General features: G+C 41.6%; 5 protein-coding genes and 4 long non-coding RNA genes across 29 annotated transcripts; 4 read left to right on the plus strand and 5 right to left on the minus strand.

The window, feature by feature from the left end:
- Nucleotides 1-4,907: 4,907 nt before the first annotated feature.
- LOC146374745 (kinesin-like protein KIF1B) lies at nt 4,908-9,266 on the minus strand. Its single transcript, XM_084949228.1, has 6 exons — nt 9,263-9,266; nt 8,961-9,069; nt 8,776-8,842; nt 7,930-8,014; nt 5,561-5,675; nt 4,908-5,460 (listed from the first exon to the last, which is right to left on the minus strand). Exons 1-5 carry the CDS (start codon nt 9,264-9,266, stop codon nt 5,608-5,610), a joined length of 333 nt encoding a protein of 110 aa, XP_084805354.1. The 3' UTR covers nt 4,908-5,460; nt 5,561-5,607.
- Nucleotides 9,094-11,504, minus strand: LOC146374746 (kinesin-like protein KIF1B). Its single transcript, XM_084949478.1, has 3 exons — nt 9,864-11,504; nt 9,643-9,761; nt 9,094-9,487 (listed from the first exon to the last, which is right to left on the minus strand). Exons 1-3 carry the CDS (start codon nt 9,975-9,977, stop codon nt 9,436-9,438), a joined length of 285 nt encoding a protein of 94 aa, XP_084805604.1. The 5' UTR covers nt 9,978-11,504; the 3' UTR covers nt 9,094-9,435.
- Nucleotides 11,505-11,882: 378 nt separating this feature from the next.
- Nucleotides 11,883-15,000, minus strand: LOC146374747 (uncharacterized). Its single transcript, XR_014801900.1, has 3 exons — nt 14,749-15,000; nt 12,884-13,049; nt 11,883-11,998 (listed from the first exon to the last, which is right to left on the minus strand). It is a non-coding gene; the product is annotated as an uncharacterized LOC146374747 (long non-coding RNA).
- A 1,373-nt stretch (nt 15,001-16,373) lies between these two features.
- Nucleotides 16,374-17,393, plus strand: LOC146374748 (uncharacterized). The gene is made up of 3 exons (XR_014802086.1): nt 16,374-16,661; nt 17,112-17,237; nt 17,325-17,393. It is a non-coding gene; the product is annotated as an uncharacterized LOC146374748 (long non-coding RNA).
- LOC146374749 (uncharacterized) lies at nt 16,750-23,440 on the minus strand. 11 transcript variants are annotated; one of them, XR_014802083.1, is made up of 7 exons: nt 22,487-23,439; nt 21,770-21,811; nt 21,193-21,635; nt 20,371-20,514; nt 20,034-20,267; nt 19,638-19,825; nt 16,750-18,403 (listed from the first exon to the last, which is right to left on the minus strand). It is a non-coding gene; the product is annotated as an uncharacterized LOC146374749 (long non-coding RNA). The 11 variants fall into 11 exon arrangements; XR_014802084.1 differs by having other exon boundaries at nt 21,193-21,316; nt 21,558-21,635; nt 21,770-23,437; XR_014802081.1 differs by having other exon boundaries at nt 21,193-21,811; nt 22,487-23,440.
- Nucleotides 23,441-25,046: 1,606 nt separating this feature from the next.
- nsmce4a (NSE4A component of SMC5/6 complex) lies at nt 25,047-32,167 on the plus strand. Of its 4 annotated transcripts, none has more exons than XM_084949431.1 (11): nt 25,047-26,185; nt 26,788-27,039; nt 27,144-27,224; nt 27,315-27,445; nt 28,361-28,506; nt 29,832-29,931; nt 31,201-31,291; nt 31,383-31,477; nt 31,563-31,611; nt 31,709-31,794; nt 31,906-32,167. In XM_084949431.1, exons 1-11 carry the CDS (start codon nt 25,852-25,854, stop codon nt 31,969-31,971), a joined length of 1,431 nt encoding a protein of 476 aa, XP_084805557.1. In that variant the 5' UTR covers nt 25,047-25,851; the 3' UTR covers nt 31,972-32,167. The 4 variants fall into 4 exon arrangements, with proteins under 4 accessions (XP_084805557.1, XP_084805561.1, XP_084805560.1 ...); XM_084949435.1 differs by having other exon boundaries at nt 25,050-26,185; nt 26,813-27,039; XM_084949434.1 differs by lacking the exon at nt 25,047-26,185 and adding an exon at nt 26,223-26,498.
- A 323-nt stretch (nt 32,168-32,490) lies between these two features.
- LOC146374751 (uncharacterized) lies at nt 32,491-41,618 on the minus strand. The gene is made up of 2 exons (XR_014802094.1): nt 40,006-41,618; nt 32,491-34,706 (listed from the first exon to the last, which is right to left on the minus strand). It is a non-coding gene; the product is annotated as an uncharacterized LOC146374751 (long non-coding RNA).
- Nucleotides 34,071-81,615, plus strand: tacc2 (transforming, acidic coiled-coil containing protein 2). Of its 8 annotated transcripts, XM_084949430.1 has the most exons (24): nt 34,071-34,494; nt 41,618-41,862; nt 43,193-43,300; nt 44,648-50,716; nt 51,368-52,006; nt 55,606-55,884; nt 67,097-67,203; nt 68,228-69,635; nt 71,275-71,332; nt 71,430-71,637; nt 71,998-72,047; nt 72,211-72,320; nt 72,596-72,749; nt 73,168-73,314; nt 73,651-73,743; nt 74,531-74,590; nt 76,133-76,162; nt 76,797-76,937; nt 77,035-77,111; nt 78,071-78,114; nt 79,447-79,607; nt 79,704-79,810; nt 80,506-80,626; nt 80,714-81,615. In XM_084949430.1, the coding sequence occupies exons 1-24, from the start codon at nt 34,384-34,386 to the stop codon at nt 80,777-80,779; spliced, it is 10,593 nt and encodes a 3,530-aa protein (XP_084805556.1). In that variant the 5' UTR covers nt 34,071-34,383; the 3' UTR covers nt 80,780-81,615. The 8 variants fall into 8 exon arrangements, with proteins under 8 accessions (XP_084805556.1, XP_084805555.1, XP_084805549.1 ...); XM_084949429.1 differs by lacking the exons at nt 43,193-43,300; nt 44,648-50,716; nt 73,651-73,743 and having other exon boundaries at nt 34,081-34,494; XM_084949423.1 differs by lacking the exons at nt 34,071-34,494; nt 41,618-41,862; nt 73,651-73,743; nt 74,531-74,590 and adding an exon at nt 69,817-69,852 and having other exon boundaries at nt 43,060-43,300.
- A 5,040-nt stretch (nt 81,616-86,655) lies between these two features.
- ly6pge (lymphocyte antigen 6 family member pge) lies at nt 86,656-90,083 on the plus strand. Its single transcript, XM_084947616.1, has 3 exons — nt 86,656-86,908; nt 88,322-88,438; nt 89,069-90,083. The coding sequence occupies exons 1-3, from the start codon at nt 86,848-86,850 to the stop codon at nt 89,254-89,256; spliced, it is 366 nt and encodes a 121-aa protein (XP_084803742.1). The 5' UTR covers nt 86,656-86,847; the 3' UTR covers nt 89,257-90,083.
- Nucleotides 90,084-143,448: the final 53,365 nt, after the last annotated feature.

Here is a 143,448-nt window from a genome sequence, read left to right on the forward strand (position 1 = left end):
AAAATCACTGATGATTTGTGGTCAGTGTTAATATTAAGCATTTATATGATTATTTTGATAAATTGCTGTGATTCAATCTGAAACCAAATTTGAGTCTATTCTGAAAACAAGACATCTCTAATTCACCTCAGACTTTTGAGCTGTAGTCTACATTGTAATGATAGTGTATGGTTATTGATTAGAGCAGATGATATGAGACTATCAGGAGAGACTGTTAAAAAGTTATGAGCTGTCTTGATGCAGAGAAAGTGGAGTTTGTCATCCTGGAGCTGCTGCCAAGATGAATGATGCTCTGCCTCTGTGCTCAAGTTCAGACATAGGCTTTAAGCAACCATGAGCCACTGATAAGCGTGATAGATTAATAAGCATGTATAAAGTGGACTTGTTAAACAGCTCTGACAGGAGAAAGTCAATGAGCACGCAATAAAGTGGACTTGTTAGGGACAGTTTACCATCAGCCTTGATAAAGTTGAACTTATTTTGTATTGAAAGACAGACTTTAAAGTAGATTTTTATTTGAAACTGGGGATAAAATCCAGGTCAGACACAGTTACATACAAGCATACAGTACACACTACTGCTCAAAGGTCAGAGGTCAGTTAGAAAAGTCCCTGCTTTTAATAGAAAATTGGCTTTAATGTAACATCACATGAAGGTTATCAGTAATGTTTCACAGCTTTAATCAAATCCTTCATCATCCATAATTGTGATGGAAAAATGTCTGCAAGCGTGCAGGAGCCCATTTATAGAGACAATCAGTCCTGTGTTATAATGTTCATTGAAGTTTATCAGGTCAGACGACCAACAGATGATTAGAAATATAATCTTACTAATTATTAGAGTTGAAAAGTACTTTGCTAAGCAAAATTCAATGAGGTTAGGCTTGAGCTTGAGACGTTAACATAAAAGGTTCAGTTGGTGATGCATGAAAGAAAATAATTTTCTTCTAAAAGTCTATTGGAGAATTCTGATTGTAAGAAATGAAAAATATTCAAAGACTGAAACTGTTTCACACAGTAGAAATTTTTATTCATCGTTTATATTGGGTTTTTTTCTGATTTTAGTGTTTATTTGTGAGTGTAGTTTTTATTTGCATGATTTTATTCTGTTTGTATCACATTGTTTCAGTGTGTTATTTTACATTGTTTTAATCCACTGTGGATTGGCTGGCAATGGGACAAATTAGCTGATAGTGATCACATGTTGAGGCATGGGTGTGTCCAGAGGTGTCCTTTCAGCTGTTTAAAGGTCGTATTAAAAGGAAGCAAGCTGAGCACTGGAAGGAGAGAGGCCCTAGATTGGAAGAGGAACGCATGAAGGCCAGGTGGAAAAGAGGGAGCCGCTGCGTGATCATGGGGGGTGCGACACCTCGTCTGGAGACCGGTCAGCGTGATGTGGTGACCCAGTCCCGACAGCAGGAACGGCGACAGTAGGAGACAATGTGTGTGAGTGACATCAGGGCAGATGTATACCACTGCCTGCATTTGTGAGTAGTGTCTCACTGTTTTTCACTGGGTGCAGCCGTGTTGGGAGAGGGTCGCCATGGCTATAAGCCAGGGCAGCTTCCGGGATGATGGTTCTGGCTCCTATTTGTTTTTACTTACAGGTGATGACGTGAGGGGAGCCGCGGTGGTATCGAGCGACGGACTCCAATGCAGAATTCGAACTGGGCTGGGATGTGATGGACCCAGTGGACGGACGAGACTGGGACAGGAGGCTCCTCGTCTGCCTGACACAAGGCTGGCGTGGACCCCGCTCAGCAAGAGGAATTTCTGTCCAGCTCAAGAACACACAAGGAATATTCGTCCTGGGTTGTGGGACTGGGTGGGATTTCTGTGCATGAAGAGAATTGTATTTTGACCAGTTTTAGAATAATCTTATCCAGTCTCAGTGGGAATTTTAGCATATCGAGAAAATTTCATTGTATACTTTATTTCTTAGTATCTGGTTTGTTTTATTCCTGCTGTCCACCTCGTGGAATAAACATGAATGAAACAATACTTTCCTGTCAAAAACAATATTTTAGTCAGGGCTAGCGGAAAGTTTCATATATATCATGAACATCTTTCCTCTTTGTCTTCCTATAGTTTAGTTTCATTTTCTTACCCCAACCGGTGGAGGCAGATGGCCCCTCCCTGATTCTGGTTCTGCCGAAAATGGAGTTTTTCCTTCCCACTGTTGCCAAGTTCTTGCTCATAGGGGGTCATTTGATTGTTGGGGCTTTCTCTGTATTATTGCACAACCTTTATCTTACCATATATTTCAAGTTTATATGTTGTGAATTGGCTTGATTTAAATCAAACTGAACTCATTCAATTAAAACCAAATATAACTTGTAATCCAATCTATTCAAATGTAAAGTCATCTCACTCAATTTGGACTAGCACTGAAAAATACACTGACATCCTCTGTTTCCCAATTAGCAGATCAGAGGTTGATGTTTTATTCATGACTCAATACTTGAATGGTTTTATCCTGTTTATAAATAAACATTTAAAAAGGACGTTGCTTCATTGTCTGATTCATTCTTTGTCTGTGTCGGTCCTTAATACACATACATACATATACATACATAAACTTGAAATGAATTAATCCACCTGTTCACAGGAGATCACAGGAAGATGACACCAAACATCAGAAGATCTTATTGTGCGCTACAGTAAAAGGGTGGTTTCTTGGGGCTAAAAGCACATAATAAACTACAGCAGAAGCTCACATAAAGCAGGAAATAAGCAGGCAGCACTTGATCTGCTAATGCACGTTTCACACTTTTATTGTTGCCTCATTCACTAACAGTTCAATGGTGCAAGATTACCATACACAGAATTAGGATATCTGCATGACACATCTATGCTGTACAGCGAATGGATTATAATTATTACAAATACAGTAAACATATTTACATTTTAGTTCAAGCTCCATACAACATAGATATTTACAAAGTATGAAAATGAAACCGGTCTGACAAATAATAAACAGCGTTAATGACGTTTTTTTTTTTCTTTTCTTTTGGTGAACAAATCTGAAAGGGGGCGGGGTTAACTGATATTAATTGTCAGAGGGGGAAGGGGGAAAATATCATGGCTAGTTTTGTTTGAAAGGCATCAACAGAAAAACACACACAGAAAAAAGTGATGAGGTGAAGAAAGACACAATAAGTCTGCTGTCGTTTTAGATGTCACCAGCTACTTTGTATAGTCCTATATCTCTGATATTAGAAAAAATTAAAATGAGTTCAAATACACCTTTATTTTGATAGAGTTCAGATGGATGCCTCGCATGACTAATGAGTAGATCTCCTCCAAAAAAATAACAGACTTCTAATTCACTCAACCCGCTTTCTAATAAAGAGGAAGCACTAATGTAACTCACCTCCTCAGTCGAGGTGCAGGGGTTACATGTTAGGTCTCCTTTTCCTTCCCCCCCTCTCTTACATTCAAACCCTCTCTTAGTTCACACTAGAACAGGCCACCACACCATCATTTGGTTTAATATGAGTGGAACAACTAAACCGCACAGACTTTAAATGATCAGTTAGTTGAACCTTTTATTAATATGTGCAAAGAGCTGCAAACTAATATTTAAACATTGCAAACAATAAATACACAATCCAAAATAAAAACACCTCTGCAAATGAAGTGGAAACGTTTGCTCTGGCAGCGCTTCGCATCAACATGTATATGAGGTACATTGCACTTTTGAGACTTGATCTGTGCATAGGTGCATCTTTGATGTTCAGCTCAGAGATCCACAATCCAGCACGTTTCTGTTTCTCTGACCGTCAGGTTGGCTGACCCGAGGTCACGTCAGAGCTTTGTTTTTCATCTATATGTACTTACTGACTGACTAACTGACACTGGCACTATCGGGGGTTTAGAGGCGGTGTATGTACACAGATTGAGGAGGATCTAAGTATGACGTGGATGACAGAGGAAATCGGGCGAGGCTCTCCTGTCAAAGTTCATTACCACTTTGAGTTTTTGTTTCACAGATGGTTCAGCCTGATGCAAATTCACTGCGAGAAGAAGAATACCCTATAAATCTATTAGCAGCTATAGTTTAGGTAGCAGAGCGTAAACTAACACGTCACTTGGAGATATCTGTAGATTTTTTCGTCATGGTTTCAAATGTAAGCTGGCTGATTTGGTTCATTTTTGTTTTTTGTTCTAAACTGAGCAAACCTGGTCTTCTCCTGAGGACTGCTGCAGGTGTCACGCGAGCATGTTAATTTAATAAAAAACCAACAGCAAAAAAACCCAAAATAGAATGAAACTCATTTCAGGAGACAAATAATACCGATAGAGACATTTTCTTTTGTACAGATGATTGGCAAACGGAAAGTTTCTAAAGAGTTGTGCACACACAAGTAGACAACTACAACATGCTACTTAGTTAGGGGAGTTTGGGAATGACAACCAAGCGGAACAAAATTAGACCCAAACATTGTCATCGAAACGAAAACACAAAAAGCTGAGGGGAGGGAATAGAGAGGAGGAAAGCTGAGCTGGCAGCGGGGTTGCTGGAGGGAAGCGGGGAGGCAAAAGTTCTGTGGAACTTCAACGTTTCAGTCGCATGAAAAGAGACTTAAGCCACAAGTCTACTTACAAGAGAAAACCATCAAGAATCACAATGATGAATAAGTTTTAACACTTGGTATTTTCTGTATTTTCAAAGGCTTTTCAGAAAGGATGGAAGCGGTGGTTTTCCCGCGTACCGCTCCGCCCGATCAGTTCTTCGTCAGGCCGCCGCGCCGCCTCACCAGCTTAGATCTGCAGGGAGAGTTTTACGTCTATCCTGCCTCCGACGTTTTTCTCACCTTGGTGGCCAGCTCCTTCTCACGATCCACCAGCTCTCCATGTCAGCGGAATTGTAGCCGCTGCTCTCGCTCGGCCTGATGGCACTTTCAAAGGTGGTGCTTGAGATCTGCAAGGAGATGGAGGTGGACGTGGACAGAGTGCCCCAGCTCACGCTGGGGGACAGAGACTCGCTCAGGGACTTGGTGGTGGGAGCTGTTCCCACGGGAGCCGCCTCTCCCAGCTTCTCTCTCAGCGCCACAAGGTGACGGGTCTTTTCATCCACCTGGACGAAAGATGGGGACGAATGTGAGGTGGGGAGAAGAGGGGAGGGTTAGTCATGTAAAGTCTGTACTCTAAAAAACCCTTTTTAGAATAGCACTTTGGTCTTTGAGTTGCAGCTGCTCCATCTTCTCTAGCTCCCACTGGTGCTCTAGGATGAGGCTATCTAAGGAAAGAAGGAAACTTTGTAACAGGGCAGATATCTTTGATTGTGAAACAGAGATGGCCACAGTGCAGCAGCCCAGATTTACCAGTCAGGAGTTTTGGAGTATTCAGTCCCAAAGAGGTTCTTGAGAGAACGGGGTGGGGACAACTTGGCGTCTCGGGAGTAAAAGACCATGCAGATGTCTTTGGTGATAATGGCAGGCTGGATGCAATGGTCCAGCTGTAAAGAGGAGATAAAGGGTGTGTGTTAGACACGATGACATCAAGAGACTTAAAAACACGTAAAAAAACAGGTACAACAAGGCGGAGCAGCGGCTGACCTCCAGATACGCAGATAAGGTCATGTAGATCTTCTCTCCATAGGGAGTTACGCAGTTGAGCAGGAGGGAGTTGTGCAGGGAGCTGTCCCACACTGCCTCAAAGCGATAGAAAGTGCTGAAAAAGACAGAAAGAGGAAAAGTTAGCTTGACAGCATTATTTTTTATGAAGTCCTACTTGGTGCTAACATTACAGGGTCTCTGTTTACAGCAGTGTGTCATGTTGTTAAAAAAAGGGAGTGACGTGAGCACAGTTCTGACATATCAAGAAGTGAACGCAGTGACTGAAGCGGTGTTCACATTCATCCTTTAATCATGACAAAACGTGAGGAATTGCACTGAGGTGAGACCTTGACAACAGACAAATCAGGAGCCACAGAGTGTCAAGTGTCAGCCGACACCAATCGGGACAATGATAAGAAAGAAATTCATTTACAGACACGTGAAAAAGCAGTTTAAGGATCTGGATCTAGATTATTACACCACATCAGCATTATACCTGTGATTCAGCAGCTGATGGAACCAACTTTAGCAGCAAAAACTTGAGGTAATCATTTTTTATTAGTGTTTCACAGCAGTGTGGACGGATTTCTGGCCCATTTGTCTTTACAATGTTTCTTCGGTTCATTAAAGTTTGCAGATATTTATTCATTCACAGCTTTCTTAACGTTCAATCATGTTGAAGTCTCAACTTTGAGCCACTGCAGCACCACTCTGTTGTTGCTTTGCTGCTGCGCTCTGGAGTCACTGACCCAACGATGATCTCTTTGACTCTAGAGTACTTCATGGCTCACTCAGTGACCTGGACACTTTGCAGGTTCTTTGGCAGCAAAAAAGCTCAAATAATCATCACCCGAGCAAAACCGTTGGTATGACCTGTTTGTCTGATATGCCGTGTTTGGTTTTCACCAATGTTGAAGCTGTGCATTAGGGCTTAGGTTTTCAACTTTGCAAACCTAACCCATGCTGCCATGTTGTATTTAGAGGGAAAATGGTTTCTCCTGGAAGCCTTTCCAAACAGGCCATATTTGTTGAGTCTTTTTCTAATTGCACTGCCATGAACTCCAACATTTAGCATGCTAACTGTGGCCTGTAGAGCCTCAGATGTGTGGGGTGAATTTTCTGGGACGTCCACTCCTGGTAAGATTGGAAACAGTCTTTGAATTTTTTAACTTGCGAATAATCTTTCTTGCTGTAAAATGATGGACTTCAAAGCCTTCCCACATTCGTGGGTATCAACAACTGCTTCTCTAATCCTCACTATGTTACCACTTACCTGAATACGCCACACCAGCAAACTGACAGTAGTGGTTACACTTACTGATGATCTATTGCGTTTTGATTAGCACTTGGCTGATACTGACCCTCTTAACTAATTATGGAAATAGTCTTGGATGTACTTAGTTTTTTAAACACCACATCTGAATTTCGGCTCAGTGTTTGTTAAATAAATAATGACCTGGTATAATGTGTTATGTGTTGTTCATCTGAGGTTGCATTTACCTCATATTAAGACCTACTAAGGACCTGATTGTTTTTTTTAAATTATGTCCTGATACATAAAACCTGAGAGCTCACATAACTGCATATGCTCAGAATATACAGCACACATGGATACAAATGACTGCCTTGCAGCAGCAATCGTAAGACCATCACTATGAGCTCTATACAAGGTTGCACTGTTCCTGTTATTAACAGCAGGGGGCACTATCAGCCACAGACTGAGAGCCAGATATGCTCTGCTGGTGCCTCATTGGCCTCATTGTTACTGAGGTAAGACTTTATAGTGAGAAACAGCTGAGGGGGAAAACATTGATCTGGAAACATCTGAGTGTTACAGAGGATATACATAGCACTATGGTTCAGTGTCACACAATCACAAACAAATACAGAAAAGTACTAAAAAGGGTGTTTCCTCCAAAGATCGCTTTTACTGGTTTGGAGCTTAGGAGGCTTAATATCGACAGGCATGAATGAAGACAGATCAGAACAGCTGTTTTATCACAGCATCCAGTACCAACACAACCATCCACACTCAAGAGCCTGTTGGCTTCAGAGTCAGCAGCTGAATGTCTAAAATATGAAATGTAATTTTTTGGTCCATCAGCTACAGCTACAGCATGAACTGCTTAAAGTGAGAAGCAGCCTAAAGCCCGACAGATTCATCTTTCCAGACTGAAAATATCTCAGAGTGAACCGAGTGGTGCGTTTTCAGTGTGATCTCACAAAGTCAAATCCCTTTAATGATGTTCTGTCCTGTCTTCCTCTATCAAAAGCACACAAACACTATAAAACATTGTTTCTGTGCTTTGGGTTTGTTGTTTTCTACACAGAGGTATAGTACGACTAAACCCTAAAGGTAGGCTGCTCACCTACAACCAGCTCACGAATATCTTTCCAATGGAGCTCGCTGCCCTTCTCGTGGATGAGGGTCACTGTGATCCTCTGCTGGATCCCCTGCAGCAAACATAACAGGAGTTCAGGATCACAGTGAGCACAGCTAGAGCAACATTACGCTTTAAAAGAAGAGATTCAACTGTGTACAAAGGAAGCAGTTACCACTGTGTGAGTAATAAGAAAACAACATTGTTGGGTCTGTGTTTCCACAAGCCCCGCTAATTCTAGAGACTTATTCATCATGAAGAAAACAAGACAGTCGATCGATCAATCACTTGCACAAGGGAGGCCTGTGTCCACCACGAAAATGACCTCGACGACGACCTCCCTTGCTGCCCTTTTTATTGAGACACAGTTCACACAAAACACGTCAGAACAAAGCCACGCCCAGACAAGGCATTGTATGTATATGTGTGAACTTCTGTATTTAAGTAAGAATGTGTGTGTGTGTGTGTGTGTGTGTGTGTGTGTGTGTGTGTGTGTGTGTGTGTGTGTGTTCTCCTGCTGATCAAAGGGTCATATAGCATAAAAGCAGGAGGAACATCCTTGGTCATAAAGAGGGTAGTCTCCCCCACACCCTAGATGGTTCACCCTAGATAACACAGTGAAGCCATACAAAGGGGAGGAAGTTTACCAACATCAAACAGAGCTTCACAAGGATGTTCCTGTGATTAAAAACACTACTGCCCCCCATCCAGATTCTCGAGAATCTGGGGAGGGGAGGACAGAAAGAATTCCTTAAAACAATCTACAAATGGTAAACATAAAAATGACAAACATTTAACAATTCACTCTAACAAACATGTGCACCAATCCTGTACCTGGTGCAGCAGGTAGGTACCATGGCAGAGCAGGCCTCCACTGTGATCCACGATGGCTGGGATGTACCTGTGCATGGAGGGAGGAGGTGACACAACATCCCAAATGATAATATTCTTCGTGGAGATAATTTTTATGGTTCCTTTAAAGCTTGTGCGTGAATATAACACTCCAGGTGGATACTCACTCTCCAGTGGGCTCCAGCTCGCTGATCTCAAACCAGACCAGCAGGTCGTACTTGCTGACACACTGACCCAGGTTGGATTTGGTGATGGTGTTCAATTTGGAGGCTGCAACTGGCACACACACACACACACACACACACACACACACACACACAGAAGCTCAACGTTATCAAGCTGGAATTTGTCTGCATTTAAGAGAAGATGAATAAAAGTGAGGAGTATTTACTACATTCTTTGGGTGACTAAATGGAGGATGGATAGGTGACGTGAAAACACTACCAGTGGCAGCACCCTGCTGTCTCACACATCGGGATCACGGTCCTGTTGAAACGGGCTAATCGCTAAAGCTCACAGTTGCATTCGTCTATACTCAATATGATAGAGAGGAATGTTATTACACTTGAAAACTGCTCTATTCACGTCTTCTTTGGTGTGAATGATATGTCATTGACCCTGAAGTTGTCTCCTCAGGACAGTTTATAAGCAACGGATGGGAATAGGATAGTACTTCCTGGATGCTGTTGGAGGACTGTTGACATAATAAAAATACATTTTATTTATATATGCATATAAAATTAGCCAATGTGATTAGAATACAATCGTCTACACATTTCTAACAAAATCTGCTGCATTAAATATGAATTATCACTGCATGACTGGATCTGCTGTTTGACCCCCACCAACCTGTTCACGTCCTGGCCATGGAGGTGCAGCGAGTGCTGCTGGTAGTGGCCGAACACTTCAAACACGACGGGCTTGCTCTTGATGTGCTCAATAAAAGACTTTGTAACTTTGACAGAAATCTGTTCCAACAGATAAAAAAAAAGGGTTTGACAAACTGAGTTGGAATAAAATCGTTGAAGCACAGTTAGTGTGTGTAGGTGCAGATGTGTGTGTGCACCCACATTCTGGACGTGGTAAAAGCCCGGAGGAGCTCCTTTGCCAGTGTTTTTCAGAGGCTTGGTGGAAAAAGCCTCATTGTGACGGTGCAAGAAACTGAGGGGTTCATTCTGGTTCATCACATTGGTGATCACAGCACCACAGGGAACTGTGCTGTCCCCTCTTCTCTTCACCCTGTACACCTCTGACGTCTGCTACAACTCTGAATCTCAGACGTTTGTGGACGACACAGCCATCATGGGGTGTATCTAGGATGACCAGGAAGAGGAGTACAGGAGTCTGGTGAGAAACGTCATTACATGAAGTCACACAAACCACCTGCAACTCAACACTTCAAAGACCAAGCAACTGGTTGTGGACTTCGGGAGGTCCAGACCGGGTCCACTGACAGTTCAGATAGAGAGAGAGGAGGTGGAGGTGGTCAACAAGTACAAGTACCTCGGGCTGTGGGTGGACAACAAACTGGACTGGTCATGCAACACACAGCACCTGTATAAAAAAGGCCAAAGCAGACTGTACTTCCTCAGCAGACTGAGGTCTTTCAACATCTGCAGGAAGCTCCTGAGGTTGCCGGAGGACTATTCTATGCTGTGGTGTGCTGGGGAAGCAGCACTGTGGTTGGCATGAAGCTGGACACTCTGGTGACAGTGGCAGAGAAGAGGACATTAAAGAAAATGCGGGACATTATGGACAATGCTGGGAATCCTCTGCATAGGTTCATAAACAACCAAAGGAGTCTGCTCAGCGACAGGTTGGTCTAGGACCAACAGACTTAAAAACTCCTTTGTCCCACACGCCATCAAACTGGTTAATTCCTCGCTGGAGGGGAGAGGGAGGGGAAACAGGAGGACAAAGGAGGGCAGGAACAACTAAGCTGTAGTGTTGTCTCACTGTGCAACAGACTTTAGCTGTCTTCATCTCATTAATGAGTACATTTCACTATTATTCCTATTATATATTCTGTATTTATAAATGTGTATATGTGCTATATTTTTCTGCTTATGCTCATACTCTCATTCCCCTTTACTTGATATTCTAACTCTGTAATATGCAACTTCTGTCAGTGTTCTGATACTGGAAACTGAATTTCCCGGAGGAACCACCCGAGGGATTAATAACGTTCTATCTAATCTACATCGACAACAGAAAAAGAAAATCTGCTGCTTGCAACAGCATTGTGTTAGAAGCATTTTTACTGGAGTGAATGCATTTAACTGTACTTGCATCATCTGTTAAAAGTACTTATATATTGCAATAAGACTGCAAAAAGCAAAGGGGACTGAATTCTATAGTATGTGGTATGTGTATAAGGTGACACATGTATGCAGTTTCCTGCCATTAGTGTAATGTAAACTTGGAATCATCACATATCTACAGGTATTTGTACTGAATGAAATGAGCTGTGGTGATTAAAAGCATCAGCAAAAGCATACTTACTAGTGGCCTTTTCTTCTTAGGTCTGGATCTTGATGCTTCTGGGACTGAAGATCACAGCCAAGTCACCAGTTTCATAAACAATAAACAAACAAAAAGCAAATAAACAAAACACTTTCAGAGATCGCACAACTTTTGTTTTCATCTTCATATGATAATGTTCCTTGAATCGAATCTACCATACACTACCATACACACTCTACTACAGTGTATCAAACTATTCTAAATACTTCCACAAACAATGACATACCCATCTTTGTCTTTTTGTGGCTTTCACGAAAAAAATCTCCCCCTGGTGGATCCTGTGTTGACATATGTGATTTTAGGAGAAAAACAAAAACAAAATCATTTTAAATGGTTACATTAAATGTAATAATATCAACATTCAATAGATTTGACTGTACATGTATCAACTGGTGTAAAATACATGTTCCTTGATCCTTGGTCAGGGAACATAAATTACTGTTGTTTCAGCCATCAGGTACTCCTCTAAAATTCAGCCTGGACTCCAAATATAAAGCATACAATACATACAAACATACAAATCACCTTTGCTGGTCTTGTTGCCTGCGTGCTCCACTTGCCCCTGTGAAGTGCTCAGTGGGTCATCCTGTCCCTTGTTGAGCTCAATCTTCTCCATTACATTCCTCACTTCCTCCACCTGCATGGTCCTCACCTCCCGTGGCTCCATAATCGTTGCCTCCTCCTGGTTGTTGATCATTCGAGTTAGTTTACACAATGGGTCAAACTTTGAACTTTATCCTGCTTTACGCCTCCTGGTTTGTAGCAGACTAAGTATATATGACGTATGAAAGGGAACAGAGTGGAGTTAAAGTGTGAGGGTGAAGGAGAAGATGTTGTGACTCAGTGATGATGATGATGATGATGACCAAACGTCAGTCTACTGGAAGTGCAAAATGCTACAGACCCCTGACTCCACCAAAACATCGTGCTTAAGACTACATACCTTTTCTTCAAGGCCCGTGTACAATGTGCTCTTTAAACAAACTAAAGTAAAATGTGATCATTTCTGCCCAGATTACTAACATTTAAATATCCACAAAGGTTCCGATGCAACGTTATCTATACCCATCACTATTTTATTAAGCTACACCATCACTTGATTTTATGCCATTTACAGTGTGTAAGTACTTTAATACTACTTTAATTAACATAGATTCTCATTCACACATCACATGTATCAGTTACACATCACATGTATCAGTTACACATATATCAATGAAGGAAGAAAACAGGCACAAACAGATTGTCAGTTGTCTAAGTAGCTGCAATCTGCAGATCAGTCTTTTGATAACTTTGCTTTCTTTCTATCTTTAAGCGTGACAGCAGCAAAAGTGGCTGTCACTCAAGATTTGGAAAGGAAAAATAAGCCACCATATGTTGTTAACTACTGCTGAGGAAGAAACCAACACTTATAAATGATGTGCTGCTTATGTGAAAATGGGAGAAGGATTGATGATTGAATTTCTGTTTTTACAGTAAAATGGTCTTCTAACAGGTAAACATAAGAAAATATTTTTAGACACTAAACATAAATCATAACTTTAAAACTGCAGGATCTGAATCTTACCTTTACAAAGGTACTCATAACATCAGCCCATCCTCTGAAGGGATTCCTGAACATAGGCTGTTAGTCTGCAGCCAGGGGTTAATATTTCATATCCGAGTTCTCCTTTTTTGCTCTTCTTCCCAAGAAGCAGTGCTGGTTTGTAGCCAAGGGCATGGAGTTTTTCAAGCTGCAATAAAGCATGATATTTATATTTATTGGACAGCCTGAGGCGTTCTTCAGTAAACTGGACTACCCCACAGCAGAGCTGGACTGGGACAAAAAATCAGCCCGGGCATTTTGACTAGAGACCGGCCCACCAGGTATTATAGGAAAAACCATAAAGCCTTTGAATGAAAACAAACGTCGTTGTGACAGTGATGTACACTGTCTTGTTGGTACATATGTATCAATCTAATAAACTTAAACCTACACCATCCTCCCTATTCTGCTATTCTAAACAGTACTTAGCCGAAACCCAAAGACTGCTTGGTTGAGTTAACTTCCTGAACTATCTACAACATATGGTGGAAACCTGAAATTAAAACAGAGAAGACTAGAGGTGAGACATGACCATTACTGAATATTAAAAATAATAAATGACAGATTTAGTGATATTTTCATCAACTATTTATTTACCACATCAATAAACAGCATGGCAGGGCAAAATATTTTTTCTAACATGGCAACCTTTTAAAAGTGAAAGGAGACAGAAAGACAGGTGAGAAAGAATAAAACTTAACTGACTTTTTGATGGCATTTTACACAAAGTACTAGTACAGTATCTAGAAAATGTGGGAAAATACTGGCATCATGTACAGTACTTTCTTCTGAAGAAATTATGTTGGGACCCTGAAAAAAACTTACTATGTACAATAATGGATTTCTATCAATTTGACATCAGATGAAAACTTTGGTTGTAAGATTCGGATAATTATTTGTTAAAAGCTAGAAATTTTAAATGAGAATAAGAAAGAAAAGTATTTCTTTGTGCCCCCCTTTCCCTGTTAATGCTCTACCTGGCCCCATGGCAAAACTTTGCTAGACCCGCCCCTGCACAGTTACCAGCTGTCAGCTACATAGAAAAGGATCCTGGTGTAAGTTGTCTCTCAGAAACAGTTCATAGCTTTCCTTCAACCCATTCATGTCACCTAAAAGGTAAACCTGTTTCTCCATCACCTGTTCAGCTCTGATGATTCAGTAAGGACATCTCCTGGTTTCATCTTCATGTTTCCCTCTCACCAGATAACCAAACCGATATCATGACCAGCAGCTTTTATGACCGTGGCTCCAACAAACATCAGCTGATACTAGAAAGTAATATTAAATAAATTCTAACAACAGCTTATCAAGTTTAAAGGCGCTTCTGCTGTTTAACGCGACCTCTTCCTCTTTCTGGCGCAAAGCGGGAGATAAACAAGCAAGAGAGACGGGACTTGTGGCAGAAACGCCGATCAGCTGATCATTGATCAGTTTCATGATTGAAGTAGCAGCAGGAGAGGGAGGGGGGAGAGTGAGAGAAGAAGAGGCAGCTGACAGCATAAAGACACAGAATAACTCCAGCTTTGTGTCTTTTTTTTTTATTGTAGCTGAAGTACGGGACAAATCGCGTTTATTTTCAGCTCAATACAAAACGCATAATATTAACTCTGAATACCAGAGGATTCCGTTTTTTATGGGACAGTAGGCAACTCTACTAACTAACCTTATGAATAAAATAAAGTTCACCAGTAACATCATAGCACCCACCCAACTGTACAGAAACTCCATCATGCTAGCTAGTACACAGTACCAGTTATTGTAACTGACTGTAAAAAGTTAGCACAACGAAAATAAACTACACCTAAACTTGGTTTGACCCAGATAGACTGCAGGTCATAACTTCTTACCTGAAGCTCATTTCACCTGACAGTCGGACTGGCGGCCGCCTTGGGTCTCTCCACCTCCAGTCCTTTCCCCCATCCACCTGCTGGCCTCCACCACTTGCTAATTTTACTGAATCCGTGTAAGCTCCACCATAGCCACTACCAAACAATTGAGTTATTTTTACACGTGTGCCAGCATCTGTCCAATCCGCCACCTTTCACTGTTTACACGGTTATGGAAAAAAAGACAACAACAACAAAACGTCGGCCCATTTAAAACGAAAAATGACCACCGGGCAAATGCCTGGTATGCCCGATGGCCAGTCCAGCTATGCCCCACAGACAGACTGAGGCCCCGCTGCTATTTTTCCTTAAGTTAAATGTGTTTGTGTCCACTGTCCTTAGCTAGGTCCTGAAATCTAGGCAGCTAAGATGAGAAGTGGGCTCTTCAGGGAAACTTATTTTGTAAAGTTGGTTTAGCTCATCAGTAGAGGCGAATGAATTGAGCATGACTAAAGAAATGATGAGAAAAGCACTGTGTTGCTCTTTTGTCCAGTCATTGATGCTAGCTAAGAGGATGTAATAAAGGCAAGGTAACAGAGATGAAAAAGGAGTGGTTGTTGAGAAATAAGTGGAGAAAGAGGTGTGCAGGCAAAAAAAAAACCCCAGGTGTGAGTGTGTAAAATTTGGTGAGTATTTGAGTGCAAAAATGTGTGGTCTCCAGCTAAAGGCTGATCGCGCCATGTGCACGTAGTGCTCTTTAAATAGAAGAATTTTCCCCATTCTCTTCGCCCCTCATGTGGCCACATGTGGCGGGCTAGCAGGCTAGCAACATACAGGCCCGGGTTCGAGCCCTCGGCCCACCCACCTCTGTATGTTCACCTGCTAGGGGGAGGTGCAGGAGGGCGATCTTGGAGTGAAAATTCCAAGGGATGACCCCTGTTCAGCCTGGGCTTCTCCTGACTTTTTTCTTTTCTTTTCTTTTTTTCTTTTACCTGCCAGCAACAAACAGACCTCCTTGTTGTCATGGCTACCAAGGACCACTCTTCTTGTGCCAACAAGTCATTGCCTGACAAAACATTATTTCCCATGTTTCCCTGTGTTTTGTTTTTTAATTTTTTATCTCTTGTGTTTTAGACAAAAATAAAAGAAAAAGATCTACAGATTCAGCCTTTTCTTTACCTGTGGTAGTCGCATAGAATGACGTCACTGACACTGGTTTAATATGAAAACAAACTTTCTCAAACAAAAAAAAAAACAAAAAAAGAAGAAGTGGGTCGGTGTGTCATCTTTACCGAGCACCATACATGTTTTGCCTCACATTAAAATTATTATTTTTCCTTTTCAAAAAGAATTCAGAGAGCAAAAAACAGAGAAGTCAAATATATCAAATTTGCACCAATTCCACGGCCGGCAGGTGGCGCAGAGCACTTGCCGGCCCCTGGCAGGTTGAAGCACAGACAGGCGCCAGTTCGATTCTCACTCACACACTCACTCACTCCCAATCCTCTCTGTAGCTTCGGTCTGCTAGGGGGATTCCTGGTCTGCGCAGGGAATCCAGATGTTTTTTTCTTTTTTGGGCTGTTGGGGCCTTTATTTATAAAGCTGGGACTATCTCCGTTGTCATGGCTACCAAGAACAACGCCTGCTTGGGGGAGAGCGGAAAGCCGATAAGTACAGACTCATTCATCCTTTCGCCACTTTCTTTTCACAGCTGCTGCTGCTGCGGTGGCAAACGCTGGGACTTGTGTGGCTATGCAGTTTTTGCGTTGTTGGGAGCTTTTAAGGACCAGCCTTGAATTTTACACATTTGATAAGTGAAGACTGGATGTTTAGTGATGAGAGCTGGGATCATCTGGACAGAATCTGCAGCCTGCATCTCCAAATCAGAAATGGCTTTAGATCTGACGCTAGCAGACAGGCATGCATGTCTCAGGGTGATTACACACTAACACATTGTGAATAATCACACACATTTGTATACATTTTATTCACAAGATTAAAAAAAAAAAACACTATACAAAATGTGTTTTTGTGACAGGCTGCTAGTAACAAAGTGCTTAAAGATTTAAAATTGGTTCTTTCCCAAGTTTTCTGTTATGTGCACACACATTCCTCGACTTAGGTGCTTTTTAATTCTCCAATAATGGTCAGTGCAAAGTGTTTACACAAACAAAAAACAAACAAACAAAAAACATTACTCAGAAAATGGTCAGGTACAAGAACTGGACTAAAAAGGAGTGGAAAAACCAGATAATGTCCAAAGAAATACTTCAGCGTGTGGCTCACGACTTTTGACAGTACTGTAAATGTTATTAATAATGAAAGATGTCAAAATGTAGCTTTCTCATTTTTAAAAAATTCCCATACACATTCTTTTCTTCTAGCGAAGGTGCCTCCTCCTTCTGACCTTAGGGTAACTAATTTCTCAGACAGTGACATCACGGTGCGTTGGGAAGTTGCAGCTGATGATGATGTTTCTTACCTCACTAAGTGGAGGCGACCTGAGACAGGTGGGGAAGAACTATTGGATTGTTGGAGTACATATTATGAAGTAAAAAAATACAATATCTCAATAAACTGTTATCCTGTGTCTTAAGGAGTATGAGATATCACTGTCTGCACTCTATGGAGATGGAGCTCAGAGTGAAGCTGTGGCCATACGCTACAGCACCTGTGAGTCACACATTTTCTGATCCTGAACCTTTCTCAAAGTCAGGAGGGGAGAGCCTGAAACCATTTACCTAAGTCACATTAGCAGCAGTGTTCAGCCTAAAAAATAGACAAGTTAAAAGTCATGCATTTGAGTCATGCATCCATATTATTTGTTTATTTATTAAATTATTTTCGAGACACTGTTAGTTGTTAGAAGCCAGTGTTTTAATGACAGGACATATATGACAGTAATGAGACAAGCTAAGATATCCAAGATTGCCACAAAAACACAAATAGAATCACAGAAAGCTTGTTTGTCTCCAGTTAGTCTTTAGGCCCAGTTACCTTTTACTTTTCTGTGGTCAGTAGCCCTTCATGTCATATTCTGTCTCTATGTACAGTATAGCATTACTAATACAATAACCTGTACGTAAATGAACTTCATTGTGTAATTGATGGCAGTTCTCAAAGTACTAGTCACTTAAAGGTTAAATTTCACATCTAAATTCTCATCTTTGAATAACTAGAACTCTGAGCTATGAAATAAATGTAGTGAGGTTAAAGTATCAAATCAAAGTATCAAATTCTCTGTTATACTTTACATTTATTTTCTAAAAAAACACTTTGCTCTGCTGCCAAAATAATTTCCTCCTTTAAAGGAACAAAGTGAGTGTTAAGTGTCGTTAGCTGTGGTACTTTATCTCTTCTATGATGTTGCTGCAGGGTCTGGTGGAGGCCCGACCAGCCTCACGGTTTCTGATGAGAGTGCCGTCAGCATGGTGATCAGCTGGGTACCTCCCAATGCTCATGTCCTCCAGTATCACATGTCCTACATGGCTTTAACTGGAGCTGATAGCCAGGATCACACTGTGAGTGGGTCGTAGTCATTACATCTTCACCTCTTCTGGGCTTCAGCCGGCTGTCATGTCTCAGAATTCCAGAAATTCCATAAGTCCCAAAACTTTAAATGAGTTCTGACTGTGTTGGGATGATAGTGTTGTTTGTTGTCTGCAGGTGCTGGTCCCTGGTGGAGAGAAGCAGGTGATGCTGGAGTCATTGCAGCCAGATACACGTTACAGCATGTTGGTCACTGCTGAGTACCACAACAGAGAAGGAGGCAGCAGTTCAGCTCAGGGCAAAACTGGTGAGTCAAACAAGGAAAGATGCCAAGACAGCTCAAGTGCAACTTCCAGTTAAGACCGACAGGCTTACATGCAAAAAGTGCAAATGTCCCATTACTTTACCCTAACAGGAGGACATGCATACTTGAAGGTTTCCACATATAGAAACATCAGGGTTTTTGGGCAGTATTGTTTCTACAGCACTACACGTACAGTCATTTTGGTCCAGAGACACAGATTCCTTTCTCTGCATAATGATGGGCTCTCTGAACAATGAGACAGCAGCCAGTACCGGTACAATGACAGTACTGCTCTTGATACTTGGTTGGAAGTTCAAAAATTACTGGGTGCACTGTGTCTGCGTTTATTGTCCATGCTAGTGTGCAGACGACATTCTTTGGCTTTGTATTTTTTGTTTGTTTTCTGTCTTTTTTCTGTCTCTCTAGACACTTTGTGGGTAAGCAGTGCGAGTGTGGTCAGGTCAGCCACTCCAGTATCTGTGTGTCATGGAGACCAGTATCTGCCGTTGATGGATATCCTATTGTAATCCAGGATGTAAAATGTATTCTGTAATCACGTCTACAGTGATGTGAAAAGGTGTTTGCCCCCTTCCTGATTTCCTAGTGTTTTGCATATTTATCACACTTACATGTTTCAGATCATCAAACTAATTTTAATATTAGACACAGATAAGATAAGTTAATACAAAATGCAGTTTTTAAATGATGATTTTATAGATTAGGGAGAACGATTATCCAAACCTCCCTGGTCCTGTGTAAAAACAAATTGCCCCTCTTGTTAAATCAAGGGTTAACTGTGATTAACCAATTTTGGAAACCTCAGTTCAGTGTTACTAAACACACTCAGGCCTGATTAATTGCAGACTTGTGAATCAAGAAATCAGTTAAATAGAACCTGTCTGACAAAGTGAAACAGGCTAAAAGACCTCAAAAAGCAACACATCGTGTCACCAGCCATCCTCCTGGTCCTCAGTGTTAATGCCCACTTAACTGGGTCCTTCAGTGGAAAGGCTCAAGCAGATGAAGCCTAATATAACAAGATGAGACTGACAAATATTCTATTTGAATGTTTAAAAAGAAAAATATCACAGTATCTATGCTTTCACTGAGCATATACCTGCATCAATGATGAACTCTCAAGGCTGAAAAGTCCTGGTCTTGGTCAGCCACGGTCCACTCACACGCACACGTCACCAATCCCTGACTGCTTGATCATAACAGCAATTGGGCTGCTGGGAACATGACGGCCGTTCTTCTTGATGTTAACAAGGTGCTCACCAATCTCCCTGGGAACAAACGAGATTCCTAAGACAGACAGACAGACAAAACAGATGTTAACAACGCTTATTCTTGTTTGTGCATGCAGCCCGTTTCAGTTGCTCCTGCTTCTTTCTCCACGCTTTAACTTTTATTACTTTCCCCCTCTGTCTTTTACTTAGGGGTTAATAAAGTATTTGGATTCTGATGAGTCTCATTGTTTAGCAAACTTCTCACTTATCAGATGGACACTCACCAATGTGAGCGTTACGCAGCATCTTCAGCAGGCAGGGCTCCTCTGGGCCTGAGGGTGTTGTAAGAGGGGCTGTCAGCTGTGCTGAGGTCAAGCTCTCCTATGTCCAGTGGAATATCTGCAGCAGAGCCCACCTTCAGTGAAGTATGATGGCTGGAAGGCTTTGAGGCCCGTCTTTGCCACTCCAGGGTCAGAGACCTTCACCTTGTTTGGATGACAGCCTGCTCCGACATTCATCTGTGGGCACAAACACCAAAACTCAAGAGACTTTACAGTGAGAAGAAAAGGCAAACCTTGCATGCCAGAGTGAAAGTGAGAGTGTGTGTGAGTGCATACTCACCCTGAATGGACTCTCAGGGATGTTAGCGTCTCCCCAGGAGACCATCACAGTGTGCTTCACAGGCTTACGTGGGGTGTAGGTGCAGGTGTATGTGCTGTTGCTATTATCCTTAACCTGGACATCCACAGAATTGACTTCACCATCCTGTGCAGAAGACAAGGGATTATAGTTCAATCAGATTTAACACACCGTATTTTTCGGACCATAAGGCGCACCAGTTTATAAGGCGCACTGTCGATGAACAGGTCTGGTTTCATACATGAGGCGCACTGGACTATAAAACGCATTAAGCGAAACAAAACAGCCAGATAAGTCAAACTTTACTCAACTCTTTCTTCTTGCTTCCTCCACTTCCGTACCATTGATTCATTAATGTTGAAATCTCTCGCAGCTGCTCTATTCTCATGTTCTACTGCGTGACTGACAGCCTTGAGTTTGAAATCCGCTTCGTCAGCATGTCTCTTAACAGGTGGCATTTTGGGGTCATTATCCACCCACAATACAGTAATATTATGTTGAAGCACAGTACGTATCACTCCGCGAGGCTCCTGACTACGTAGCCGTAATGCTCCGACAATCCATCAAGCGGTGCGACTTCGTAGCTTACCAAAGTCATACTAAAACATTTTTTGACAGATTTTTAAGCGCCGTGTATTACATAAAATCGGTTCAAGGTCAGTAAGCACAACCAGAATTCATACATAAGGCGCACTGTCGATTTTTGAGATAATTAAAGGATTTTAAGTGTGACTCATAGTCCGAAAAATACGGTACATACAATATATTTAACATATTTGTGATCATATACAAAGCCAGATATACCTGGGCTATAATTTTCAGAGGAGCTTTTCCTCCTTGCTTGGCATCAACTGTGAATTCACTGGGTTTTCCAACAGCCAGACCACTGCTCTGTAGGCCTGGACCGTACGCCTTAACCTAGAGAAAACTATTTTAAACAAACAATTAAAAAAGGAACAAGTCAAAGATCTACTATAGCCAAAAGATCATTTACAGACTATAGCGCTGTGAAAAAATATTTGCCTCCTTTCTGATTTTGTATCTTATTCCATATTTGTCACACTTACATGTTTCAGATCAATAAATTTTAATATCAGCACATGCTTTCAGGACCCCCCTTGTACCAACATTGTCTCCAACAGCCTCCACCACAAAGTCAGCAGATTTACCAACTCCTTCCAGTCCAGGACCCCCAGGCCCTCACCTTCTGCTGGCCAGCCTCAGTGCCAATCTTAACCTCCATGGGACTAAACAGAGCATAGAATGATCAGTCACAATGGCAAGTTGGAGTATTCCAGTTATTGTACTGTTTGCATGCCCATGTGTAGCTGCGTGGAATATGTTCCAGGTGTGGTGGGGTAATACTCAAATCCATACACACCATCGGCAACATCTTTCCGTTTACACAGACCCTCAAGACCCTCTGTGAACACAGCAAAATGCCTTTGCATTATTTCTTTTAATCAAGTCTTATCTGATCATTTTAGGAAGAAAGAAAACACAAGCGTCCCCGGTCTGTTTATAGTAAAACCAGAAACGATAAATTAACAATTCACTTTAATCATGCATTAACAATTTGTTGGCTGCTTAGAACAACATTAAAAAAAATAAAAAAAAACATAGCTCAGACTATAAATCCCTTTGAGGCAATAATAATTTTAGGTTACTTTACAAAAGTAAAAAGAAAAAAAAAAGGTACATTTTAAAATCCTTTGTTTATGGACAGAATTCTTCCTGTTGGACACAAGAAGCAGACTCCAAAAAAAACTTTGAGGCTCTGAAGAAGTCTGATTAGGCTGCTGTTCATGCAACTGGCTCACTGTGGTGTGATAATAGTGTACTTCTTGCAAACAGTTTGCAACAAAAAACTGAACGTCCTTCACATGATCCAAAGTGGGCCCTTCAAACAGTCCAGCACCTGGAACTGTTTGTGTACTTAATAATATACTGGTGAGCTTCTCTAAGTTACAGTAGCTTGTGTTAGTATGTGTACACAAGGACATAAACGTTCAATGATAAAAACACACAGTAGAATAAAATTGTAAGACGTCATCAGTTGATGCAGTTTAAGGACACTTGTTCATATGTGCAGTCTCACCTGGAGCTCACGTTTCTAGTTCATGACCAAAGATTCTTCAATTAATAGTTTAAAGATGTCCATGAATGCACTGCTAACTGCTCTTCAACCTTATAAAAATCAACATGCATTTTGAGTAAGAAACACTTTAACAAAACCAAAAGCTTCACTGGGTTTAGTGATATATATGTCTAAAAAAACAGGTTCAGTTTGTAACTGAGAGAGCGGCTCGGATGCGCTGAATAGACTATGTGCACGTTAGCATATGCTACTTCCGGTGCGGAAACTCCCGTGGGGAGCTTTGTTTCCGGTGTCCTATTCGCGCGTTGTTTACGGTCCAAAATAAGTTAAGGAAATTAATGATGCCTGTTACCCACCAGCTGACCGCATAGCTGGACTGGCCATCGGGCATACCAGGCATTTGCCCGGTGGGCCGATGGTAATTTTTCGTTTTAAATGGGCCGACGTTTTGTTGTTGTTGTCTTTTTTTCCATAACCGTGTAAACAGTGAAAGGTGGCGGATTGGACAGATGCTGGCAGACAACTCAATTGTTTGGTAGTGGCTATGGTGGAGCTTTCACAGATTCAGTAAAATTAGCAAGTGGTGGAGGCCAGCAGGTGGATGGGGGAAAGGACTGTAGGTGGAGAGACCCAAGGCGGCCGCCAGTCCGACTGTCAGGTGAAATGAGCTTCAGGTAAGAAGTTATGACCTGCAGTCTATCTGGGTCAAACCAAGTTTAGGTGTAGTTTATTTTCGTTGTGCTAACTTTTTACAGTCAGTTACAATAACTGGTACTGTGTACTAGCTAGCATGATGGAGTTTCTGTACAGTTGGGTGGGTGCTATGATGTTACTGGTGAACTTTATTTTATTCATAAGGTTAGTTAGTAGAGTTGCCTACTGTCCCATAAAAAACGGAATCCTCTGGTATTCAGAGTTAATATTATGCGTTTTGTATTGAGCTGAAAATAAATGCGATTTGTCCCGTACTTCAGCTACAATAAAAAAACAGACAAAAAGCTGGAGTTATTCTGTGTCTTTACGCTGTCAGCTGCCTCTTCTTCTCTCACTCTCCCCCCTCCCTCTCCTGCTGCTACTTCAATCATGAAACTGATCAATGATCAGCTGATCGGCGTTTCTGCCACAAGTCCCGTCTCTCTTGCTTGTTTATCTCCCGCTTTGCGCCAGAAAGAGGAAACTAGCGGAGGTCGCGTTAAACAGCAGAAGCGCCTTTAAACTTGATAAGCTGTTGTTAGAATTTATTTAATATTACTTTCTAGTATCAGCTGATGTTTGTTGGAGCCACAGCTGTAAAAGCTGCTGGTCACGATATCGGTTTGGTTATCTGGTGAGAGGGAAACATGAAGATGAAACCAGGAGATGTCCTTACTGAATCATCAGAGCTGAACAGGTGATGGAGAAACAGGTTTGTGGTAAATAAATAGTTGATGAAAATATCACTAAATCTGTCATTTATTATTTTTAATATTCAGTAATGGTCATGTCTCACCTCTAGTCTTCTCTGTCTTAATTTCAGGTTTCCACCATATGTTGTAGATAGTTCAGGAAGTTAACTCAACCAAGCAGTCTTTGGGTTTCGGCTAAGTACTGTTTAGAATAGCAGAATAGGGAGGATGGTGTAGGTTTAAGTTTATTAGATTGATACATATGTACCAACAAGACAGTGTACATCACTGTCACAACGACGTTTGTTTTCATTCAAAGGCTTTATGGTTTTTCCTATAATACCTGGTGGGCCGGTCTCTAGTCAAAATGCCCGGGCTGATTTTTTGTCCCAGTCCAGCTCTGGCTGACCGGGTGGTCACTCGGGTTAAACATAATATATAAGGCTCAACTGACAAAAAATAACCGACTACTCCACCAGGTATTATAGGAAAAACCATAAAGCCTTTGAACTAAAACAAAGGCTGTTGTGACAGTGATGTACACTGTCTTGTTGGTATATCTGTATGATTTGTATCACCTTCATGTTTCCCTCTCACCACATATCCAAACCGATATCATGGCCAGCAGCTTTTACAGCTGTGGCTCCAGCAAACATCAGATGATACTAGAAAGTAATATTAAATAAATTCTAACAACAGCTTACCAAGCTTGAACGTACTGCTGTTGTTTAGCGCGACATGCGCTGATTTCCTCTTTCTGGCGCAAAGTGGGCAATAAACAAACAAGAGAGACATCAGCTGATCATTGATCAGTTTCATGATTGAATAGCAACAGGAGAGGGTGGGGAGAGAATGAGAGAAGAAGAGGCAGCTGTGCACCAAAGACAGAATAACTCCAGCTTTGCGTCTTTTTCATTGTAGCTGAAGTACAGGACAAATTGCGTTCCTTTTCCCCTCAATACAGATGTATTGTAATTGGTCCAGCCCAGAGTTGATCATGACCAACTGGCTAATCCACCACCTTTCATTGTTTATACCGTTACAAAGACAAACAAGCAAACATAAAAATGAAAAATCACCATCGGCCCACAGGGCAAATGCCCAAAGGCCAGTCCAGCTATGCGGTCAGCTGGTGGGTAACAGGCATCTCCGAAAACAGAGCACTTATGCAAATATGTGATGTCTTGATAAATCGAGCATATATTTGAAGTTTACACAGCACCATTCTCGCATGAAAATATCTTAAAAGTTTATTTTGTGACCCAGAAAGAGTAATATTTCAAACTCGGCCACTCTGTGTTCCTCCGCCACTGCCTCGTTTGAGTTTTGGACGAAATGGATTCTGGGATATTGCATTTCGTCATTTCGAGCTGATTGGAGACCAGAACAGGCAATCAGATTTTTTTTGCATCCAAGTCTGTGATTGGCTGGTTTTGTGGCACAAATATAACGGTGTACAGAAAGAGTTGAGCACGCACAGGCAGAAATGTTGAGAGCGCAAGCAACACAATGTGAGCAAGAACAAGTGCAAAACCTGAGCGACAGGGGCTGGTGTTGTGTGTGTGTATAGATAATAGCAAACACTGAAATACATTTTTTGCACGCAGCAATGAATTTTGTTCACTCAAATTTAGCTTTTCTTCGCTCAAAATAAATTTCTCCTCAAAATGCAACACTTGCACCTGCATTTTTTTTTTTTTTACATGCGCTCAGAATAGTGGCACAAAAATAACGCCATAGAAAGGAAGGGGCAGTGTTTGTACAAAATTCAAAGGAGAGTAGGAGAAATAAGGAGGTGGTCATATCGAGAATAGGATTTGGACATGCTGGTGTGAACACTACACTTTTCATGATAAGGAAAGATAAAACAGGGAAATGTGACAACTGTGGAGAAGACGAAACTTTAGAACATGTCATCTTACACTGTCAGAAGTGCAGGTGGAGAGAAGATAACTGACCCAAAACCTCAGTAAGATAAAAATGAAACTAGATCTTATTTATTTACTGCAAAAGGACTGTAGAAGTAAAGGTTATCAGGCCTTATTCCAGTTTTTAAAAGAGGGTAAATTGTTTGGGAGGATTTTAGTTGTTGTTTTGTTGTTGTTGTTTTTTTTGTTTTGTTTTTTTGTGTGTGTGTGTGTGTGTGGGGGGGGGGGCGACGTTCCAGTTCACACTCCATACCAGTTGGTGGCGGTAATGCACCATTCAGTTGTTTACCAACCGTCAATAAAATTTAGAAGAAGAAGAAATCTAGACGTTCATGACGATTTCGCTGACACCCAATTGGCGCGCCTTGTGTCCGTTTGCCTCACAGGTACGTTGAAGCAATTATAATAAAAAAACTGCGCACGGGTGGATTTGTGACACTCACAACAGGCTGTGTATTTGCTTTTAACCAAGACGTTATTTGGCCGTGACAGTCAAACGTCCAACAGTTGAGCTAAGCTAAGCGGCTATTGCTTTTGCTAGCTAACGTCGAACACCAAAGATGTACACGAGTAACGCGAGATATATAACTGTGCAGGACTTCCGCGTTCGCGTATGCAGGCATGAGAATGTTCTGTTTTGTTAACTGACCTGTTAAAGCTAACATGACATAGTAGTCTTTTTCAAAAAGCAACTGTATGGTAAGATTTGCTAATCCGCATTTTATATTATATTTGGGCTGGGTTTACCACGTATAAGCACTAGCGTATGCGGATTTTTATCTTGATTTTTTTATGTGTCTTTGGCTAAACTTTGAGAAAACCGGTGTGGCTACGTTAGGTATATGTACCAATAAAACATCGAGCATCTTGACAACCGAAGCCCTAAACAGACAGTTTCTGTACCCTGTCTCCAAGACTTGTTTTAGAAGGTAATAATTGGTCCTGTTCACCGATAGAAACGCGCTTTGTTTATGTTTATTTCCGTCAGCCTGCTTCCCTTTCACAAAACACAGCCGAACTAGTGCGAGAGTGAAGATGAAGAGATCCAAAGGCGGTGGTGACGAGGAAGCTCCCCGGCATAATGGCTCAGCGGGCCGAAGGAAAGCAGACCAGCAGCAAAGTGACGGGGACGATGGTGGCAGTGACATCGGCCCAGCCGACCTGCAAGACGACGACAATGACCAGGGCCTGAGGAGAGAAATAAGGAGCAAATACAGAGACCTCATCAGCTCAGTGCAACGTGAGTGACTACAGGCCAGCAGGTTTGGGGATGGCCAAAGTTGTTGATTTGTATGTATTACAAACAAATCCTTGATGTGCTTTTCTTCTTGTTTTGTTTTTCAGAGAACAGGGAAGATATGCTGAGCCCTTCAAACAACAAACTAACAGAGGTTTTAGAGGAAGCAAACAAACTTTTTAAAGATGGTAGGTCTGATACATGTAAATGAATAACACATGCCAGCAGATCAATCCTTTAGACTTTACAGTTTTTTGGGGGGGGGGGTTTGGTGGCAGTTCGACAGGCGAGAGAAGCAGCCCTGGATGCACAGCTCCTTGTTGTGGCTACAGACCTGGGGAAGGAGAAAGCCAGCCAACTGTTCTCCGAGGGAACCGCTTTCGATCCCACTGCTTTTGCTGAGCATCTCGTGAGTATGATTACTGTATCATGTCTGTCCTTCAGTCACCTTGCACGAGTGGTCCATACAGACCTTGCAGTTTTGTACAGTTGCAGTATTTCTGTCTGGATTTGTAACTCGAGCTGCACATGCTTTTCTTTTACCTTAAGTTATGTATGGTTAAAAAAAGGCAAGGAGGGCAAAACAAAGCTGACAGGAGTTTGTTTAGTGGACTCATATGATGGCCAGACACAAACCCCAGTAATCATGAATTGTTAAATATCTGTCTGTAGGGCTGTGTGATATGATTGAAATATATCGGATGATGAAATGAAAACATCTATCGTTTCATATTGTACGCTATCATTTGTTTCATGCTATCACAAAATACACTGTTTATGGCAATATTTTCTTAATTGTTTGGATGGTCATCGTGTGGATGCAGGCACAGAGAATACCAGCAGAAAGAGTATGGAGAGAGTTTACGGATGAGAAGCAAAAAAATAAACCTTAGACTCAAACATTAGAACAGGCTTTTACCTGCCGCACGGCTTGTAAGAAATACAAAGGAAATGGTGGCCGTTACAACTTGTATCTAAAAATATATAGTTTAATGTACTGCCCAAACACTTGACTCCAACTGAAAAGTGAAAACACTTCACACAAGTCGAGTTGCCCGAGATTCACAGAATTTACAGAAAATGGTGGATGAGAAATAGATGAGAAATGTCTTATATTGGGATATGAGTCATATGGCACAGCCCTATGTTTCTTTATGATAACGCGGTAGCTATAGCAGCTTTGTACTAGTTTTTTTCCTGCTCATTTAAGTGAGTTATACAGACACAAATGCTAATAAATGTAGGAAAATGTGCGATTTTAACACAACTTCCAAAGCATCACATACTGCAGTGGTCATGTGGTGATGTCTATGTTTCTCTACAGTTGTCTTTCATGGGTCTGAACCGACTAGAAGATGATGAAGACGAGCAGCAGAACACCGCTAATGGCTACCTGCCACAGGACGCCTGGCACCGATTGGCCAGGAGAGCAGAGTGCTGCTTTAGGACAGCACCCTCTTTCCACTACATGTGAGTGATTTAGCAAGTCTGTTTACTAGCTGGGACTGCAGTGCCAGGGTCTTTGCCTGCCAACTAAAAATAGACTGATGTTCTGTGAAGAAGCAAATTAATAACACAGAAATTTTCTTTCGACAAGCGCACGTGGTCTTCTGCCAGTCCATAAAAGTAGAATAAGTGGTTCCAGATTTGCTGCCAGCAATCAAAGCATCCTTGAACAGCTCTTTGTCGTTTCCTAAAAACCTTCCTTTCTCTTAATTTTTTTTCTCTTCCACCGTTTGCTCCTCCTGTCTCATGGAGTGCAAATAACAAGTGCTTGAGTGATGCCAGGTTGTGTCGTTTGCTGTCATAGCCTGGGTATACTCAACTTTGTACTTTTGTCTCAAATGGCAAAACAAGTTTGTTGTTTCTACCTTTAACAGGAGGAGATTTCTTGCATATTTTGCAAAGTATTTTGTGGTGTTGGAATTTCTTGGCTGTTGTTTACGCAGTCTGGGATTGTGTCATTGTTGTGCCTGCTGGGGAATGTAAACGCATGACACTGTCGTACCACTCATATCAGGTTGCGACACTTTTATATCGCATGAAAATTTATGCTGGTATATTATGGATGGTATGATGTGGCACCGAAATTTTACTGCAGCAGGGTAATGCTTACTCAGTCATACTCATGCTTTGAATTTGATGCTGTACGGTGACGTGAATAAGGTCCCAGTCACACAGTCAGCAACCAGCAGTCGTGACGGAGAGAGATGTGTATTTCCTGACCAGCTGGTGAATGGTTGCTGCCCGTCACATGGTGAAATTGGACACAAAGAGGTCGGCTGTTCTGCACAAATATCCTTCTTTTAATTGTTTTTCACTGGCAGATTGCTCCAGCTGCCTGTAGATTGCATGCAGGATAGCTTTTCTGTAGACACTTGCCAGTCATTTTTTTTACTACCGCGATGGAGTTAGTTGGTGAGTGTTTGCAGACAAGTTGGTGTCTTCCATGGAAACTACAAAGCAATCTGCAGGACTAAAATGATCACAAGGAGGCTTTTGGTGTGGCACCCTCTTTATGGCTGATTCAACCTACCACTCACCAATCAGTCAGGGAAGACACATTTTTCCCTCCCTGGTGGCGGTGTCATGTCCAATATGGTGGACAACTCTCAACAATGTTAGCATAATGTCATCAACGCAACCTCACCTGTGGATTTAACATATGAGAAGTTCTAAACAGAAGGCGTATTGTCAAATTATGGCGTAAGATGGAATAACACAGTGGTTTCATGTGGATATGTTTTCTGATTTTCTTTTTTTTTTTTGTTTCTCATCCCTCTGGTTCTTTGCAGGATGGGCTCATTCTATGCAGAACCACCTCCCCCAAAACAAAGGATAGAACGGCAAAGAAAAGCACCCAGCAAAGAAGCCAAAAGGATAATGCCTACTCAGGTAACTGAAATGACACTTCCATGGCTGCTGTTACCTACATGTAGTTTAAGATAAATGTAATGTAGTTTAAGATAAATGTAGTAGCCACCCATCCCTGTTTCCATTTTCCACACATACACAAAGTTTCACCACATTATCCACCACATTGTTGGTATTTGGACCAAATGATCCCTGTGAATCTTCTTCTGTTGATTTGGAACCCCTGGAAGTTTATTTTAAAGCTATTATTATTGATCTTGATTTGAAGTTGGACAGTGATGTTAAATTAGATGGTCAAATCAGAGCGGTGGTTAAGTCTAGTTTTCATCATTTAAGGCGATTGGCAACAGTCAATTTTTTTTTCTTTCTAGGCAGCACTTTGAAACAGTGATCCATGCTTTTATTTCATCCCATGTGGATTACTGCAACTCTCTTTATGTGGGAGTCAGTGAGTCGCTACTCTTGCGCCTGCAGCTGGTTCAAAATGCGGCTGCACGAATGTTAACAGGAACTTGTAAAACAGAGCATATAACCCCTCTCCTGGCCTTACTCACTGGCTGGCCGTATATTTTAAAGTTCAACTTAAAATTCTTATGTTCATTTAAAAATCTTTTCACAATCTCTCCCCACCGTACCTCTCTGAGCTTCTTCACCCCTACACACCCTGTCCGTCTCTCAAGTCAGCTGACCAGCTGCTCCTGGAAGTACTGAGATCCAGAAGGAATGTTAGGGGGACAGGGCCTTTTCTGTCGCTGCTTTAAATTATGAACTTTCCTTTCCATGTTAGAGAGGCCCCTTCACTGTCCGCTTTTAAAATACGTCTTTAAATGTTTTTGTTTGGCTCTCAGCTCCAGCAAGAAAGTTTTTCTTTTAGTTATCTGACCTTTTCGATTGGTTTTTATTTCTATCTTATTTATTTTCATTATCTGACTCTACTCTGCAGCAGTTCATGTCAGCTATGGTTGTTTTAAATTCCTTTATAAATAAAGATGGATGGATGTTGGCATATAACACACCGAGCATTTTAAGGAGTGAGAATAAACCTGAATAACCCATCTCCTTGTCTTGTGTAGTATGTATGAGAGCATGCATTAAATAAGTATTATTTTCCAGAGGTCATCTGTTTAAAATAAATGGCATGATTCTGTAATCTTCATCTTTCAGAGCATATCTTGACTTTTTATTATCTAATTGTATTTCTTAGAAATGAAATCAACAGATTTTTAAATTTATTTTTTTAATTTTGTGGACCTATCCCACTTATTCGGTGTGTCATTAAATGTCTTTTAGCTGAAGAAAATGGAAGAGTCGCAACAAGAAGCGACAGAAAAAGAAGTGGAAAGGATTCTGGGGTACCTGAAGAGTTATTACCAAGATGATCGTGAGTTTGAAGTCGACCTCAGAGACATCGCATGGCTGTGTAAACTATTAGTTGCTCACGTGTACTTTTTTCCCCTCTCCTTCTATCACAGCAACCTCACCAATATCATATTACGAGTTCGTCATTGACCCCAGCTCCTTTTCCCGGACAGTGGAGAACATCTTCCACACTTCTTTTCTGATCAGAGTAAGGCATTTACTAAAGATTTAAAGTGAACTCCAGTGCCTCCTGGTGACCATAAGCAGACATGACAGTTTCATTTGTGTTTCAGGATGGACTGGCAAGAATGTATCTTGATGAGGAGAAATTGCCATGTATAGGTGGGATGATGTGACACTTGTACTGTTCTGACTGGGGGATAGCATAGAAAATGCCTTGAGGTAAATAATGAAATAAAACAACGTTTTCATGTTTCAGCTCCTGTAGAGGAGGGGGAGGTGGAAGCCGGAGGTTCCACCAGCCGTAAACAGTGTATCCTCTCTATCAGCCCAAAGATATGGAAGGTTAGCAGGTTTTGGCCTGAAGTGCACATTAATAAAAAGCACGGTAGCTACAATCAAGATTTTGTTTTGTGCCTGTGATATTAATTGTAAAGTTTGCTTTGTCCTTCTCAGGAGCTCATAGATGCCTTCGACATCAGAGATTCAATTATTCGGCCTCCAAACGCGCAGAATGACTGACAGACTACACCATCTTCCCCACTGAAAAACCTAAACATTGTTCTTAAACGTTTTACTTAATAAATTTCAAGTGACGTGTTACAGTTTTATCAGTTGAGGTCAATGTATAATAATCGTTCTATTGCACATTTGTTTATTTTTTACTGCTTTTTAAGTTTGAATAATAAAAAAGAAATAAATAAGTTTTTTTAAATTATTTTATTGCAACTCTTGAATATTGATACACAAAAGCCTTAACATAATATGCTTCTGATAATCTGAGCTTTGACATAACACATTGGTAGAAATGAAGGTTCAGCTATTTAAGCTGCAGTTTGCAGGAGAAGGCTTCTCTCTGAAAAGATCTTGGCAGCACAACTTACATTTACAAAGTTGCTTCTGAATAAACTACAAAACATCTGGAAGAATGTTCTTTGGACAGATGAGACCATAGTAGATGTTTGGCCATAATGCACAGCACCATGACTGGCAATGATCAAACCGGATATTAGCACAAACATCTCACACTAACTCACCATGGTGGTGGAAGATTTTTATTTCAGCTTGGTTAGCAGACACATGACTTGGGTACCTTGCATTTACTCAGTTGACCTTGAACTTCAGTGTGAGGTCATCTGTACAACAGTTAAGATTTAACCAACATGGGTAATGTAACAGGACAATGATCCCAAGCAAGCAGCAAGTATGCAACAGAAAGGCTGAAAAAGAGAAGAATGGAGGTGTGGCAATGATTGAGTCAAAGTCCAGACCTCAAACTGACTGAAATACTGTGGCGAGACCTTAAAAAAAGCAGTGCAAATGCCCGCAAACCTCAATAAAGTGAAGCAACATAAAGACAAATGGGCTAAAGTTGTTCCATAACAATGTGAAAGACTGATGAAGTCACATAGACAGTGATTGCTTTAAGTTGCTGCTGACAGCAGTTCTACTTGCGGCTAATTTATTTTTCACAGAACTGTATATCATTAGTGCAAGAAAGTTTGCAGTAAGGATTGTTTTGATATTTTGTTCATATCCCATAATTTCCTATGACGGATTAGTCTCTCCGTGACATAGGAGTCTTAAGTCTTGCGCGAATCAAGGGAAAGGGAAAGTCAGGTTTCTTTTTCCAGTGGTTTTCTTCATGTAAACCTTCTATGAAGCGTGATCACTGGAGTGCCAGTTTCTGCAGCTGGTCTGATCCCTGGACCATGTCAGAATCATTTATCCGCCTGTATTTATGATGCATGGTTGTCTCAACTGGAAATTTTGTGAGTTGCTCATTTTTAAGGAGCCAAAATGTTATCTTACTGATATTAGACTGCAGAGTCCGTGCATACTGATGTTTTGGCCAACCTACCCTTACATATTTTTTAACCATAGAGGTTCTATATCACTTCACAGTGTATTTATACACATACTCACGCACAAGCAGCCATTCAAAGCCCTGGCCTGGCACCGGGAACAATTTAGGCTTCAGTATGTCTTCCAAGACCAGTCTGTTTTTTGCTTGTTTGTATAATTGGATTCCTTACAGTGGAAAGTCATGCTACATTAGACACAACCCAGGCCAAAACAGGCCAGACACAGTGCTTTTCTATTGATCCTCCAAGTTTGGAGAGGAGGTTTTCATCACAGAAGAGACCACTCCCTTTAGGAGAAGAATGATTCATCATAGGATAAAGGTGATATCTCAAAACAACTTTGTAGAATCTGCCTTTATGCCTCTTTCTAAGGAGAAAAGGGACCCAAACAATGCCTGCAAAATACCTCCAGAAGCATAACAGGGAGCAGCCACTGACCTCCTCTCTGTAGGTGTCAGGAACTCATCAGGTATAGATATATCCCTGTTACTATGCTACAAAAATGTAACAAAAAAGTTGAGTTAAACAATAAACAGCTAAAAGATAAAAGTTCTTTATTCTGTTTTGCTATTGGGTTTCTTTGTTATTCCATATTGGCTGAGTGAATATCAGTATGATCAAATTCATTTGGCTGAATGCACTGATACTATCAAACATACCCATCATGATGATGTACCAGCATCATCTTGGTTCTTTTAAAGAGACAGGCACACTTCGTGCTGCCTCCCATCTCTTCCTCTCTCCCACTCTGAGCTTTTTTCCCTCCAAAGCAGTGCTTCAGTCTGCTCACCCTGTGCAGTGATGTAGAGCGAGGCTGCATTAAGACTGGAAAGAGTGGCTCCCTTTTTTCACTCTGATTTGATTTAGGTTGGACTCCTTATGTAATGTAGATTTTATATAACAATGGCTTGAAAATATATGTCAGAGGGACACCATGGGCAATGCAATGCAGAGCGTTTATTAGTCTTTGAGGGACACACTCACACAGACACAGAGGCGTGCACACCCTCACTCTGTAGCTCCTGCAGAGATCTTCCTGCTTTGGCAATGCTGAGTCTGACTAACAACGATGCAGTTCTGCAGAAAGGTGCTTTGCCAGCCGTGTAGTGCCAGAGTCACTTCACCAGAGGAGGACATGGAATACAAGATGGGGAGCTGCATCGGAATCCCACACGGCAAGGTAAACAGAGGAGAGGTGGAAAACTGTGGGGCTGTCAGAGACTGGCTGCAGCATTGCATCCATGTCTGTGGGACTGAGCAGGGGATAGCATGGGAGAAGAAACATAGCAGGTTTTACTGGTCAAGTGCTGAGTCTTTACTGAGGAGAAAGCGGGGAGAGGGAAGGTGCATTCAAGTGTTGGAGGAGGGGCGATGTCAGCAGTAAAAAAGGAGCTGCGGAGACAGATCAGGGAGTAGGGAAAGGAGGAGCTGAGTATAAACGTGAGAGTGTGAGGCTGATCGTAGTCGAGGAAAGATGGGAGACAGACTGACAAGAGAAGGGATTGTTTACATCTGCAGATTCATTTAGTCCACAGCCTACAAATAAGGAAAATCTATAACAAGTGTGTTTGGTGAACAATGCGTGTACTGTTATTTATAGGGATGATGCTATCAGCACACACTGGGGCGCTTGGCTGAAAATAGCCTTTGAAGATGGCAGATGAGAGGATCCAAAAAACATTTAAAGCCTCTCTGTTGTCAAATCTGTAACTTGGGCTCCTGTTTGTTATTCTTCCCATCTGTCAGGTTGCTGTGTGAGTGTGTTGTCCTTACACGTCAGTCACAGGGAAATCTACAGGGAGGTGTTGGACTTAAAAGAGGACCACCAGACTGAAATCAAGGGGATCAGTAGATGTTAAGGTGTAGATATTAAAGGATGCTACAGGTGGTTTGGACACTAACGCCATCTGCAGCCTCTTACGTGACAAGTGAGGTCTGACATGCCGTCCTCCTCTCCATAACGTGTGTCTTTGTTTACAATCCCTGGGCCCACTGACTCCCTGAGCAGACATGGCTTCCCCAGCTCCAGTTCGGTCTCCTCCCCTCCCTCCCTCCCTTGATCCTGTCCCAACTTCTGTCCCTGTCCTGCGTCCAGTGCAAAAAATAGCAACAGAGGAACCGGGGCTCCTCAGAAGACAGGACAGAAACACTGGCCTTGAGTCTGACAGTAAACACAGGTTGGAGGGGTTTGTCAAAGCTGGGGGGCACACACTGTAGCAGAAAAAAGACTTTTGTTTGGCGTGGTGAGTAGTTTTTTGGTGAGTTGCAGCTGTGTTAAAACTTTGGATTATATTACGATGACATTGTTAAAACCTGTTCTGAGATTAGTGTGACTGTATTCGATTAAGTGTGAGTGTTTACGGTTACTGGTGGGCATGATGGTGAATATGGGTTTAATCACAAATGTATCAACTTTATATGCACATCAATGCTTTGCAAAGGTATGAGAAATTATGTGTTGTGTTGTTTAGTTTGGCGGTTTGTTTACCCGCTGATGGACAAACTCATATTTGTCTGACCAAAGACATTCATGGCACTGAGCCAAACCTGTGAACTTAAAAGATTACTCACGTTGAGTGATGGTCAGGCCGTGATGAGGTGAGAAGAGACCTGGCAACAGCCTAATCACATGATTTCCCCTCAGTGCTTTCTGGGCTGCCAAAAAGCCCCGAAACACTGCTGCCACTTAAAGTGCACACGTGTCACTATAGGGGCTGAAATTACACCCCAATCACACAAATAGCAAGCAGGCGAGCAGGGCCGATAAGCTGCCACAGCACAGAATAGGTGTGATTTAATATGTGAGGATAGGATGTCCATTTTGTCTTTGTTTTAATGTAAAAATGTGAGACAAAAAATGATTTCAGGCCATGCTTTGACTGCACGGATGGACTATACAGCCTCTGCGTTCTTTTGGAAATCTAGTTTGTGTGACAAACTTGTGCATAAGACTGTAATAAACGTCAACAGCAGTGAACAGGGCAAATATCTATTTATAAAGTCTTGCATATTCAGGTCAGTGCTTTCTGACTAAACACAGAGCTACCATGCAGTCCCTGCAGTCATACAGGGAATGCATGAACGGCCTTTCCCTTTCACGGCTCAGCTGCATTACAGACAACACAAAAGTATCCTCACGAGACAGAGAGATGATTGTGATAGAATATTTCTGCATCTAATGTATCCTCCAATGTGCTGATGCATGGATGCTCTGATGCTGTTTCATGTCTTTTAGACATGAGGTTATACAAAGTTATTGCAGCTGGAGATTAATCTGACTAATACACATTTTTAGAACAATTAAAAAATAATTCAACTGTCCTTCTACCAACGAAGCTCCAGCTTTCCCACATTTAAGGCCACATCAGCAGACTTGAAACCTGCACTTTGGTCTTGGTGTAAGGTTCTTGCATCAGACGTCCCTAATCCCTAAAACAACACACACTTACAATTCCCCCTCACTCCACGGAAGTTTAACCTCATACCAAAGACTTTTAATCCTGTGACGCAGGAGTCTGTGACTACTGAGGGACGGCTGTTCAGACTCCAGGTCTCCTTGTTGACCACAGGGGGCTGTAGCTGATGGTGTCTCTGTTGCTAGTTTCTTACAGCCAGCTGATGTGAGAGGCTATTGCTCTGGGCAGTTGTGGCCCTGCAGCTGTGTAAGCCATGGGGAACGAGAGCAGCACGACTGAGACATTGGTAAGGGCAAGCTTGCAGACGTTGGATAGCTAGGATCTGTACTTGCTGCTATGCACACCTTGAGCTCTTTTAACTAACACAGTCGCATGATTACTAACTTTTTGCTTCGGTGAAATACACAGGCTTTAAATGCTGAGGCTTGTCTAATGAGCATTTAGATAAGATAACATGGCTTGTCTTATTTTGTGATTTACCCTCGTAAAGCTGCGATAAAGATCAGATGTGTTATTTAATGACTCACAGCATGTGTCTTAATCTATGCCCATTGCTACACACCCTAATAATAATTCATGCCTTTATGATGTTGCGTGTCTCATTATTGCAATGTTGCTGTTCTGCACTTCTAATAACAAAGAAAAAACATACCAGAAGAAGGACACCTATAGAAAAACGGGAATTTAAAATGTGACTGAAGGACTTCAGAAGTGGAATTCTGGATTAACCTAATAGGATTAATTTAAACATTTGACTCATGAGCTATATGCTCCAGCACTAAGTACTCACAGACTGACTGAGCTTAACATGCTACTCCCCCTAAAAAAAAATAGTGGCTAGTTGTTTTCAGTGCACTCTGCATGCAACTGCTTCTATCTAATGTAAAGTTGTTCCTTTAAAAATCTCTTTGTGAACCATTTCATTCCCTCGTTACAGCCAGAAGAGGGCGCTGCAGAAAATGTTGTTCTGTTGCCACCTAAGGAAAGTCAAAATGACTCCGTGCAGGTACAATGTGTGTGTGTACGTGTGACTGCCACTTTGATAATATTAGCTTGTGCGTGGGTACGATATTTGTAGTGCTCACAGGTACGGATGGCTGTGGCTTTTGTTTGTTTGTTTGTTTGTTTTTTTTGGGGGGGGGGGGGGGGGGGTATTACCACTAAAACTGTGCCTGTTCGTAGCAACTTTCATCATGATCAAGTCACCATAACCCATTCATGCCATGTGAAAGGTGAAAGTTGTTTTTTTCATGGTAAAACCTTTCAAAACAGTGAACTGTCATATCAGTATGTTTCATCATGTGGTGATGACGCACTTGAACCTCATCGAAAGGTCATATTTAAAGCAGGAAGCTGCGGTCAATGCAGGAAGAAATTGTGGTGCACATTCATAAGTTTTTTTTTAACTACTCAACTATTATTGTGTGATGTGCAGTGAACAATGCAATGAACGTTTATGCATATAAACATTATTTAACATGTTTTCAATAGAGTGTAATATTAGATGAAAAAGACAGAGAAAAGGAAAAAAGAAAAGCAAGAATATCATAGCATTTATCATTTTAAAGATTTGATATAAAATTTAAATTTGTTCACGATAATTTGAGGCGTGGTTTCATAATTCTGCTTTGCATAAGAAATGTGGCTATACACAAAATAACATTACAGCACAATTAGTAATTTTTGTTTTATAAAATCAGGCCAAATCAGATTCTTCTTGGTTGTTATTTTTATATTTTCATTATTATTAAACTCTAGTCTTATGTCAGTCAGAATTTTAAAATGAGTCTGTTGATTGAGTTTTTATTAAATTCTTGTTTTGTCTTCTGTGGAATAGTTTATCCGTGAGACAGCTTCTTATGGAGCTGTTGTTAAGTTTCTTATCCAGAATTGACATCCCTTGATTGACAGCGGGGTGAGCTGTGGCTCTAAAGGGCATACGTGCCCACGTTTACGTGTAACCACAGCTTCCTAGAGTGTAACCTGATCCTCTCTTTGGGGGTCAGTGCAGGCCTGACTCTTGGCCCAATTCCCAGCATTCACCTGCAGAGGCACTGTCAATGCAACCAACCACAAGACACAGCAGCAAGAGAAAGGGGGAGGAGGTGAATAGGGAAGGAAAGAAAAGAAAAGAGGGAAAGTTCTTAGACTAGGAGGAGGAGACAGAAGGAGAGCTGAGTGGAAAGAGTTTACAGTAGAGGGGGAGGAGAATGCTCAGCACTTCCACGAGGCCAGCGCAAGTCAAGTTAGTCAGTCTCAGCAGCAGCAGGTTTGGTAGTGTAGTGTTTCTAGAGACCACACACACACATACACACACTGGAAGAAACAGAGGAGGCTCATGGAAATTTAAAGGGGGAGCGGCAGTGACTCTACAAAGAGGACAGGGCTGTGGAGAGGAGGAGAAGGAAGTACAGGAGAGGAGGAGCGGGAGCGTCAGCAGCATGTGTTGCAGCATGTTTGTGTTCTCGACTGCCCTCCTTCAAAACACAGAGCCCTGCAGAGCCTGCCTGCACAGTGTGAGCATAGTATAAGGGTAGCAGAGGAGCTGCGCTGCACTGCACTGTAGAGTCACCTTCAGGACAGTGGAGCACACTGCTGGGTAAGTGCAAGAGAGATGAAATGAGATAAAGCTCGTAGGACGTGCAATCAAAGGTGTGTTTTATACAGGAGGGTGGATGGAGTGGATATGTTGAGTCGGTTTTGTGTGTCTGTGGGTGAAGAGGGGACCTGTTCCTTCTTCAGCACTCCTCTTTCATGTTTACAACAGTCATGTGTGAAGCATTAAGGCTTTTTTTCAGGGCTCGAGCATTGACGTTTTGAATAGAGAGTATTTGCTGCACAGGCAGTAATAGCCAGTCAGCCTCGCTGTCTCTCCTGTGGGTTAAATATTAACAAAAGGTGCTTTCTGTGTAGGGATCGAACAAACGAAAAGAGTAGGTGTGATTTTCCACCTTCTTGACTTTCCACATGTGACCCCCACTCATGACCTTTTAAGAAATGTTGAATGAGTGTTTGCTGTAAACTTTGGCGTGCTTTTCCTCGTCATTCTCTCATTTGAGAAAAGGTACGGGTTGTATGTTTTCTGTCTTGTGCATGACAGGCAGGAAACAGGAAACTCGACACATGGCAACATACAGTTTTCTCATAACTGTGCTGATCCCAGCGTGCATCACTGTTAAGGTGTGAAGGAATTGTTTTAACACCTGATTATATAACATTAATCCAGAAAATAGGAGCAGCAGGGAGATCACAGACATTCAGAGTGACACTCATACCTGCAGCAGGCCTTTTTTTTGCATCCAGTTTCTTTTAATGTTTTATCTTCTCTTCTGCAGCCAGTTGTGTAGCTGGGTTTCTTGCTACAACAAGAAAAAAAAGAATCTAAATTAGAACATTTAAAAATAAACTAAGACGGCATGACACCATTCTTGTGCAAATGTCTTTTAAAAGTCTAGCACACAATTTTTGTGTGTGTTCATGCAAGCACATTCTGTGCTTAATATGTCCCACAAAGGAGGCTCTTTGTGGTCACACAGGTGAGGCCAGTGACTCAGAGCCTGCAGCACAAATTTATTTGTTAATGTGTCTCCAGTTTCCACATTAAGGAAATACAGCACTAAAGCGAAGCTCGAGCGTAAGTTGGTGTTTTTCTAGTCGGTCTTGAATATATTTTTTTGTTTCTGGCTTGAAATAGTTTGCAGCATTACTGTAATCACATCATATGAGTGAAGACGCTAAAGCAAGTGTATATAAGGTAAAACTTGCTCTCGTATAAGTGCTACATTGAATTGATTTAACCTTCGTTTCTGCTTGCAATGACTGCATGCCAGCTATGAGTGATTCATAAATAATCAATGTGCTTTAATACTGAATCTCAGCAGATCCTCAAAGGATATCATTACCACTGTGTGGCTGTATCCATACTCACACGTGAAATCAACTCACTGGCTAAAATCAGGATCTCTGTGTAAAAAAGGAAACACTAAATATAACAGGCAGGGCTGTGTTAGATCTCTAAATCTGGACACAAATGAAAAGAAATAAGAAAAATAACCTCCGACTCTCCACCTCCATCCACAGACAAGAGCACCCCAGCTCTATTGCATTGCAGCTTAGCTGAGTGTTGTGCACCGTGAGGCTGTTATTGTCCTCATAGTGAGTGCTGTGGCTGTGGCTATATCCTTTCCAACTGACTGTTGAACAATCAGGAAATAAAAAGCAGATGAGAGTTCAGATTATTTCATTTACTGTATTTCAGGTTGCTTGGAAAAATGATTGGCTCAGATAAAGACACATCTGAAGCACTTAGTCGCTGAAGATGTCATCCAAAATACCTGCTCTTGTCTGTGCTGCTTAATTGCGCTTGTCACCATCCAGCAAAACTGGTTTGGCTTTAATGATTATTATTTCAACACCTTGGGAAAAAATACATTTGTATTTCCTCAGAGGTGTTTGTGAGGTGGAAAGTACTTCTGATGACAATATTTTTCAATTCATTAGTTGTTTTTTATCCCATTCAGAGGACATGCTCAAATGTGGGGTGTAAACAAAGCTGCAGAGATTAAACTGCAGTGAGCCGGGATAAATGCTAGGATTTAATACTGGAAATAATCTTTTAATAGCATAAGAAAAGCAAGTTGAGAGACGTATCAGATAAGACGTCTGAGTGGAAGGACGTAGTTCAGCCAGTGTGGCCTTTACATTATAACAACAAACACATGGGTGGAGTTATCTGCTCATGTGATGTCTGGCTTTGAGCATTAATTTGTGGGTGTTCCCGTGTTTGCCCGCGACATGATCACACTTGCTTAAGTATACACGTGTGTGTGTGTTGTGTGGCAGAGACTCCCTCGTGTAGCTCACTGGTATCCTTCACCGTTCCTGCAGGCTGAAGCTCGAGCCGAGAGTTCGACCCAGAGGGACGACAGAGCGCTACTGACCGAGGTTTCCACCAGCCAGCACAGCCTGCTGTCTCAGCCCGTGCTGCCAGACATCCCAGTCATCACCGGGGTGGAGGAGACCCGAGGCACGACCGCAGACCAGGAGGACAAGGAGGAGCTTGAGTTTCCTCACGACCTGCTGCCCAGTTTAGATTTCAGCAGCGAGCTCAACATCTGGGAGTCCTCACTGGGGTAAGTGGAGGGGTTACACACACACATACACACAGACTTTTACACTTCAGAAGACATAACTTCCTGGATACTTACTCCAACTCTAACCATAATCACTACTCCTCTAACCTGAAGCCCTGCACTCACCCAAAACAAAATCTTCCCCCTTAAATTGAATCTTTTATATAATTGGTGACATCTGGTGGCGTTACATAACAGGTCTGCGCACAAACACAGACTGTACTTGTAACACCACAACCATTTTGGGATGGTTCCAAGTTATGCCGATTTACAGAAGTCCTTTTAACTACTCTGACTTAAGAATTGAGGTAATGCTTTGGCAATTTGTTTTTGGCTTTATCATGCATAATCAGATGAGGATTATCAGGTTTGATTTGCTGCTACAAGTGGCAAAAAATCATTGAGACAGAGCTGATTCTTAGTGTTGGTGGCAGAATTGATAGTGCAAGATTAAACCTGGCAGTTTTGTTAATGTCATCATAAACATCAGTGACGATCACAAAATGAAGAAAGACTCATTCTAGAAAGACTCTTTAGTACTGAGGAATGTAAACGGCTACAATTGTTTGGTTTCTTTGTCTACTTGCTGATAAAAGTAAGTATTCTTCTTTTTCCATTAGTGACAAATAGGCCTCATAAATTACTACCCACGCATTTTTTTGCTGGCTTTGTGTACCGCAGGTGATTTTAAAGGCCTGAAAAATGAATTTTCCTTTTTCTCCTTCTCACGACTTGAACAGATTCGTGTGTTTGGGATATTTTTTTGTCATAACTTTCTGGTTTTTCTCAAGTTTCTCTTTTTCTAGTTTAAAGTGAGCAATACCGAAAACATATATCTCCGAAAAAAAGAATAGAAGTTTGGGAAAAATATCAAAATAAGCTGACATGCTAACATATTTTCTTATATTGCCAGAACTGTCCATCAGTTGTTTCTAATACTTCTCATAATAAATATTAAATGTAGATTCAGTTTGCCCATAGAGCTTTAATTGTCTGTGTAATAATAGACAGTTAAATATATACCCGATCAGAATGCTCCGTTAGCTGGAACATCTGCAGTTTCCATGTATTTCCTTCATCGTTACATTTTTTTACATTTAAAGGGAAAAGGGGTCCAACCTAGACTAGCAAGGAGTAACTAATAAAGTGGCCAGCATGTGCATACACTAATAATACTGTATAATACGTTAAATATTACGTTTTCTTAATTTATGGCTGTGAGGAAACACACTTGTAACAGTTTATTTAGTCAGAGTGAAAGCAAACCTGTTGTTGATTTGCTTCATGTGTGAATATGTCTGCATATGTGTGTGTGGGTTTGTGTTAGCAGAGCTAAAACCAGCTCAGGTGACAGGAAATGTGAACAGGTGAACCCCCTGCTGGCGGGTCTGCAGCATCACATAGAAGTCAGTCAACCATTGCTGTTTCAAGATACAAGGTACCTCATAGGTTCAGCATGATGATGGTTAGACGGCTGTCCTCTGTGCTGTCAGCAGAAGACGTGCTGATAAAGAGTGAAATTAGGGAGCATGGAGTGGAACAAGAAGATGGCAGGGTGATCTAATGTTTCTAACTTATGCTCGAGCGTGATGGGTATGATTGCTGTGGCTCTGCAGCAATCACGCCTTAACATGGTCTGATGTGGTCAGTGTTGCCTGACGCCTGCTTTTATCTAAAGTTAAATGCACTAATTCTTCTGATGCTTTGATGTCTTCTGTCAACCAGAAGTATAAGTATCATTGCTTGATGTGAATTTGTAAAAATGTACAGGTAAAACAAGTGAAAAGCTTTGAATAACTAGAAATATCAAAACTTCAGAAAGGACAAATCATTTGAAAAAGCAGAGTTCCTGCTTTGTTGCGTAGTAAAACTGGACACCTGCACACAGTTTAGTCTGTTTTGCTTCTCCACCCTTTAGCAGAGACTGCCAAGTGAACATGTGAGGACAGATGCTGTGTTTACAAGGATTTGGCAGAGTCCTTATGCAGAAGTCATGTGTGACTGTGTTAACCAATCCCTCGTAGTGATCCTCGGTGATATTCCTACTCGCTTTATCGGAACTTCTTTAGAAAAGAATGCGTTAAAATAACGAAACTTGAACGGACCATGCTAGAATGATTATAGCTTAGTAATGATGGTTATTCGCTGTAGTCAGACAGCATGAAAGATTAAAATGGTCCCTCATTTTCCTTTAATGTAGGTAATGTTTTAGCAGTGACTCAGCAAGTGCAGATGAATGGCATTAAAGTAGCACGAATGCTAAATTATTTAGGCTATAAAACTGTTTCCAATAACCCAGAAACTACCCATCACTGTAATCAGGATGAATGACTTGACACTATTTCTCATTATATATAATCAAACTAATGTATGATGAGACTACAGTAAATAATTTATAGTTCCAATAAGAAATTAAATCATTTTAATTAGATGATAAATTACGCTAGGCTTTTAAGCTTTTGATACACACTGAAAATAAGAAAGTCATACCAAAATACTGAGATGCTGAAGGCTTGTAGCAGCAGGGTTTGAAATAGGTGAGTAAAACTGCACAAATGCTACTTACTGCAATGAATTTTGGAGTGCATGTCCATTAACAACCGTCTTGTATTCTTAGAAATGGCTGATATTATATCTTGTAAGAGAATCTGTATCTTAGAAAAGGCATCCCGAGTGCAGTTGTGTGTCATCTGTGCATGTCACAGAGTGCTGTGTCAGAGCATGGCCTTCTACTGGGCAGCTGTTTCTGTGTACTCCTAACTCTGTCACCCTACCCTTGCCTCAGGCCTCACGGCTGCGACCCACTTGTCGCAGATGTCCAGCTCTTAACTCAGCCTGCTGCCACACCTTACCCGGGTAACAGACCCCTGGCTCCTTCCCCATCCACATTCTTAGACCGGGAACTCCAAGAGGCCTTCCAAGAATGTGAAGAACAACTGGTGTCACTGGGCATAGTCACTCCCACTCAGCCTTGCAGCCCCGAGCCCGGGACGTGGTGCAATGAAGGGAATACAACCGGAAAAGTGATGGTTAACAAGTCCAGTGAGTCATCGTCTCCACCTCCAATCGTTGTCCAGCTAGGACATAGCAACGGGGGCCATGGAAACAGGAATGCACATGGAAACAGTGAGACAGCAGACAGTCAGAAGGATACAGTTGTGTTTAGTTTTAGGGATTACATACTAGGCACTGAGAATAATGATGGGACAGCAGAGACTGAAAACCTGAAAGCAGAAAAAGAAATTAAGACAGATGAAGAGAAGGAAGCATCCACGCAAATACAATTAGAAATGCCAACATATTTAGCTGGAGAACAACCAAAACAGGCTGTGTTTAGTGATCATACAAACGATCTAAGACAGGGAAATGCTAATTCCAGTGCATCTGTGGGGGGGAGTAGCACTGTAGACTCTGATGTAGTGATTAGGAAGAAAGACACGGAGGCAAAGACAGACAAAGAAGAAAATCTAAGTGATGATTTCAGTGCTGGTGTTTGTTTTGAAACAAAGGTAGGTAATTCAGCTATGGAAACATCAGAGGGTAGCCCTCGTTTAAGGGATAGAGACGCATTACCAGAGCTGCAATCAAAAGGACAGACAGGAGCAGGCAAGCACACTGTGGAGCAGGAATCAGACACATACAAGCAGAGTTCAGCTGGTGATAAACAGGCCGCCCAGAACAAAGAGGCAAAGAAAAAGAGACACAGGAAAAAGAAAAAGATGGAGAAAAGCCCGGAAACTGGGCAGGAGGCACGCACAGCAGTGCAATCTGAAAATGAAATCATAAATGCTGGAAATCCCACAGATTCACCTTCAGGCCCTGTGATTTGTGGGCAACACCCTGACAACAGGCTTGATTACAAGGAGCAGCTTGAAGGAAAACCCACATCCAGCTCCCTACTATCATCTCCTCATAGCAGTCAGGATCATCTTACTCCCTCAGCCTGTTCACCTGCGCCCATGCGGGCTCTTTTGCAGAAGCCTCATCAATCAGACAACCATAATGATGCCCTAAGCAGCATAAATCAAAGCTCCAATGAAAGCCTGCAGTGGGGGCAACATGTAACCGGAGGTGAAACCAGCAACCAAAATATACCCGTGACACATGTCCAAAATACAGCGATCAATCAAGCTGCTTCTAGTGATAAGAGATCAGATACACAAACATGCCAGGCTTCAGTTACAGAAGCAAAAATACTCACACCCGAGAATCACGTCCCACTCTCCAACAGCCGAACTTGTGTGGGAGAGAGTTGCATGGAGAGCGTCCTTGAAGAGGCTTTAGCGGTGGTTACTGCGTTGCCACTGACAACACCCACACTGCCAGAAGTGATAGAAAGCGAGGGAGAGGGAGAAAGCGTGAGGTGTGATTTAGTGGAGAGAGTAGCTGCTGGAGCAGTTGCAGAGAGTGAGGAAGGAGTAGGGGAGAGAGGGACAGAAAAGTGCCTCATTTCTGCAGACGGAGAGAGGGACGAAGTCCTGGGCAGCCCTTCTCGGCTCGCGTTAATCTGTTCCCAGGCAAAATGCTCACTTGCATTGTCAGCCAAAGAGGGACCGGCTGCAGCTGAGGAAAGCTGCACCAGCAAAATGCCACACAACTCGGCCGAGAGCGAAATCAAGGCACCGAGAGAGGCGACCGTTCGGAGTTCACACAAAGAGCTGTCACCGGCCGAAGAGGGAGATGCAGAAAAGGAGCCACAGTGCTTAGAGGCTTTTATCAATACTTCTCCCCTTGGGCTACTTACTGGTTCTGATTGTCAGGATCACATTGCTGCGGGATCAAAGAGAGAAGGAGAGGGAGGAGGAGAGGAGGTGGTAGAGAAAGGAGGGCTGGTGAGAGAGCACAGTTCATTCAGCCAGCCAGAAGGCTCTGCTAGTGGGCTGTCATCTGCTCAGACTGAAAGGTGTCCGCCCACCAATGTTGCCGAGTCACAGCTGAAATCACAGAGCTGGAGGGAGTCGTTCGCTACCATCACTGAGAGCATCTGCACCGAAGAGGAGCGTCTCTGTCGACCCCGCCGGGAGCACCGTGGCGCAACAATTTCACCTCTCCTCCCTGACGCTGAGCAGAGCTACAGTAAAACAAACGGAGGCAGACGGGCCGATCTCGATCAGAAGTTAGTGTCAGAGGAAGGGCTGGCTCTGGGACGCACTTTCGAGGAGTCATCCGTCACAGAGACAAACTACAGTCGAGTCTTCCCGTCTTTAACCTCACGCCAGCCTTTGATCACTTCAGAGCAAATCCCAGTTAAGCAACAAGCGAGCAACAATCAACAGGTTCAGCCTAGTAGCACAACAGAAGCAGGGACAGTCGAAAGTGCAGCCAAGCTTCAAGTCGAAGCCTATAGCCAGAGCAACAGTGGTAGCACCGCTATGTCTGAAGTCGGTGTGTATCTATGTGACAGGAGTGGAGGTAACAGAGTTCACTTCGTGGATGCAGAGAAGGAAATGGGCAGTTCCTCCGTGGATCTCAAGACCATGCCGGTGCCAGCTCTGGACTGTGCGTCTTTACCCCCGCTGACTGTTCACGAGCAGTTGCGTCATCCTGTTTTTGAGGCCAGCTATACTTTCACAGATTTTCTCAACTCAAAGAAGCCAGACATCCCTATAAATCCAGCTCCTACCAAGGATGAAGCAGCTGCGTTTTCAGAGGCACAGAAAGATGTCTGTTTGGCTAAAGGGGACACGAGGACTAAAGAAACAAAGGAGAACATTGCCACAGATCAATCACATAGTGACAGTTTGAAGACAAACACTGTAGATTCACAGTCGGTGAACAGCTCACAACAGCTTCCACGTCCTGCTGAGGAGACTCAGACTCGTAATAAAGGGTGCTTTGATGTTTTACAACCACCAGGAAGCGCCATCTCTGAGTCAAATCATCTGACATTTGAACTGGTCACAGCAAAGGCAGAGGCGGAGACACAGAAAGATGCTGCAATTGTGTGTTTGCCCAAGGAGGAGGAGATTAAGAAGGTGGTGGCAGAGTCTAAAGGTACAGCTGACATTGACCAGCCTCAGGAATCACCTTTAAGTGCTACTCCTGTCATTCTTGAAGAAAACAAACGGAACCAGCATAACTGTGCACCTTTAAGTGGTGTTGACACAAGTTCAACATCTGAACCTGTGACCTTGACCTGCGCAGCTCCTCTGCAGATGAAGCATTGTGACCCAGCTGATCAGCCTGTTATGCAATTAGGTGAAAAACCTCCTAACGAGCCAGTTAACCCAGATTTTACGAAGGCTGGGGAAGGGCCCAAGTCCCCCATCGGCTCTGCCGATCCCACAAAGGACGCGTGGGTGACTTCAGAAGTGACGGCGTCTGACGAGTCAAGCACGTTTATTGGGCAGTGTGTCAGTAATCCTGCTTTTGAGCTGCAGCCTCCTGGCCCAATGTTGAGTCACCTGGAGTTCGTTACCGACTCTTATGCATCTGTCTCTGAAAAGGCATATAACTGCAGTGCTGATGGTGACAGCAGCAGTGTCTCCAGAGAGGTGGATGCCCATAAGAGCCGAGAAGTGACACACACTTCATTAGCACAGCATGCTGAGATCGGTGATGTCTATGTTAACGCTAATGAGGTCTTGCCAAAATTGGAGAATTTAAATTTTGATACTAAAGAGTCTGCTGCTACCAGTAATGTAAATAGTCAGTTATCACAAGAGGAAAATCTGATTCCACCTCAGCCTCCCAGCGATGCACTGACAAGAAATAAACCTGCTAATGTAATTCCTCTATCTCAAACAGTGCCAGACTCTGCTGGCATTAAACCTATTATTTGTGAAGCCTCCATTAGGGATGACTTCACAAATGTCAGCTACCCATTTAACTCCGACCTGCCCGCCAACGAGGTTTATGATACAATTAAAGGGGACAATGTGAAAGAAAACCACATAATGGGAGATCAGACCGGCATGTTGTTTGAAGAGCAAAAGAAACAAGCTAAAGAGGCAGCAATGGATAATCAAAAGGAAGCAGCAGACAGCAGCAAGCAACAGACAGGAAAGACAGGCACAATGCCACAACAGAATAATGAAGCAGATAAAGAGACTATAGAAGAAATTGGAGCCCTGCAGCCACCACACGCACATATAGGACAAAAGAGTGAATCGTCATTAAAGGATGTGAAGAAGGAAAAAGAAATAAAGAACACTTTTGAATCCAAAAGCGAGACAGAAACTTGTTCCTCATCTCCCAGCAGATTTCCAGGGTCATCCGAGGACGTGCTGCGTGCTGACTTAGAGTCTAGTAGCGAACCTCTGACTGTTTATGATTCCAGTTTGCGCCAAATTCCGACAGCAGCGCTGGAATGCAGCTCTGACTCTGCACCAGATTTGGGTGCAGCTCTTGGCCAATCACAGTCCACACCAGATCCAAATTGTTTTGCTCAGCAACAGGAGCACCATCAACAGTATCTGGGATCCAGACATCCCACAGAGGCAATGTCAGGTGGCTGTCTAGAGGGGGGAGAAAAGGCTAACGATCAGACCCAGACACTGGTTAAGGGAGTAAAAGGAGCCACAGAGGAAGGAGACAGCTCTGCTGGGGATATTTGTCAGTCAGGAAGCAAGGATGAGTTAGCAGGTGATGCCAGCATGAGCAATGAAGGAGTGATAAAGTCAGTGAAAGGCGAGGATGCTTCACTAGAGGTTCATAGGTTGCCATCTTCCCTTGATTCAAATGAAATTGATGGGAGAAATGCTACACCTGATGCAGGGATAGCAGCAGGTTACTCTCATGTAAGTGAGACAAGTCAGGAGACAGATGAGAATGAAAGCCCAGGGTTAGAGGGGTCAGGTAGAGATTTAATGCCAGACACTGGGTTTGTGAGTGATCTGAGTGATAAAGATCAGCAAAAATGTGATCTATCAGCTGTCTGTCAAGAGCAGAGTAGAAAATCCGAGCTGTCAGAGAATCTGGCTGTATCTGTTGAGCCTGTTTCACAGGAACACGAAAGCTCATCTTTTCATATTCCCATTTTAACTAAAGATAGCACAGCTAGTGATGCTATTCATGCAGATTTTTCACCAAGTACAAACCAGGCTGGTGAAATTTCTATGCACACATGCAGCTCTCTGCCAGATCCTGCCGCGCATCCAGAAACTGGAGGAGAGGATTTCAGTGCTGCCATGGCTCTAAAAAGCACCGGTAGTGAAAGTCAGGATACAGTGTCCAGGCCTCATGAGCTGCAAAGGCCCAATAAAACCTCAGCCACACAAAACAGCCCAATAGAACAAACACCCATAAAAGGGCCTGATGTTGAGGAGATGACAAAGGAAGATAAAGAAGCCTTGGATGAAGGGAATGTTAGCAAGCAGGGTGAGGAACAAAATCGGATAAAAGTCATAGATGGTGGGGCTTTGGGAAAGCAGGGGGTGGTGCATTTAGCAGGAAGTGATAAAGAAATGGGCTCGGGATCAATCACCGTTTTAGGCAACTCCCAAAGTGGGGAGGCACAGATTAGCACGGAGGTTGCTGTTTGTCACTCTGATGGCAACACCGGTCCTTGTAAGGCAGGGGAAAGTGACAGTGATGCAACAGAAAAAATGACTGCGGATGTGGACACAGGCCCATCTGTTGTTTCATCAAAATGCCTAGAAGATTTCGAAACTCTTACCCACTCAGAGAAACCACAAGATGTGGTGCCACTGTCAAAGCCCCCAGATGACACTGTGGTTAAACCCACTGCTGCTGCCTCGCGGTGCGAATCAGAATCACTCGATAGAGCTCCGGCCCGCCGCCCTCCTGCTGAACAAGTAGAAGCTGCTGAAGCAGACACAAACTGGATAAAAGCGCTCAGGGAAGCTGCATCCCATTCTCAAAGCGAACAAGTGAACCCAGTGGATGCCTTAAGGTAAACGAAAGAGTGTGTGCTTAATTAAAATGATCATATGAGCCAAATATGTTAAGAACTGCAGATCAGAGCAGCACAGTCAGAACCTCACAGTGATACAGATGTATCATGTTGCATGTTAGCTCAGCGTGAAAAGGCAAAGAAAATAGAAAGAGGAAAGGAACGAATTATGAACTGGACAAACAGCTACATTTTTTTTTTTTGTGTCTTTTACCAAAGATTTCTGGCATTTTGTTCCCCTAACTTAGCATTCAAGTAGCACCATGTTCAAGGCTTGTTTGAAGGGATATTACAGAGAGCAGTGTGACAATGAATATGAATGAGGAGGTAAACACAGAGCTGCACTTTGTATTAACTCGAGCTCGGGTCAGATGACTGTGCCTGTTGGAGTCTAATGGAAGTAATGCAGCCCTTTATATTCAAAGAGTGACATCAGCCGTGACATCGTCCCTGGTCCCCGGGGCAAGAATGAGCCTTTTCTTACACAAAACACACTGCTCAACACAATACAACAACATACCTAGAGCACTTCACACACATCCTCTTGCTCACACACACATTTTTGATTTGTGAGTAATTCCTTGAGCATGTGCTATAAACTAAACAACAAACCCCCCACCCTCTTCTCTTCTTCTGTTGTTTTTTTCTCAGACCCTTTCCATCTCTGGAGTCTCCTCAACAAGAGTTTCTCACTCCGACTGAGGAGATAGCAGCTCCCGTGAGACAGGAGAAGACCCCACCACCAGAACTAGCAGCGGAGGAGACAGCAGAGATCCCACCTGTGAATCTTGTGAAGAAGCCAGTAGACCTTCCCAGACCTTTAAAAAAGGCAGGAGATCTCCTAGAATCAGCACATGAGATAGCAGAGCTTTCCAAACCACCGCAGAGTATAAAAGTAGAAGAAGAAGAAACGACAAAGGCAGAGCTTCCAGAAGCAGCCAAGAAAGAAGAAGAAGAGCATCCAGATGAGGTTCAAGAACCAAATAGGAAGCAAGTTAGTTCAACAGAAGTAGTGAATGAGGAACAGGCAAGAGAAAGGACAGATGAGATCCCAGAACCAACAGCTAATGATAGTGAGCTCGTAGAACCAACAAAGTATGAAGAACGAGAAACAACAAAGCCGACTACAGAGTCCCCACAGTCAGAGGAGAAGCCGGTCAGCGAGCTGCCAGTGGAGCTAGTGGAAAAACCTTTAGACATCCAGCCCGTGGAGCCAGCTGAAGTCCTAGCTGAGGAAACTGCAGCGACAGAGGCTGTTCAGGATCTGGCTGCAGAGCTACGGGACAGTGGGTGAGTGTTTTTACTGTCTGTATCACATGCTTGTCATATTTTTGAATTGATGCCCACAGTTTCCAGTGGAAACACATTTCACCGCTTTAAGTAAAACAGCCAACTAATGTTTCCTTAGAAACTCCTTTAACCAACAGACTCGCTCTTCTTCACACCGCATTCGGGGTCTGGATTCAAGAAAAGACGTCCATTTAACCCCCAGCTGAACTGAAGTTTTTGTGGTTTAGTGATTTCCCAACTGGAGATCATTTATAATTCAAACAAAGGAGATTTTGTCATAACATTTCCTTTGTACTGATCTATCAGATGCATTTCATTGGAGCGAACATGTGTGTAAAATAGGGAGCTTTGGGGGACATGTGCTTTGCAGGTCAGCTGTGCATGCCGCACATTTAAAACTGATTTCCGTGTGCTTGGAAAACAACCTTGGTGGATTTGTTTTGGCTTTCAGACACTTCAATGTCTGGGTGACTGTTCTGTCTGCAGAGGTTTAACAGTGCCTACGAACTAATAAGAATCTCAGATGTATACTGGTTTATATGTAGTTGTTGAAATTTCCAAGTTAAATAAGTGCTGTAAAGCAGTGTATCAGTCAGTGTTAATGTAAGCATTTCAGCAGCACAAGTTGGACTGACTAATTCCTTTAGCGAAAAGCCCGATTTCTCACTAGAATTAGGTAAAAGCACAATGCTTTTCCATTTACCTCTCCGTGGGATCTATCCCTTTCGGCCTATCTTCATTAACTCAAATTCCCTTATTTGTCACTGTCTCCGACCACATGCCGTGGAGCCATCCCACATGCCAGATTAGCACTTGCTGCCTGTCAGTCTCAACACTTGTCCCATCACTGCTGTTGGATCCACACAGCATTGTTCAGAGCAGGAAAAAGGAAGAATGTTATTTCCCTGAGGTTTCATCAAAAGATACAGTTACTGTTGCGTACATGTGCCACAGAAACAAACGTGACAGCATATGATATACGATATGATATGCGGGTGTGTGTGTGTGTCTGTGTGTACATTGTGTTTTTTTCTCTCCGCCCCCGAAGGCTGTCCGAGCTGTCAGTCCTACTCAGTCTGTGCGGCTTTGTGAACTGAAGCTTGTAGTGGGAGGAATTTGGGCAGGCACTCAGCCCCACTGAAGTCATTTGCACAGACCAGACAGAGTGGAACAAAAGCCAGGGTTCAGAGAAACACTCGAGCATGTGCTGCGGTGCGAGTTTGTTTGACAGAGTTAGTCTGAGAGTCAAAGAGAGAGGAGAGGAGGACTGGGACGTGTGGTCATCGGCTCCGCTGTTTTGGAGTTCAGGTCATTTCCATCGCTTACTGTAATTACTGTAACCTCTGAAGTCGTGTGATGGCTGAAATCTGGGTGAGTTGACAAACAGTAGCTCTGGTAGTTTTATGTGTGCATGTGTGTGCGTGTTTGCGTACGTCCTTCCAGGTGGATGCAGCAGATGGTCTGTAGGTAACTAGTTCTAATTATGCTCTGCCTCTGCTGACCTCACCAGATGGGTGGAGGGGAGGGAAGAGCAGAGAGAGACGAAGGGAAGAGAAGGCTTTTCCAGAACTAAGTTGTGAAATGAAAGGTGCACCTCCTCCCATGTTAAAAGAAAAAACTCTAACAGGTTAGAACACGTTATGCTTCCTTGGAAATCTCCTCAGTAATGGTAAAGATCAACACTAACAATCAAAGTTGTCCATAAATCCAGTCTAAATCATAGCTCTGTGATTTAATAAATGTTTTTGGGTCTTCCAGGAAACATTGAGGGCTCGTGACTGCATTACATAAAAGTATCATATAATTTTTTTCTAAAAAGCAGCACAGCTAGTTTTTTTCTGTTGAGGAACGCAGGAAAACAGCTGTGACTCTTTAGCCCAGAATGTGGGATATTTCTCAAAACAGAGGTAGGATGTCCTATAACCCACATTGTACTGTAAATAGATGTGTTGCCATGGTAATAGTAGGTTCATTTGCCTGTGCCGGCACAAGTGGAGTAAAAAAAAAAAACCCACTTTCATGCCTGCCTAATAATACTTTAAGCTCAGCATTGGCTAATGATTATGAAACGCGCATTCGTGTGTTCTTAAACAGTCATCCTTATAAACACTCATTAAACACACTCTCTGGACTTTGTGTCTTGTTATTTCTTGTTGGTTGCTTTCAACTTGTGTGCGTGTGTTTGGCTTGAATGCTGTATTGGCAAAGTCATGAGTATGGGCGTTAGAGAATCGGTGCTTTTTTCTGAGAATTGTCATATCTGTGCTCTCTTTGAACTGCCCGTGAGGTGCCTTTGAGTAATGCGCACAGCTGAATTACTTACAGTAAACTCTGCATTGAGCAGACTCCAGGTGTTAATGCCAACAGTAGAACTAAGCTGTTTGATGTCTGGCTGTAAATGAGCACATGTGCTCCATCTAATTTGTTCATCCCACTCTGGAAGGAGAAGCCTCTGTTACTTCATGCACGTTGGATCTGGAGGCAGAACCCGGCTGGAAATCTCCAGCTGTTAACCTGAGCGGGTCAGCTGATATTAGCTACATTTAGAAGGCAGCGAGTCAGAAAATACAAAATGTTTTTGTCTTCATGCCCCCCAGGACCGCTTTTGTCCATCTTCGGAGGCAGCAGTGAGCATTATGACACTTCTATGCTTCTATTTTCAAACTGCATGTGCCAAGTTGGGCGCAGATGCTGGCACATGTATAGCTTTGGCCTTCTGGTGTAAGTTTCTAATTGTGGGTAAAAAAAAAAGAGGAATGGGACCAAATTAAAAACAGAAAAAAATCTGATTTGAACTCAGAGAACATTAAAAATCATGTATGCAGTGGCCTTGCATCAATTAGAAAATTCCCTGCTTTGTAGTGGAATGATAATAACCACATTGTTAAATGTAACCTGTAACTTGCTGCACCCTTAAGAAAAGCACACACCCTCATTAAATGTTATTAAGTTCAGGCTTTGCTGCAGAGAGAGAGGGTGAATAACTGAGCTCTGTTTCAGTCTGACACGAGCTGGCAGGGGCATTTAAAAAGTGCAGCTCAGCAGATGGTTGAGCGTAAGCACACGATACATGTGCTTTACTTTATGGAGGCATTGTGAAGCTCTATTTTCCAGAAGCGACTACTGGGATATTTTTAGCACTAAACAGGAGGCATGCCCCAAGTGGGGAACAGCTGCAAGGGCGTCCATCGTCTTGCCTGTCAGATTAGAAGAGCCTACCACTCCTGATAAGCAGGGCCTGGATCAGTGCCAAATCCACTCCACCAGGTGGCCGATGATGACAGAGCCGCACTCCCTCAAATGGGCTACTTCTCCGTAGGGTAAGCATGGACTATCATGTAAGGGGAGCAATGAGAGAGGTGACAAAACGTTCTTAGGATGGTTGGAGCGAGTCTTCTGTTTTTCAAGTCGCTGCTAGGTTTAAGTGATGGCACAGAACAGAGCGATCCTCCTTACATTTACTCTGCTCTGTGGTGAGTTTACTTCATGGGCCATTTGGATGGGAATTTGGAGAAAAACTGAGTGGGAACTCCAAATTTCCAAACTTGGCTTTCTTGTTTCGGTCTGTTTGTTGATGTTTTGTGTTCCGTCCCATGCAGGCCCTCCCTCGGTGACAAAGTAGAGAGCGGTCACCTGGCCCCCGCCTCTCCTCAACCACTACCCTCCGATCACCACCTCCTTCCTACTCACTTCCGAGACATCGCAGAGTTCCCTACCTCCGTCCCCACACTTCCAGAGGGTCACACACTTGAAGCCCTACCAACCCCGCCTGCGTCCCCCTGTCCTCCTCACCCAGCCCCTGCCTCCCCTCCTGCATCTTCTGCTGACCCCTGTGAGGATGTTTACCCCGCTTCTGCACCCTGCCATATCCCTTTAAGGTATGAACATGTGGCTGCTCCTGAACCTCTTCATCTTTTTGGCACTTGTAAAAAGGTGATGTGACTGTGTGTTCTCATTCAGTCCTTGACGTAGATTTGCTGACACTTGTCTCTTTAGCGTGCTTCACAAAAAGTAGTCTTCTCCTTATCCTGTTAACTGTCATTAGGTTCAGGTCAAATTACAGCATTAAACTGACATCTGGCACACTTGATTAACAAGTCTTGATTCTTAGAGGTACTAAACAGAAAACTAGTCAAAATCAATCATCTATCCTGTTCAAATATTCAAAGCTAAAGGACTATTTTAGCATTGTGGTTAATATTCTTATTATATTCTGTCTTCGTATATCTTTGTGTGCTTGAATATGTCTTTGGTGGCTGCACACTTTTTTCCAGTGAGAAGTAGACGCACATCAAAAAATACACTATTATCCTTTGTGCAAACCAAGAAAAAAAATATAAAATGTGTTGTTTTTTCTTGTGATTGGGGAGAACTGGGTTATATTTTGTGTCTTTGGGCTAAGTTAAGCTAACTAGCTACAAGCTCCTGCTTCATATTTACTATGAAGGTGGCATCAGTCATATCTAATTGTCAGCAAGAAAGCATTGGGTGTGTTTGCTTAAATATTGATTTATTCCTATATGAAAAATTGTGAAATATATTTCCTGACAGTGCTGGCCATATATAGATAAATGATACACAGCATTGTTGACATTTTCTATATAAAGAACCACAGCTATGTGAACACCCAGTCTCATTACACCACTGACAAAATTACAGTATACCATTGCTATGCATGTCCACCACATGGACTCAAAGAAAATAAGATTTGCAAAATGTGAACTTAGTGGTCATGGAAAGCCAATGTATACTGTATAATTGTGGCTTGTTAATGGTGAAAATAGCAGAAACACCAAGACAAAATGTACCTATTGATGCTTAAACATTCTGCAGTTTTTACTATTGCAGTGCAGTCTGACCAAGTAGTCACTTAATGTGGTATAGCACATATCTTGACCTTTAACTGGCTGTTTCAACTTAAGAAACATTATTTTTCTCACTGAATTACTTGACACTGTGATTATTATTTTATTGTTTCAAGTATAGTTTATTCATTTAAACATTCCCCTGCAGCCGCTTTTGGCCTTTGCAACTGTATCATAGACTTTATTATATTAGAAGGAATGACTCAGCCGCTTTCCCTGTTGCAGTGTCATTTACCACCAGCAGAGGGTTTGCAGAGTCCAGTCTTCATGTTGTGTTGCCAGACTGTGTCTGCACTCTGCCGTCTGGATGCTGCAGTAACCTGGAGCACACATGAATACACCTCAGCTCTCCTGTACCGGATTATGCACATATGCTCAATTAGAGCAAATGACCAAACCTGTTTTCTGCACATTTGGTTGTGGCAGATGTAAACTGTGTGACTGTTCAGCTTTGTGAGCATACCCCTCACTAAGAGTTGATTTTGAGAATGCAAGGCGAGCATATTGATGCTACATTATTTATATCTGAGAGGCCTGTTAGATAGAACTGGAGAGGAGTGGAGCACCAGTGCGGTAACATTGACTGAATATTCTGATTGGATGCTCGAATTTCTCATTTATCTGCACGCACAGCAACAGTGTCAGTGCGGCTGTATATATAAATTTAATCTGTAGATTGCGTTTTGAGTTATGTGCACTGCAAAAACGCCTCTTAAACATAGATTATTATAGTATTAGAGTGCATGTGCCACACCCTCTCTGCTCCTAGACATTAATTTGACTTATACACTGGGCAGTATTAAAACTATTTTTAATTGAAAATTGACCTTTATCGCTATGAGGTAATGAAAATGCCAATACGTCAAAAAACAAAAACAAACGTATATTTTGTCCTTTTTTCATAAATGACTCATGAGTAATAATTTTATCACATTGAGATGAATGCAACAGAGCCAAAATAAATATTCTGAATAATTAATCCGTTAAAGACTCCCACACATCTTAGAGACATGCTTTTTTGTGTGAAGTAAGTTCCTGACAGCTGACGGGATTCTGGCAAAAGCCCTAAAAAAAAAAGCTCCTCCCATGCCGTTACATTAATTGGCAATTCATGTATTTCAGAATATGGACAAAGCAAGATTATAGGATTTAAACAACTCACGCTCTTCTTTGAAATGTGTTTGTGGCAAATGTGTTCTCGCCGCTATTTTACGTGACCACATGACTGTAATCAGGATACTAGACTGATGGCTATCTCAGCTCCAATTTAACAGCTTCTTTTTCATTTTGAGGTGCTCCACTTACTCGCCTGCTCTCGTCTTTTACTTAAACAAAAAGAAATCTCACTGAATCTCAAGGTGTGGTGGAGGAGTGTACTGTAAGTGCCAACTCGAGGAGTCAGTCCCACAAGTGATTAATGGGAGGAATGCAGGTTTTTCTTGGCATATAAGAATTAAAGCTTGAGACTACTCTGCTCAGTCAGCAGCTCGAAGGCAGAAGGATCAGAGGAGCATGTGTCGTCATCTAAAGTCAAGATTCCTGTAAGATGTATCCTTGAACTTCTTGATTTAATGGAACGAAAGCATAGCTATTCCAGTCTCCCTGTACTTAGGAGTGTGGCGGGGCGTGATTGCGGATGCCGTGCAGGTGCGTCCGCCTCCTCTGCACGGCACCGCAGGCCCCGCCCCGCCACAGAAGTTATACTACAAACATGAACAAATGCGGAGTTAGTGTCCCATTTTTGATTATTGCCACAGCTTTGTCACTGGTAACATATTTGGCGGTGACTCCTCGTGCCCCGTGGATGGGAGCGTTGTGACCCGGAGGTGAACACTCCAATCAGGAGGTGAACTCTCAGTACAGCTTTGATTTGCAGTGACCCAGTGACCCATGGAAGCAAAAAGCCCCCTACTGCTGTCAGAGCCATGGATCGTTCTACAGCTCACTGCTGAGGGGTGTCTATAATTTGCCGAATTTTTGTGGTCTCTTATGAAGTTTTTTTTTTGGTGCCACATTATTCGATATATAATTGGTTTTGTTTGTTTTTTAACTTTGAGACTTTACTTGCTCTCAATGTGGACCCGCTACACTGAAGTTCCTTTCATAATGAAGCTTTCTACATCATAAAATTCTAGTTATGCTTTAAATGATTATTTTCCAACATGTCCTGCATTCTTCTAATCATATTTAATGCAGACAAAGCTGTATGTTGTGGATTTTTAATACACCTAAAGTCCATTTTGAAAGGACTTCAACAGGGCTATATATACATATGTATATTGTATATATGGATTGTGATGACCTGATTCTTCTTGAGTGGCGTTATGAATTTTTCAGATAAATCTGCCAGAGCTATATCTTCCAGTGCCTGGGTCTGCTGAATTTTTTATTTCTTCATTTTTTTCAGCGTGCAGTCGAAGCTCAAGTTTAAGGCCAGGCCCTTAAAGCTGCGACAAAAGGTGGATGTTTATGTCAGACATTCAATATGACAGGAACATGTACTCCACAAACAGCACTGCCCTAGATACTACAGCCTGTATATGGAATCATCTAGAACTTGTATGTGCTCAAGTCTCAAAAGGAGTAGAAAAAGAATAGAAATAACATCTTCTTTTGTTTTTTTACTTAATTTCTCTGCACAGAGATTAGTTTCCATTTTCCAGATGTGCTAGGCTCTCTCCTCTTTTTTTGGTTTTACCTTGTGTGTCGACCATGTTCACCATGCTTCTGTCTTTGTGTAAAGCCTCTCCACTCTTCAGATGAAACATCACATATTATTCTAAGTGCAATAAAAGACCTAGTGAAGGTTCCACATAATGCCAGATGGGGAGACTTGTCTATACATGCTCCCACCCAGCACACCCAGTCTCCACCCACTTTCGTGTTGCCCCCCTTCCAAAGCATCCAATCTTGGGGGAACACTGGGCGATCGATATTTTTTAGAAGGGGTCTGTGTTGTGAGTTGTGGGTTTTGAGTTTGCTTGTCCCCTCGGGTCGTGGAATATCGATTGTCATGCCCATCAGAGTCTCAGATCACATCGATATTCTTTGTGAAAATCAGGGTTAATGGACTCCCATGTTTACATGCAAACACTTCCCCCTTTCAAATGCTGTGTTAGGTTTTGGGGGCGGAATTGGAGATTCCCCATTTCATTGTGTTTTTTTTGTCCTCCCAGGCAAAGATAAGATACCTGATACCTCAATACAGCAACTCACTGTGACTACCAGTCCCTCGGGCTCATGTTATTGTAGTGAGTCCTCAATTCCTCACTTTCCCATGAGTCTACAATGGATTTATTCTTCTCATATTTCCAGTGCCTCTCTTTCCTATTGCTCATTGACAGTCAGTAGGAAATATATTGTTTCTACTCTTATTTCCAGGGCACTGAACATTCTTTGTATGTCACACAGAAATGCATTAAAAAAAATTTTTTCTTTGTTTTTATAATTTGTGGTTTTTTTCATAGAGGCACTGTTCGACTGTCTTCAAGGGAAGACTATAGTGGAGCTGAAGTTGAATAACACACATTCACACTCACGCATAGTTTCTCAGAGTCTATTGTTTACCCCGTGCATCACTCTGGTTGGCTAAGCCGAGTGCTGGAAGCTTCCATTGTGTGAAAAGGAGGCACAAAAATGACATTTTCACTATGCAGCTCATTGCACGAGTCAGAGGGACCCTGGCAGGAGAGAGGCAAATTTGCAAGGTGCTGGTAATGCGGGGGTGAGGGACAAACAGAGTGAAGGGGAAAGCGTCTCTTAATCAGACTGGATTTGGGGGGAGAAACTGCTATTGTTTGGCTCCCCCATAGTTGCAGTAGCAGATGAAAAAAAGAAAAGAAAAGCTGCTTGTCTTTTTAAAGGCACAGGAGGCTGGTGTCAGGGGAGAGAGTGAAGGAGAGAGGGGGGAGGAGGCAGCGAGAGCAGCAACACCGCTCAGCGATATCAGCAACCAAAGAGACAAGAGGCACCTCTGAGAGACTTGCATGAAAACGGGATTACACTTACATCCTTTTTGTTTTGGTTCATTCCCTCTTTTACATCCTGCTCTTGGATATTTTGTTCCCTCCTGTAGCTTATTTTAACGCCAGATGTGAAGCAGGAACATTCCCCGTCTGTAGAGGTGTAGAGGATCGGGGATGATGTGCATAAAGTGAGGAGCCCTTAATCATCCCATGTTTTGCTCCTGATGCGAGAAGCTCGCTCATCCTCTGCACTGCAGCACCGTACGCTCAGCCAGCCTCCGATACAGGCTGCCTGCCTGCCTGCTCTGCAAGGATCACCATCAAAAGGAGGAAGGAGTTTTGGGGGTAGCAGGTGGATGTGGAGGGTGGCCGGAGAACAGGAAGAGGCAGGGGGGGGCAGGGGTGCTGTGCTAGTTGAGGATGGGAGCCAACGAGTCCATGGAGCAAGGACAGAGTCCCTGTCCCTCTCAAGAACACATGTGAGTGAACTTAACTTTAACTCTTGCATCGCTGCTCAGTGTGGCGTCTGAAGATGTTCAGAGGTGTGATCAAACCCATTAACAAGGAGAACAACATCATAGATCCATTGAGAACTGAGGTGTACTGACATGTGGTGTGTTTGTTTTCTATGAATTCATGGCTTTGCCTTAGTCTTTCATGCCACACGAATGCTCAGTGTGCCGTCACTTGTGACTATAGGTGCATACAGGGCTGATTGTTGGTTATGTCACTGATACGGCTGAGAGATGAAGGCTGAAGACAATCCCTGTGGCTCACTTTTTTGTTTCCCTCCTCTGTTGTTGTTGTTTTTGAAACCTTCCCACTTCAGCCTATTAGCTCTTCCCTATGCATTCTGCCCACAAAACCTTTCCAGCCTGTAACGCTCCAGTGTAGCCAGCTGAGGATGCCAGTATTGTTGTTGTTGTTTGCTATTGTGATGTCAACAAGGATGAGGAAATCGAAGCACGTGTGCATGCAAATGCACATCGTTTTGCCTGCGACTACAGTACGGATGAGACCTGGCTCAGCGGAGCCAGAATACAGTGCAGCAAGTACTTCTGGGAAGCTGGTGGGGTGATGTTTCGTTCTCTGGGAAGGAGGACGCGTCTGACGCGCTGGGAGTGGGACATGGTGACTGTGTTGAAATAGAACACGCTGCATGTGTGTGTGGCTGCATGTGTGGGGTGGGAGGGAGTTACCACGGGAATATCAGTGGATGAGAGAAAGGGAGTTAGAGGGAGCGAGACGGAGCAAGAGTGCTCCACTTTGCTTTGTTTTATTTATAACTCAGACACACTACTGCGCCCGGGGGAGCAACAGAGGAGAGAGATCAGGGAAATGGACTGAATGCTGGTGTTTGTGTGCTGTAGAAATTAAAGATTAATGGCATAATAAAGTCATTTTTCATCTTAAAGTCCTACAAAGTCTAGGCCTCAGAGGACTGGATACTTTTGTATTAATATTCACAACTCGCTGCTGTGAGCTTTTATCACAGGCTAGCTGTAAGTCAGCAGCTATTTTTCTTAAAGGTGTGCAGAGCTGTCCCAACCATTAATAATACACCTTCTACTTTACTCCATCAGTTGTGGAACACTGTTTAAGGCACTAATAAGAAGCTTTCACACATCAAAACATTATATGTTACTAATCGGAGTGTAAGAAAAAAGACCAAATTACTGACTTTTAGTTCTTTTCAGTCTCATTTTATTTTAAAATGTAAAACAAGAGTCCAAGCTCTTTAATCATTAGTTATTATTAATCTCTGGTTCTCATGTCCTGTCTTTCCCCCTTCATCCTTAACTGGTTATACCAGATGGTTGCTTCTTCCTGAGCCTGGTTCTGCTGGAGGTTTCTTCCTATTAAAAGGGAGTTTTTTTCTTTCCACTGTCGCCAAGTACTTGCTCATAGGGTGCCGTCTGATTTTGGGGGTTTTCTGTCTATTACTGTAGTGTCTTTACCTTACAGTATAAATCATCTAGAGGTGACAGTTTTTTGTGATTTGCTGCTATGTAAATAAAATTGAATTTAACTGAATGAGGACTGGGGCATTGTCTCTCGCCTACCTTTGCTTTCCAAGGTAGGAGAACGAACCAAGCATCTGATCTCATAATCCAAATGGAGAGAGATGTTGCAGCCCCCTACTTGCCGATTGCCTGCTTTACTGCCGTCAGCCTGGCCTGTTGCCTTTTAATGCGCCATCTGCTTACAGTCATTGGTCAGATTAGGCTAAGTGTGGTATTACTCATAAAGATTATCTTAGCCTGACATTCTATCTTAATGGCTTCCTTGTTCTGAGACTTTGGACAAATGACCCCAGATTACAGGTGATCGCTGATCAGAGTTGACGTCAGCCTGGATGGAGATGAGAGACGAAAACTTCAAACCATCTGCTGTTTGAGAGATTATTTTGATAGCGCAGGTTCAGTAATCAATTGCAGATGTCATAGTTATTTGTGTTTTTTTTCCACTGTAAATCCTCTGCAGGCTGCTCCCTGTTAATCCCATCCTAGAAACTGTGCACGTGCTTTTGTAAAATGAAAATAGGTTGTAGCGTACAGTGGCTATGATGCAATATTTCATATTCAGACTCATTCATCAGTAGGATAAATGTGTCGGAGCTCCCTCTGTTGGCCTCTGTAGTTAAACTATCTAGGACAGGCATAGTATGCCTCTATATTTCATTATGATGCCATATTTTCCTCTTCCTTCTCTGTTCCTAGTATAGATCAAAACACAGCGTTACCTTATTAGAAAAGACACTTTGTAAAAGTTGTGCCTTTTTCATTATCCATTTTCTTTGGTGATAATTAGTTTGTCACTCATAATTGCTATGAAGCATCCAACAGATTAAGATAAAGATTATTGCTACTGCTACTTTACGCTGTTCTTTCCCTTTTTGTTGGGGGGAAGTAGGTTCTTTGTTGGCCAAAATGCTAAAAGCAAATCACAAATCTGCCCGATGCTGAAACCCATGCAGAGCTGAGAGTGGAAAAAAAATCGCTGAATCAGGAGCAGAAAACAAAGATGTAATGAATTTAGAGGTTTAGCTTTGGGGGTGTATGACAGTCAAGATTTGATGGAGGGAGTGTGCAGCAGCTAATCCTTTAAGGCTAATCAAACAGCAGCTTGGAGACCATCAGCCTGCCTCTAGTCCTCCCTCCCTTCTTCTTTCCCCCCCCATCTCATTCCATGTCTCCTTATTTCTCTCTTTAGTGACGATGCCAGATTTACTGTTTTTGCAAAAAACGGACGATTGCTCGTCTCAATTTACAATTTAAAATTTATTCTTTTGAGCCGGATTCTGTTTTTGTGTCGGTTTTAACCCTGCCTCCCATTTCTCCCGGCGGCTCTCCCTCCAGCGCTCTGAAAGCTGTTTAGACAGACTGCGTTGGATTCGGTTGGAAGCAGCGACACAGCTGGCTGTCTGAAAAGCAGCATCTTCCTGCCTCACGCTGCAGAGTTTCTGTCTCCAGGCAGTCATCTCAGCCTGCGAGATGCTATTAACTGCTGCTCTCTTTGTCTCCGCTCGTCCCCATACCCCGACTGCTCTCCCACACCCTGCTCATCTTCTTTCTACGTTTCATCAGCTGCTGTGTAGCACAGGAGCTGCTGCTGATATGGTTGCATTAACACAGTGGGCATTCCCCGGTGATTATTATTCATCTTATTAATTTCCATGATATCCACATTTAATTATATAAATTCTGTCGGTGTTTGATCGAATAGATGCCAGTGGAATAAATTAGAATAATGATGGCCAATAAGGACATTTACTGGATTAAATAATAGAGCAAAAATAAATAGAAAGTGATCATGTTTTTCTTAATGAGCTTTGAACAAAAGGATGCTGATGCAACAGCTGCTTACCTCTGTGTAGATCTACAGTGTGCATTTATAGCATTTCACGTATCATAATATACTTCACTCAGTCAGCTGTGGGGGCCTTTTTAGGTTGTGTGTGTATTTTCAACAGCGTGGATCCAGACAGCTTTTCTTCTTCCGTATTCGTGGAACATATGGCGCGAGCAACCTCTAGTTACCATAGCAACACTGTGTTTGCAGTTGCATGAAAAATGCTATCCACAAGGACATAAACAGAGCTCTGAAATGAGCCCTAATTACTTTGTTATTGCCTTTTTGCTTTATTTGCATACATCTGGAAAGTAGAAGCTTTTGAGATTTTTTTTTTAATTTAAAAACATTAACTAGGCGGCTAAATTTCTTTTTTATTGATGAATTAACTGAGTGGCTTTATTTTGTACAGTAAACCTAGATCAGTGGTCTGTAAGCTTATTTGCTCTTTGCATATTACTCCCTGTAAGTGGGTCCTTGTCCTTGAAGCTGTCTGTGTCACTGCCTGCCTGACCACCTGAATGTACAAAGCAGTTACTAGTGACTGATCCAGATGGATTTGTAGGCATACCCGTCTTATCCTGCTGGGACACACTAGGCCCTCACAGAGATTACAGCTCTGTCTCACATCTAGACCATGTGCTGTCTCATCTGGCATCACAGCACCTTTGCAGAGTTAAGATAAAAAAAACAAGTATTAATTACGCCCCCCTAATATTTGATATGCTGTTGGTGTATTAACGTTCATGTTTTAGATGCATGCGATACTGTTAGTTTAAATCTTTACATCTCTTCTGTTGCTGTAATGTAATGCTACATTACTGCTAGCTTGCTTGGTTTCTATTATTGACCACATTGAAGGCTTAAGTGGTGTCCCATGTGCCCTTCTCATTCATGGTACACATTTATTTGAGCCATTGAAAGCTTTGGAATTTGCCTGGGGGGGAAATCTCTGTGTGTCTTTGCTTGAAGAAAAGCAATATTTGTTGAATTCAGGCAGGAATGGACAGTATGAATAGAAAAAGATTAAAGGGTGCTGTAACATATATTACATGCCAGTTGAAATGGTGTTATTGCAGTACAGTATAATATACAATCCAAGACAATGAGGTTTAAATGGCTGGTGTGTTTTAGACCTGTGCAGTGTGGATATAGCAAAGATTTTCAGGAAAAAAGGAGGAAGGGGTAGAGGGATGGAGGAGTGAGAGAGGGAGAGAGAGCGAGAGAGAATATAGTGTACTGCTGGAGGTGGGCTTCTGAAGGCAGCATTTCCTACTGAACAGGAGTGGAGACAAACTGATATGGCTACAGATGACAAAGAAGAGCAGCATGAAAGGACTGTAGATTAGAGACAAAGAGATCCGGATACTAGACGACAGAGAGAAGGAGACAAGGCAGAGGGAAGGCTGCATCCAGGATCCTATCTGTGGGCTCCTACCTGTGTGTCAGGCAGTAGCTCTGTGGTGCGGAGAGGTGCAGCCCACCAGCAACCATGGCAGTGAGTGCGTGGCAGGCTCTGTCTCCACTGCAGTGGGCTCGATGGGGCTGGGACACTCTGCTGGGTGGGGCAGGAGACGGGAACAGCCCAGACGCTGATCCGGCTCTGGGGCTCCTTCGCCGTCTCTCCTGGGGCTCACGTCATGATAGCATGATCAGGGCTGCCGGGGAACCGGTCAGACAGAGGTGAGACAGGATGGGGGACCGGAATCATATACCGTCAGATAATCCATTGATCAGCATAGCATTAAGCTGGGTAGCCAAGCTATGTTTCCAGCTTCGCTGCCACTTGTGTACTTGAGTGTGTTTTGCTGAGAATGATAAGATGTACAGACTTTATTTGCACGCAGAAAGCTTTAATTTCTCATTGTTTTAATTCAGGTGTTTCCTCTATTTCCTGTGTATTTCCTGTATTTTATATCTGTCATATCTCATCAAGGCTCTTGAGGCTTTCTGGTATATTTGAGTCTTAGTGTGTGCTATGTAAGGTAATGCTTTGTCTCAGGCGTGTCATTATCTGTCACCTCACTGCAGATTCAGCATTCTCATTGGAGCACCTAGAAATGAAAACATAAACACATCATAGCCTGGGGCTTTTTAAATTTTTTTAAACCATCACACATGACAGGAAATACTCTTACTGCCATTCCCACATGATGTACTGCAAGCGTGTAATAAACTGTGTAGCCTCTGATTAAAAATACCTCCAACATACTGTGACATAAAGAATAACATTAGAGCTGCACGACTGGGAAATAATTCTGTCCTTCGTGATGATATTATCTTTCACCTTTTTCTTGAGATGGATGGATATTTATGTTAATGAGCCTGATACGGGTCGTTATAGTCCAGTGGGTATCGGCCTGCTTCACAGCACCTTTCACTTAATGTTTCCTCATCTTTTATTGTAGGAGCTCAGACTCTGATGGCGCTTTTGAGACCCCTGAATCTACAACTCCAGTGAAGGCTGTTTCTCCAGCTGAGCCTCAGATAAAGCAAACAACATCTGACGAGAAAGGTACAGCAGGACAATTATTTCATGATCTTTGCTTAGTTTTATACCGATTTAAGCTGTTTCACTATTGAAAAAGTGTTGTTACTGGATGGATTGTTACACCACCTAGTGGAATGAAGTTGTAATTTAAAACTGCCTTTTTGTTTTTTTGCCATGTCAGCCTACAGCGCTCAGAGCTACAGCTCTGGGGACACTTTATTCTCTCTTTTATGTGTTTTTTTCATGCCTTTTTGTCCAGTTGGGACATTCATTGAATTATTTATAACACATCCATCTCTAGAGTTTAAAGTGTCACACAAAGACACTCACAGAGCAGTTAAATTCTACCATAATCTACAGTACTGTGCAAAACTTTGGAGCCACCCCTCATTTCTTTATATTTTTCAGAAAAGCAGGAAATAGGTCCAGCAGTTTATTAAAATATGTGCAAATACAGATGGGAATAAATAAAGTTTTTACAATTCTACTGAGCTTAGTCAATATTTGGTATGACCATCTTTATTTTTCAACACAGCCTGAACTCTCTTAGCAAAGCTTTCGTGCTGAAAAATGAAGCTGTTGCCATTCAGATGCTTACCAGATGGTACTGTATGGTGGATCAAAATCTGACCATATTTTTCTGTATTCATAAATCCCATCAATTTTGACAAGATTATCAAGAAATGGCTAAAACACCTCCCCATAAAATGATAGGGTCTTCACTGTACTTTACAAATGTAGAATATAGACACTCATTTTAGACACTTAAATGAATGTAGACAGTCTGTGCACTTAAATTTTTTTCTTTGGTGTCTGACACACAATACTGAGATTTCTGTTTTTGGCTAATAATTCTTTGGCAATCACCTTGCAAAAATATGATTTCATGCCTGTCTAACTGTATCTTTGGTATTTTTCACTGATTCGGAAAAAAAAAAAAAAAACAAGCAAGAAAAAAAAAACATGTTTTGTTCGACTGAATGGTTGGATTAGTTAGACTCTAGAAATCTGTGTCTTATGTTCCACATCTTTCAATCTCCTTTTGCAGTAGAAGACACCTCAATCACTGATCCTACATCTGACTTCACTGCAGCTGAACTACCATGCCATCCTGCGTCAAATACTTTTGATGAAAACAAGCCCATCGCTGCCAGTGGTACATATAACATTGACTTTTTTGCTGCAGAATCAACGACTCACACTCTAACCCGTTCTCTGAGCCTCCAGGGAGGAGAACTAGATAGTTCTGCTCTGTTGGACGGATCAGCTTCAGGAGGTTTCCGTCCACATTCCGAGTCTTTCAGTGTAGGCACTGAGAGTGCCCCAGGGACACTCCGCAGGCCCAAGAAAGGTCGTCCTGGGTCTGTAAAGAAAAAGCCTCTTCTCAGACAGAACTCTAACCCAGAGAGCCCAAGGCCAGACTCATCCAGCAGCACCCCAGAAATTAAGAAGCGGGCGAAACCTCGAACAGCCAGCCCTCTCCAGGCTCAGGAGGAAACAGAGGGAGGCTCTGCAACACCGAGTCCTGGAGGAACGCAGCGAAAAGCCAGAAAGACCCGTGTTGAGACTCCTCCTCCCCTGCCAGAGGAGACCAATCATACCACCCAAGAGGAGAGCCTTATTGTTCCTGCCTTACCTTTATGCCAGGAGGAGATACCCCTCCCTGAAAGTCAAGCAGACAAAGAAGAATCCCCCATCCCTCCCAGTGGCTCCTACAAATGGGATCCAGACAACTTTGAGAACATCAACCCCTTTAAGACCGGAGGTAGCAAAATTGTCAATTCCCCTGTTTTGGGTCGTAAGGAGCCTGTGTGTGCCCCCATTTCCACCCCTCTAGAGAGTTCCCCCGTCCCATCTGAGGAACCACATCACCCCAGTCCACCCACTCCTATTAGAGAGCCAGTCACGAATCCTGAGGAGCAGCCCATTATACCCAAGCGTCAGTCACTAAGACTGGAGTTTGACTACTCCGAGGAGAGTGGTGAGGCATCACATCAGGCCTCTCCTCCACCTAAGAAGCTAGGCAAGAAGCCAGGTGCCAAGATGCCTCTGAGGAAACCAAAGCTGGGGCTGAAAAAGGCGCCTCCAGCACAGACAGAGCAGCTGGACAACATTCCTCCGGCAACTCACAACAGCAACGAGGATGAAATCCCGGCAACTAAAGCATCTTACACCTTTGAACTCGACAAGTATGAAGATCCAAATTTGAATCCATTTACTTCAAGGAAAAGTATCACCAACTCCCCCAAACTATCCAGGCCGCCTTATAACTTTGATGACTCCATAGACCCTTTCAAAACCTCCAACAAGTTGGCCAATTCCCCTCCTAAGACTTCTGCCTCATTTGAACTGTCATCCAATGACAATGATAATGAAAATGACAATGACAACCTCGGGGAATTAGAGGACCAGAACCAGAACAAACCTGCCAAGAAGAAGAAAACTCCCATCAAATCGTAAGTTCACTCTGTATTACCAGAGGATTGTCTATTCACAGAAAAGTCTGCATCAGTCTGTGAGGATTTTAGGTTAGTCTGTGTTTGTATGTGGTTCTCTAGCCAGTTTTGCCAGTGTCCTCTGTCTGTCTGTCTGTCTGTCTGTCTGTCACCTGTGTCTGTGTATTCTCATATGTCACAGGAAGTCCAGGGGTGTGTCTTCTCTATGTTGTTTTTTGTAAGTACAGGGACAACACAGCCATCCACCCTTTTGCCCTCTAATTCAATCTGGCCCTCTTTAAACCAGCATGTTGCCCTGTTGTCCCTATTAACAGAAACATCAAAATCATTTGCGCTCGCTATTAAATCACTGAAACTCGTTTGAAACATACCCATTTTAACTGGAGTATCCATGCCAGTTTAAATCACCCATAATCCCTCCAATAGAAGATCCAGTTAGTAAATTAATGCTATATTTCTATTGACTTATGGATGGATAGTGGTGAAAAACTCTTTTGTTTTTTGTTTTTTTGCTTTCCTTTTTTACACTGAAGTATCTGCAATAATTTTGTTCATCTGTATCCAGTTGTAAGTGTTTAACAAAGGAGGTGCTGGTGCCCCCTCTGGTGTTCATTGTTTGCTATTGATGAAAGAACGAAAGCTACAGTGTATCAGCGTGTGCCAAGATCACATACAGTTTGAAACAGGCTGGACCAGTAAGAAGCTACCTTTCTTTTAATGCAGTGAACTACAACTTAGTGATAATATTTAATGAAGGACCCAGATATCATAAAAAACAGGTACAATGTCAACAGTATGTTTTATTGCATGTGAATTAGAGCAAATTTGGCTCAGGCCACATATCTGATACTACTGCTATTTAATATATTTTTACAGGGATACATAACCCTTTTATTAATTCAGGCATGCATTACACATTAAACACTGAGCATAAAAACAACAGGGTCTATGCAGTCCTGTGAAAAACTAAGTACATCATTAGTGCTTTGATAGGAATTAAGGGGGTAAGTAGTAGCCAGGTGCTGCTAATGCACCTGATTAACTGATCATGAGCAAGTGAGAGCATTGAAGCAGCACTGTAAAGAAAGGTTGGTCAAAATTCCTCCACAACAATGTGAGAGACTGATAAAGTCTGAGAAAAAAGAAAACTGCATAGAGCCGTGTGAAAACTTGTTTTTGCACGTGACTGTATGTATTTACAGTGTAAGTAAGTGTAAAATTGGATAATTCCTTCCAAAGGTTGTTGCAAAGTTCTAATAACTAAGCTACAGTATTGTTTACCTCATCATCATGATCACTAAACTTGGAAAACCAAGCTGCTCATAACATAATATTAATTTTCCATTACTCTTCACTGTCCAGTTACTAACTATAGATTCAGCCCTCTTCAGAAGCATTTACTGTTCTATCCATTTCAGCCACACACAGTAAGCAGCACTGTTGCACATGTGGAAATGAACTATGCAAATTATTGTTTTTTGCAATGATGATTTTATGCAAAATCCAGTCTTTCCAACTAGCTCATATTTTAGCATCTACGACTACACAAATGCTATATAAATGTGCAGCAAATGCAGAATTAAATACAGATAATGATTGACTCTAGAGTTTGACAGTGGATCTTTTTATATCCCCTCAGTAATACTTTCAGAGTGAAGAGGTCGCCAAAGAAATCACCCTTATCTGACCCATCACAGGTATGTATCTGATATGCAATCTCGTTTGGCTTTATCTATGTGCATTTCTCCCTCTTTCATGTGTCATCACTCTCTGCCGCCTTTTTTTGTGTCGCAGGATCTTATACCCGCAGATGAACCTTCCTCCCTTCACCAGCAGGATGACCATGCCACAGATGAGGAGAAACTAGCCTCCTCCACCAGTCATAAGTGGGCAGCCCTGCACGACATGGATGGAGATTTAAACTCTGACCAGCAAGACTTTCCTCAACCGTGCGACCTTACATCCTTTGTTAATGAGAACAGCCTTCCTAAGGAGACTCCAGGTGAGGCATAACTGTCTGACTCTCTGTAACTCTCCGTAATTCCGAGCTTGTGTCTGGATAAACCCTTACATACTGTATATGAATCAGAAACTTTACCTTTTATTCATACTGCTGTGTTATTGATTTTTCTTGTGGCAGCGATATAAGTCTGCTGGCCCAATTCTGAACTACCCTCTGACCTTACGCAAGAGCCAACGCTTCCCAGAGGCTATCTGGTTCACCCCATCTGGGTCAGAGATGGGAAAACAAACAGCCCTGCTTCGTTCTCTGAACTCGTCAAACCAGAGCTCAGCACACCACTGATGCGTCTCTTCATTTTGTTTACTGTATCTAATGCTTTGTTTTGCCTTTCCCTCTCAGTACAAGACTATGAAATTGAGTACATGGAGAAGATTGGCTCCTCTTCCCCAGTGAGTATTTAATATTACAGACAGATTGTATTTGAGCTTGTTTTATGCTTACTACTTTTAGTATTTATAGCATTTATTTTACATTGTTTGTGTGCTATATGATATTTTAGCCTTTAAAAGTAGATAGTCTTCGTTCTTGTTTTTAACCTTGTGTGTCTTTTAGCCTCCGTCTGCAAAGAAGCCATCTTTGTACTTGAAGTTGGACTCAGTATCTGACAACTTAACCAAAAATACATGTGCGCATGGATCTGAACCCAGCTCCCCCTGCACAGGGTAAAATAGTTTACTTGTTACGCTTGCAACTTTGTTTCTTTGCTGTATTACATAATGGTTTTGTTAACGTATACTACGTGAGTTTTACACTGCATTTTTAAGTCCCTTTCTTATTCTCGTGTGTGCTAAGTGTACACCACAAATAATGTATAATGCATTCGTTTCAGCTCCTTCAGCAATGTTTTCATTAATGCTGCCGTCCATCATCTGTGATGCATTACATGCCGTGCCTTTCCCCGCCTCATCTCCTGTTGGGTTTTTCTCATTCTGTGCAGGAGTTTTGAAGAGATGGAGGCCCAGATTACAGCAGGTATGAAGACACCGGTGCTCAGCTCCCGGCCTGGCCCCGAGGGCTCTGCTTCAGACAAGGGCAGGAAGAGAGAAAGCGAGGTGCTCAGTCGAACACAGAGCACCGAGATGGAGGAGCAGGTAAGTCAAGTGCCTTTGTGGACATTTAATTACAGTTAATTTGTTGTGAATAAATGTAATTTACACTCATGTCTAGTCATTACCATTTAAGGGGAAACTGTCATGTTTTTTGATTTTGGAGCATTTGCACCATGCTGTTGTTTAGTCACAAGGGGGAGACAGTGCCACGCTGTAAATGCTTTGTCATAGGCTGTGACTCAGCCCTCCAAAGTGAACACCATCAGTCACAGGGATTCTTATTAAATCCTTGTCACTGATAATGAAAAGCCAGTCAGTCACACTAGGTTCCCAGCTCAGATTCAGCAAACCACCTCCCAATGCTGCCACTCAAAAAAAAATCTCAGCGCTTGCTTTGCCATGCTGTCCCCCTGCCCCCTCCTCCCTCCCCTTCTGCCTACTCCTCCTGGTGCCCTTCAAGCCCCCTAGCCAGGGCCCCGTGGAGGCACTTGCGCCAGCCCTGGCCATGCCCCTGTTAGACAGGCTGTCTGAGTGTGACGACCCCCTGCAGTACCTGGAGCCTGACCTGGCTGAGACCAACCCCACAGCATTCGCCCAAAAACTGCAGGTGTGTTGAGAAACCACACAAGACCCTACTTGATAAATTTGCCGACCCATATTTGGGCCTTGATATTTGTCTCTGTGTGTGTTTTTGTACAAAACATTATTCCCCGTTGTGTCACTGTGTTACATCCTGCCTTTTCATTTTCCCATTTTTTCCTCCTCCTCCTCCATAAGTTGCAGTTTTTTTTAGCTTGCTGGGTAAAATAGATTACTGGTGCATAAAATGTAGATGGCAGATCAACTCAAATTTCATGTGTTTCCCTCTTACTCTGTCATTCTTGGGCTGCAACCTCTCCTCCCTTACCACTGAAATTCGGCCCTCCCAATGTGTGCGGCCAAGGAGGAGCTGGTGCTTGCTGCCCTGAGGATAGAGGCTCTGCAGGTAGCCAAAAACATCTCTCAGTGCCCCTCCCTCTCCACTGTAACCCCCCAGGTACTGCGCTGAGTCAGCCTGCACCTGCTGTATGCAAGTGTGTGTGTGTGGGTGAACAAGTGTGTTTGCAAGAGCAAAAGATGCATCTTGAATGAGGGATTAGCAAAACGCAGGTGTGTGTGAAATGCACATGTGCGTGACTGTGTGTGCGTCTGTGTGTGTATGTGTGTGTGTGTGTGCATGAGTGTGTCTCAGCCTGCCTCTCCCTCCCCTTAAACACACCATTTTGAGTGTGACTGTGAATCCATGGCCTTATCAACATGGTGGCTGTACAGCTGCATCCACAGTCCCGCCACCTTCCGTGTCCCCACATTGGACTCTAACATGGCTTGATGCGTCCCAGCTCCCACCCTGACTACCAGCGAGCTCCATTAAGCCTTAGGAACCAAGTGCTGTGTCTTAGTCCCTTGCCTTTGTGATGCATGTTGGGCAACATGCATGTTGCCTGTTTCGTGAGAAACTTACGTCAGCATGAATGTGACTGGGAATGTCTCACATTAGACTCGGCAGCTGAGGAGTTACATATTACGGTGCAGATCTGTTGATGTTTCATGATCACCTCCCCAAATCCCAGGTCACATTCTTGTTTTGTGATTTGGTCCATCTATTTGACTAACAGTACTAACAAAACAGCATTAGGCAGGGTAAGTAGTACCTGGGAATTTGCTGGTCCAAATTCTGAGGCAGGTGCTGAACTTAAACTCTTGCAAGAGTTGGAGCAGGGCACGCACTTCCCACCTACGTCTTTCCTTCCATGTCTCATTCTGTTGTCCCACGCATTTTACAGTCTCGTCTCAAGAAACCCAGTACTCGGCGGTGGAATATCAACGGTTCACCCTTACTCAAAGTAAGAGCAACATAGTTCCCCCTGTGATGTGTTCACGTCCACCCATAGCGCAGTCTAAGTACTTCATCATAAACACATAGTTTTTAATGGCTCAGTATGCCAGCAGACCAGATTAATGTCCTGAATATAAGCTTTAAAGGTGATTAAAGGTGTTCACATCTGCACTGGTTAAGAATTATAGCTTACTATTTTGTAAAACCAAGATAAGGGCGATAAATGCTATTATTCATAGAGTTTGAAGGTAATTGCACTCCAATTAAAGCTGAAATTCAGCACTTTAGCCTCCTAGTACTGGAGTGTGAAGTCAAAACTGTCATCCAAATTCTTGCAGACTCCACTAGATCGTCTAGTCTAATAGATCTATAAATTACAGAGAGTCTATTAATTTGCTGCCTACCAAAAGCTCTTTGTGAGCTGTTTTGTGCAGTTACAGCTATGTAGTATGTCTGTTGTAGCCTTTGTGCATCTAATAATCAGTCCTCTCTGTCTTTGGGGGATGTGGCTTCGACTTGTGTTTTTGGCTCTTTTTTGTTAGCATTAAATCTACATTTAAGGCATTTCGTGTAAAGAGAGGTTAGATTTCAGTGTGCTCACCTTGTCTGTGTCTGAAATTGCGTAATAATGTGTTATTTATTATGCTGAAATCATGTGTGTGTTTTTTAGCCAGTCCAAAACATCTCTGCATTATCTGTGTAATACCTGACGTGCAGACTATTTCTGGAAGATTATTAAAGTGTGCCAGCAGAAAACACAGTGATGAGTAAGGCAGCAGAAATTAAACAATCCAGTTTATTTTCCTTTTTCTATTTTTTAGTCATTACTTTGTGCATCTCTGATGAGGTTGGGTTACCATGGTAACTCATCTCCAACTTGAAACCTGGCTCTCACTTCAGTAGTTAAACAACAGTGAACATTTTGAGTGTTTAGTTCATGGTATTTCAGGTGCATCGTTGATGCTTTATAGACGTGAGTCTTCCCTCGCAAAACAAATACAAAGCAGGTTATCGTTAAAAATCTGAATCCTGCATGTTTTGTCCCATGCAGTACAGTCAGTGCTGTTAATGAAAAGTCTGTGACATTTGCCTGAAGTACTACTAAACGAAAAAAGCTCTTTATTTAACATGTGATTCAGGATGATTTACTAAAAGGGGCTTTTTGTTAGCGGATTCTTGCTGCAGCTTTACCAAAGAACCACAGGTTTGATTTGTTTCCTTAAAGTCTCTGAACCTGAACCTTTCTGTATTGGTAGATAAAAACCTAATCAGTATCTGACTGATGTTTGTTGTTATATGTACTTGACCGTTTCTGTCCAGAGAAGTAATGCAATTAGCTGTACAGCCGGACCAAACACTTAACTCTTTCCAAAGTAGCGGTAGACCTCTCCTTGTCTCCTGTGACCCCCCATCATCAAATCCTCCTGTAATCCCTATCTACCAAGGATAGCTAAATCCTTTTCAGAGTTTTCAGGGAACCAAACGTGGTACTAGCACAACTGTATTTTAATATGATAAAGTGAGGAGGCTTTTATTTATTTTGTCATAGGTTGCAACGGACACTTGGAGATGCATTTGGGTTTGTAGTGTCTATACTGTAGATCCAAAGTTTGACTCTTTCTAATGATTAACCCTGAAGATTTTCTGATTCACCTTAGCCCTCATCACATTACAGTCTCTGTAGCTGTAAAAAAAAAAGAGTTAAATCCTGTGATTCTAGGAACAACGGGTAAGACCTGTTAACTATGCTCTAACATGCTTTAACATTAGACTAACATATCTATCCCTTGCTGCCCAATCTGCCCCCCCCCTAACCTCCCTCTCCTGTATACTATCAGCTGCTGCCCACCTTCCCCTCTGTTTTGCTTGGACCCAATCACATTCAAGCTATTTCAATGAGCAGTTGACCAGGACTGCTCGGCTGGGGCCAGCATCAGCCAATAACACGGCTAATACTGTGGCAATGAAGACTGTTTCATCCAATCATGTAGCGGCTGACCAAGTCTTCAAGAACATCCCTGGCTTGCCTCATTTTGTATTGTTTTTGCTGTGTGGCACATTTTGATATAGTTTGAGGCTGCCTAGCAGTTTGGTTCAGTCCAGAATGTGCGAGTGACCCTGAGGGCGAGGGTGTCCCGCGGTTGCCACAGCCTCGTTGATAACAGGTTATGCTTGCGTTCCTTTCTCTCCTCTCCTTTGCTTCCCGGAAGCAGCACAGAGACGTGTCATCTTCACTAGAGAGTGGCGTGTCCAAGAACTCGCTGTACTCCAGGACCACGGCCAGCTACATCGAAGGGGAGAGTCCCCACTTGCCCAGAGAACTGGACCACTCTTTGGGAATTGCACGAGAGGAGGTGCCCTGAAAATATTTCTTGTTCCTCCGTAAGTCATTGTTTGTTCCTTTAAGTCTGCATCTCACATTTAATGAAATAATTTTGTCTCCATCCTCAGATTGTGACAAAGGAGAAAGAAGTGCTGGAGTGGCAGAGGAAGTATGAAGACAGTCGACAGGAAGTGGTGGAGATGAGGTAAGAAGAGACACCTTGGGTTGTTATCGCTTTCATACACCAGGGTCCCACACGCAGACACTGAAGCATGAATCTAACACCTAGCTGTGTTTCGGACTCCGCCCATTATCAACTGCTGAATATCTCAAGCGGTTTATCTCGCTTAAGGTGTCAGACAGGGCCATGATTAATGGGAGACTGGATAGCCATTTAAAAAAAATCAACACCTCGTCCTGTTAGCAAGGAGTAGAGATAAATAGATGGAGATCATGTGATGTAAATTTAGAGGTTTTACTGTTAAAAAGTTATATGTGAGAAAATATCCTAGGTTATGCTCAACTAACTGAGCTCGTAACTAGCAGTAGCTACACTTGTTTCATGATGATCAGTCTAGGTTAAATTCATGGCTTCCAATTGGGGTTTTGGGAAAGATGTACAGTAAAGAAACTTTACTGTGTGTCAGCAGGTGGCGGGTGTCAGCTGTCTGCTGCTCAGTTAGTGTGGATAAGTCGGAGCTTACTTCATTTGAATGATTAGACTTTGGATAAGGAGAGGCTAAGAGGCTAAGGGGAAGGCATGGCTAATCTATCCTCTTACCTCTGGAAACTTGCTTTTAAAAAGACGAAGCTTCGTACTGGGTCCTGTTGCTTTTCTACTAGTTGTGTCGAGACACTTCAAACAACAGAAATTCAATTTGATTTTGAAAAGTTGTGCAGTAAATTTTGGAGCTAATTCAAAGCAAATTCTCCATTTCCTCTAAATACAGCGCGCTTACTGTAAACCTGGACCGCGATAAGTAGCTTACAGGTGTTTGCTGGAAGGGTTCGAACAACAGGTGGGTGGTGCAGGGCTGCACATGTCAGAGGGAGAGATGGGAATTTTTGCAAAAAATAGACTTCTTGGTATTCGATGTGAGGAGAGTCTTCTTTTTTTACTTTTTATGTGACATTTACTGAAGATTTCCAACTTCTCATCCATAGGAGAATTGTAGCTGAGTATGAGAAGACGATTGCCCAGATGATAGGTGAGTTCACGTAACCATAAGCACTGCTATTTTTGTTTCCCGTACTCTTCCACTTTATTTTACTCTTGTTCATTTGCAAACTGATCTGCTATAAGGTCCTTGTGAGGCCTTATCCAGTGCTACTGATCACAGATATTTGAGTCTTATTTGAATTTTTTTTCTATCCTTTGCCAAATTTCGCTTTTCTCTGTGTTTGCTTTCATATTTGAATGACGTGAACTGAATCCTCATGTCAGTGGAGGGGACAGCACTCTCCTTTGCCCGCTCTTGTTCAGCTTCTCTGGACTCATTAAATTTCACCGCAGGCTCACACTCCTGCATTATTCCTGCTCTCACCCACATCTTCCTTTCCACCTTTGAACATCCCCGAAGATTTGATTTTTTTTTTCTTTCACTGCGACCGGCTTTTTCTTTTTCCTACTCTCATTAAAGCACTGTCGCACACAGGAACAGTCTGCCTCTGCTAATGTCTAACACTCGGCTCTGTCACGTGTCTTGCCCTCCCAGCTTGACTTAACACAGTCCCTTCTTTTCTGTTCTGCTCCCATCTTTGCCCCCCTTACTATTTGATAACCCTGACAGGCATGCCAGGTGAGTAACGAGGAATTGTCTTTCATTTGTTTGTGTCAGCTCGCATCTCTCCATCCGTCCATCAGAGAGGGGAGCAGCTGTGCTCAATTTCTTCATCTCATTCAGAGCCATTCATTCATTTGTTTGGTTTTTGGGGGGGGGTTTGGCTTTCACCCTGTAGGCTGAGACTAGCTTTTAAAAGAGAGACAGGACTGAATCTAATGAGTTTTAAAAAATGACTTTGTTGTTGTTATTGTTCATGTAAAGTACAATATTATACATATTCAGTCAGATGTAATACACACTGTAAATCTGTACATGAACACGTGCACTTCACCCATGACTGGCGATGGCTGTGAAGTCATTCATGCAGATTTGGTGAGTTAACCGAGTTGCTCATCGATGGGAAATGAAAGGGATATTTGTAGGCTGAAATAGTGTAGGCACATTGATATTTAACACTGAAAGGTCTTGAGGCCACTCTGATGTTTCTCCTCTGTTTTTCTTTTCTCATTGTTCAGCTTTTTGTGTTTTGCATGCTACACTGGTTTATCAGAAATCCTCATATAGTGTAGTAAAACATCTTGTTGAATCATACTACCACAAATACATTTAGATATATTGTGAAAAATGTCAGAGAAGTCTTTTGTGTGTGTGTGTTTGTGTGCTGATTGGGGTCTTTTAACAGTATTTTTACCCATAACAGCAGTTTCTTCACCTAGTAGACTCTTTATCTGCATCCTCTCTATGTGTGTCCATCAGAGGATGACCAGAAAGAGAAATCTCTTTCCCATCACACCATCCAGCAGCTCATCATGGAGAAGGACCAGGCACTGGCCGACCTTAACTCTGTGGAGAAGTCTCTTGCCGATCTCTTCCGTCGTTATGAGAAGATGAAAGATGTGCTGGAGGGCTTTCGCAAAGTAACACAATTTATTCCCAGGTTTTTATCAATATGAACATCTCGGTTGGTCATCTCAGATTTTTTTTACTTGCCCCCTTGTGTCACCCACATACAGAATGAAGAGGTATTGAAGAAATGCGCTCAGGAGTATCTTTCAAGGGTTCGCAAGGAGGAACAGCGATATCAAGCCCTGAAAATTCATGCAGAGGAGAAACTAGACCGGTGAGTCTCTACATATTCTTATTATGTCACATTTTCTGCAATAACTGTGTTATTTTCCCCACCACACTATCTACACTGTAACAAATGCAGTAAATGTAGTCCAGTAATGCAGTGTCTTATGTGAATGCAAGTAAATGCTGGTGCTTTTTAGGAAAAAAGTGTTAACTGTAAGCTGCTAATTTTTTCACTATGTACATTTCAGTTTTTCTTACTTCCTGAGCACAAAAGCTCATGAACAATATACATTTTTGACTTCAAATACTTTGGTTTTAATGCTTATTTCAGTTCTTTGTAGTCATATTTTCTTTCTCGATATGTGATGTGATTTCTAGTGTTTGTGGGACTGAGAACAGTGTTGAAGTTTAGCTAGCAGTGAGTCTCCATAACATTGGTACTTTCCTGTACCAAAAACTGTTCTTTAAGTGTACAGCATAACTTATTGTCTGAGCTGAAATATGTTTGTATATGAGTCAGTGTAATTGGAAACAAGTCTAGCTAGCTAGCTAGCAATGAGTCTAGCTAACATTGCTAGCTGAAGCTAAACCAGTATTTGCAATGGCTCGTATCGAAACATATTTCTATAGATTATATATGATCCATATTAACTCTTTGTTGACTTTTATTTGCTTTTTAGATTTTATAGGCTTTTGTGAGTTGCGTAGAGGTGATTTCTTGTATCATTTGTGTGCCTCCAGGGCCAACGCAGAGATAGCTCAGGTGCGGGCCAAGGCCAAGCAGGAGCAAGCTGCCTCTCAGGCCAGTCTGAGGAAGGAGCAGATGAAGGTGGACTCTCTGGAACGCACTTTAGAGCAGAAGGTCAGTTTTAGGATATAAGAAGATATTAAATTAAAATTTTCTAAAGTTATCCAAGTGCATAAATTTTTGTTGCTAACTGTTTTACAGAATAAAGAGATCGAGGAGTTAACAAAGATCTGTGATGAACTAATTGCTAAGATGGGGAAGAGTTAGCAGGCCACATCACAATGAAGCCAAGCAGAAAATGAAGAGAAGCACTCCTTCTCAAATTGATGGACCTCTAAGACCAAAGTGGTCTTGGGGTTGTATTTCCTACTGACCATGTGTATACATCATCCACAGGATTGGCTTCCTCCTAATTACTCTGTATATTTTTGATGTTTCAGTGTATCGTACTGTATCAGGGGGTCTGCTTTCAAGTTTTATCATATCACTAATGAGTATGCCTGTGTGCGCGAGTGCGTGTATGATAATGAGAAAGTGCAAGCATTGTTTGTGGGTTAAATTATCTATTATGATGTTGCCATGACAGCCACTGAGGGAGAAGACTGTTTACCCACTCCTGTTATTGTCTCCTCTTAATAAAGAGAAAGATAGACTTTGAAGATGAGAACCAGATTGTTAGTTATCCATAAAATGGTGATGCACCACTAAGAGAATACAAGCGATCACTATAGATTCTTGCATGTGAGAGATAAAGAAGAACTTGTAATGTTAATGTTTGTATATACTGTAGGAAACAACAAGACTTGTGCATTTTTGATAGTTATTCTGTTGTCTTCAGCCACTTCCCTCACATAACATTGTAGATATTTGTCATACTTGTCATAGCTTTTTTGATGAAATTGTGGAACTTTATTTTTGGGATTTTATTTTGATAAAAAGCAAACTAATTGTGACTGTGTTCAGTTGTGACCAGAAGTAATTTAATTTTGGATGAACCTGTCCTAGTCCTGCAATGGTTGTTTGTCACACTGAGGAATAACTTCTCTGCACAGCTACTGTACAGCATCTGCTTACAAAGTGCAATAAAAGATGGCAATACAGCATGCTGAGTTTAATTTGGTTCTTTTTTCTCATTCCTCCCCCCCCCATTTTTACATCTTTGATAGTCCTCTATGTGATATCCACCCATCTTAATAGTACCATGTTGTACTCCTTCTTTCCCTTTAGAGATTTTGGCCCATATTGACATGACAACATCACACAGTTGCCTCAGATTTGGTGGCTGCACATCCATGATGTGCTTCCAATAACACCACATCCCAAAGGTGCCCTACTGATTTAGATCTAGTGACTGGAGGCCATTTAGGGACAAATGGCACATTATCATGTTGGGAACAGGAGAAGAAGGTTACACTGTGCTCATAAACATATTCATAAAGATGATCTACATGGTAAACGTGAAGTAGTCAGGCTCAAGTGTTTAGTAAGGTGGTAGGTAAGCAGACACAGCAGAGATTTTGGGTTCCCAGTGAGCTCTGTTATACGTGAAACATAAACCAAACCTCCCCCAAATTAACTAAAAAAACAAAAAAAAAAAGTACATGGAATAGGACTAGCCCCCAATCATAATGTCATGCTTAGAGTGCCCTGCAATTAACACTATTAGAATATGCAGCATGCAAACATATCCAACCCTTTTCACTATAGTGAACTTCAATTCAAATCGTGTACACTTTACAAATTTACTTTCAAATTCAAAAGAATTAGTTGAATGACTTGTTGTAATGCTTAAGAATAATTCAGATTGAATACTCACAGATTTGATAAATGTGGACCCCATAGTTATCAAATCTGAGACACAGTATCAATCATGTTGATTACAACTTTCCAGAAAGTTGAGAAAATACTTAAATTAGTAAAGCAGGGAAGAGGTGAAACATGCACAACATTGTTTTAGCCTCTTAACCATTTAGAGGCAGTCCACCAAAGTATAAAGCAATTAAGTAAGTAGTAGCATTCAGCAGACACATAACAATCACAATGCTACTCCATGCACGCTGGACAAGAAGCAAGCTGGTAAGAGAGCTGCTTTTATATCAAGCTTTTCCAGTTTATACAAACCCTCGCTTTGTGCAGGCTCATCACAGGGCATCAATTACACCAGCTTCAAGTGGTGAAATAGATTTTACTATTTCCTAGAAGGTTTTTTTGTGATTTTAATTTTAATTTTGCTAAACTTTAGTTTTTCTCCTAACTTCTGGCAATCTGCTCACTTTGTTCTTCTCTCAGTCGTCACTCTCTTCACGCTCCTCTTTTGCACCTAAAATCACATATAAACATATATTTAACAATAAATTGCCATAAAAATAATTTAAGTTAAATTATTCTAATTGCAGGCTGGGGATGTGTGTTTGATGACTGTCACTTTGACTTGTTACCTTGACTTTAACTGCATCCACTGTCCATACGTCCATTGTGTTTCATTTTGCTGTGTCTCCTTCTCTTCCTGTCTCTGTCTTTGTGTTGTAATCCAAAAGGTCAAAGTAAAAGTGAAACCGAATTTATAACCTCAGTAACGTTTAGAACTACACTCAAACTGAATGTGGGGTGCTGCTGGCCATTTACAGGAACATCCATCTAAGTTGCTCTCACCTGGATCTGAAGTTGTACTGTAATCAAACACAGAAGCCTAATTCGACCAGAATAGGCAACTTTAACAAAACTAGACAGTAAAGTACATCGGCTCCTTGGCTGGCAACTAGTGATAGTGCCAGCAGACTAAGAAAGCTAAAATTAGCTAATAATCTCTGGTGAGCTAGCTGATGTTAGCTAACGTTTTGGGTGCTATTTAGAGAGCAAATATATACAAACAGGCACTTTTTAAAGTCACATCAGAGACCCTGTGTTATCAGAAGAAGTTTCCCTTTTGCTTCCTAATGTTTCAGTAAACTGTGTTTTGAGCATACGTACGGAGCCCCGGAGGGGACATGGGAGAAAAAAAAATTAAGACGGACTTTTGCGAGATCTCGCAAAACTAACTCGGGATCTTGCAAAAGTTTTGCGAGCTCTCGCAAAACAAACTCGGGATCTTGCAAAACAAACTCGGGATCTCGCAAAACTTTTGCGAGCTCTCGCAAAACAAACTCGGGATCTCGCAAAACTTTTGCGAGCTCTCGCAAAACAAACTCGGGATCTCGCAAAACTTTTGCGAGATCTCGCAAAAGTTTTAGCCGCATTCTTCCCGTTAGCTTCGAGCTAATGGGAGGTCGAGACCTACTACAGCCGGGAGGAACACCGCTTTCCCGGCACATCGTGCCTCGACCTCCCTGTCGGCTTCGAGCCGGCGTCCGAAGAATGCGGCTAAAACTTTTGCGAGATCTCGCAAAAGTTTTGCGAGAGCTCGCAAAAGTTTTGCGAGATCCCAAGTTTGTTCGAGTTTGTTTTGCGAGAGCTCGCAAAACTTTTGCGAGATCCCGAGTTTGTTTTGCGAGATCTCGCAAAACTTTTGCGAGATCCCGAGTTTGTTTTGCGAGATCTCGCAAAACTTTTGCGAGATCCCGAGTTTGTTTTGCGAGATCTCGCAAAAGTCCGTCTTAATTTTTTTTTCTCCCATGTCCCCTGCGGGGCTCCGTACATACGTCACTGATTTGTGTCAGGAAATTATCTCTTCATCTTCTTCTTTCTGCTGCAGCACCACAAATGTTAGATACTAACCCCAAATTGCTCTCCGATGCATCCATCGGAGTATGAGTGTGTGTGAATGTTACCTAGAAAGCACCTAGAAAAATGTGCTTGTGCGAATGGGTGAATGCACAAGTTGTGTAAAGCGCTTTGAGTGCTCAGAAGAGTAGAAAAGCGCTATATAAGAACCAGTCCATTTACCATTTACCATTTACAAATCTTCTCTAATAATGATAAGCCACTGCTAGTGAAGCACACAGATGATGTGAAAAAAGAAAGAAAGAAGAATACTAACATGTAATGCTGTTGCTACTGTTATGGTTATTTTTAGTGGTGCTTGAGCACTCCTGAAATGGGTTTAAACTTACCAATGGTGGCCATTCTCATATGATCTATGGACTCAACAGGGCACTTTCAACCAAATAAGTTTCACTCACAGGATATTTTCTCATTTTTGGACCATTCTCTGTAAACTCTGGAGACGGCCGTGTGGGTGATCTACAATTTCTGAAATGCTCAGACCCGGCAAATATGGCAGGAGCAGTCATGCTCTGGTCAAAGTCACTTAAATCAACTTTCTTTTGATGCTCATTTGTAACTGCAACAGCTTTTTCCTCACATGAGAAATGCGAGTTTAGACCAGGCAAAAAAAAAAAAAAAAAAAGTATTATGATGAAATACACTTGCACAGCACTTCTTGTTTTTGAAACTTTTAATTTTTCAAAGATGTAAAATGAGGGATACATATAACTCAGGGTTTGTTTTTGCAATCAGTAAAAGGTATGTGAAGACATGCTGATTAACTATGCTATGATTAAATAAAATAGACAAATTTGGGTTCTGCAATAACACAAAATCCCAAAAATAGAGAAGGGGAAAACCATTAGAACTTAAAAACAACCAACAAGAAACATCACAGGGTGGAATAACGAGCACACCAGGAAGTGATAAGAACTGCAGGGCACAACACAGGTCTGAGACTGGGGTAAGTAAACCTGAATACTAAACACACGAGACAAGTGGTTGACAACTTAAAACAGTTAGTAACTTAACAGGAACAACTAACCTAAGGATTAAGGTTAACCACGACACAAGGGAAGTGGAAATTATGACGAAACCTTAAACACTAAACTGAGTGAAACCAATGAATCTTGTTTAAAGAAAAATTATGCAAAGCTCCAAACACTGTGCGAAGGAAGAACAACTCAACAAAAGATAAATCAATCTACACCAGTAACCAGAAATAAATACAAAGGAATATATGATGGGGGAAAACTAAACTGCGGACAGAAGGCATTTGAGTTGTCCAAAATTTAGTCAAGCTTGAAGGTGCTGATTTTGGAGCAAGGGCTTTTTTTTATTGTTCAACACCCTCTTAAATCCATGGTGAAAACTCACCTAATTGTGGGCAGTGGTGCAGGTGTCCCAGCAGTTTCCACTGTATGACAGTCTCGAACCTTTGTTGTTCTTCAGTTGTTCATGAACATCCTTCTTCTTATCTGAAGGGTGACAGTTTGGGGCTTCTTCCAGACTTTGACAAAGTGAAGATACATCCAAAAAAAATTTAATACAATTGTTTGAACTGATTATCTTGGAAGATTGTCTTAGAAATGGCTCCAAGAGACCTTCAAAGGTTGTCTAGATCTGCAATTCTCCTTCTTAGATCTTCACTTTGACTTTCCCATTGTTCTGAGTATTGGTCAGTCTAATGAGTGCTGTGAAACAAATCCTTGCTTTGCTGGCAAAGATGAACTACCACTCTTCACTCTGGCACAGCTGGCTGCCGGCAGAGCCCGCGGGCACACCACTGCAGCCCCCCCTGGCTTCTTCTCTGTGGCTGCTGGGTGACCCCTCGTCTGGGGCTCTCCTCAGCTCTTACTGGGAGGGTGTCAAGGATGCACCTCCGATGGTCCTCCTTGGGCTCTCGCACTCTGGGTCCTCTGGATGTCTGGGGCCTGGATCTCCTCCATGCGTGCTTCATGCCCTGGGGGACAGGGCTATGGCTCCCTACACCCTCTAGCAGATCATTACATGGAGAAACCTTTTGAATACAAGCGCGCTCATCCACACAGGTGTGCACGCAGGTGTACACACAGGTGTTCACTGTTCTGACACAAACTACACCTTTCTTGGCTGCTACCTCAAAGCACATTGAGCGCTGTCAGTCCTGCGTGTTGCACAACAACATTCATTATTTAGTATTTACTGTTATTTACACTTAGCTGGATTAATGCGATGGTGTTGTGTTTATTATGCCGCGCTCTTTTTTTGTTTTCTCTTGATCCAGGAGATTTTTTTTCTTTTTTGTTGTTGCCCCTACCCAACACCTGCCATACGTAAGTACTTTGGCACGACAACCAGCAGGGACAAGAAAGCAAAGAGCCAAACTCCGGATGGGTGTGGCCTCAGCAAACTGTTAATGCGAGAGATTCAGAATGAAATCCATTATGTGTCCTCTGTCCATCCAGGCTGCAGAAGCAACTGTTGTTGTTTAAGACAGAGTGGTGGGCCCCAGTTGAGGGGCTAGTAATCTCCTGGCTAGTACAGGAAGGAATATCAGCTCATCTGATAGCCCAGATTAAGCTCAGGGGGCTTTAGGAGCAAACAACCTGCTTTTCATTGTGTAGTCGGGACAAGTGAGGACCATCAGCGCCATGAGAGCTGTCCACTATTGTCTGCTGCTTCTGTTTTCCCTGGTCCTGCTAGCAACCACCTGTAAGAACTTTTTCTTCTTTATGCACCTCTGTTTGCTGGTTAACTGTTTGTCCATCTTTCATTTCATCTCGCCTCCTTTCAGATACTGTACGTTTCAACCCTTGCATTATAAATAATAGTTTGTGTTTAGCGTTTAGTGTATTTAATGTGTTCCTCAAGAGTAAGACCGTGTTAAACAAATAACTAAAATGAATGGCTCCACTGTACATTCTGACTTAAGGAGCGTAGATGCTGGACATGATGGACCTACAGTTATTTCTCGGGAAAAACCTGACATGTTTCATAACTTCAGTAGGACCATTAAACATTAAGTCCTTTTACTGACCTTATACTTTATTTATGTCATGTTCACTAATTGCTGTCTGCAGTGATTCTGATGGGTTTCGTGTCCCTTCAGTCCATCACGCTCCACTATACACCCAAGAAGCACGCACTCCCTGCAAATAATCTCTTAATAGGCCTGGAGGCTAATACTTACAGCATGTGTGTAGAGCGACAATGCCGTGGGGATAGATTGGGGCCAACTGCAAACAACAGAAAGTATTTATATACCAACTCAGTATACGTGAGAGCACATGTGCAGAAAATGGGCCGATTATGCAATTTCTTTGTTTCACACGGTGCTTTTGTAGCTTCGCTGTTTATTTGTGGTTAGGTTTTGGTAAGTTATTAGATAATTTAGCTGGTTTCATTTAAAAAATGCCACATCTTGTTGTATATATGGAAAAAAAATTCTCTTTTTCATATCTGTTTCTATCAAAACTTAATGATGACAGACCTATCCGGAGTTGAAGGAGGTTATTTTGATGGCCAGTACAGGAGATATGCTGCTGCAAAGTATGTTTGAAGCTTTTGGTGACTCCAGTTCTGATCCTCTTAGGAAGCAGCCTTAAGTTTGTCTGGAATTTAGGAGATGGATGGAGAGTTTCAAAAGGAAGCCTTTAAGTATTTCAAAGGTCAGTTAGTTTTCAAATAACAGCTCCTTCCTCGGGAGAGCTTTAGAAAGATATTTAAGTGTTTTATGTGCTGAAGTGGGCTCTGAGGCATTAGCTAAAGTTTATAAAGATGTATTTTTTTTAAATGTGTGGGCACTGGTGAAACACTTTGGTTGATTTGGGAAAATTCATATGAAGGAAGTTAATTAATTAGTGCTGTTTCTCTTCATATTCCCTCTGGACCCAGGGAAAGTCACACATTTATAAGCCCTTCATGCACTTGCCAACCTATAGATCCTGTGTAAATATGAATTAGAAATATCCAAGCTTGGGACACTTGTTGGCACTATCCCACGCAATCATCTTCAGTTATCTAAAGCAAACATTTGTGTCCTATGCTGTAGAGGTTTTTCACCCTGACAAGATATGCATGTACAGCTGACTCTTTCTTATATAGTAGCGCTCTGTTTCCTTTCAGGTGAGACTATACGATGTTATACATGCATGGGCTCCAATAACGATGACTGCAACCGACAAGGCTCCAAAGCTTGTCCTGGCTACTCTGATGCCTGTGCTGTAGTGGTGGGCCATGACAGTGAGTCCAACAGTGACAGCGTAGTAGCCTTTCTTTTTACTAGTTTAATTCCAACCTTCCACCATAAAACTCCATTTGTTTCTCTTGTATATGTGCATGTGTGTCTTTTTTGTGTGTTAAAAAGATGACAGCCTGCTGTCTGTAGACACATCTCAGGCAGCAGGGGGTCTGAGGCTTTTAAGGGAATGAAGAGATTTGCTACTCCTACTCAATGAATATCCTTAATTAGGACACCATGTGTTCATGGCACCAAGACAGATTTACCAAATCTCAGCCAGCAGATCTTTTTTTTTTTAATTTTTTTGGCTGTAGATATGATATTTTTATTTTAATATTTTATAATCAATAAAAATCATTTGGACTAAATTCATAAAAGGTGGTAGGTTTAGCATTAAACCTGCAACTTGTAATATTTCAGCTGGGAGTTGTTTACTCTAATGCTGTGTTTAAACCTGCATTAAGTGTTTCAATGGTCTGCTGTGATGAAAACAACAACAACAAAGAAATCGCTGAAAGCAAGACTAGCCAGGAGAGTTTCTTAAAGCAACAATTTAGCATCGACTTATATTGATTGGACGATGGCGGACAGCTTCTAAATGAGAGTAACTGGCTTCATTTTCTGTTTGTTAGGTGGCGTGATGAAGTCATGCTCTTACAAGTCCTTCTGCAGCCAGGCCAACAGTCAGGGCTACAGGGCACCAGGTGTCAGAGTTCACTGCTGCTACAGCAATGACTGCAACGTAACAAGCTTCGCCAACCAGCTGCCTGGACTTACCTACTTACTGCTGTTTTCTTCCATTTTCCCACTGCTTTTTTAAGTAGACAACTCAATCAAGCCCGCATGTATCCGACTGCCAAATAACACTGCCAAATTCCACATTCCATGCCGTCCTTGTTACCATTTCACTTTGATTTACCTTATTTATCTGCTAGATATGACTGTGTGGATTATATTCACCGTGTTCCACTGAATCCATTAAAAAGTACTCAAGTGAATGTGTCTTTCAATGGATTTCACTAAGCCAATAAGTAGAAGATCCTAAGGGAAGCGCTGAAATAACAGGCAGAGATATATATTTTTTCCTGCATTGAAGGGGAAGAAATAGCATTTGAATTTTTAATTTCTCATGTTACTCATCCTGGTTCCATGCAAACCCTATAATTTTTGAAAGTGCAGGAAAAAAAGAACTAGAGTAAGTTTTTACCAATCATCTGTCAAGATATTACTCCGTGCATCTTTCAGGCTTCACTTACCGATACAACCATGAATGTCAATGTAGTGTGTCACGTACAAATGCAGCTCACACCACTTGTGTGTTATTATATTATTAGCCTTACCTCTCAATCTCATGGCTGAGCTGTGTGAAATATGATGAAAGAATGCTACTCATACACTGAAAATCCATATAATCCTTTTATATGGTGGTGGCACGATGTGTTGCTCTGATGAGGTTAATCCATGTTAGAGAAAGGAAGTCTGGCCACACTTTAACAGTGGATGGTGAACAGGTAGATGCTATATAATAACTATCTGTGCTGTCAATTGTGTCATTGCTTTTAATTTTATTACCAGCTTCTTTCCAATTTCATTGTGATGTACATTAAACTGGGCTGTTGATATCTTTATGTATTTTATTTCGATCATTTATTTTAATATAGTTCCTGTATCTTTCTTTCTTTTTTTAACATTTAAAAAATACAATTTAATCCTCTTTGAAAAAGAGGATTCTTATCCTTTCTGTGTGGTGTATATACTATGTTGTAAATAAATATATATTCAACTACTGAGTGGTGCAAATGTCAAATGTAAAGATACATTTATCTTGCAGTAATTCTATAACTACAACCATTAAAAGAAATCTTTTGTGAAAGTCGCTGGGTTAGCGTCGTTTTTCTGTTCCCAAATATCAAAACAGAATGAAAACTATCTTCTTTAATCAAGTTGATTTATGTTTTTGTGTTTTTCTAAAAAGCCTGCTGATTTCAGCTTCAGACTGAATAACTTAACCTGATTGCTGTGTTTTTTGCCTTCATATATTTTTTAAAAGGGTTATTAACTGGCTGGCTTAAGCTCTGTTTCTGACACAATGCTGGTCAAATAATGGATTGTTTGTTGTAAAGCACCTTTTTACTCACTTGCACACTCAAAGGGCTTCCTACTGCAAGTCTCATTCACCCAATAAAACACAAACACTCACTTTCATACAGCCCTTTTATTCATGCCTGAGCACTTTCTAACATTTGTGCACACACTTGCACTCCGATGGATACATCAGGGGTAACTCTGGGTTCAGTATCATGCCCTCGGATGCTTCGGCATGCAAAATGGAAGTGTCGGGGACTGAGCCACTGACCTTCTGGTTGGTACACCTGAGCCACAGCTGCCATCATTATTCTTCCATTATTATAACATCACTGACTGTCAATCTCACGCACAGTACCCGAGGAGAAATATGACTTCCTTTTTCAAAGAGCAAAAATATATTAAACATATGACTGTGTTAATACTGAGAGATCTTTTATTTGACCGAGACTTGTTTTGTACAGGAATATCACTCCAGCACTCCAAGGTTCTATGTGAATTTGGCACTAATGCACCATTTACGTGAGGTATTGCATTCAAATATGTGCTGGCACATTTAAATGTACCAAATATTTGCAAACCAAACAGTTGGACACAACAGCTGCTGTAAGATTGATGCTAACATTCTGCATTATGTTCATACGTGGAGAAGCTATAACACTGAAATCTGTTGGACTGATGATACCCGCTGGTTATAGCAGAGCTTGTTGAAATATAAAGAAACTGCTTGTGTGTTAATATGAATGCTCGTTTATTTCCTAGCTTTGACCACACAGTGAGGGTCACTAGGAGGACAACATGATATAAATCTCTGTATTCATTTGTGTGTGTGCTCACCATAAGTTCCTGCTCTGGTACTTCTCAGTTTCTCCACTGTGGGGCAGTCTGGCCACACTTGTGACTGCAGCCGAAGCCATCGAATATTACTGCAATTCATATTGACCAACCACACCTCATGGGTACTGCTGAATCAATAGTGATAATAATTATACTGTTTTATTGCTGTCTGATGGGGACTGTGCTCTATTTAAATGTGAAAACACCCCACACCCCCCTCACGCTTCCTGCTTTCAAAGACTCTCTTTTTCCGTTATGTTTTTTTCTCTCGTGATGTCCTGCTGCTCTCTCCTTTGACAGGTAGGTGTGAGAGTGTGAACGGATTGCCCCGGTGGGGGATAGACACTGACCCCAAACCGTGAGTCTCTAGGACTGCTCAGCCATAGCATGTTTTGGGTATTCACGTCCACAGAAGGCTAAAAGAGCGGCCCCACGTCAGCCCCCATCAGCTTCATTTGAAAGGCCTCTTTCACCTTAATTAGGATGGGAGGTGAGGGTTTGCCTAAACATGGAGGGCCGATGGAGGGTCAAGAGGTCACGGTGCAGGCGGGCTGGGTGTCCAGTGTTTGTCTTTTCGGACTCATAGTTCACTTCAGAGTGTTCATGCTTGCAAGTTCGTATCTCGGTTGCACGACCGCCATGACTGAAATGTCACCTGCACTTTTCTCCAGCAGACATATTCTAGGACAGAGTTTCTAATTTGATGGAGGATTTGAAAGTGCAATCATGGACAAAGCCCCCGCTGAATAGGAGCGTCTCCGGACAATAACATCATGCCCTATTCCCCACATGTCTGAGTTAAAACTGAAGGTCATTGCCATGGTAACTTTGCTGTTTAAATTGGAGTATGTTTAATCCCAATCCTCTGGCACCTGAAGACATTATCACTGCAAATCCCGCCGTCAGTCATCAAAAGGATGAGCCGGCTGCCCTTTAAGGGAGGCTGTGCGAAAGTAACAAGGCTGAAGAAAAGTCTTGTCTACAGTGGTTTCTAAAGAAAATCAGACAGGTTTCACTCCCTGAGAATGCCACCAAATGTCCCACATACTGACATATCCGTGATTATTATTATATTTTTTTTTGGATGTGTGGGTTTGTGTGTGTTCTGTCTTTTTGTCAGAGGTTTTATCAACGGTGTGAGTGTGTTTTGATTCGACTATGCCTTGGAAAAAACTGACATCTTCCAAGGAAACTCATCTGCTGTCACACATATCATGCTTCAGTATTTTTGCTCTAAGTCTGCCTGTTATGGTTATGGTCTTGTGATATTTATTAGGCTGTTATGCTGATTGTATGACCTGTAATGATGGCAGAAAGTAGCAGAACTCATTAAATTGGAGAATGCAAATCGTTTTTTATTTTTTAAAGGTATCGTTGTAGCAAAAATGTGTTTTTCAGTAATGATCTGTTTTTTTCCAGCATGCAAATAGCTTGTTGGATAAATTAGGTTGATGACATCAGGCAGATGGTCTGGTTAGAGGCTCCTCCCAATCAGTGAAATGAACTTATGAACCACTGGTGGAATCCAGGTCCTGTCCGCATAATCAAACCTGTTCATCTAGGACAGAAAAGGCTTTTCTTTTTTATTATTTGTTCCAGGATAGATTGGACTGTCTTGGGAACACTGAATTTTGGATGCAAGCCACCCAAATAGCTATAACAGAGATAGCAAAACAAAGATGTGTGTCGAGGCCAGCAATCTAGCTTTAAATCATTGATCAGTCACTGTCAGAGTAATGACGGTCAAAATCACTTACGTGGTAGACACGATGACCAGGGGTTTCGAAAAACAAGCAAACACATCCCAGATGAAAGCGCACACTCTGCTTAACATCAAATGCTTGTGCTTTTTGTGGAGAGAGCAACAAAAGCACTCAGGGGGAATGAGAATGGGTGAGACGATGACTGTGTTTACAAGTGCCCAAGCCCTGGCTGGTTGGCCCGGGTTCACCCAGCGGTCACTGGTTCTGAGGTCTCTGGGTCTCGGGTCTTTTTGAAAAAGATCCGTGAAGCAGAATTAAAGTGATCTACCTCCGGACTCTGGACAGAGGACCATAAGGTCTCCTGGTCTATGAAACAGGGAGAGGAACGATACAGAGGGAGTGAAAGGGGGAGAGTGGGGTGACTGAAGAGGGAGCCAAATAAAAGAGGAGAGGAATTATGTGTAATGAGTGTGTTCCCCTGCCAAAGCTACTTTGAAATGTGACTAAATAGCCCACCTTCCGTGAGGCTGGTCTACGGCTTACGGGCAGCGAAGCTGCCCACTGAGAGAACCTGAAGCTGACACATTATTGCAAAGACTCAGGCAGTGTACAGCTTAGACGTTTGGATAATATTTTGCATTATAAAGCTTTTCAAGAAATATAAAGCCAAAACGATTTGCATGGACGTAATGTGCTTGAGATGAAAAATAGTAAGTCTTTCCATTAAAGTTAATCCCTACTGCCTAAATTTCCTCCAGACGAAAGAACTAGTTTCTCTGTTTTTGCCTTAAAGTTTCTACGGTAATTAACTTACATGCTCAAGCATTGCCTTTTATTACATCTACCATACTGGGAAGATGTGTATGATAATTGTTCCAACCTCTAAAGGAGTATTTTAATTGAAAGAAAAGCAGGCTGTTTTGAAATCATGAGCAATTTTCATGAAATAGAAGCATTTTTTCTGCCTCATAAACAACAGATTTCAGATTTCACAGCTGTTCATTAGTGGATGCATCCCATTTAATATGCTTTGAGATAAAACATATACAGAATCGCCACTATATGTCCTCTGTAGTTTTTATATCCTGTCTTTGTCTTCTTATATGAGGAAACACTGCTTGTGTTTCAGCTATAGCTGCGTTACAAGCTGACTTATTTGTGTTATCCCCCACAGAATGAGCAAAGCAGCAGGATTATATGGAGCGAGGGTTCCTATGATGAGCTTTTTGTAGAATTAACACAGCTCTGCTATTTTTGTCTTTACAGGAGGAACAAGATCCAGACTCTGAGTTTTTAGTTTCTTTTCCTTTTTACTGGGAAATTTTAAAACTATGACAATTTATCATGAACAATTTACAAAATGCAAAGAGTGTCAATTATATCATGGAGAGTTCTGGAGTAGGACTATGTAACTGTGCTGAATGAGCGGAGAGGGAAAAGGGTAACAAAAGAGAAGACAGGAAAGCAGACCTTGGAGCCAAAACCAAATCACATCAGTAATCGCTGCGACCCGGGGTGAGGGCAGACTCAGTCAGCCGTACCATGCAACTAGGATAATTAGTTTTGGAAAGGAATATCAACTGATATAATTGAACACTCCCCACTAATGAAGATCCTCTGTGTTGTCGCTATTGAGGCGCTAATTGACGGGAGAGGAATGGATGGGATGGGTGCAGGTCAGGGGGTGAAGGGCTGTGCAGGATATGATGGTGGAAGTGCTGTCAACCCTGGCAACCAGAAGTTTTTAGGTTTGCTGATCTCTATTAGACAGGTTTTATTTAGTAGTGGGTGACTCACTATCTGCTTTCGCTCACATAAAGGTCTGTTAGTGTGTGCATGGCGGGCTAACTGTTTACTGTGTTTCCTCTTAAGGCTTGCATGGGGATGAAAGAACATGCCACAGCATTTAGACTGTTTAGAGCGGTAGAGAAAAAGGTGGTTTCTTAAAAAAAAATATTCACAGGAGGCCGCCGGTTGAAGGCGGTGGGAGCATAGGGGTTGCACAGGTCGTGTTGGGAGTTTCGATTGAGGGAAGCAGAGGGTCGAGGATTTGTGGAGGGAGGGCGGCGAGGAGGGGTCATGGCGAAATCAGTTCAGGGAGTAATAGGAAAGCAAATTGGTTTTGACAAGTTTGGGGAACTGGAAGTAATGCCGTCTTTTTAAAGGGGAGTTGAGGGAATATCCAGCAAACCTATGAGATAATCAGGGGTACTATTCAGAAAGCGAGTGAGCGGAAGGACTCAATCCAGAACACAGGGCCTGCTGATGACCCTGAAGGGACAGAGGAACCGGGTCAGGACTCATGCATGGCCAACAGGGGGCGACAGGTGGAAAGCAGAGTGATATATTTATGAAAAAGGGAAAGGTATGTCAAGACAGTCACAGTTTTTGTGTTTCAAATTTTCAAAACGCATAAATTTTCACTTCTTCTCAGTCACAAATAACTAAATAATTAAAAGTTTGATGACTGAGGACCCCGTTCAATGTTTTTATTGGATAGAAGACATACAATGACTGAAAGAAGCCGTGTACCAATGACTAGATGTCTTAGAAATACAGATGCAGCCATAATAAATCAAAGGAACCAATGAAATCAGTTTTCGGGCTGCATCTAATTTGTAAGTGATGGTGATGGGGAATAAGATTTTACCATAAAATCTACATAAAAACATACACATAACCACTGTGAACCCATTAATTTATGTTTTAAAGTCTTGATTATAGTTTTGGGTCCCCATCCCATGTTTTCCTGGAGTCAGATGTTATCAGTTATGACACAGGCACTAAAACTAAATCACAAAGTAAAATATAAGAAATAACATCACTCACTGAAAAAAGGCAAAAACATCTTGTATGGAACACAGCTAACCATATCATTGGTCAGGTAACTGCATTAAGAATACTTTGAAAGGACCAACACTTTGAACATGCTCAAGAGGTTGCTCTCAGTGACTCAGATTACCTGAGGTGACACCAGCTGCCTCCTATCAAAGGTTAGCGCACACAGGACATGTGGCCACATACTCCCGGACGTCCTGAGAGAGAGAAGGCCACCAAAACAACCTTTGTAAAAAGGTGACAGTTCGATTCCTATCCGGATGGCAGGTAAACCGCGCGGTGTGTGCCCAGTGGATAACCTTACCCCTGACCGCCAAGGGAACATACAATCTACCTTCCGGACCAGTTCTGGGGTCGGGCTCTTGTTGCTGAGCACCCTTTCTATCTCCCAGGTGAGGGTCCCCACAATGCACGAGGCTGGCAGAATGGGCCTCTCCTTCTCCTCAGGGTCTGTGTCTGGCGCGAACTGGCGTGACAAGGCGTCAGGTTTCGTGTTCCAGGACCCGGGCCTGTAGGTAATGGTTAGGCTAAACCGTGCAAAAAACAATGCCCACCTGGCCTGTCGGGCGTTCAAGCGCTTAGCCGCTTGGAGGTAGGCAAGATTCTTGTGGTCCGTCCAAACGACAACAGGATGTTCGCTCCCCTCCAGCCAGTGCCGCCACTCCTCCAGCGCCAACTTGATGGCAAGAAGCTCCCGGTCGCCCACGTCATAATTCCTTTCGGCCTGAGAGAGACGACGGGAGAAAAAGGCACAGGGGTGTAATTTACCTTCCTTGCGCTGAGAGAGAACCGCCCCAACTCCCGAATCAGAAGCGTCCACTTCCACCACGAACGGCAGGGCGAGGTCAGCCTGGGCCAGGATGGGGGCCGAGGCGAACAGGCGTTTGAGACGGTCGAATGCTTGTTGAGCTGCTGGAGACCACAGGAACAGCTGTTTGGGTGATGTAAGTTGTGTGAGAGGCAATGCTACCTTACTGAAGTTCCAGATGAAACGTCTGTAGAAGTTGGCGAATCCAAGAAAACTTTGCAACTTCTTCCGGGTGCTGGGCACAGGCCACTCCAACACAGCTTTGACCTTAGCCGGGTCCGCTCTCAACCGGCCCTGTTCAATGATGAAACCCAGAAAAGAGACAGTTGAGGCATGAAACACATTTCTCCGCTTTGCAAAACAGCCGATTCTCCAGCAGACGGCGCAACACCAGTCTCACATGCTTAACGTGCTCAGCTCTGGATCTGGAGAAAATCAGAATGTCATCAAGATAAACAAACACGAAGTGGTTCAAAAAGTCTCGTAGAACATCATTTACCAGGGCCTGGAAGACAGCAGGGGCGTTTGTGAGTCCGAACGGCATTACCAGGTACTTGAAGTGACCCAGATGGGTGATGAAGGCTGTCTTCCACTCGTCCCCCTCGCGGATGCGAACCAGGTGTTAAGCATTACGGAGATCAGGTTTGGTGAAAAGGGTGGCTCCTTGAAGGAGTTCAAAAGCTGAGGCGAGCAGAGGTAGAGGATATTTGTTTTTGATCGTGATTTTATTTAGTCCCCGATAGTCAATGCAGGGGTGTAGGGTCTTATCCTTCTTGTCAACAAAAAAGAAGCCTGCGCCCAAGGGAGAGGTGGAGGGGCGGATGATGCCAGCTGCCAGGGAGTCCGTAATATAGCGCTCCATAGACTCGCGCTCGGGTTTCGAGATACTATGGAGTCGGCTAGTGGGCAAGGTGGCGCCGGGAGCAAATCAATCCCGCAGTCGCACGGACGATGGGGAGGCAGCGATTGGGCCCCGTCTTTGCTAAAGACTTGACCTAGGTCGTGATATTCGGCGGGCACGGTTGACAAGTTGGGGCGAGTGGGCGGCCCCGCAGGATCGTCAGACATGCAACCCGGCACCGCAGAGCGTAAACACTGCTCATGGCAACGGGTGCTCCACCCCACGATACATCCCTTGGCCCAATCAATCTGTGGATTGTGTCGCTGGAGCCAGGGGAATCCCAAAACTAAAGGTGTGTCAGGTGCCTTGAAGAGAAACAGGGACATCTGCTCAGTGTGATTGCCGGAGAGAGTGAGTGTGATTTCTTGGGTGCGGTGAGTGACAGCAGTTAAAGGACTGCCATTAAGTGCTGACACTTGGAGCGCTTCAGGGAGAGGAACAACAGGCAAACCCATTTTGTGGGCCAAAGCCTCATCCAAAAAACTTTGTTTAGCTCCCGAGTCTATTAGTGTGTCACAAGAATGGGTACGGGAAAGAAACAGTAATTTAGCTGGGCAGCTGAGGTGGAGGAATGTATTAACCGGCGCACCCGTCAGTATCCCCACCTTTACTGACGGGCTGAGTCTTTTAACTGTGAGGGACAGGCGTCCGCAAAATGCCCCTTCTTCCCGCACCCAAAACACTCACCCACCAGTTGTCTTCTCCTCCGGGTGAATTTAGTCCGTCCCAGCTGCATGGGTTGCTCCTCGTCAGCAGGTGAGTCCGGTTCCAGTCCAGTCGGAACTCCTACACCCCCTACTGACCTTCGCCCCTCTCCAGTCCGCCTGCCAAACTTCCGCATATGGTCGTCTAGACTGATAGACATGTTAACCAGGGCACTTAATGATTTAGGAAGCTCTTTAGTAGCCAACTCACGTTTAAGCGGTTTAGGAAGGCTCCTCGTAGCGCCTTCTCCTCCCAGCCAGTCTCCTCAGCCAGAATCCAAAAATCCACGGAGAAGTCTGCCACGTTCTGCCAACCCTGCTTTAATGTAAACATGTGATGAGCAGCACTGTCAGGGTTACATCCTTTGTCAAACACACATCGAAATTTGCTCAAAAAAATCACTATATGAGATGGAAGGCTGGGCGCTCAGGACTGCTTGAGCCCACAGCAGAGCTCATCCTGTCATGAGCTCAACCATGAGGGTGATTTTGGCAATATCAGAGGCATAAGCTCGAGTCTGCTGCCTAAAAATCAGAGAGCATTGAGTCAAAATTCCCCGGCTTTTGTCCAAATCTCCACTGAATTTTTCAGGTACAGGCCGCTGCTACATTTAGAAGCTCTACTGGTGGTTGTGGTTGTGCAGGGAGCTGTGGTGGTTGAATAGGTGCTCTGGGTGACACCCCCATTCAGCGTGTCAGGCTGAAACAAACATGCTTGTGTTACCCATTTGACAGCAACTCATTATTTTAAGTGCAATAAAAGCTTCCCAACAAGTGTTAATCCATCTAAATTGTTTGTTTGTGATGATAGTTTTGTGTTGTTTCTGGGCTGCCCACAGCAAAGGAAATGTTTGCAAGGGGCAGCAGATGTGTGCGGTTTTTGTGTTCCCAGTCAGAGCTGTGTGCCTGAGATAACCACTAAAATCCCTTTTTATTAATTCAGATCATATTTGGATCAAGGTGGGGACCATCAGTCGACACCTTGGACAACTAAAAACTGACCCAAAGCAATTTGCTACAAATGTGGATCATTTTTTCAGTCAACATCTCAATTGAGATGTCAAAAATCTAGTCCAGTCTTATTATGTACAGATTAGAAATACTACAAACATCAAGACGCTGCTTCCAAATGATATAATTGAACTTCTTATCCACACCCCCACTGCCTTAGATTACTGCAAGTCATTGTATGACTAAACGATGCTGCAGTTTCTCATCTATTGTTAGCACACAAAGGCAGCTGCAAGACTACACTGCACACCACAAACACTTGACACAGGGAACGCATCCAGCATTATACTGGCTTCCCATTTGCTACAGAATCCAATTTAAGATTTTACTGATTACTTTTAAATCACTACATGGTATGGCTCCACTTTATATCTCACAGCTCCTAACACCTTATACTGCCCCCGGATCTCTCAGAGAGAGAATCAATTACTGTTACAGGTTCCACAGTTTGGGCTTAAAACAAAAGGGGACCGTGCTTTCACTGTTTCAGCTGTTGAAGAGACTTCCTCCTACAATTAGATCAGCACATTAAAAAGAAAAGAAAAAACCTTTATATATTAGGGATATCCCATCTCTTTGACATCATATAGATACAAGAGTTAAAACCAAATGTGTAAAGCAGTGTAAGCCTAAGCTTTTGATGATTGTGGTTACTTGTAGAGATTACTGAGCTCATTCTTGAAACTTTGGCTGTATTGAGTATGAGTATAAGGCAAAGCATGATAAATCCAAAACACACTCATCAGCCAGTGCTGTGTCTCCCTTCAGCTTCACTGAAACAGACAGCAAGTGGGGTAAAATTGCAGTTATTGTTGAAGCACTGGTCACTGCTTGCGTGAAAAGTGACGTCAGCACAGAGCAATAACCGTTTACACTTGCACTTGAGGAGCACTCCACTAGCTGCAGTCTTTGCCTAAATAATAGGTGTTACTGCTCAGAAAAAGAAAAAAAAAACAGGACAAGTCAGAACAACAACAAAAGCAGTTGGAGACATTTTTGAAAGTTTTCAGCAGAATCTCTCACCTTTTCCAAGAATTTCAGCAATTCCCCTTTGTGCCATCTAGGATTTTGTCTATTCTCCTGCAGTGATGTGTCATAGATGTGCCTGCACCCAGTTCCAAAAATTGCGAGGTCCACAACAAGCTGAAATGATGCTCAAGTTCACCAGTTGACAGCAGTAATGACGTCACTGACAGTGAAGCACAAACCATGCTTCAGCTGGCGAGGGGGCAAAAGGGTGAGGATTAATTTACACAGTGTCTTTTTGACATGTTGGGAACCGTACAGCTGTTTAATTACAATTATAAGTCATGAATCACTAATAAGCATAGCATGATGCATTTTTGGAACAAGGGTTTGTTCATACCAGGTTTTACTTTAACTGCAAAAAAAAAAAAAAAGAAAGAAAAGGGGGGGGGGGGGGGGGGTAATCTTATAGCTGATATTGAAACTGTGTGAAATTAAAGGTCAAAGAAAGGCGTAGTTTGCTTTTGACTTATGGTCCAAATACAGGAGAACAAGTACCCATGCAGACTGTTTGGTATTCAGGTGACTGTGCCACTCATGCACAGATGCCATTAGAAAAGGTAAAACTGATGATTTCTTTACCTACACTTCAAACAATTTCAATACTCCTTTGAAATTTTTGAAGGTTGTTCTGAAGACTTAGTTGGACACTGGCATAAAGCTTCTCCCATACAATATTAAGGACTTGCACCAAATTTCTGACAAGGCCGACATGCTTGGTTGCTTTAACAAGCATTTATTACCTCTGGTCCATTGTTTGAGTCTCTAAATATCACTTGTGAGGACTGCTGCTTTTTTCGTTTTATTCCTGTGACAATGTCAGAGGTGCATAAAGCCCCCAAGCTTTTAGATATTAGATAATCAGCATTTCTTTACCTTTATTTTTGAGCATCATAGGCCCATGTCCAAATCAGCTCTGGTTAATGTTTAAGCTTTGTTAGTGAAAGAGTTTCTTTATCTATTTATAACTTTTGACTGACTTGTAGAAAAACCACTGTACAGCTTTAAAGTGATAACTGTGTAGATTCAATAGACAAAAAGTAAAGTGCCTACATCTCTACACACCTTTACTGGATCATAATAATTAAAGCAAAGACTTTTCCATACAAGTCTGTCAGAAACACTCAATTTGAAAAAGATCTACACGTCAGTAGAATAAGGCTGTAGTGTAGTGATCGGATGATTGCTTCTATTTATTTCACTCAGGAATTTCAATTGATCTTTATAACCTGACATCCAGAAACTGGTGAAAAAATTGAAGTTGAAACTTGTGTCTGTGTTTGCTTTTTTATGTCTTCATCATTACTTACAGATGCTGGATATTGTCTACTGTGGTTTGCTTGGATTAATCTGAACCTTAAAACATTTACTTAGCATTGCACGTTATGTGCTCGAGTTGGATGATCTAGTTTGAAGACGCAACCACTGAGACATTCATATTCTGCTCTAGCCTGCTCCCAGCTTACTTACTTCCATCCATCAAAAAAGTTTTCATTTTCAATCCCAAGACTTCTTTTTATTATTCCTAAAGCCTAGACTGAATTTGAAGAAACTGATGTTCAGATTTTAGTCTCTCTCGTCTTGGAAATTTACTAAGAAATAACTAAACGAACAAAGCTGGTTGCACAAATGTTGGGTGTTAGTTTTAAATGACCTTGAGACATTTGAGGCTGTAGATATTATGTCTGAACATTATTCCCTGAGACATTTACTTATTCTCATGTTAGGTTTCCTCAGCTTTGAAGTTTATAATTTTAATTTTCAGTTTTCCTGTTGTAAATAAATAAACTAAATACTTTTTGTTTATTTTGCTGTTGTTTTTGTGAGCATTACTAGTCTATATAATTAATTGGGCCAAGACACTTCTGCACAAGAGATTTTCACTATCACATTTTCCTAGTGGGGTGGTCAATCCCCCATTTAAGAAGGGGAACAGGAGGGAGCTCCAACTATTGTGGGATCATACTCCCCAGGAGAGTCGGTGCCACGGTGCTGGAGAGGAAAGGAAATTCGTTAGTCAAATCTATGAAGAACAATTGTGATTTTCATTTCAAAACACTGGACCAGCTCTTTATCCTCTCAAGGATATTTAAGGGTGCTTAACAATTTGCCCAACCAGCCTATATGTTTCTGGAGAAGACATCTGACTGCTTCCTTTGGGGTATCCTGTGGGAGGTGCTTTGGGATTGCTGGGTGTCTGGCCTGTTGTTCAACAGTAGCAAGAGCTTGGTTCATATTGCTGTCAGTAACTCAGACTTGTGTCCAGTGGACAGTTGGACCCAACCAGGGCTGCCCTTTGTCTGCTCAAAGTTTTTATGGACAGTACATGTAGACATAGCTGGGTGGTGGAGGGTCTCCTCTTTGATGACCTCAGGATTTCATCTTCACTTTTTGCAGATGATGTAGTTCTGTTGGCTTCATTAAGCTTTCACTGTAGTGTTTTGCAGCCAAGCGTGAAGTGGAAGGAATAGGAATCAGCATGGTAGCATGGTCCTCAGCATGGAGGATCATGGTCTCTCTAAGTCTGAGACCACGGTCCTCAGCCAGAAAAGGGATCGAGTGCCCGCTTCGAGTTACTATCTCAGGTGGAGATGTTTAAGTATCTCAGGATCTTTTTCAAGAGTGAGGGGAGAGTGAAGTGTCAGATCGACAGACGTGCCGTCGCGGTAAAGAGAGAGCTGAGCATAAAAGTGATGCTGTCGATTTACTGATCAGTCTATGCTCTTACCCTCCCTTTTGGTTCCAAGCTCTGTGGTGGAATAGAAAGAGTGAGGACATGGATACAAGTAAAGGAAATAAGTTTCCTTCAAAGAGTGGCTGGCCTCTCCCATAGAGATAGGGTGATGAGCTAGTTCAATGGAGAGGGACAGAGTAGAACTGCTCCCGCTGAATATTGAAAAGACCCAGTTAAGATGTTTTAGGTATCTGAGCAGGATGCCCCGTGGATGCCTCCTAGATGAGGTGTTTTGGGGATGTTCTACTGGGAGCAGGCCCTGGGGCAGACCCAGGACTCGCTTGAGAGATTATCTCTTGGCTGGCTTAGGAACACCTCGATGTACCTCCCTGATGAGCTGGAAGAGGTGACTAGAGAAAAGCAAGTCAAAGCTTCTCTGGTCAGACTGCTGCCCCCATGACCCAAACCTGGATAAGCGGTAGAAAAGTGGTAGAAAATGGGTGGATGGATGGATGGATGCACACTTGTATTAACTTTCCTAGTTTAAAAAAATGTAATTGCCAAATGAGACAAGATAAGTAAGACGCAGAGGTACATCTAAGTTATTTTAGGAATGACGGGCTTATTTTCATGAAAAATTTCGCTACTCACTGCTAGATATTTTCACTTTTGATTTTTTTACGGGTTCAATCAATGTCTGTAGAGGAAGTTTTTTAACAGACTAACTAGCAGACAGACAGAATGAAAGACAGAAAGGAAGATGTGAACAGTGACAGACAAATAGATATCCTGAGGGACACAAAGGCAGGCAGGAGGGCAGGCAGACGATATCAAACTACCATCCGCTGTCACACATCTCTGAAATCAGTCATCGTCCCTAACAGCAGGCTGCCAGCCAGATCAGCTCCACTGGCAGCCGACTAAACAGACTGCTCACAGCAGCCAGCATAGAGATGGACTGATGCAGAACAACCAGCTAAGGTGTTTGAACACAAACAGAGGATTAACAGAGTTCTGGGCACTGAGGTGACAGTAAATAAAACACCAAACAGGTCCACTCCACGGGACGGCAGGTCCAAGCAGGCGTATGATTTCACACTCATTTCAAATTAATGTTGGAAGATAATGGAGTCATGTTTATGCTTCGTGCTGTCCAGTTTGCTGGAGCTGATTTAAATTGGAAAGAGGGAAGGAAGGCGTCTGTTTATAAAATCCACTTTCCCCAGTTAGACCAGAAAGGCAGAGGATGATCTTTTGTTGGGCTGAAATTGAATTCCTGATGGTGTCAACACAGAAGTAAATGGTTGAGATAATGTCAAATATTCTTCCTGTGCCTGCTGATACCTGCGTGACTTGATCCCTTTCTTCAGATAACATCACTTATATAATGCGGCAAGAGAAGACACACAGGTCTGATGCAAGGATGCTACCGCAACCCTTCAACCCGTAAGAGTCTGACTCAGAATGCAATTTGCTGTTATTGTCAACTTGACAAGTCCCAGCTGGAGAGAAAACATACGCACACCTGTATACATGCACACATACGTTAGCTGATGTTTCACAATGTGGCAAAAACGTAATCAGATTTGTGAAGTGTTCAGCACTTGGATATCGCACTGTCAGATAACTCTATTTGGTGAGACCAAAATCTAAGGGTACTTTATTAGATTATTTACTTTATTCTAGTCAGGTCAGCATGTCATCTTACCACTGACAGCTAAATTCATGTTTTTCATATTCACTAGGTTGCACCTAAGATTATTATGTCTCTTAAAAATGCATCACCTGACCAAGTTTTGGGGATTTTACTAGTTAAATCTGAGAAGTAGAATTTCTTAAGGAGGCATTTTAATACATTTATAGTGATAACAGGTTATACCAAGGAGTCTTGATTCAGGACTGATTTGCTCCTCATTGTTAACAGCCTCCTTCGCCATGTTTTCCATGTGACTCCATATCGCTTCACATTAGTGCAGCTCGCCACAAAGTAGCTGCAAGAATCAGCACGCGGTCAGAGAAAAAAGACGGGTAAAAAGAGAAAATATTCAAGGCCTTGCTCCCACTGTCAGCTTTCACCTCCTTTCCCTTCTTGTTCTTGTTTTCACAGCCCTTAATCCTGGCGGCTCCAATGTGAAGCGGTCACAGGTTTTGACAGCAGACTGTAATGACCTAAGCTGTTCTCTGCAGGAGGCGAGGAGGGTAGCTGGGGTAAGTAATTGGGAGGGGTATGGCCGGATAGAGGAATGTTGTTGGGAGGCATTTATTTGTAGGTGTGATGCAGTTTTACATCTTGCCCATAAGGGCCTGTGTGGATAAAAAAAAAACCTCTGGCTGTCTAGGAAAAATAAAGAAATGCCATCTTATAAGGCAGATCATCAGCATCTATTTGTGTTTTAGACCAAGATTGTTGAGTGATGATGAGTATATTCACAGTTTGATCATCATGCATGCATGAGATCACAAAGCATGAGCTCCGTTGTACATTTAAAATATTTCTAGTCAAAGCAACAAATTAAATGTACCAGTGGCATCAGAATCCAGTCTCTGCATCTTGCGTATGATGTGGTTCTGTTGGCTTCGTCTGGTGGTGGTCTCCAGCTCGCTCTGGGGCAGTTTGCAGTCGAGTGTCGAAGAGTGTGAATGAGAGTGGCCTGAAACCATGGTCCTCAGCTGGGAAAGGATGGAGTGCCTGCTGCAGATCAGGGACAAATTGACACAGGAAATGCCAGAGTTTAAGTACCTTCATGAGGACGAGAGACTGACAGATGGATTGGGGCTGCATCTGCAGTGATGTGGACGCTGTGCCGGTCCATTATCGTTAAGTGAAAGCTGATCATAAAAATGAAGCTCTCAACTTGCGTGTCAAAATACGCCCCTACATTCACCTATGGCCAAGAGCTATATGTAGTGGCCGAAAGAATGAGGCTACAAGCAGCAGGAATGGGCTTCCTCCAAAGGGTGACTGGCCTCTCCCTTAGAGAAAGTTCAGTCATTCAAGAGAGGCTCAGAGCAGAGTTGCTATTCCTTCAATAGAAAGGAACCAGAGACAAGGTGGTGTTATAGGCTATATTATATATATATATATATTATATGATACTAGAAGCAGGCCCCGGGGTAGACCTAGGACCTGGGTCACAATGCAGCAATTCGGTTGATTTAGGTATGAAGACGTGCTCAAACCGAGCATGGCGATTTAAGTGACATGAATGCGGCATGGTTGTTGTTATCACGCTTGTTGGTCTGAGTATTTCAGAAACTGCTGATCTAACAGAATTTTTCCACACAATCATTACTGGGGTTTACAGAGAATGATCTGAAAGAGAGAAAAGGTCCAGTTCTCTGAGCAAAAATACCGTGTCGATCTCAGAGGAGGACTACTTCAAACTCATAGAAAGGCAACAATACCTCAGATTACCACTCATTGAAACCAAGGTGTGCAGAAGAGCATCTCTAAATGCTCAACATGTTAAGCCTTGAAGCAGATGGGCTACAGCAGCAGAAGACCACACCATGTGGAAGTCCTGTCAGATAAGAACAGGAAGCAGAGGCAGCAATTCCCACAGGCTCACCTAAGTTGGACAAACTTTCTGCCAAAACATTCAGCTGGTAGCATCAGAAACTTGTGTAACCAGTATTAAAGCATGGATCCATCAAGCCTCATATCAATGGTTCAAGTTTCGGATGCCTTAGTGCCAGCTGAGGATTGTTTAAATACCACAGCTTACCTGAATAATGTTGCTGACCATGTTCATCTCTTTAGGTAGAGCACTGAAATGGCCTCCATAGTCCCTAAGTCTCAATCCAACAGAGCATCTTTGGTCTGTGGTGGAATGGGAGGGTTACATTAAAAACAAGCAAAAGCAACTGTGTGATGCTGTCATATCAATATGGACCAAAATGTCTGTGGAATGTTGCCAGCATCTCGTTGAATCCATGTCACAAAGGGTTAAGGCAGTTCTGCGGCCAACAGGGGGTCAAATTGGGTCCAAGTATGCTGTGTAGGCTTTTGTCAATAAATAAGAAGTCACTTTGGGCTCTGAAAAATAAATCTGATAATTTAATTAATTCTATTTCTTCAAGTTTGAATTTGCGACCCTAAATGTGCCACTGTTCATTCATGAAAGCGATTCTAGAGGCAGTCTACCTCTGACAAGGTAATTTGCTTCCTTTTGCTGCTCTTGGTTTTATGTTTATGAGTTCAGTTTGGGCAGCTTCTGTATAAAATTTTAATTCCTTTGTAAAGTGTGAGAGAAGCTGTGACCCACGAATGATGGTCAAGCACATCAGTCAAGCTGAAATGAAACAAAACTAGGGAGCGGCATTGTGTGCAGCCCAGTGACGGTCTGCATAATTTTGTGAACCAACAATTCCTGAAAACCGAGCCAATAAACGCTGATGCTTGATGCATATTTCATTGTAGTGCTAAAAGTTTTAAATGGAAAAAAAAAATCCTCACATCCCAGATACCAGGCCCTGAACACATATTCCAATATTGAAATTCAGTGTTGTTCACCTTCAAAAGATATTTTCTTCACTGCTGTTAGTGTAATTGCTTTCTACCCCCAGCCACTGAAATAAAATGTCCAAGGTAATAAGGCTTGCTTTTCTTCCACAGTGTTCTAGTCTGATGGTAGTGTGTTTCAGCCCCAGACAGATCCATTTTTGCATTATTCCATACAACAGGCAAAAATATGAGAATCTTTATCAGGCGTGAATTGCTCTCTTTTTGTTTATTATTTTCATTCCAGGGTCTGTTCCTCAGTTCTATCTTTATTTCTTCCACTGTTTTACAAACCTCATCTCATTACTTTTTATCCCTCCACAGGACCACTAGCTGCCTCACCTTCCCATTATTAAGCCTCTAGCTTGCACACCTATGCAAACTATAGCACTCAAAGGGCCCGATGTTCAAATTATAAAGGCCTATTCCCTCAGGGCCGGGCCACTGAAGTCCCAATATGAGATAGAGAATTGCAGAGTGTCCCTTCTTATATACCAATCAAGTAGATAAATAAAGGTTTAATTAAGAAATGCTCCTCAAAAGGGATGTAGGGTTTGGGGGTTGGTGAAGGAATGGAGGAGGGGGTTTGAAAGGCACTTTGAACATGAGAGGCAATACTCGAGCTTAACCAATGGAGTAAAGCACAATAAAGGGACATTTATTAAATATCTTAGAGCCCACAGGTTATTGAACATCCCAGACAGCATAGACCATTTATAATGGGAAAAAACTCCATTAAAAAGAGAACCATTACAGCTTGGTCATTACAAAACATAAATTAATCAATTCAATTATTTTGCATTTTATCACCTCAAAGAGCGGAATGCATCTTATAGGTGACGCATCAAGATTAATTGCTGTGAAAATTAATTTGGAGAGTAATTCTAATCATAAACAAAATTACATTTTGCTTTACCAGGATGAGTCACAGCAGCGGTATATGCTGTGCGGATGTCCTCTCCCCACAGCGGAGTTACTCTATGAATCCAATCTGTTATAAGCTTGCTATTAATTTGAACGTATTGAAATGCCCGGTGAAAAAAATTCAGTCATACATTTAATGAAAACTGCAAAAAAAAAAAACAAGTTTAGGAATAAAATAGTCTTGTGTTTACAGGTGGACAAAAAACAAAACTGGGGTATCCAAAGAGAGGGGGTGGTGGGTGATTCTTTGTAAATTCAGTTTTTGTATCTTTCCAGGGACGGTGAGGATAATTAGAAAACCTTCAGGCTTTTACAACACAGATCCTAAATTTATGCAAGTGCACCCAGGATAACCGGTGCTACTTCTAAGGACAAAGAGATTTGCATCATTTCACTTTTTAGTTCAATGCACTTTATATGAATTTAATTGATAAATAAAGATTAATCATTGTTTTATTATTGATACTGTTCTCATGTTGAGCCATTCAAACCTTTCCTTATTTGGCCAAAGAGTTTCAAATCTTTATCATGTGAATAAAATTCGATGAATGAAATAAATGCAATCATATCTGGCAGCACGGTGGTTAGCACTGTTGCCTCACAATGCGAAGATCCTGAGTTCCATTACCGTCAGGTCAGTGTCTTTGTGTGGAGTTTGCATGTTCTCCCTGAGTTTTTGTGGGTTCTCTCCGGGTACTCTGGCTTCCTCCCACAGTCCAAAGACGTGCAGTGGGGATAGGTCAAAAACTGCCCATAGGAGTGAGTGCAAATAGTTGTCTATGTGTTAGCCCTGCGACAGACTGACGACCTGTCCAGGGTGTACCCTGCCTCTCACCCTAAGACAGCTAGGATAGGCTCCTGTGACCCTGGAAAGGGATAAATGAATGGATGGATGGATGAAACCATATCACTTAAAATCTTGGTTATACACTTCAAAGAAGAAAAAACATTTTCTTCTTTTTACAGATTTTCAAGAAATTTTGGAATAATAGTAATTTTGAAATTACTATTGTGCAAAAGATAAATAAATTTTCACCAACAAAACGCCTCGAACCAAAATGACTCCCCCCGAGGTCATTGTTTTGATGAGCCTCTGTGACCACCAGTAAACACCAGTTCTGGTTTCTCACACACTTGTGATGCCCATCTTTTGGAAATTCCTCATTTTCTCACTTAAATTCTGTTTTCTGCTGGCACTTGGTCTCTATAAGCACAGGGACATTTTTGGAGTTGTTTTTCTCAATATATAATTACTCTTGGAGAAGTTGTGACCATTCTTCAAATCCAAGAAAGGTTTGTTTAGTAGCGTCTTCTCTTTGTTTTGCCATGTTTACTTCTCAAACTCAAACTGAAGCAAATCACAGTCAATACAGTCTTCAAACACTTACCAGTGTTCTGCAAAAATGTACTTGTCTTTGGAGAATAAAAATAGGAGCAATAGGTAAGGGTTTTATAACCATACTATATCCATAAGGTTAAACTCAGAAAAACTGTATTCAAACTGGAATGAGATGTGTGGCAAAATGGAAATGGGTTAAGGAGAGACTGAGTAACAGAAAATAACAGAAATAAATTTTTGCATGCAACACCAAAATTGTGGCACAGTGGCTCACGTTACCCTTTGCTAAAGGCAAGTTAAACAACAACTGGGTGAACAGTTATTTACTTTATTAAACAGATGATAAAGTATGACTCTAGCCATAATTATTAGTAATCAAATTTCCCATCCCACTAATTTTATTGGTATTCATGAAGAAATACTACAGCTAAGTTGTTTACACTTCTAAAACCAGAAGCTTCTCTGCAACTTTCAGAAGGAATATGCACGGGGTCTTAAACTGAATGAAACATTTTTAAGCATCACAAAAAATAAAACAAAAAACCCCCCAAAAAACAAGCTCAGTCTAGCAACTCTGAGTTACACTTTTGCTAATTCATTCACGTTTTACTCACTGCCACTTTATTATCACTTCTAATATAATTAGCTAAAATGGGTGAAAACAAGCATCCATCCATTTTTTTCCACTTATCCAATTCGGGGTTAAAGCTGTCACGGGGCGAGAGAGAGTACACCCTGGAAAGGTCACCAATCTATCACAGGGTTAACACATGGAGAGAGACAACCATTCACACCTCAGTCATTTAGAATTGCCAATTAACTTCACCCCATGAATGTTTTTGGACTGTCGGAGGAAACCGGAGTACTCAGAGAAAACCAACACAGAGACGGGGAGAAGATGGAAATTCCACACCGAACGTCTTCAACTTTTTTGAAGTTGTACTTAAGCTACTTAAGTTATTCTTTAGCAAGATGGAAATGAAAATTTTGAGTAAGATGACAAAAATTGTGTTTGGTTGCCAAGATACGGTGGTGGGTCATCCTATCTGCTATAGTTCAGTATCAGTTTCAGAAAACACGTGCTAACTTTTATATACTCAGCAGGTTCGTCTTTCTGTTTGTACAGACTATATCTGTAACATAACTTGACCAGATAAAAATGTATTTTCTCCATAAATCTCCATAAGGGTTCACATGGCAATGATGTTATGAAAACTTAATGGTAGACTTCACCAACCTCTCTGCCATTATACAGTACTTTCCATAAGTGGAGGCTTTCTGCTCCATTGTGCTCAGTGATTACAGGCCTGTGCAGTGGTGTGCACTTGAAAAAATGCTGCTCCTTTTTTCTTTCCCCCCCACCACTGGCTTAAATATTGACAACTGCTCTAAATTGCAACAGAGAAAAACATGTTTTCAAAGTGCAGTTTTGTTTTTTTGTTTTTCTGGGAATACGGTCCAAAAACCTGACATTAGAACACGCATGTCAGAAGTCAAACTGGTTTTGGATCTCTCTGTGTATCTGAGGTGAGAATCATTTTTTCTTGCATCATCACACATTTGCACCTTTTTCCAATCTGGTAGGTTTTGGAAAATATACCCAGAGGTGACAATACAAGACCAGTGAAATGGTGTAGCCATGCTTGCAGATGTGCTCACACCTTATCCTGTCTGTCTGTCTCGTTCTGTCACTCTGGATATCTCCAGCATCAACACACACGCGCGCCCGCGCACATACGCACAGAGAGCATATGCCTTCAGTCGCTCAAATGAGTATTGTGTGGTCAGATCCCACTGCTGCGTGTCACAGTTTATGGGCCTGCTAGCTTTTAAGTGGCCTTTTAAGATGTTCTGCTGAGCCATTAGTAGCACTTCACCATAAAACTACATCATTTAGGGAGCTGACTCATTGGATTGTGCCTGTGCCCTTAAAGACTGAGGTTGCCCAGCAGGACTAAGCACAGGTCTGTCCTTTGTGAAGTGAGTCTGTGCCAGCGCATGCTATTTTGTTTCTGCACTCACTGCACATATATATATGTACCACATCTATGTCTGCAAGTAAGCAAATGTTCAACAGAGACACTGAAATAAATTGCAATCAGTCCCCCACATCTCCACCAGGGACCTACAGGGTCCAACTGACCCACGTCCATCCTCCATCCCTCCCTTTCTGTCCACAGCCACACTACACACATCACACTCCTGCCTGAGGCCATGACTGACTTTCTCTGGAGTTTGCCATGATGTAGCATGCAGTGTAGACAAGCTCTCTCCACGGTCCCCTCAGAGAGGGGTGTGTGTGCTAAGGTTGACCGATTTAACAGCTGCTGGGTAATACACAGAAAGTCATTTGTTAAAATCTAATTGATTGCTCCATTTCCACCTCTGCACTCAGTGGATGTTGTATCGGCTGTGTGAGTGTGGCTGAACAACAAATGTCATCTGTCCGGTGTAAGACAGCCCTTTTGTTTCAAACATTGAAGGACTTCTATTGAAGTCTATCAGACTACCCTTCACTTTAAAAAATGAAAAAGGGGTTACGCAGTGCATTAACATGTGATGCCAACAGCTCCTGACCAGTTTTCAGCCTTTGGATGACAGTGCGTGTGACAAATAGGGGAAGATAAAAAAAAAAACACTTTGCACTGTCATGTTGTCTTCATATATCTGGAAAAATATAAGTCGTATCCCTTAGCTATAGATACCTTGTTTGCACATGCAGGTATCTGTTTATAGTTAAATAAGTGCAATATAGTGACACAAGCCTCTGAAGTTTGCACTTTTATTGCATGCTCTACTACTTCTTGCACCATTTATTTTTACGTCTAATCAGCAGTCCTTCTTCTAGCTATTCGCCGACATTGGAGGGATGTTTCAGGGATCAAAGCAGTGCCCTTGCTATCCCATGCCAGAGAGACCTTTCTTCCCGTTTCATTTTCACCTCCTTGCAAGTACCAGACCCTTTTATCTGGACACATTACCCAGAGATGCAGCCGGCAGCTGTGTTCTCACTCCTCATAACACATATGTATACCAACAGTTGGATCTAACCCCCCCATCCCTTTGGACTCTTGGGGAGCAACTGGGATTGGGCTAACTTAAGCCTGTCTGACCATGTGACAATGACACCAGGGCCATGCCTGTGGTCCATGCACCTCAGAGCCACTTAAAACGCAATCATTTCACATCAAAGCAATCAGCCACCACCTCCAGGCACAATTCTCACCTGCTGAGCAATGACCTGGCGAGCACTGTGTACACACTTTCTCAAGCCTTCCCGCCTCCCTTTCTCACCTCGCTCCAGCATGTTTCTGTGACCTCAGTCGGCATATACCACCATACGCCTACATATTATCATCAGCGGTGCCTTGCCCATGTTGAGTGCCCGCCAACCATACATATGTGCTCAGAAGGAGGCTCTTGTTCTCTGTGCATTGATGGCATAGAGCAAGCAGCTAATTATAAAACCCACTCCGGGTCCCTGGCTGTTCGTAGACGTTGCTACTGTGCTGCTTCCTGCAGAGTGGGGAAAATGAGCCTGTCAGCTCAGTCCCAAGTTGCTGTGTCGAGTGCAAATGAGGTACGACCCCGGAATCCTCATGGGGAGCTCCACGAGGGAAGGTGGCGCTGGAGGCTGCGTAAATACACACAGACACGCATACGCACTCGATGCTGATGGCTCTGATTTGTGAGCTGTCAGCCAAAGTGGGTCAATATGTGACAAACAAGAGGGACTTTCAGATCCTCCTGCCAGCCAGAGCAGTGTGATCGACCAGCAGGTCTGTGCCACTCTGGGGCTCAGTTTAGACAGCCCAAATACCCACAGAAAATGAAGTCGCATTAGGGCGTAATGAGATTTTTCCCGTTCTTTATGTTTACAATGTGTGATTAACCTCCTCCCTGAATGCCACCTTTGTGCTACTGTTGATAAAAAAGAAAGAATGTCTGGGGGACCCGATTCAAATAAAAAGCCAGCACTTTGCCTGAGTTCTTGTGTGATCAGTGCAGTGTAATGATGGCCAGGTGCAGCTTGTCATTATGGAAACTCAAAGGAAGGCACAATACTTTCTCAAGTAGGCAAATGGGTGACAAGAGACAGGAACATGCCACTGAATATTAGAAGTGTCCTGGCACCCCCAGCCCTTCCTGTCATTAAGTCCCATCAGTGTCTGAGCTAATTTCGTACTGAGCGCCCGCCATGATCACAGTCTCACATGTGCACAGACCAGCCGGCTTTGATTCCAGACTGCTTTCATTTATCCATCTCTGTGCTTCCCTTTTTCCTGGCTCTCTTTGTCTACGCTCCTGCGTTCCCTTTCTGTAGCGCGATATTATTAGCGGCCGTACAGAGTTTTTTTATTTCATTTAAGTGATTGACAGCCAAGGTGATACCTTCCTTTCATTTGCATATTATGCCGTTTACTCTCCGTACCTGCCACTAATGGTGGTGATTCCCAGACTGCTGTTCCTGAATTAGTATGCTCCGGCCTGGGAGTCACGGCTGCTAATCAGAGGCTGTGGTGAGAGGAGAAGGATGGCTTCAAATTATATCCTTCACAGTCAACAGGAGGTGCACATGAAAGTGCGATGTCCCGCCGTTTTTCTCCGAGCTGAGGAAGTTTGCAGATCGACAGTGACAGCACCCCGCTTACCTCTGAGACACCCACTAGAGCATCTCCAATTAAAAGCCTCCTATGATTTCCTCTATTAATAATAAATGGTTCTGAGCTTGGCAGAGCTGTGATTGGTACGTGTCTGCGAGGCTTTTTAGTACATGTACACATTTCTGTCAGCAGCATATTTGCTCGCTGCTGTGCTCCTAAGCATGCCTGTCTATCTTTTTTTTTTTTTTTTTTTTTTTTTAGAATAGTGCACATGTGCAGTGCCTTTTCATGTACTTTCACTGCGGTGTTCAGTTTCATGTGGTCTCCACCTCCTGTCTGTGGTGGTTGTTACCTCGTAATCACAACTGAAAGGCCATAACGCGCCTCTCTGGAAACTGAAGATGCCACATCGAATTTCAGCAGGAAATCCAAAGAGGTGCCACTGTCTTCACCGTCGAGGTAGATGCCGGGAAGCCAGAGACAGTTTTCCAGGAAAAAATGTGTTACTGCAGACAGTGCGTGTCCCTGTGACTTTTGGACAAACATTGATCAGGTTCCCAAACACCTGGAGTGATGCAGCTTTTTACGAAAGGCATGGCTGCTCTGTTGTTAGCGTGATTGCAGATTAAGGGCTTCATAATCACCTCAAACCCAGATAAAAAGCCGGTCGTACAGTTGGTTGAAGCATGCTGACAGCTGCACCGCACCACCTCTCATCATTATAACGATAATTGAAGACACACTGGTGTGGAAGTAGAGGGCAAACCATTGTTTTTGTTTTTGTTTTCAGGGCAATTTGTACAAATGAAGCTAGTCAATGTAGTGGATAAAAAAACTTCCCCATAAATAAGCCGGGAAAATGTTTTCTCAGAGGACAATGAGGCTGTCTGGTGAGGGCATGACTTCAAAATGACACATGCACCTGGTTGCACTGTTTCTCATTTAGCAAACACAGTCCATCACAGTGGTGTATCGTAGCAGTGCAGGCTGAAGCTAATGCATCCTGATTGCAGGTTTATTTACATCTCCTATCTCTACAGAGCAGCCCTTTGTATTAAACTGTCTTTAAATGCCTTTCACTCACTGTTGCAGCAGTATTCCCTCAATGTCTCCTTCCTGCAGTTTCAACTGATTCTGCTAATGCCTCCGGGACTTAATCAATATGCATGACTTAAGGTGTCAGTTATCAACTCAAGGGTGGGTTTTCAGGAAACATTATCCTTCTCCTCTGCCTGATTTCTACCTGAATAATGGCGTCCGTTGTGAATGCATACAGTGGGTAATCAACTCAAAATTCACTGTGGCTGTCATGCTAACCAAGACCTTTTCCAGAGCATGTCGGCAGGATACAGTTTAATGACCACAGAGCATACTACAAGACCTAAGGAGAACTATGAAAAACACACAATGACAGGAGAGGGTATGGTTTTGGAGGAGGTATTTCTCTTTTTGCCCTCCTCCTCACCTCCTCTCATTTGACTTGTTTTTTTCTCCGGTCGCTTTTCACTCTAAATCGCCAGACAAAAAAAATATCCCTTGTGTCATTCTTATTGTCCTGCTTTTTCATGCTCTTGAATTTCTATTTGCTTTTTTCTTTGAATCAAATGAAAACCTTACTCACACGCTGAATAGTCATCATCAGTTTTTGTTAGCAATCCAATTTCAAGAAACGTGACTTCCCAGACCTCCATTACAAGCAAAGAAAAGACTGAAAAGTACAGACAATTTAAACTGTAGATTACAATATTATTGCATGTGTTTATCACCTGATCGTGTTTATAGATATATTCCTGTGTGTCATTATTAATCTATGTTAATGGTGGTGTAATGTCACAGTCGGTTGAGCCTGTGCTGCTCAGGTCCCAGATTTTTCTTTTTCATTCTTCTTTTTTGTTTTGTTTTGGTTCCCGTTAGATTGGTCAGCTTTGTTCTCCTGCCTTTGACATCTTTGGGCCCATTAGTACCTAATGAGTATTGTTTAAATGACACAGTTTACTTGCATATTGTTGCTGACCCGTCTTATAACATTTTGTTAGAACGTTCGAAATCATCTCAGACTGGTTTGTTAAACATGACGGTGAACTCACTGAACTCAAATGGAGCACTTTTAGAATGGGTTCGAGAGCTTTTCATCATGGATGTGCAGTCAACAAACCTGCAGCTGCAGTGATGTTTTCATGTTAATACCGACCTAAATTCTTGAGGAATGTTTCCAGCACCTTGTTGGATTTATGTCATGAAAAAAAGGGTACTAGCAAGATGTACCTAACAAAGTGTCTTCTCTTTTGTCACGTAGCCTGTTCCTGGTGATGTTTTCCTAGTTTTGCACCCGGTTTAAGTTTTTCATATTTCCACATGTCCAGTTTAATTTTAGTTGTGTCTCCAGGTCTTGTTTTTTCAGCCAATAAGGTCACATTTCTGTTAGTTATCTTGTCTTCCTCTTCTTGCCACATATTTCACCATCACTATGCAACAAAGGTAGGTCAAACTGCAATACAAGGAAGCAGAGGATGCTGAAGTAGCTGCAAAGTCACAATATGACAGATACATTATAAAATCTTATTTTATGAGCGATCAAAAGTGACCGAATTCATTTACATGATTACGCTTATGGCAAAATGACATACATATCTGATTAGGGCATTATTCATTGGTGTCACTCCTGACATTTCCTTTTCACTGATGACAAATGTCCTGCTGCAGATGTCAGCAACTCACTAATCACTCCACACTCAAAACATTAGCTAGGCAAGTGAGCTTGAAGTCTTCATGGTTCTGTAATAGCAGGTAAGACAAAGCAAATTCTCTGAGGTCATGTGTCCATTTTTGGATGCTTATGTGCTTATCTCACTGCTGGAGTTTCTCACTGAGGTTTTCATGGGATTTTTCCCACCCCAAAAGCGTGATCACTTTATATGTATTTTTTTTTCAGTTTATAGAATACGTAATAGGTTAATCAAATCTGCCTTTGCTCTCTGAGCCTTAAATATCTATTCATCACGGAGTCTTTGATAAACTGCATAAATGATGTAGCTTCACTTCAAGACATTTGCTAAATTCTGTAGTGCAAAGTTAAGTGTTACAGGCTTGTTGCACACACTGCATGCTTAGAGGAGTGTGGGTGACAAAGTTGGTGCAATTTTGCAGGAAGAAATGATTTAAGGTAGAAAAGGTAGTGATGCATTTTCTGAGGGGGCACAATCACAATAGGACACGACCGGTCCAACACTCTCACAGCTGCTCTTAAAATGGAAATATTTTCTTTTCACTTACTGCAGTTTTGCTGACAGCATCAGGCTCACAGTTGATGGTTCTGGAGTAACTGAATTCACTTCATCTAATACTAGTGTGAGGGGAAGAGGGTAGTCTAAAGAAGTAAATCCCAACAGAGATCAGAAAATATCTGCTGGCGTGCACTGAATTAAAGAAATAGATAGTTAGGGCTTCTGTAAGGTTTCCCCAATGATGTGCAACTCCATAGTAAATACATAGCAATTAAATGTGGGTTTTTTTTCTTTCATAGAACAACAAAGAAAAAAAAAACAGTCACCCACAGGAATTACAGAGGTCAGTTCACAGCTCTAAGTGTTGGACAAAACAAATATATCACCACATACGTAGACTGCATTTGGTTCGCTGAGCCTTTGCAGTCCTTTGCCACAAGCCATAACAGATTAATTAAATCCATTTCAGTTGCTGATTGGCTTCATTTTTCTCTCTGCCCAGATAAAGTGGAACGTAAATGCCAAAAATTAAAGCTTTCTAATCTAAAAGCAATGCAGTGCAGCAGTGGATTAATCTCTTCAGTGCCCCTCAACACCAACCAGTGTATAATGTTTCAGACAAGTTTTATTAGACTGGTTTTAATATGTCACTGATAGGATAAAAAGGTAGCACAGTCATGTGGTGGTCAGCCTCATGAACCCACCTGGTTTAAATCCACCTGCCAGCTGGTACGTTTCTTTGTGGAGCTTGCATGCTCTCTCCGTGGCCTTCCTCTGTACGAAAACATGCATGTTACGTTAACTGTTAATTCTAAACTCATTCTATCCTAGCTGGAATAGGTCAAAGCCCCACCCACCCATGACCCTGACTTGGATAAGCACAAGAAAATGAATGGATGGAAGACCTAACTGAGAGTAAACACATGATAAAAAGGTAACAATTATACTATATTATTGCTTTACTTTACTTTTTAATAATGCCATGATCAAATATAGGCATATAATACATAACTTTATATTCTGTTTTTGCAAGTTGCACTGCACTGATTAAATGTATAGAAAGCTGCTTCCAGCTGCTCCTTTGTCACAAAGGGTCACCGTGGGGGGGGTGGGGGTGGTAGCTCCACATGTTTGATTTGGCAGACCTTTATGCTGGATGGCCTTCCTGACCCAACCCCAAACGGGATTAATGTCTCTGGCTGGAATCAAAGCAATAGTCGTTTGCCAAGCGAGTGTGTTAACCACTACACTATGGAGGCACTATATTAATTCAATGTATGTACACTAGTATTAGTAACATTATATGTAACATAGTTTATTATCTATTAATTAAAGAATGTGTATTGTTTGTTCAAAATGGGACAGATTTCCATCTTGAGTCACAGCTTTTGTTTCATATTTATGTGTTTCTTTAAAGCACCTAAACTGAACATTCCAGTAATGATTTTCAATTATTTTTATTGAACAAAATTGAGGTGAAAACTTTTCTTTTAAAAGATTGGTTGTCACTCACGAGTAAGAAACATGAAAGAAAGCCAAAACATAATCATTCAAATTAGAAATAATTGCCAGTGAGTGACACTATGAGACATTCGGCTCTGTGCACTTATGGCCACAGTCTCTTGTACACAGCAGGTATTTATTGTCATTATAGCTGCTGTCATTTGCTTTCAAAAAAAAAAATACTGGTAAGATTTAAAAGCACTGCTGTGGTTTGTGATCGTTTTGTGAAACACTACAGAGGAACTGAAGACGCTTTCCCATTTCAGTGGCTGTAGGACAAACCTTTGTATCAGCAGCGTTGAGAGAGCTTGCTATGAATTTTTGCTCTGACAGCATGTAGTACAATATGACTGTCCGTTGTTGTGGCCCTTGTTAGATGAAGAATGGCCCTCTCTACGCAGAGCCTTTTGCCATCTTTTTGTCTGCAGGAGAGTAGTATGATGTGACCTTTAATGGCTGGCAGGCCAAAGGAGAGCACAAGACTTATAAGAAATGGCAGATCTGCAGCTGACCTTTAAAAAACCCTCATATTGCATTAAGACTCTTTGATCACTCAGATTATCCACTGCTGTCTGAGACCTCACTGGATCATTTCGAGCAGCCAGTCTGCGTCAAGGTACTGAAGAAAAGAAAATTACAAGCATCATAAACAAGGGTCAAACTTTAACTTAAAAACATAGTTTATCATTTATACTGGTGTGTTTTTGAGGCGATACACCTTTTAAACACGACAGCACATAATCGCCAAGACACACAATGTAGCACACATCAGCGATACTGTATGTATGTATCATGACAGTTAAAAAGCTTGTGGAATTTCTCTTTAAACTGTGGACAGTTCTCAGGATTAAAGCTGGCTATTTCAAGATGTTTTTTTACCCTCTGTGTCTGTTCGTGTGAGTCTTTTGAAGTTGTGACAGTCGACAGATGAGCCCGTATGATCACGCTATAACAGCTGTACGAGTCTTGTCAGCGCCACTGAGAAGATGATAGACTATTATATAAAAACAAAGTTAAAGGTCGCTCTCAATAACGTTTAAGTCGACCACTCAGCTTTCATATAACTGAATCAATTAACTTGAAATCTGCCCAGTCTCCTTTCATTAGAAGAAAATATGTCAAGCTTGTCACTCCATTTGGCATACAGAAATGCTTCACATAGATTTTAATTAAAGACCTACACAAGTTCTTTGCAGAAAAATGTCATATTCTGAGGGCTACAGCAGAGCAAATGACCTTTAACCTGATAATTAACATATTTGAGCTCTTCCAAGTCTGTGATCTAATGTGATGTATATTTTAAACTATTACTTCTCACTATATAAATGCCAATTCACTTATTTAAAATGAGATGCATAAGTGGAGGAAAAAGCTTTTCATCTCTTTACCAGCTCATTGTAATGAATACTGGGTTTCCACTTCAATGTAGATAATATTCATTGAATTGCCACTTTGTCAGTCAAAGTCTTCAAGTTTCTGCAGCCCTGACATCGAGTGGACCAGCCGCAACATTAAAACCACTGACAAGTAGACAGAATAACAAGCATGCGTCCTTCTCCAACAGAACAATGGCTGCTTTAGTAAACATGATGAAGAGCTCATACGAGATGACCAGGTCACCCCAGATGGCAACCTGATCATGCATCCCCACATCCAATAAAGGATGTGTTGGAACAAGTCAATCTAGGTCACCACAGGAACCCCAGAGGCCCCGTGTTTATTGTTGGCAATGAGGAGCTGCACAAGATTAAGTAGGTAAATTATTGCAGTAGCTGCACTTGTTCTTGTATAGTGCTATTCTACTCCACAACATGCTTCACTCACCCATTCACATGCATTCATACAAGCACTTCTTTTTTTATACCTAACATTCACACAGTCACACTCGGATGAACACAGCCTGGTGTTCAGTATATTGCCCAAGGTTACTTTGGCATGCAGCCGTGGATCAAACCACCATCCTTCCTTCCACCATCCCTAGTTATCAGATCACCATGTCAAGCTTCAACTCATTTGCCTTTTTACGTTCACAAGCTCTCCGTGTCTGTTTTGTATTCTCTGTGTTCTTCTGGTCCTGACCACCGAGCTGTTTACCTTGTGGTTCTATGTTTTGTGTGTGTCAGTCCTGCAAAATGTGATTCTAGACATCCACCATTGCAGGAATTAAAGCATGTGGCTTTTGTCAACTTGATAGCGTCTGAGCATTTGATGATGCATTTCAGTTTCAGCCTGCAAAATTAAAACAAATGAGCTTACAGAAGCTGAAATGCTGAAGATGACAGACAGGAACTGCAAAGTCTGATAATAGATTGGGTTTATCACTGTTAGTGGATGCTTTCACATCTATCCATCTATGCATTGCTATAAAAAATATAATGAGTTGCTTTCAATAAATGCTATGAAGATATTCTGTCATTCCTTTTATCTAAAGAGATCTTTTCAGCAGTTTATCCGTCATACTGTGATTATAATATATGTAAATGTTCTGCACACAAAATGAGAACATGCAAACTGCACACTGAGTCTCAACAAATCACAAAATGAAAAACAGCTCATGGATCCTTCAGCACATCCCTCCACACCAATGCCTGTTGCTTCAGTTATTCTGCAAATTTACAGAAATACAAAGTTAGTCTACAGAAGTCCTCACTAACTGTGTTTAAGATATTTTGTGATAACCATTTTTTATGACTTACAGCTTACTAAAAATAAACTTTAAACCTTTGTCTCAAGCATAATGTTTAGATGACAATCTGGCACATGAAAATATATTTGAAAACATCAGGCGCAGGTGTTGATGAGGTGCCAGACACATTGTGTTTTCAGAGGTGCTATAATGTGAATGTGATGCTAATTACTGAAGTCCCTGGAGATGCTAGCAGTTGCTCCTGGACCAGGTGCTCCATCTTCCATCTCATCTCAACTTGCTATTGCTGCCAAAGCTATCACAACCAGCACAGCCGCAAATCAGAGTCAGTGAGGTGTTCATAAGTATAGCCTTGAGGGGCACGGCACAGCTAAGAGAGACTCCTTTGATACAGCCCCTTTACGCTCAACTCCACCCATCTCTGATATCCAAATCACTGCTGTCCCATATGGACGAGGTAATTGACTTAGTGATTTAAAGGCAGCCACGACCATCTCAATTCTCTGCATGAGTCTTGGAGATAAAATGTAAAAGATTGTCCTGTTAATCTGCTCACAGACCTCTTCCATTTTGCCGCAGAAATGCAGCGACCCATCAGCAATGCTAGGTTACCAGGATGTGCAAATCTTTCATTCTGCCATAATTACCACGTTACAAAGGGCTGTGTTAAATTATAGCAGGAATAACGGCTTTGTGCATGAAGAATTGTGTCTGCATCTAGATACTTCTGTGTTTCTAAGCCCACACATGTAAAATAAATAAATAAATCTATATATACATATAGATATATATGTACTCAGAACAATGTCTTAACTACGCAAGTTTCAAATAACTATTAAAGGTGTTTATTTAATAGCATTTAGAGAGCTAAAGGCCACTACACAAGCGACACGAAATAGAGAATATTTTGGATTCGAACTTGTTGTGTAATGCATATACACACTGAAAATGTTATGGTTTTTTTGTGGGAAATTCATCCTCAAAAAGCTCACAGGGGGAAAAATGGAGTCAACGTCAAGCGATGATGAGCCGATCCTGATGTTTCTAAACAAGAAAAGGAAGAAAGAGAAATTCTGGATTCATCAAATTCTCATGAGAAGGCAGCTGCAGGGAGATTTTCATGGTTTGATCCAGGAGTGGATGCTGTATAGAGACGACTTTTGTTGTATTTCAGTGGGGACTATTTTCTGTCAGTGGGGTAGTCTGAGCTCTTGTCAGCAGAGTTAGGATAACATCTGAGGAGGCAGAGAAATAATTTCAGAAAACTGATTGACCCGAAACAACGTCTAGCTGTGGGTCTGAGGTAAAATAAGACAATTTTATTATTTTTGAACAATGAAAGCACTTGTTGCAGTGGTCTGATTGGCTGCTTCTGTTTATTCGGATCGTATTCATCAGAATAGTCACAGAAAATAAAACGTAATTTATTGGTGCAATAAAACTATGTTATGTTTAAGGTACACGCTCAGGGCAATTATGATACAATTTCAAATGTAATTTTAGAAATATTACTGCTTGAAGACTGTTGCCAGGTCAAGGTTTGTGATGGGTAAATTAACAGAAAAGTGAAGAGATGATGCGCTAATATACAACTGTCCATTTAAGCAATGGAGGGGACAATAAAGTTGATCACTTATGACATACTAAAAACACATAAAGCTCAGACAGCTTTGTGTGTCATTAAAAACTGTGCTTTTTTACTGAAAACAAATGTCACGTGCCACTCACGTCCGTTTAATTCTAATAAAAATGAATTCCTCCACAGCTCACTGGCTGCGATTAGAAAGTCCCTGTCTGTCAGCCATGTTCCTCCAATGATTTATGTGCTCTCTGTTTAATTGCTGGTTTGGGAAATGCTCAAGCTTGTGGCAATTGGCACATTCTGACCTGGACACAAATGACATCCATTCAAAAGCAATGAATTTCCATCACCTTTCTTGTCCGTACTCTAGATTGGTTCTGCGTCAAACTGTCATTAGGATCACTCACATAATTCACAAAATGTGGCTGATGACATCATTCGTGTGGACTCTCAAATAATCAATCATTTCATGCATGCTGAAGCAGAACAGGAGCACTGGCAAAAACTTGGACTAAGACAGCAACCATAACTCGTTATATTACATTAAACGTGTGGGTACAGTGTGCTTTTATTTGCCTGTTAGCAAGAATGCATCCAATTAAAAACAACTCTTTTTGGATTAAGCAGGAATACTGTTTCATGAAGCAAGCTTCTGAAGTGACTGCAACGTTCTCTGGTAAATGCTAAAGTGTGATAAATGATCAAGCAGTGTTATTTTACAGTTGGTGTGTGTTGTCCCATTTTAAAGTCAAAATCTAGGAAATTTGTTCTGTAGTGGTTTTTGGAAAAGCTATTGACAGCGTGCTTGCTCTATACTGTATCGTGTAAGAGTCGAGGAAAAAACATCAAAAGCTTCAAATGTGTGTCCATTGTGCTTCCGTCTGGTGTCAAGCCTCAGGAAGAAAAAGGACAGTCTAACAGCTTCAGACTTTTTGTTTTTGCTGACCCCCACCTGTGAGATTCTACCAAACACGGCAGAATAAAGCTACCTCTAAGCTCTTAATATGTACCTCCTGCTCACAGATCTGTCTGGAAAGAATGACCCCTGGTGCACGGTGGGCAGTAAAGCCAGGAGGAGCTCTCTGCCTTGACTGTTAATGTCACTGCTCAGCTCAAACCTCTATGGATTTCTGTGTTTTTCACCATTATTTTCTCAATCTGTGTTGCTTGTCTTTTTCTTCCACCTCACCTGTTTGTTGTCTGTCTGTAACACATTACAAAAAATGTGTTTCAACTGAAAATGTCCTGTTGACCTGCGCTGTTCTTTTTGCTGTTTGCAGTTCCTTACAATTACACCGGGTCTGTCTCCAGACAAATCAAAGGGGCCAGCTTTGTCTCGGTGACTGTGCGCAGCGCTGACCGATCAATGGGCATCACAGTTAATACCCTCTCTTGTTTTTGTTGAGTTCTGGAATGTTTGTTGCTGATGGATACGCCCATAGGCTGCTTTCCTCTTTGTCAGATCAAGGCCTCGCACTGCCTGGGGACGGCTTGTCGATCCCAGCCTGTTTAAAGTGATCAGAGTCACTGTCCACAGAATCAATAGGCATCTACTTCTCTCCCTCCTCCTTCCTTGTTTACTGGCTCCTTACAAGACTGACCAAAATACCCCTGTATATCCCAGCCGTCACAGGGCGAGACGCAGAGTACATCCTGAACAGCTGACCAATCCTGAGCAGGGCTAACACATAGAGACAATCATTCACTCTCCCATTAACACCTGCTGTCAGTTTAGAATCACATTAACACAATCCCATGCATCTCTTTGGATTGTGGGAGGAACCAGGACCTTCTTGTTATGAGGTGACAGTGAAACCATGTAACCCCATTTGTTTCAATGCCATGTTACTGTCTAATGTCAGTGCGCCCCAGGGTGGCTGTGGCTACAATGTAGCTTGCCATCACCAGTGTGTGAATGTGTGTGTGAATGGGTGGATGAGTGGTTGTGTAAAGCGCTTTGGGGTCCTTAGGGACTAGAAAAGCGCTATACAAATACAGGCAATTTAATGTGCAGAAGAAGCATGTGTGATAGACAACTGCAATCCTCACTCACTACTGACTTCATCGTCAGATTTGCCTCCTTGCATCTTCATCCAGACGCCAAAAAATGAGATCCGGCACCCATCACACAGACACAAGTACAAGGAACAATAGCAGAAGTTGCACTGCGAGATCTTGTTATGGTCCTGGCAGGTTTGGGGTTGTCTCTTTATTCTCTCTTTCTTTCAGTCTCCCTTTTCTCTTGAGTCCATCTCTCAGTATCGGGTAGATTTGTGGGCAGGTGCTTCCTCATCGGCTGCCTACAGGTGAAGCTTCTCCCGCTCGAGCTGTCTTTCCCACACCTGTTTCCAGTCATCACATCAAGCTCTTAGTATTTAAAGGAGGGATGGTGATGCCGTTTTCCACCAGGTCTTTAAAACCAATATGGTGGTAACCAGGCCCTCTTTGATACCTTGAAGTTAACCCTGTTTTTCTATCTACACCTTGGCCACTCCAAGCATTGCTTTCAGTTACATTCCAGCTCATTCCTCCTTTTTAATGAACACTATGTTGCTATATACACTATGCTGCTGCGACTGTGTTGAGTTTGATTCTTAAATTGTGCTTCAAACATAGTCCAGAGGTGTATGAGAAGACCCTGAATGTGAGCTTTAAATCAAGTAAAATTTAAATGTATGATGCTGCAAACTGCTAAAAAACATGAAAAGGAAGCAGGGGAATAAGAGCTTGTAGTGGCTTTGTCGTGCAAGGCTCATCCTGCAATGCTTTGTGATGTGAGAAATTACTTTTTTTTTTTTTGGGGGGGGGGGGGGGATGTTTAATTCCACTCACCTAGAATATTTGATTCCTACACCAATTCATTCATTTGATTTATGTTTAAAATAATATCACACAGTCTTACAGCTTGACTTTTAGGAATGAAGATCTCTACTGCTACTAAAGCTGCCAGAATAACTGTCTACATTGTTTAAGGATTGTGCAAGTAACCTGTAAGCAGGATTGGTACCGGCTCAAAGAGATACAGACAGGTTGTGATATGGCCAACTCCAACAGATTATTCTCTTTCCTACTGTCCAAGGAGTCCTTTTTTGACTTTCACATTTCTATAGTGGTAGTGCAATTATTTTAATCTACAGTTTTGTTTTTAATATGCAGTGGAAGTTGCATTTTATAAAATTTAACTGTGCTTTTATAGCAATTTACGAGGCTTTTAATAATTTAACACAAAAGTAAAAGACACAGGAGTTACTTCTTTCATTTGTGTTGACAAAGAAAGTTTTAGTTAGGATAAAACTAAACTTTATGATATAGATGGATGGAGTTAAAAAAGTGTGCAATTAAAGAACTTAATAGGCCAAAAATATTTTGCAAAGCACTTGTAAAAAAAAACCCATTAGGAACTGAAAACCTTCCAATCAATAGGTCAACACATTTATGTCTTTGGTGAAGCATTCAGTAGTCATCACGGGGGGGCAGTGACAACTCAGCAGAGAAAGCAAAAGCTATTTTTACTCTGAGGAAAGAAAGTATTGTTTTACACAGAAACTGTCAATGGAGTTAAATTATCTTTGTGCACTACGACTCAGGAAAATAAAAGGCATCTGAAAAAGTGGGGCGAACGAAGATCAAAAACTGTCTTACGAACCTACTGTATGTCAAGACTGCAAGTCTACAGCAAACAAGAAGCTGTAGTGTTTTTATAGGTCATAGAAAGTTTGACCTTAAGACAGTTATAAAACATCCTGCAGACTTCAGATTTAATAGGTTCGCAGAGGGGTTGGGAATGCCTTCAGTTATTTTTATGGGATAGGGGCTATTTATCCAAAAGTAATTATTTATAGTGGACACTTTGGCTTGATGATTATGCAGGCAAAAAAAGCATCAAAAATTAACATCTTAGTTTTATTTGCAGCAACATCTCTTGCCAATATTATAATATAGATAAAATATAGAATAGCTAATACTAGAAATAACTTTAAAGCAATTACATGGGATGCTGTCTGCTTCATGAGCCTCATTAGTAAGGAATCAATATCTAGGCCATTTCCATATGCCATAAAACAGACAGTCCTCAAATCTTCCACAGACTGCACTGGCTCTGGCTGTTCTCCATTTGGCTGTGCTAGTGTACGGCGTGTTATGTAGCATCAAGGCTGATGATACCCAGTTTATTAAAGTGCATGTGGCATCCGATAGACAGCAGCAGGTGGTGGGGATGCTCTAAACTTTAATTTGAACATTTCAGAGCTTGTGTTGCAGATTCCTGCGACACCACACAACATTTCCTATTTGGAGTCAGTTATATTAACCCCAGTTTGTGCCCTTCGTGTCTCTTCCTGTGTTTTTATTGTTATGATCTAAAACATATGACAGGAATATCACATTTATATTATGTGAGTGACGCAAGATCCTATCCTCGGTTTGCCAGAATAGTGGAAGTAAAGCTTCACTACCTGAGAAATAATGGTCTTTTTTTTTCATGCACAATATGGGATTTTTTTTTTCTTTTTCTTTTTAAATCCAGATGTTTAGAGGAGTCTTTGAAGATTCTGGAAACAGCTTCTGAATCGATGTTGTCAAATGACCTTCTGAGTTTTTGAAAGATTATGAAACTGAAAATGGGATGCTTAGATCTGTGACTTGAATTTATTACACAAACTGAGGATATTGTTATGTAGTCTGTGTGCTTTACAATGCTCTTGGCTGGTATTTTGACTAATGCTTTCCAATGACATATTACACATGCTTTCACCTTTGACATTAGAGCTTTTGTGTTAGTGGTCCCGACATGAAAAATGATACGTCACCAGATGCACGAGTTAATTATTCATCAGTACATTTGTAGTGCAGTCTAAGTATCTTGGAAGCTGTGCTGTGCACATTGTGTGAGGATTAAATTTAGAGAATCGAGCTGCAGTAATGCAAAAGACTGGATTCAAAAACTTTTATAAGTCTGAGAGGGTTGACAGCAACACAGGACTTCTGCTTCCTTATTAGGATGAAGTGAGGATCACTAATGTATCAGATTAAAGAAACTGCTGCTGCTCGTGAACGCTCGGGGATTTAAGGCACACACCGAAGTTCAATCTGGAAAGAAAAAGCATTTTACCTCTGCGAACAAACATCGAAATAACATCATCCGCACAAGTCTTTCCCGGAGGATTTTCTATGGTGATTCTCTCATCTCTTTATGAGACTTTTACATCTGAGCAACTTTATTCATAGCCCAAAGAGGAAAAAATAGGGAATCCATCTTACGGTGTTTTGGATGTGAGAAGCAACGTGGCTCATGCTCATTCGCCTTACCTTGCCGCTGCCTTTCCCACAATAAAACATTACTCACGCTAAAAGCAGCTTAGAGAAATTAAATCACCATGTGTCCTGGCGGCTCAATAGATTTGCGTCTTCACTTGGATACACAAGAAGATACGATTAATCCTCTGGTGTTTGGGCACAGCGCAGAACTCTACATCACAGAAATTACTATCATCTATGCCAATTTACACCACATGATAATAGAAATCTAAAAAAAACTAAAAGAAAACTAAACAAGTCAGGTAATTAGACAACAGTGCTATCACAATAGTCTTGTTGCATTATGCACGGGCCTGTGTTTGAGTCAGTCTCTAGGTCCCACTGGAGTCTGTGATATGTTTATGTGTTTATGCGAGTGTGTCACCCTCCCTTAGTGCCATTCTCAGTGTCAGTGTTGTAGTCATTCTGGCTACAGTTATCCCATCGCTGCAGTGGATTTACTGGCAACATGCCCCCCCCTCCCAACACTCCCCTCTCTCCCCGGCCAGCTCTTTAATTACCCTGGCCTATTGATCCTCCCAGGGACATGGCACTCTGCAGCTGAACCTTGGCCTGCACCAGTTAATGACTGATTATTCCTCCTTAGGCCCTTGGGAATGAGCATGCACTGTGGGGACAGAGGGAGCCTGAAAGCGCCGTGCTCTGCAGCAGCATACCCACTTTCCACCGGCTCACCTGATTGCACAAGTGGCTCAAAATAGCATTTTGTATCTCTTGTTCTGCTAGCTCGAGGTTTTTGCCAAAGTGGGCAACGAGTTTAAAAGTTTACACCATCAGGCTTCTGTTACTTATTGCAACTGCTCCTGTATACGAGACATGTCTGTTTCTCCCAAGCAGGTAAAAAGACAAAAATATTTAAGTGAAATTGTGTTGTGTTGTACTTTTATAGCAGAGGCCCCGGGGACACAAGTGCGACAGAACGGCGTGGAATCCAGCAATGACATAATGATGTGCGAGGAAGTAGAGAAGGTCGTGAGACAGCAAAGTGTTGACGTAAATGCACAGAGTCCTTTGAGGGCACAGTGTTAATCTATTTTTTCCTATAATCATTTCACACTGTGCTCACACCTTGACGTCTTCTTCAAACTTGTCGGCCTACTCAAAGCAGACGGGTAGCTTTTGAAGTCAGAGCGGGTGCTAATCACCGGCAGAAACTTTAATGCTCCGTACTATTAAAGTCCTCCACTTTAAGTTTGCTTACATGCCCATTTTCTGCCCTTCTCAATCAATGGGAATAAGCTGGAGTAGTAAATTGAAAGGACTGATGAGTTCCTGGCTCTCTTTAATGAGAGCTGATGATGAGTAGTCAGTGGGGGTCCACATCGTGTCACTTTGACTGATGTTCTCAGAGGGGAGACATATTGGTTGAAGTTCATCCTTTATGAAAGAAAAAAAAACATTGAATGGCATGCTTTTCTTACTGTTCTCTCTCCCTTTCATCCATCTTTTTTTTTTTCTTCTGAGAGCAACAGCTATGTCTGTTTGGAAACTGCAACTTTTTCCCCCTCAGGGATCGCCTGAGGGGAAAAAAGATAGTGCTCATGATGAGTGATCTTTAACAGTCACTCCTCTGGAACTGACATAAGTCAGAAAGATTAAGGGGAAAGTGCTGAATATTTGAAAGGAGAAGAAAGACAAAGATATAAATGCAGAAGGTAAAACGAGCCTGCGAGTTGATCTTATTCTTTGTATCACTGGTATAATATCAGGGACTTATAATCCTGAATGATAAAGCAGCTTCTTTAAAGAGGCTATATCATACCAGTTTGTTGCTGCATCCGAATGTATAACTTTTTAATGTATTCATTGTTTTTCATTAAAGCCTTGCAGTTAAACTGATATTAAATAAATTTTTACTTCTTTATCTTAAGTGTTTGATTTGATATCTGCATATATTTTGTCCAGGCTGTAATTAATGGTAATGATCTGCAATGCTAACACACTGTTGATCGTGCACTGATCTGGGAAGCTTAATTGTTGCTTATAGAATGAAATCGATACTGTAAAGACAGTTTAGTGACTAGCAAGAGGCCAGAGGAGGAGCTAGAGTTTAATATTAGCCCACGTTTTTGTTTTGATTTAATGAAGCTACATTTCAGTTATTTCTGTTGTGGAGGTTTTATTATTGGCATCTTCCTCGTCGTTCTCCTCAGTGGCACCACTCTGGGGAACCTTCTGTTCACTCCCTGGTTTCTGTCTGCGTCCCTTGCACTTTTTGTCGTCTCTCAGCACCAGACTTTTCTCCATTAAGTGGCATTAAAAAGTCAGAAGGCCAAGCAACCATTGATTCAGCAACCCACATCTATTATTTAATAATGTAATTTTGACATACTTTAAAATGCTGTACATTTCAAAAGGGAAGTATTTTACTGTGCACAAGGTCCTGCTTCAAAGATGTATTTATGGGAAATTCTTCTGATATTAATCTATTCAAATAAGCTACTTGCAATAGCTGCATGTTCATTTACCCTCTATAAGTATTATTGATGCAAAAACTAAAAAGGAAACAAAAAAGGCTAAAGCTGAGCTGGTTGGGCCATACCAACTTTGACTATATAGAAGGGGAATTCCCTCAGTTTTTAATATCCACCTGATGGACTGTGACCCACAGGCTGTGGTGTCACAGCTGTAGAACGTGTCGTCTACTTTTAGAGCAGATTAATCAACGTGGTGATTGAATTAAATTGGCCTGTTTTATGTATGACCAGCACACCAGTCCAGCGTAACAGTTTTTTTCTTGTTTGGAAGTGATTTCCCGCGGCCACTCTGGCACACCAGCAGGTATAGCATACACACTGTGTGATACACTGGTGAGCAACAGAGACACACTCTGCCTGTGTAGTTTGCAAAATGAACATATTAGGATGAGGTTAGTTTTACACTAGCCCCCAGGACATGTTCCTGATTTCACCCAAGAGTGAGGTTTTGTTCTGCTGTTTTTAACTGAAAATGCCATTTATCTTGACATTTTAAATTTTCAAGAGCAAATTTCTCCCTCGTCTCACTAGAAAAAAATGTGTTATTTATGCAATGTCTATGTCATAAAAGCTGTTGAGTATACACATGCTGCTCTGACGAAACGATATGCCCTCAGAGCTGACAACAGTTTTGTGGATGACATGTGTTTAATTGTAAAGCTGTGATTTTAATTAACTTAAATTTAATCTAACACAGGAACTTGTTACTACTTTAGATCACAGGGACATGTGATTGATCCACGCTGTTTGATGACCATTTTTTTACAGCAAGTTTTGTGTTTCCATAAATTTACTGAACATGTATATTTTCACTGTTGATCCATATTAACTCACATCTGGACAACAATTAAAAACATAGCTTCAGTTTCCTCTTGTTTGGAATTGATTTTATATACATGCAATCTAATAAGTGACTCAAAGCATCTAAAGAAAGAGTCGTGGTCCTAAAACCGTTCACAGATTCCACACTGCTAAATGGAAAAACGTTATTAGACTGAATATCTGCACGTAGTCTAGTCTAGTGTGTTTCCTCTGTAGAGGTCCTCTGCTACGCCTTTACTGCAGCCTCCTTCAGTTCCTGCTTGTTTGTGGGTGTCTCTGCCTTCAGTTTTGTCTTCAGTAACTGAAAAGCATGCTTTATTGGGTTGAGATCAGGTGACTCACTTGGGAAATTCTTTGCCTTGAAAAACTCTTGTGTTGCTTACAGCAAAGGACACCTTGAGCGTTTTCCTGTGACACTGGTGGTATCAGAGTATTTCAGAGCCTGGGATGAGGATTTTGAGTCCTCCTTTTGCTACTCCTTGCTTACTGCTCTCATTTCATGGCCTTCAGCTTCACAGTCCAAAGACACTGTCCAAAATAAACATGTCTGGAAATTCTGTCTACATCTGCTGTCGTTTCATCAATGAAGCCAAATTCAAATTGGCAGTTCAATCTCATTTAGTTCTTTAAACAGTATTATCAGTTCACCCAGCAGCTTTATCCTGTGAAGTTTTAAAGCCGAGATTGAAAATGACATATCCTGTCAGTTCAGTTACTGTTTGTTTCACTTTGTCAAAAAATGTGTGGGGAGCACAGAGGTGCTCTGCGGGTACAGAGCACACAGAGTAGTTTTAGGGGAGCTGATTGATGCAACTCGGAAAGTTAAGGCAACATTTAAAATCACCCTTGACCAAAATGAGCACACTGTCATTTGGTTGCCATGCCAAAGGTTCACCAATTTAGGACCTGATCATTATCTCAGAGGGAGACCTGATGCATTATCCCCATCTTATGCTTCATTGATATTTGTGACTGTGTGTGGCTTTCTTAAATCAACTTGTGGTGAAATCTTAATGCCCCTATTTTGAGTAATGAGTAAAGTCAAAAAACGTTGAACAGTCACAAAAATTTGTATCCAATTTTGTTTGACTCTCTAATAAATATGTAATGAAAAATATAAATTAAAGTCCTTAAATATCATATAGACATATAGCTTAGCAGATTTTATTAAAACTGAAGATGTTTTTGATGGCTGTGTGAATCATATGGCAAATATTGCTATATTTTATGGGACAGCTTATTTTTATTTGAAATGTTTTGTTGGTGGTTTTAATCATTGAACCTTAAGGCTAACTCCAAGTTGTTTTATACAGGCTCATACCAGGAGTTTTTGTGTGAAACAAATATAACCTCCACGCTTGTTTAGCAACTTCAATGCAAATCTAATCAATGAAAATCACATATTCAGACAATACACTCAGCTCAGAATTCAATGGCTCACCTGTTAACAATCACACAAAATATCTTAATTTCTTGGTAAAATTAGTTTTCTCCCTGGATTGTATTTTCAGGAGGAAACATAATTGTCTGCCATCTAGCTCCATGCTGGATCAGTTAAATTAATACTTTGACAAAAACGTAATAGAAATTTTGTTCACTGTTATGATTTAATTAGCTTGACCATGTCCCTACAATTGGATTTTAATAGTATACTGGAGTTAACTGAAACAAATGACAGTCTGGTTGATAGGAAGAAAAAAACAACTCCAATATTTGCTGCCCCAGTAGGATTGTTTTTTTTTTTCTTTTAGAAAATTGTTGTCATTTACCAAGCCAAACATGCAAAATCACTGTTATGGTCATTTGTAGAGAGCAGAGCTCACTATGAACACAAGGTTAGCAGCAGTGAGTTTGCTTATTGTGTGTGGAGGAAAAAGACAACGCCTGAGAGAGGCTACCTTCGCTTCTTTGGTGTTTTCTTCATTCTGATTACTCTCCATCTGTTTCTTAAGTACTGTAATCATGTCTCAACCATGTCTCCAGACTCAAGATTCTATTACATTTATTGAGGTTTTCATCTTTTGACCATGCAATAATGACTTTACTTTAATTTAATAGAAATATGTCACACCTAAGAAAAAGAACAAAAAGAACCAGTGGTTGTTTTTAGTCTCTCTGCCTTTTTATTATCATCATGTGTAGCATGTTGTTAAAAGGGATGGATGGATTCGATGCTGGTGTGACCACAGTGCACACGTCTGCTGTTGCTCACAGTGGTCCAGGGAGTTTGTGTGTTCGCTCAGACACGTGAAAAATTAGAGGGAACATTGGTCAGGATGCTCATCGCCATTCAGCCTAATTCCATTTTGTGTATGTGGCTAGACAAATATGTAGTATGCCAAAGCTCGGGAAGAGAATTTGTAGGTGCCCGTGTGCGATCAGGGTATATTTTAATCTGTGTCTGCATCTTCAGACTCAAGACATGAAGTACAGTATCACACCTATGATTTATCCAACCTGATATCACGGCAAACTGCGTAATCAATACGCATGTAGAAGTTGCAGTAACAGAAATTCTATTACTGACACAAGCTGGCTAAATAGCAACAACTGCTTAGGTTTAGGTCCCATAAATATTTTTAAAAATCCCATTTTTGGTGTCTTCTTCCTGCCTAACAATGCTGTTGATTTCTGCCCATCACCAAATTTTAACCCTTTTCCTACCTTCCCTTTGGTGTTGTTTTTATAATAGCCAAGCCATAGCAATGTTGCCCTTCGCTGTGTAAAGTAGCCCAGCTTCAGTAAACCACCAAATCTCAGTGCTGTTTAGTTTTACATCTTTGTTTGCATACAAAGTTATAGCAAAGCTGTATGTTTTAGTTTTTTTAGAGAGAACATGATATATCATCTTTAAATGGAAACTAGATGGCTAACTCCCTGCTAATTTCTAGCTTTGCTAAACCTCGTGAAACCTCCTTTTTTATAGGTGCATACTATGAGCGAAGTTCAACACAGCCAAGCTTTCTTTTTGAGATGGTTTGACAGGGTGTATCTGATATCCCAATGTGGGTGATCATAATAATATTGGTGTAGGATCAACATTCAGTTCACCAGTCATGTTGTTTTGATGCCATAGCTTTGCAATGTGGGGAAAATTTAATTCATTTATTTATACAAAACTTTCTTCTAGAACAAATGGTAAGCATTTCATTAAGAATGAATTTATACAATAAAATCAAATATTATCAAGTCAAGTTTACTGTTAACCAAATTTAGGTTACTCATGCTGGTTGATAGATTTTAACAGCATGAGCTAAATTATTTGCTACTGCTAACTAAAGAATCAAGTATAACAATATTTCTTCTTCATCAAAATAATACAAGAACATTCCTGTGACTCACACAGCGGCTGTGCTTCACTTTGTATCCTGTTGGTATCACTGCTGATATTAACAAGTTAGGCTCAATCACCTTCTGAATAGAAACTTGACTTACGTGCTATCTTTCAACACAACATTGGGTCAAAATACAGGTATGTTATAAAGAACAGATGGTTTTAAACACCTTTATTATCTATTTCCTTACACAAAAATATTCCCAATCTATTATTTAGGTTAACATGTCTAAATAGCAGGACTTCAGGCAATGCAGGTTCAAATCCACCAGTTTGTCTCTGGGAGAAAACTGAAGGACTGAAACATCGAGATATAAACAATGTATTGATCATGAGTCCCCCTTACAGTGATGTGACAGTACTAGCACATGAGAGATCACAACTGATGGTCTCCTGGGGTTTAGTTACCCTGAAGATGATGAAATTACCCAAGGTCAAGAACCCGAAGATTACAGAAAATGTTCTCTGGACACACTGAAAAGACAGCTTTAACGTTTTGTTCTGAGAGAATCACTTCTCTGTTTTTTTGTATATCCAAAGACTATCCGTCTCAACTACAAACGTATACATATATATATAGATATATATATATCTATATATATAGATATATATATACTATATTTCCTATGTTTTTTGGTTTGGGGATGAGTTATCACTTTGATAACTTTTTTGTTTGCTTAAATTGTTTTTATTCATTTAATTATGGGAAATGGTGCACGTGTGTATTTGACAGCTGAATATATATTTTGCTACCTAGTTGCTGACTTTGGCCGATGCTGCCCTTGTTCTGTTGCACCTCTGTTGCATAGCAGTCTGGCAGCAAAGGAACATTTTGCAAACACATGCATATGATTAATGTTCCAACACATACCATCCATCCCTGCCTCCCACCGCTGTATTACCAAAAAAAGGTCTCACAAGATTAAACATTCTGTGTAAGAAACACATCTTTGACTCTGAGAGAGAATAACCTTAAAGTAAAGAATTAGCTTTAATAATTGCTTAACTTTTTTCATTTGGTTATAAATCACCACTCTATGAAGTGCATGTTATTTTCGTCAGCAAGCACAGTTTGTTACCAGTGTGTTTGGTAGACATGAGAATTATGTGATAAGCAAGCAGTGGTTTGCTGTGCTGTTAATTGTTGATTACAAAATATATACTGCTGTGGTAATACAGTTTGTTTCCGCCCATGTCTGTGAATTTGCAATTATTGCGTGCTATTTCTAATTATCATTAGTCACAAACAACAATAGAGATTAAGTAATTGGCAGTCTAATCTTGCTTTTCTTCTTCATCGCCTGCCTGTAATACCTCTCGTTTATCACCCACTCTCTTGTCTTTGCCTCGTCACTGTAAAAAAAATATTCATCACAGCAATGTAAGAGTTCAGTCAACTACTTCAAATGCCTGTTTTTGCTACTGCTGTAATATGAACGCTGCTTTGTTTAGCGCTTCGAACAAAAGGAATAAAAGAGTTGTTGAATGAAAAAGCTGTGGATAAACCTGTTGTGACATCTTTCCTAAATGACTCATTTGCAAGCAGAAGAGGTGTAATAACAGTATAATACTGTTTCTTTTTTTTTTGGCCTGTATACATTTAACATGTCTAAAAAAAATTTGAATGTTTAATCAATAAAATAAATGTGTAACAGTCACATTTATATTGAATATAAAATAAATACAAAAGCACAGTTAAGTAATTATTTAAAATCAGAAGATTTAAAAAAAAAAAATAGTTGTGGAAATGACACAATATATACCTTCAGACTGCTGTACTCAGAAGTGTAAAGAATGGATTAGTTTCCTGCAGTTTTATTTCCTGTAATTGGATGTTTTTAATTTGTGTCACTTGTCACTTTGTCACATTCCTTGACACTCCTCCCTCAGTCATTTCCCTAATTAAAGAAAAGAAACTTAAAGAAAAAAAAATCTTATTTTGTCATTAATTTAATTGAATCTAGGGAAAAGAAGCTCACTTTTACATGTGGCACCCTTGATGTTTACACACGAGAGGAGAACATGCATTATAACACATTCCCTGCTGTTTGCTGTTTGGTCAAAATAGCAACTAAAGGTTTACAGCAAAGAATAGCGAGCATACATCAAAACGCATCGATAGAGAATTCATCCTTTATATATTTTATTACTATTAGTAGGTAATTCCTAATAATAACAACAATAATAATAATGATAATAATAATAATAATAATATTTTATAACATTTGATCTGGCTTGTAATGATTCATCATTCTGCAAAAATGTTTTTAAATATTAAAGTTCCACCATTTATTCACTAAGCTTAACCTTGGTCTTTCAATTAATTTATTAATAATACAGTATAAATAAGGACGGATACAACAGATAAGAACAGAATTTGTTTTGGATAAACTGCTGAAAAAGTTGGCTGCCAAAAAAACACTCACAAGAAATTACATGAAGAGATGGAAAAGAAGGAGGAGGCAGAGAAGAGACACATGGCGCAGAAGAGATCTGAAATTTTGAAATCACAAGATGAAAGTGTACCGGTTAAGTTAAAACTGAAAGAAAAAGAAAAGTGTGCCAGACAAAGGGCAGTGTGGGACGGTGTGAGGCTGAAATTAAGTATATATTACAATAAAAGGAAGAAAGAAGTTCAGAAGAGGTGGGGAGGTACCTAATTTCAGAATGTAAACCTTGCCCTGGCAGCAGAAAAAGATGATCTAAACTGGAGAGGAGGGCAGAAGATCCTTCTCTCAAGGCTACAGAGCTGACTGCTGAGAAGGAGCAACTTTCTAGATATTTTAGAAACATATATATATATATGTATATGTATATATGGGGCACCAGGCCAATCCAGAGATTTCACCTCTCTATAATGTCCTAGGTCCCCCACAATGCTTCCTCTCAGTTGGGCATGCCCAAAACACCACACCTAGGCGACCAACCACTAGGGATCCTAACCCGAGGCCCAAACCACCTTAACTGGCTCTTTTCAGCTCCAGTGTGAGTTCCTCCAAAATGAAGGGGAGCCCAGACACCTTACAGTGGAAACTCATTTCCACCACTTGTATCCGTGATCTCATTCTTTCGGTCAGTACCCAGAGCGCGTGACCAGCGCTCTGCTTCCGTGGAGTCATTTTCATTATAAATATTTACATTTCAGGACATAAAACAGATGAAAGAGATGCAAGGCTACACAGATTACACATAATCATAGAGATACCACATGAATAATCAAATTATCATTTCAAAGACGAGGCTGAGCCAAATTACAGTCTGTTGAATGCAATTTAGCCATGAACGCTACTTTAAAAGAAGAATAAGTTATTAATAAGCTCATCTGCAAATAAAAAGACAGATTTAAAGCAGCATAATAACTATGTCAAGGAAAATGACCTTAAAGACAAAACAAGACAGAAAAAAACACACCCACACTCTGCCAAACACAGTTAACATGTGCCAGTAAAGACACAGCTTGAAAGCCACTGTCAACAGCAGATAGGCATTTATGTAACACTATAGATGTTGACCAGTCTTTCAGTCTCAGCTGTTACCACAGTATTAAGTGATGAGTACTGTGCAGTCAACTATACAAAGCTGATATTTCGTTGGTGAAGTTCCTGTTTGAAAACACACTGTCCAAAGGCTACAACCTGCTTTAAACCGAGACCTTGAGCATCAGTGAGAGGCATATCATCTCATGACTCATCTTTCATCCTCTCTAGATTCTGAAGAACGCTAAATGATGCTTTCAACCCACAGTGTCTGTTGCTGACGGTTAAACATTGCAGCCTAGCTGTAATAGTAGGGGCAGCCTCCACTGGGGATCATTAGGTCTGATGATTGCTCTGCATGACTGCGTAACAGCCAAGGAACACGAAGGTATTTTACACGAGCTAGTGCACCCCGTGGCGTAAATTTTGTACTCTTGCGATGGGCCCGTAAACCAAGATGATAACACCGTGACGCCTGCTGCTAAATAAATTAAAAAGTGGTTCCGTGAACAACAGGAAGAAGTCACAGATCTTTTAATTTAAAAATATCTAAGAGGAAATTTTAACCTGTTTTCCTCCATTAAAGAATGCATACTTTCTTTCTTGAAGAATTTTTAATAGCACACTGTACATAGCATGACACAGTTTCACAGGGATTTGAAGCTACCCAGAAGGTTAGCTTCACAGCTTTAAAGGTGACGCATGCTCATATTACAGAAAAGGTTTGATTTATTGCTTTTCTACCTTATATATGTCAAAGGTGTGTTGTAGGTTTTACTCTGTTATTGAATGTTACTCTACAGTCGTCCGGTTCTACAGTCTATGCCTGCCTCGGGTTCTAAATAGGAGAAGGTACCTGTCTCCTATAGGTGCATGATTTATGATGGTGAAGTCTCATTTGTGCTCTCTATGCAGAACAGGTGCATTTTGTTTGTAGCTCTATACTTCCCGGACTTGTCACTTGGCAGCTCTGTCCTTTCCTTTATTTTCAATTATGCTGCCATTCTGCCCATGGAAAGCTGCAAGTCACTGATCATTGATTCATATTTCTGTCCTAGTCGCTCTGGAAGAAGGTTTGGCTTTCATAAACAAGAACACTCACTTTCATCTTTAGGCTGAGAAACTGGTAGTAACTAATCTTTATAAATACATACATACAAGTGACTAAATGTGGAAAATGTATTCACTTCCCAGAAAAGGTTGTCCGACATCATATCCTTTCAGTGACAAATTATATGAAAATAACAGTTTGTGAGCTACGTTGTATCTGGTTATTTTCACTTCCGTTTCTACCTTTTTCTAATTTACACAGATTTGTCTTCTTAGACCTTATTCAGAAACTTGCCACAAACTTGCCATAGCCAAGTTTTTTTTGCTAATCTGTGTCTGTTAAAATGATTTTTTTCTTTTGAAAAAGAAAAGAAGAGAAAAGAAATCATTCTTGGTCTTTTCTCTCAGCTCATTTAGTTTGTTTATCCAGTTACAAAGCTGTCCTTAGCAGAGCTACCACACATGTTGTTTATCCAATTAACAATTTACCACTAAGACATGCTAAACTTCTTTTCATGTCAAAAAGTTGTCATTAAAAGTACAAACAAAAAATTTATATATTTATGTGAGAAAACATAGTTTTGAGTAGAGTGCCTGTGTTGCTAAGACACAGTTCTCAAAACTCCTAATACAAAACCCAGTTTTAAAATTACATTTAGAAAACGTCTTATCATAATGTCACTGCATCAGAACTTTATCTCCAAATATCACAGTATTTTACCATTTTTTCCCCCAAGAAAACATTTGAACTTGTATTTAAATTTAAATTTCCAAAAACTGTGCCTCACATTCTCACAACCTCTAAACGAAAGCTGAAAAGAGCTGACTGCTTTTTCATAAAGTCACGCATCTCTTGCAAAATGAAACGCAGCAATTCAAAATGGATTCAGTTTGCCAAATACACACAGCTATTATCTGCTCATGTCTTACAGAGCATCAAATAAACACTGATGTGATCAATTCAAAACGCTGCCATTAAAGTGTTCATTTATGTTTTGGCCTCATGATGCACATCACGTATTAAAATATATAGAAGTTTACAGAATATAAGTAAAGTTTTGGTTGATACAGGCTTTTTTTTCCTTTCGTTATTGCCAAATTCTATTATAGCTGCTACATGTGGGCCGACACATTAAAGCCTATAGATTAGAAATGGGATGAGAAGTTCCTATGCATGTGAAGGCAGATGTACAAATACTGCAACAGAGTGCATATGCATCCATTTATCTCATATCAATGTGGGCCTTTTGCTCGGATGATTTTCATGAACGTTTTATTGTCCAAATTATTTGCTAATATTAAAGAAAATAATTTTCAAGACATATATTTTTGAAAAAATGGTTGTCAACCAACATTCAGGCCTTTTTAAAAAAAAAATCTGCGTTGATATTTGAACATGAATACATCAAAAACTATTAAATGTAAAAGCTTGAAATATCCCCTGGTCTTTTGTAGCATCATAATGATGATGCTGTTATTGCAGACAGATATAGCATTTTCTTCGTTTTTGTGACTAATTATTTCATTGTGAAAACTATTCTATGTGTTTTATGTTGACATTATTATTATTTATTATTAATATATTATTGTGTGTTTTATTAGCGTGTGTTTAAATAGGGGACTTTACTGGAGTGCTGGACTTTTTTTATATTTTAACAATACACAAACATTTTTTTAGTTTGGGGGATTTTCACGTTCAAATATAGCCTCAGATTTTCATCTGTTCTACAACCATTCTCTTCCGCTAACGCCCAGATTTCATTAGACAAGAGGTAGGGTACATTACAGACAGATCAAAGTCTGTTGTAGGGCGAAAACTTAGAGAGACAGACAACCATTCACACCAATGGGCAATTTAGAATCACCAATTAACTTAACTGCACTAATTACATGTCTTTGTACTGTGAGAGGAAACCGGAGTACTCGAACAGAACCCACCCAGACACAGGGAGAGCGTGAAAACTCCACACAGAAATGCCAAGAGATGGAATGACCTATATGCAACATTTTGCTTAGTATTTGGCAAAACTCTGTAATTTCCCCACTACAAACACTAGAAAGAAAATCGGCACACAGATACAAAAAGGTAACAAAAGGAATATATATATGTGTGTTACTGCATTACAAAGTCTTCCACAGAATGGTCCAAAAAAACCCTGCAAATTGCTTTTTGCTGCCTCCTAGGCTTCTTTTTATCCTTATCCTCACTCATCCTCTTCTTTTGTGTTCTTGCTGCTCCATCTTCTTGCACAACTATGTAAGTCACTCGAGATCTCTTGTATACTCTGGCACATAACACAGTTGTTCTTCCAATTGAAGTTGAACAGGTGCAACAGGAGTGAGACTAATTGGTAATCATTGTGTTGCATTTTCAAGGCCAGTGTTCCTAGGCGAACAAAGTGTGCTAAATGATTCAATTTATACTCAGAGACTTACGAGTCGGGTATTTTGAAAGACATGTGAGGCCAATGAAATTGTGCTTAGAGTTTAACAGTTCAAAGTCTTTTTGTTGATACATGAGCTTCATGTTTTCAGAATTTTGTGCACATGTGGTTTTTTTGCATTTCTACAAAAATCCAAAAAGGTTAAAATAGGTCTGAAAATTGTGCCTAAATCGGTTAAAGCTGCTTAACCCTCAAGCATCTAAAAGCTATCATAACCAGGGGTGCACATAAGTGGTCCCCAGGTGTGCATGGGCTGTCAAAATAAAAGACGCGTACCAGATGAGAAGTTGCGACGCATGTTTGCGTACATATAAAAGGCACTGTTTCTGTCCGCTAGAGTGGGATTTTCACGGCATATTCTGCACGGCATCTCTGTGCGCTCATCATTTGTTTGAAGCCAGCTCTCCTCCTGCAACCACTTTTCCAAGAATACGCGATTCTTTTGCGGTTCGGACTCCTTCTGACATTTCTTTGTAGGTGGAGGAACACCAAAGTAATTGCTTAAAGGAGCTTCTTCGACATCTTTAAGAGTTCTAAACAAATGTCTGTCCTCCTGCAGAAAATCTAATGTAACCAAATGCGCGTTGCAATTTCTTATCTGGTGCGCGTCTTTTATTTTGACAGCCCGTGCGCACCTGCGGACCACTTATGTGCACCCCTGATCATAACAACTAAAGTCACAGAAGGGGCTCCTTTGTGAGCCAATTATATTTATAAATTTAGGAATACATTTTTAATGACTCTGTGTGTTTATCAGACATATACTGTTCCCTTTCTCTAATCTTAAATGGAAGTTCTGGTGATTATCTGCTTGAGAGATGTGTTGAAAGCCAGATATAGGCTTTCCTGTGACTGTCCCTGTGGCAGCACACTTAAATCAGTCTGTCAGAGAAAATGTTTCCCCCGGCAGAGCACAACAAAGTCATGATGGGAAACTTGAATGAAAAGAATCTCACAAAAGCACATATAAAATATATACAAATATCTCCAGTCTTTTAAAGGTTAGAGAATTTGTCAAAAAAAGTGACTGATTCCAGGCAGGCATTTGAAATTAAGTTTTATAAATATAGTATAAAGAAATTTCTGCTTTCCTCTTTAAGTGGCCAGTTTCCTCATGCAGTTTACTGAACAAAAGTCAAACTTTAGGTATTTTATGGTGTTGTATGGTTTCCATGTCTTGAG

Source organism: Perissodus microlepis, chromosome 13, assembly GCF_051167445.1.
Source record: "Perissodus microlepis isolate ML-2025 ecotype Zambia chromosome 13, ASM5116744v1, whole genome shotgun sequence".
NCBI classification, from domain to species: Eukaryota; Metazoa; Chordata; class Actinopteri; order Cichliformes; family Cichlidae; genus Perissodus; species Perissodus microlepis.

Coding starts and splice junctions, on each gene's coding strand:
- ly6pge (XM_084947616.1), top strand. CDS start 86,848: ATGAGAGCTGTCCACTATTGTCTGCTGCTTCTGTTTTCCCTGGTCCTG. Junction 86,909..88,321: donor GGTCCTGCTAGCAACCACCT/GTAAGAACTTTT, acceptor GTTTCCTTTCAG/GTGAGACTATACGATGTTAT. Junction 88,439..89,068: donor TGTAGTGGTGGGCCATGACA/GTGAGTCCAACA, acceptor TCTGTTTGTTAG/GTGGCGTGATGAAGTCATGC.
- LOC146374746 (XM_084949478.1), bottom strand. CDS start 9,977: ATGAACCAGAATGAACCCCTCAGTTTCTTGCACCGTCACAATGAGGCT. Junction 9,762..9,863: donor GCTTTTACCACGTCCAGAAT/GTGGGTGCACAC, acceptor CTGTTGGAACAG/ATTTCTGTCAAAGTTACAAA. Junction 9,488..9,642: donor CATGGCCAGGACGTGAACAG/GTTGGTGGGGGT, acceptor TTATGTCAACAG/TCCTCCAACAGCATCCAGGA.
- tacc2 (XM_084949430.1), top strand. CDS start 34,384: ATGCAGTTCTGCAGAAAGGTGCTTTGCCAGCCGTGTAGTGCCAGAGTC. Junction 43,301..44,647: donor TTGCTGTTTCAAGATACAAG/GTACCTCATAGG, acceptor CCCTTGCCTCAG/GCCTCACGGCTGCGACCCAC. Junction 72,321..72,595: donor CCCAGCTCCCCCTGCACAGG/GTAAAATAGTTT, acceptor CATTCTGTGCAG/GAGTTTTGAAGAGATGGAGG.
- nsmce4a (XM_084949431.1), top strand. CDS start 25,852: ATGAAACTAGATCTTATTTATTTACTGCAAAAGGACTGTAGAAGTAAA. Junction 28,507..29,831: donor GCACCCTCTTTCCACTACAT/GTGAGTGATTTA, acceptor GGTTCTTTGCAG/GATGGGCTCATTCTATGCAG. Junction 31,478..31,562: donor ACACTTCTTTTCTGATCAGA/GTAAGGCATTTA, acceptor TTTGTGTTTCAG/GATGGACTGGCAAGAATGTA.
- LOC146374745 (XM_084949228.1), bottom strand. Junction 8,843..8,960: donor GAGCTGGAGCCCACTGGAGA/GTGAGTATCCAC, acceptor CTCCATGCACAG/GTACATCCCAGCCATCGTGG. Junction 5,676..7,929: donor TATTCGTGAGCTGGTTGTAG/GTGAGCAGCCTA, acceptor TGTCTTTTTCAG/CACTTTCTATCGCTTTGAGG.